The 143261-nt window shown below is 45.7% G+C and overlaps 4 protein-coding genes across 5 annotated transcripts; 2 read left to right on the top strand and 2 right to left on the bottom strand.

The window, feature by feature from the left end:
• Window positions 1-4432: 4432 nt before the first annotated feature.
• Window positions 4433-52275, top strand: DNTTIP1 (deoxynucleotidyltransferase terminal interacting protein 1). Of its 2 annotated transcripts, none has more exons than XM_033914265.1 (13): window positions 4433-4610; window positions 7974-8044; window positions 15625-15721; window positions 33909-34007; window positions 38078-38146; window positions 40196-40252; window positions 40531-40592; window positions 41427-41472; window positions 42668-42726; window positions 45096-45156; window positions 47937-48008; window positions 51204-51259; window positions 51548-52275. In XM_033914265.1, the coding sequence occupies exons 1-13, from the start codon at window positions 4479-4481 to the stop codon at window positions 51654-51656; spliced, it is 990 nt and encodes a 329-aa protein (XP_033770156.1). In that variant the 5' UTR covers window positions 4433-4478; the 3' UTR covers window positions 51657-52275. The 2 variants fall into 2 exon arrangements, with proteins under 2 accessions (XP_033770156.1, XP_033770157.1); XM_033914266.1 differs by lacking the exon at window positions 4433-4610 and adding an exon at window positions 14781-14980.
• Window positions 52276-54109: 1834 nt separating this feature from the next.
• On the top strand, window positions 54110-76165 carry UBE2C (ubiquitin conjugating enzyme E2 C). The gene is made up of 6 exons (XM_033915055.1): window positions 54110-55082; window positions 61992-62019; window positions 63259-63345; window positions 65385-65589; window positions 74880-74939; window positions 76003-76165. The coding sequence occupies exons 1-6, from the start codon at window positions 54982-54984 to the stop codon at window positions 76059-76061; spliced, it is 540 nt and encodes a 179-aa protein (XP_033770946.1). The 5' UTR covers window positions 54110-54981; the 3' UTR covers window positions 76062-76165.
• LOC117345837 (regulator of G-protein signaling 9-binding protein-like) lies at window positions 75739-100245 on the bottom strand. Its single transcript, XM_033915054.1, has 3 exons — window positions 99895-100245; window positions 77978-78381; window positions 75739-77082 (listed from the first exon to the last, which is right to left on the bottom strand). Exons 2-3 carry the CDS (start codon window positions 78174-78176, stop codon window positions 76553-76555), a joined length of 729 nt encoding a protein of 242 aa, XP_033770945.1. The 5' UTR covers window positions 78177-78381; window positions 99895-100245; the 3' UTR covers window positions 75739-76552.
• Window positions 100246-114088: 13843 nt separating this feature from the next.
• Window positions 114089-126520, bottom strand: TNNC2 (troponin C2, fast skeletal type). The gene is made up of 6 exons (XM_033962510.1): window positions 126280-126520; window positions 125554-125608; window positions 122449-122592; window positions 120463-120577; window positions 118213-118349; window positions 114089-114414 (listed from the first exon to the last, which is right to left on the bottom strand). The coding sequence occupies exons 1-6, from the start codon at window positions 126286-126288 to the stop codon at window positions 114383-114385; spliced, it is 492 nt and encodes a 163-aa protein (XP_033818401.1). The 5' UTR covers window positions 126289-126520; the 3' UTR covers window positions 114089-114382.
• Window positions 126521-143261: the final 16741 nt, after the last annotated feature.

Consider the following 143261-nt stretch of genomic DNA (forward strand, 5'->3'; position numbering starts at 1 on the left):
CATGAACCAAGGAGTCAATTAGAAGTCAGATACCATAGCCTGAAGTTAGCAAGCGATTCCTTGGGAGCCAGAATAACAGCAAAGGCCACTATAAAACATAGAGGGATTTAGGGCTCCTTTTACAAAGCCACGCGCTAACCCCCGCGCTGGCCAAAAACTACCGCCTGCTCAAGAGGAGGCGGTAGCGGCTATTACACGCGTTAAACCGCCAGCATGCCTTTGTAAAAGGAGCCCTTAGAGTGAGCCCCTCTCTGCAGAGTTTAAATTATGATACTTGTTTTTCTCTTTATTAAACTTTATATCAGATTACACATTTGCTTATAAGGTGAATTAGGAAAACCATAACTTAAGTGTCGGTTACTGGCTCTGGTGCCCCCCCCCTTGGGGTGGCATGTTTTCCCCCTTGTATCCACCCTGTTCCAAGGTTGCCTTCACCTTCGGTCTTCCTGCTGGCAAAAAAAACCATTTATGTTGCAGGGGACTTCCGATCGCAGTTGTGATTCTGAAGCGTTGCCTGAGGCCTCCCTCCATGCTTTCCTTTGGCCGTGGTCCATTCTCTTTTTTTTATTATTATTATTTATATTCTTTTACAACTTGTTAAACAACAATTAAATGGAAATAAACAATTGAAATAGGAAACAAATAAATCAAATTATGAAATAATTCCACATTAGTAACTAAAATAGTCCACAATATGAGAAGAGAGAATCCATCACCTCCAAGAGAAGTTGGTTTTCAGGCCGTGATCCATTCTCAATGATGCAACTTCCTGTTTCCACCTGGGCAGACCGCGGCCACAGGAAAGTACAGAGGGAGGCCGAGTTTAACGTTTTGGAGTTTCCAGCTCTGTTTTGGTATTCATATTTCCAATTTGTGATCCATTATTCTGTATATGGTGAAGGTCTGGTTTTGTGTGTGAAGTCATTCAAACTTGTTTTATATGTGGTAGTAATGGGGAAATTGGGAGAGGGACAGGTAGAAGAGGGGCCCCCTTTTTAATTTCTGCCCTGGGCCCCAGCATGTCTAAAACTGGTCCTGCCCTAACCCACAAAGAAAGATAGCGCTGTACATTTTGACAGCCTAATTTAATTTTTCCACCCAGGACCTGTTTAGTTCTAGCTACACCTCTGCTTGATAATACATTAACAGTTAACATGTATTATTTATTGCAAGGACACTTTGGGGTCCTTTTACTAAAGTGCATAAGTTTTTGTATTTATTGTGCTTTATCAGCAAAAAATAATGCAGCATTTGGTTTTGTGCAATTATCAAGGAAGTGAAATTAACCCCCTCTTCTACGAAACCATGCTAGCGTTTTTTAGCAGAGAGCTGCGCTGAATGGCCTGCGCTGCTCCCGATGCTCTCTGCGCTAAAAACCGCTAGTGCGGTTTTGTAGAAGAGGGGGTAAGTGCACTTGTGCCAAATACAGAGATTACACAGGAGGTAAATACCCTATATTGTAGGCTCTCAAGTTCAACACACAGTATGCATACCCAAAGCCTCAGCAGGGGGTACGCAGCATCTAGTATAAGACCTTCCTTATCTCCTTCCTGCTGCCACCCCCATTGCTGCTGCTTCTTCAGACCAGCAGCAGCGGAAAAGCAACATAGTGTGGTTGTGGGGTTGAAGTCTCCATGCTCATATTGTCTGTTCTGCTGGTCTCCCACAAACATCAACGTCCTATTCTGAGGCAGGAGATCAGCAGAACAAAGTTTGATCATGGAGATTATGGTCCCACTGCTGCTGATCTGGACTGGAGAAGCAATAGTAGCAGCCAGGGGAGAAAAAAGACACTGGATGAAAGGAAGAGAGAGGGGAGGTGCTGAATGGAGAAGTAGGGAGAGAAAAAAAGGAAAAAAACTGGATGGGAAGATGGACAGAGAAAAAGAGGAGACACAGCACAATTAGAAAAATAAAATGACCAGACAGCAAAGATAGAAATATAATTTTATTTTCTATTTTGTAACTTAAAAATACATCAGTTTCTGGAATGTCCATTTCAAAATCTCTAATCAGAGCTGGAGGGTACTTAGCTAAAATTTGTGCAACTTAGGAAGTATTTGACTTGAAGAAGCTGAAAAAAACTGCATTGTGCAGTCCAAACCCATTCTCAGCCCAGTTCCCACCCATAACACAACATGCAGTTAACTAGTACCGGTCTGCCACTGTAGTAACAGTTAAATGTATAATTAGCTCCTTAACTGCTCAATGCTACTAAAATGGTAAGTGATCTATGTCATAAGGTGTACAGGCACAGATTTAAAGATCTCAATATGTATACTTTGGAGGAAAGATGAGAGAGGGGAGATATGATAGAGAAATTTAAATACCTACATGACATAAATATGCATGAGGCAAGTCTCTTTCAATTGAAAGGAAACTGCAGAGTGAGAGGGCATGGGATGAAGTTGATGATAGGCTAAGTAATAATCTAAGAAAATACTTTTTTACAGAAAGGATAGTAGATGTGTGGAATAGTCTCCCGGCAGAGGCAGGAAAGACTGTGTCCAAATTCAAGAAAGTGTGGGACAGGCACATAGAAACATAGAAAAATGACGGCAGATAAGGGCCATAGCCCATCAAGTCTGCCCACTTCACAGACCCATCCCCCTGAGTCTGCTCTCCTGGAGATCCCTCTCCTAATGACCCATCCTTAACTCCACCCTCTTAAGGATCTCACATGGGCATCCCATTTACCCTTAAAATCTGGCACGCTGTTGGCCTCGATTACCTGTATTGGAAGCTTGTTCCAATGATCAACCACTCTTTTGGTGAAGAAATACTTTCTGGTGTCCCCATGAAATTTCCCGCCCCTGAGTTTAAGCGGATGCCCTCTTGTGGCTGAGGGTCCCTGGAGAAGGAAAATATCTTCTTCCACCTCGATACGTCCGAAGATGTATTTCAATGTCTCAATCATGTCTCCCCTCTCCCTACGTTCCTTGAGAGAGTAGAGCCGCAGCTTGTTCAGCCTCTCTTCGTATGAGAGATCCTTGAGCCCCGAGATCATCCTGGTGGCCATCCGCTGAACTGACTCTGCTCTTAGCACATCTTTACGGTAATGTGGCCTCCAGAATTGCACACAGTATTCCAGATGTGGTCTCACCATGGTTCTGTATAATGGCATGATGACCTCAGGCTTCCGGCTGACGAAACTTCTGCGGATACAACCTAACATTTGTCTTGCCTTAGATGAAGCCTTCTCCACTTGATTGGCAGCTTTCATATCTGCACTGATGATAACTCCCAAATCTCGTTCTGTTACAGTCCTAGCTAAGGTTTCACCATTTAAGGTGTAAGTTCTGCACGGATTCCTACTGCCGAGGTGCATGACCTTGCATTTCTTGGCGTTGAAGCCCAGCTGCCAAGTAGATGACCAACGTTCCAACAAAAAAAGGTCATGCGTCATACTATCGTGTGAATCAGAGCCGCTCACTATGTTACATAGTTTGGCATCATCGGCAAATAGTGTTATTTTACCTTGAAGCCCCTGAGTCAGGTCCCCTATGAATAAGTTGAAAAGGAGCGGGTCCAAGACTGAGCCCTGCGGTACTCCACTTGTCACTTCTGACGTTTTAGAGAGGGTACCGTTAACCACCACCCTCTGAAGTCTACCACTTAGCCAATCCTTGACCCATGGGATCTCTTAGGGAGAGGAGGAGATAGTAAATGCTGCAGATGGGCCATTTGGCCTTTATCTACTGTCATGTGTTTATGTGTCACTTTCTTTCTATGACCTCACAACGCAAGTGTTAAGAACTTTAGCTTATAACCATAATGCTCTATGACAGTGGTTCCCAACCCTGTCCTGGAGGTCCCCCAGGCCAGTCGGGTTTTCAGGATAACCCTAATGTATATACTTGGAGCAGATTTGCATGCCTGGCGCTTCCATTATATGCAGATCTCTCTCATGCAAATTCATTAGGGTTATTCTGAAAACCCGACTGGCCTATGGGTCCTCCAGGACAGGGTTGGGAACCACTGCTCTATGACATCACAATGCAGGTGTAAAGAGCCTTAGCCAATAGGGAAAGGAGGAGAAAGTGGATGGGCCATTTGGCCTTTATCTGCCATCATGTTACTATGTTACTAAAGTTCTATGACATCAAAATGCAGGTGTAAAGAGCCTTAGCCAATAGGGAGAGGAGGAGCTAGTGGATGCTGCGGATGGGCCTTAGTAAAAGGGCCTGCAGTAAATAAAGCCCATTAAGGCATGCTGTTAGTGAACATCCCCTCCCCCCCAAAAAAAAGAAAGGTATTAAATAGTCAATAATTATAACCTGCTTCTTGTAATATTATCTTTTCATTAACAGATGTCAGGCATGTTGCAAAAGTAGGTCAGTGAGTCTCCTTTTCCTTCGCTCGAACTCAGTCGCTGCCTTTGGACGGCGGGCGCCGCGTCGCGCCTCGATGACGTCACGCCCGACGCTACGGCGGCTGGCGAGGGGAAGCGCGCGCGCGTTGTGCTGGGCGGAACCGCCATGGGCGCCACCAGGGACGCGGAGAAGCCGCAGCAGAGCGGCCGGGAGGCCGAGGACGACGACGAGGAGGAAGAGGAGGAAGGAGGGGGAGGCGCGGGAAGGACCGGCGAGGCGGAACAGCTGGTGCCCACGGTGAGGAAGTGGCGGCCGAGCGAACACGCCTGCGCTCGCGCACAGGCCGGGGCGCGGGGGGCGTGGCAGGCAATTGTGCGTGAAAACCAGACATGGGCAACTCCGGTCCTCGAGGCTTTCGGGCTTTCCCCCATGACTATGCATGAGATCTATTTGCATGCACTGCTTTCTATGCATAGTCATGGGGGAAAGCCTGAAAACCCGATTGGATGCCGGCCCGTGAGGTCTGGAGTTGCAAATGTCTAGACTAAACATTTATAGCAGGTGTCTCAAAGTCTCTCCTTGAGGGCCACAATCCAGTCGGGTTTTCAGGCTTTCCCCCATGACTATGCATGAGTTCTATTTGCATGCACTGCTTTCTATGCATAGTCATGGGGGAAAGCCTGAAAACCCAATTGGATGCCGGCCTGCGAGGTCCGGAGTTGCAAATGTCTAGACTAAACATTTATAGCAGGGGTCTCAAAGTCTCTCCTTGAGGGCCACAATCCAGTCGGGTTTTCAGGCTTTCCCCCATGACTATGCATGAGATCTATTTGCATGCACTGCTTTCAATGCATAGTCATGGGGGAAAGCCTGAAAACCCGATTGGATGCCAGCCCGTGAGGACTGGAGTTGCCCATGTCTGGACTAAACATTTATACCATTGCCAGCTAGCTCCAGATCTCCCTGGAAGGGATTTGGCGAGTTGCATTCTGGTACAGCAAGTGTCCCCCCCCCAGCAAGTGTTCCCCCCCCCCCTGTTCCTGGAGGGCAAGCAAGGGTTAAGTGGCTTTGCCCAGAATATCAGGGAGCCCCAGTGGGGTTTCAACTCGGCTTCCCTGGATCTCAGCCCATTGCAAGCTTGAGCTAGTCCTCAGTTAAATCAGGGGTCTCAAAGTCCCTCCTTGAGGGCTGCAATCAATTCGGGTTTTCAGGATTTCCAAATGAATATGCATGAGATCTATGTGCATGCACTGCTTTCAATGCATATTCATTGGGGAAATCCTGAAAACCCAATTGGATGCTGGCCTGTGAGGGCCGGAGTTGCCCATGTCTGGACTAAACATTTATAGTGTTATCAGCTAGCTCCAGATCTGCCTGGAAGGGATTTGGCGAGTTGCATTCTGGTACAGCAAGTGTTTCCCCCCTGTTCCTGGAGGGCAAGCGAGGGTTAAGTGGCTTTGCCCAGAATATCAGGGAGCTCCAGTGGGGTTTCAACTCGGCTTCCCTGGATCTCAGCCCATTGCAAGCTTGAGCTAGTCCTCAGTTTAACTCGATGCCATGCTAAGGCAAGTAGTCTTCATGTTCTTATGGAATACCAGTTGGGAAATGCTACTACTACAGTATTAATTATTTCTAGTGTGCTACTAGATCAGGCATGGGCAACTCCGGTCCTTGAGGGTTTCGGGCTTTCCCCAATGACTATGCATGAGATTTATTTGCATGCACTGCTTTCAATGCATAGTCATTGGGGAAAGCCTGAAAACCCAATTGGATTCCGGCCCTTAAGGACCGGAGTTGCCCATGTCTATACTAGATGTATGCAGCGCTGTACAGAGCTACAAAGATAGTCCCTGCTCAAGTAAGCTTACAGTCTAAACAATCAAGACACAAACAGGTTGCCACTTAGACAGCATGGTTAAACTGCTGGCTAGGGTGGTGAGCAGACGGCAAAGGGGAGTAGGGTTATGAGTGGAAGGCTGTCTAAAAAAGGTAGGTTTTCAGTCTACCTTTGAAGAAGGAACGGGGCATGGCAGATGGACTCAGGTAGTTTATTCCAGTGTTTCTCAACACGCAGGACGCCTGTTGGGAGTACACAGCCTGGCTGCCATCAGGAATCCCTGCCTGCCCCCTGCTGAAGCTGGTGGAGGTAGGAATGCCTCCGTCTGCACGCCCACTGCACCCCCCCAAAGCTGACCTGCTCCATTCTCTCTCCCCCCCAGCAGCCAATCCGTGCAGGGGACAGGCCATGTTGCGTGCAGTAGCCGGCCCACAAGCTTTGCCCCCAATGTCAATTCTGATGTCAGAGAGACGGTTCCTGGCTAGCCCGGGACTTTCTCTCTGACGTCAGAATTGACGTTGGGGGGGGGGGAGGCTTTTGAGTCGGCAGCATGTGTAGCAGTAAAATTCTTGTACTTCTGCTTGGAAAGACCTCTCAGGAAAGAGATTTGGGAATACTAATCAACAAGTCGATGAAGCCATCTGCGCAATGTGCTGTGGCGGCAAAAAGGGCGAACAGAATGTTAGGAATGATAAGGAAGGGGATCACGAATAGATCGGAGAAGGTTATCATGCCATTGTACTGGGCCATGGTGCGCCCTCTCCTGGAGTGCTGCGTCCAGCACTGGTCGTCATACATGAAGAAGGATACGGTACTACTCGAAAGGGTCCAGAAAAGAGTGACTAAACTGGTTAAGGGGCTGAAGGAGTTGCCGTACAGTTAGAGATTAGAGAAACTGGGCCTCTTCTCCCTTGAAAAGAGGAGACTGAGAGAGGACAAGATCGAAACATTCAAGATAATGAAGGGAATAGACTTAGTAGATAAAGACAGGTTGTTCACCCTCTCCAAGGTAGAGAGAACGAGAGGGCACTCTCTAAAGTTGAAAGGGAATAGATTCCGTACAAACGTAAGGAAGTTCTTCTTCACCCAGAGAGTGGTAGAGAACTGGAATGCTCTTCCGGAGTATGTTGTAGGGGAAAACACCCTCCAGGGTTTCAAGACTAAGCTGGACAAGTTCCTGCTAAACTGGGACGTACACAGGTGAGGCTGGACTCATTTTAGAGCACTGGTCTTTGACCTGGGGGCCGCCATGTGAGCAGACTGCTGGGCATAATGGACCACTAGTCTGACCCAGCAGTGGCAAATTTTTATGTTCTTAAGATTACTCTTTAAACCTTACATGGCGATGTGACTATACAAAGTTACAGGATTACAAAGTTGCATAAGGAAATTTGGCGCTATGTCTAGGGTGTTTCTCACAAGCCTCCGCTTAACCACCTCTCACCCCTTCTCATGGCTTGCTACACTCACATAACCTCTTTCTACAATTCAAACTCCTTTTACTTCTATACTAGTGCATTTGTTCTGCAGCTCCTGAGGAAAGTACATTAAAACAGAGATGAGGGAGAACAGGAAGTTGGGATCTGATACCCTACTAACAAATTGAGAGAATCTTTATTCTGCTGATTGATTTCCCTTTTAACTTTTTAAGCATAGGATGTGGTCTTCCTACATTTCTTTATCATATGCTTTTTCATAGTCATCTGTTTTTCACCTACTTAACTTTTAATTGTTCTGTTGTAGTTGACATTTCAGATTATAAAAATATGTAGGCAGGCTTCAGTTTTGGAAGTTAGTAACTTTGCTTTCCTCTCTGAATGCAGAATCCATGGAATATCATGATCAAACACCGACAAGTTCAGCGAAGGGGGCGGCGATCCCAGATGGCAGTGAGGTAAGGCCTCTGTAATATAACGTAGAGAATGACACGGTGACAAAATTCATCACCATTCCCGTCCCCGTGGATAACTGCGGGAAATAATCCCATGTCATTTTCTAGTATCTATTTCAACCTCAGTCTTTCTACACCAGCATTCTTCAAAGCAAAGCTTGCGGGTCAGTGGTTGTGGCCATTCATACTCTGATTCTTATGGGAGCCAAGGATAATGAAGCCATTGTGACATCACTGATGTGATTGGCTCTTAGGCACTGGTGGAATGAGGCATTATGACATCACAATATCTGCTCTGGATACCAGAGACTGTCATTCTGTAGTGTCTGTTTCAACCTCGGTCCTTCTACACCAGCATTCTTCAAAGCAAAGCTTGCGGGTCAGTGGTTGTGGCCATTCATACTCTGATTCTTCCCTCTCTCCTTAAAGAATGACATGAAGATGGTTTTCCGCAGGGACGGTGATGAATTTTGTCACCGTGTCATTCTCTAACGTAGCCGTTTCATGTAGTTTTGACTGCTCTCATAGAACTGGCTGTTCTGAATGTAGTATTGCATTTTCACCAGAGCAGAATGTATTTAAAAAATTTCTACACCGCCTAATATCTAAGCGGTTTCCAATATCAAACATTTATAAAAGAAATGCATAAAACACATAGAAAATCAACAATCTCTGCTTTCACATCCATATACAGTGGCTGTATACCCAAAACAGCATGGAAAATTTCTCATCTACACGGTTCATAGACAACGGCGCGAAAGACAAAAGCGCGCGCCGACAATTGAGCGCGGCGCCGCACCGCTGTAAATTACAGTTTTTAGGGGCTCCGGGGGGTTTTGTTGGGGAACCCCCTCCCCAGTTTACTTATTAGACATCGCGCCGGCGTTGTGGGGGGTTGTAACCCTCCACATTTTACTGTAAACTGAACTTTTTCCCTAAAAACAGGGAAAAAGTTAAGTTTTCAGTAAAATGTGGGGGGTTACAACCCCCCACAACGCGGCGCGATGTCTATTAAGTAAAGTAGGGGGTTCCCCCCCCACGCCCCCCCCCCCCGTCAGAGCACTAAAAACAGTAATTTAGAGCGGCGTGCGCTGCGCTCAATTGTCTGGGCGCGCCTTTGTCCCGGCGCGCTTTTGACCTGACACCCATCTACACTGCATGTAGGCATCAACAAACAGTTGTGTTTTTAATAACTTTTTGAAGCTAGCAAAATCAGGTATCCAGGGAGATTATTCCACAAATGCACACCAGCATTACAAAACATTTTTGTTCTTGTAGTTGCTTAGCATACTCGCATGTCCTTAATTGCTGTTAGTCTTATACCTCCCTCTGATCTCAAGGTCCTTCTAGGTCTATAGATATCCCATAATTCACTAAAACATGCTGGGGCTGATCTATACAACACCTGGTGCACCAAAGATAGGACTTTATACTGTACCTTTTATTTTATTGGCAGCCAATGTAGTTATTTCAACACAGACGAGATGTTCTCCATTCTTGGGGTGTCAGTAATCAGCCTTACAGCCGACTTCATTACCAACTGCAAAGCCTTATTTTTTGCTTGTGTCAAACCAAGAAAAAGTGCATGTGCAGAGACCTTACCATTATTGTATCATGCTTAGAGAATGACACGGTGGCGGTTTACCCGCGGCTACCGCATTTAGCCGCGGGTAACCCGCCAAAACGGGGAATGAAAAATAGCAGCCTCTGCAGGGACGGGGACAAGGCCATTCACCGCCCCGTGGAGCGGTAAATGGTCTTGTCACTGCATTCACCGCCACGTGGAGCGGTAAATGGTCTTGTCACTGCAGTGAGGCATCAAGGATCGCGCGGTCCCCGCAGCCCCCACCCGCACACCGGCTCGATCGTTTAATCAGCTTCCTCTCTCCACCTCACCTTAGTTTGCCGGCTTTCTTTTTCGGCGACTGGCACGCTTTCAAAGAGCTGCGCATGCGCGGCTGCTCAGTATTCAATCTTCTTCTCTGACCCAACCGGAAATAGGAAGTTGCAGCAGAGCAGAAGATTGAACTTTGAGCAGCCGTGCATGCACGGCTCTTTGAAAGCGTGCCAGTCGCCGAAAAAGAAAGCCGGCAAACTAAGGTGAGGTGGAGAGAGGAAGCTGGTTAAACGATCGAGCCGGCGTGTGGGTAAAGTAGCATATTAGTTGTGTTGATAAAAATTTATAAACAAAGCCCTGCCAGCTGAACATCTCTTTCTCTAGTTCAGCAGCAGGAACTTTGATTTATAAGAAAGGAATAAGCTAAATATTGCAGTACTAAGGCTTATATGGATGCTTCGGGGATGGTGACGGGGCGGTGAATGGGATGGCAGTGGCGGTGAAAGGGGTGACGGTGACGGGGCGGTGCAGAGGATGGTGGGCCGGGGACGGTGCATTGATGGGGACAGATTTTTTCTCCATGTCATTCTCTAATCATGCTGTCCATCCTTTGTAAAGAAACTAGTGTGAGTTAAGTTGTTGTGCTTCCTATAAGCCTTCTTTCTTGCAAATGCCCTTTATTAGAATCTTTAATCACAGATGGAATGACGCAAAGCATGTTTTGTAATATGAAAATCGTTGAATCATGAACTGAAAACTTACCCTGCTTTTTAGTTAGTTTTGGGGCTTATTGAATAAGTGCTCAAAACCAGACTGAGGGAGGGGATAGAGCTGTAGTTGAGGAACAGAAAACTGAGTAGGCTTTCAAGTTTCAAGTTTATTAACTTTTAATATACCGACCATCAACAGATATCTGGCCGGTTTACAATAAAATATTTAAAAAAGAAAGAAAGATAATAGATATTAAAAAAATGATGAAAGTGAACATCAAGGACATTAACTGGACAGACTTGAAAGTGAGGGGAAAAGTTACATAAGCAGGCAAATTTATAGGCAACGTTACCGGTGGTGGGAAGTGGGCGACCCCGCCCAAGTGTTGAAATGCTATTTAAAACTTATTCATATTTGTTACTTAACTTTGCAAAAAAGCACAATAGTGTAATATACTCTATTTTGTCAAGTAATTTGTGTTCTGAAACAAAATTTTGTACATTATGCTCAGTTGGTGTTGATGTGGTAAATGTGGTAAAATGGTTAATGACCAGGGATTGTGCTGTAGTTAATTAGTGTATGTTTGTGCAATGGTGTGTACATTTCTTTGCTGTAAAAATACTACTTGAGTTCAGACAATATAATATATGTCACACAAACAGCAAAAAAGGAACAATAATAGTTATTAATACAGTTTCAAAAATGGCGTTTAGAATCCAAAAGTAGAGTAAAATAACTCAGCATAGGGAAAAACCCTTTTATAAACTTTCATAGAATCAATCATTGCACCATCTTGTTAGAATAAATGATTTTTAAATAACTTCATAGATTCATAAGTAATTCTTAAATCTCCATAATGTGAAAATAAAGTCCAAAGTTTTGTGAAAAGCTAATATAAGTAAACAGACTTAGTTTCAATGTCTCTGCAGCGGTGACCCAGCGGGGTTCTGACGCGTTTCGCCGTCCTGGCTTCCTCAGAGAACCCGTTAATGCTGTGTGTGACAGACTTGTCAGTTGGGTACCTAATTCAAAAGGGAAAAGAAACTTCCTCGTGTTCTATGACTTTGGACTTTATTTTCACATTATGGAGATTTAAGAATTACTTATGAATCTATGAAGTTATTTAAAAATCATTTATTCTAACAAGATGGTGCAATGATTGATTCGATGAAAGTTTATAAAAGGGTTTTTCCCTATGCTGAGTTATTTTACTCTACTTTTGGATTCTAAACGCCATTTTTGAAACTGTATTAATAACTATTATTGTTCCTTTTTTGCTGTTTGTGCTACATTTCCTTTGGAACAATATTCAATTTATTCAATTACCCAGTTGTATAATATAATATATGTTACAGAAAGATGTGTTTTAAAAAAAATGATTCTGATTTACAGCAGTCACGCAGACAAAATAAAACACTGGAAAATTAGAATATGATACTGATTATACATGAATAATTATACTTCTAGTTCATTAGGAACGTTAATCTTGAATCAGTGGGTTTATGCGTCCTGGTCAGGGTTTTGTCCCAGAATTTATCAGTATTATGTACAAAGTGTACTTGAATTACAGTGGCTGCGTTAATCCTTCAGGAATCTTGGCAGCTGTAGCTCAGAGCACCTGTGCCCTGCAGCAAAGCCATGCTCCAGTCTGATGAAAACTGGGAGGAAGAGAATTTGGTTGCTATGTGGTTACTCTCCCTGTCAGGGTCCTCATTAGCAGGCAATACGACCTCACGCTTGGAGATGCAAGAGGCCAACCAGATAGCGGCCCTGGATCTGGGAGAGGACCCAACAGTGCGCAGGCTTTGTAAGCCCTAGGCACTATTAGAGGGGTAAGCACTGAGTCTCCCTTAGAATTAAAGACAGAGCAGCCCTAGTCTTCTATAGCTCAGTGCTCATTGCTGAGCAACATGGAAACTTAAGACTAGGTGCTTTCCCTCGCACCCAGACATTTCTAAGAAGCTAACGGACAATTGGGATACTCCAGAAGGTCCTCTCTGGGTAGCAAAGGCCATGATAAAGCTCTGTCTTATGGATGTTGAATTCCATCAGCTTTTCGTCTCACCTAAGGGGATTCCGTGGTGGCGCAAATTATCAAGCATACCTCCATCCTCATTGAAGGGGGAGTCGTGTTAAAGGACACGCAGAATCATAGGAGACAATTTGAAGCTGCAGCATTGGGATTAAAGGCAGTAGTTACGGCAGAACCCAGGGGAGAATGACGCCGACACTCAATTCCTGTTGGAGGGTGTGAATTATATGGCAGATGCACTGTATTATCTGTTCAGAGTACTCCGCATACGTTATCTCTGCCTGTAAAATGCTGTGGTTTAGACAGAGGGCAGGAGATTCTGTCTCTAAAACAGGGCTAGATGGACCATTGGTCTGACCAAGTAAGACTATTCTTTTGTTCTGTTCTGATGACTGAGCAAATTGCCTTTAAGGGTCAATTGCTCTTTGGTAAAGGGCCAGACAATCTAATAGCTAGTGTACAGGATCGCAACCCAAGTCTCTACCAGATAGCAGACTAAAGTCCCCTAGGGGGTCCGGTCAAGGTAATTTTTGGTGGCTCTTTTGTCAGTACTCAGTAGGATCTTCAGCCCAGAAATCCTTCCAGAGCCCAAGGCAGAGATTTGTAGGAGCTAAATGTCCTCAATCTTCAAGAGCCTGTGTCTCATGGCCCCCCAAAAGCAGTTATGACACCAAAATAGCAGTCGTAACCCCCAGAATAGGAGGGAGATTGACAGTTTATTGGGAGGCATGGGCGAAAGTCACCAGAGATCACTGGGTTCTGCACATTTATTCTGGATGGTAGTACAAGCTCGAGTTCTGCTGTCTCCTAGAGTGGTCAAGGTCCAAGTCACAGTGCAGAGGCTATTAGACCTGGCAACTATTGAGGCCTTGCTGGACAAAGAATCAGGCATATGTTTAATACAAAGGAGAACAAGGTGTTCCTCCCAGAGGCCCGCAAACTAAAGCTCGTGGCAGATCAAAGAAATATAGGGCAAGCCAATGCTGAGAGCTTGGCAGTACTTGCAGGTACTAGGCTCAATGGTGACACTGATAGCGGTGGTCACTTGAGCCAGGCCACATCGGTGCCCTACAGGAGGCACTTTTATCCTGCAGGTCGCCGCAAACGGATGTGTTGCATTGCTGCTTCCTTGGGCAGTCTCTGCATGTCACATCCTGAGCTGGTGGTTACAGCCACTGACTTTGCCCGAGGAATGCCACTTCGAATTGATACCAGCCTCTTCAGCTGAGGAACGCATTGCAGAGAACGACTGATGCAGGGGCTTGGTCCTCCACATAGAGGACGTGATCAGTCAACAGGTTGGAACTCTAAGCTATCTGCCTGGCGCTGCAGGCACTAGGGAGCTTCCTACAGGGCAAAGCAGTACGAGTATTCTTGGACAATGCAACAGCAGTAGCATAAGTCAATCAGCAGGGAGGCACCAAGCATGCTCCCCTGTGTTTGGAGGCCCACATGCTGTTTCATTGGGTGGAGAACCATTTGTTGGTGATCTCAGCAGCACATGTAGCAGGAGTGGACAATACCCAAGCAGATTACCTCAGCTGCCAGACCCTAGATCCTGGAGAGCAGGCTTTATCTCAGAAAGCATTCAACTCCATTGTAAGTCACTGCGGGTGTCCGATAACTCGACCTCATAGCATCAGCGTCCTACAGGAAAGCAGCTCTGTTCTTTAGCCAAAGATATAAGCTCAGAAGCAATGACCTGGATGCTGTATGTCTTCTCTCCATACCCATGATAGGCAGAGTCCTGTGAAGGATAATGGACCATCAGGGACTGGTAGTCCTGGTGACACCGGATTGGCCATGGTATGCGGATCTAGTCTGTTTAAAGTGGGACCAGGGTCTCAGACTGCCTTGTCATCCAGGCTTGCTAATTCAGGGCCCTATTGCCCTGGAAAATCTGGACTATTTTGGCCAAGGCAGTATTCATAGAAGAGATCTGTAGAGCGGCCAGTTGGTCTCCATACTTTTACAAAATGTTACTGGGTGGATATAATGGCAAGATTGGATACTGCTTCGGGAGCGTCAGTGCTGCTAGCAGGTTCATCTGTTGCACCCTAGATTGCAGGGACAGCTTTATGTCTCGCTGGTTCAAGATTGATGTTCCTATTGAACTAAAATGGAAGATTATGTGCCTACCTTGTTAATCTTCTTTCTAGGAGATAGGAACATCATCTTGAAGCCTGCCCTGTCAGATTATTCCTAGCCTGCCATTCTGTCTCGGACTTGTCTGTAGCACCAGACAGTTTGCTTCTATCAGTGGCCTCTAGCAAGAACTCGGAAAAGAGACTCGCCTATCTCAAGAATACAGGGGGGTATCTGCAAGAACCCTGTGACTAGTAGTGCAGGCTACATTCAGGTAGGTGAACTGTATTCCTTTTTCATTATCGGTTATAAAGTGTTCATCATTGATAATGTTATTATTCTTTTAGTGTTATAAGTAGAGTAGACTTGTGTCTCAAAGAGAGTCCCTGTGCCCCTCCCTTTTGTATTTATTCTCCAGGCTGACCACCTGCTTTGATACAAACTGAGGAGGTTAGGAGAACCCAAGAAGAATGGAGATGGAGTGGGAAATGAATATGAGGCTCTCTACACACACCCTATAGGTGAAGGTGCAAAAACCCACTGATTCAAGACTAACATTCCTATCTTCTAGAAAGAAGATTAACAACATAGGTACATATCCTCCCTTATAAGCTTTGAATTTTCATAATGCATACATGGCTTTGCTTCTCTGGTCTACTTTCGGGGATTAGTCATTCTCACTAAACATATTGTGTGATATTCTATTTCAATATGGTTGAAACCAAAGCTGGCCATGGAATATTGATTTAAAAAAATAAGTAATGAAACCTGTGTCCTAGCTGTTCAGACACTGTCAGCAATAATAGGGAGCTTGGAGTTTCCTGCTGGATGAATGGTTTGGATAGAAATAAGTGTTTTCCTGGTGAGTGATTCCTTTCTGGGTGATCTTTGGGTATTATCTCTTTTAATTCCATCTAGCTTCACGGATCCTGTCATCTCAATGGATTTACTTCGAACTGTGTTACAGCCCAGCATTAATGAAGATATCCAGTCTGTGTTCAACAAATACATGAAAGTAAGAATCTTATGAGTTGTGGCAAATAGGGAGCAATCTTGCTGGATGCTACAGTATCCTTAAGATTTTGTTAACCAAAACCCTTTAACATTTATAAACTTTTCCTCTGCATTATGCTGAAATGTTTTTCAGAATATAGTGGTACCTTGGTTTAAGAGCATAATTCGTTCCAGAAGCATGCTCTTAAACCAAAACACTCGTATATCAAAGCAACTTTCCCCATAGAAGATAATGGAAACAATTCGTTCCACATCCCCAAAAACTTAATTACCATTAGGGACGCCTCCACCGCTGCCTCTGCCACAGACCCATCCACGTGACTCCTCCAATTCTCCTCCTCTGCTGCTGTTGGCTGCCTCTCACTGCGGGTGGTGCTGGCTAAGCAAACGCAGCCACCGCCGCAACAAAGCCCGACTGGACACTGTTGGCTCTGCCGCTCCCGGACGCTGCCCCCTCTCCCCCCCGGATGCCACTACCCCCTCTGCTGGGACTCTCAAGTGCTGGCTCACTCCTGCCAGACGCACCCCGACTCCCATGCGATAGAAGCGCCAGTGGCCTCGGGGGGAGCAATATTGTTGGTTCCTGCGGTCGGGTTGGGTCGGGTCGGGTGGGGGCTCGCAAATCGAGTCAATGCTCGGTTTACGAGTCCAAAGTTTGCTGAGTGTTTTGCTCGTCTTGCAAAACACTCGCAAACCGGGTTACTCGTAAACCGAGGTTTGACTGTATAGCATTCTGAAACTTTAGTTATTCTAAGTATAGTCGAGTGAGATTGAGTAAATCCTCTGCAAGACAAGACATATGACCATTCAGTAGCTGAGTTACCTACTAGTGGATTAAAGATGCAAATTCTTCACAGCAGTAAATAGCACTTAGGTCACTACTTCCTCTGCATCTTTCCTCTTGTGACTTAATCCAGACTGCTTTCTAGCATTGACTGACTGCCGTTGCATGCCCCACCCACTGTCAAGTCTACATTAGTGCTGCCTGATTCGCCGTTTCGAATTGATTCACTGATTCACATTAGTGAATCGATTTTGAATCAATTCGCTTTCTAAAAAAATTTGACTCACTGATTCAGTGAGTTCTGACATAGCTCTGGGTCTCCTATAACAGCAGTAGCGGTGGTGGTGGCCAGCGGGAAGAGGCAGTGCTTGGTATAAGCTGCTTCTGACCTGCCCCGCTGGGGCCTTCCCTCTGCTGCACCACTGGTGGGGCAGGCCAGAAGCAGCCTGTTCAGACCGCTGACTCTTCCTGCCAGCCACCACTGCTTTGAGAGGCCCATATGTCAGATCTCACAGTGGAGGGGTTTGTTAGGGAGCTGCTGCATGGGGGAATAGGATGGAGGGAAAGCTTCTGCACAGAGGGATGGGAGGGAGGGGTGGAAAGCTGCTGTACAGGTGGACAGGGATAGAAAGCTGCTTTGCATTGGAGGAGAGAGGAAGAATTGTTGGACATGGGTTGCAGGAGAGGAAGGGAGATATGCAACAAAGAGGTAGAAAGGGGGGGACGGACACATGCATGGGGAAGAGAGAGGGAGAAATGTTGGACATAGGGTGGAGGGCAGGGAGAGATGGTGCATGGGGAGAAAAAGGGCAGGGAGAGATGGTGCATGGGGAGAAAAAGAAATGTTGCACATAATGGAGGGGAGGAAGGGAGAGATGCTGCATGGATGTAATAGAAAGGTTTGACCCAGGGCACAATATAGGGAGAGAGAGATGGTAGACAGTAGGAAGGGAATGTACAGAGATGGAAGATGGATGGTGAGCATGGAGAAAGAAGAAAATGTCAAATTGGCTGGAGACTCTGGTGAGAAAGTTAACAGAAGACAAATAGAACCCAGAGCCTGGGACCAACATGATTTGAATAATAAAATGACCAGACGACAAAAGGTAGAAAAAATTTTATTTTCCATTTTGTGATTACAATACAGTACTCCCCCGCGTGTGATTTCCTTCACTCACCGGCCCTCCAGCTGCCCTCTCCTGCTTCCCCTTCGCGGTTGGAAAATACCGTGAATGACCGGGACTGCGGACCATGAATTCGCGGGGGAACACTGTATGTCAGATTTGAAATGTGTATCCTGCTAGAGCTGGTGTTAGTGAGTGTGAGTTAGGACCTACCAAGAGAGAGGAAAAGTCTTTTTTGTTTGTTTTGTTTATACAACAGTGCCGGCGTGGGGTTGGAGAGGGCAAAGGGGGTAGGTGGGTAAAGAGGCTACAACATAAACCCGCCAATGGGTCAAATCGAATTGAAAACATTTTCCCTGAATCGGGCAGTGCTAGTCTCCAAAGGACAGGTTACAGTATCTTTTCTGGGAAATGGAGATGGGGCAAGTTCTGAATGGGCTGGAAGGCTTTCAGTTGGAGGAAAAGTCTGACGGAAAGGTGGTAAAAGGGGGTAGGCCCAGTGACCCAGTGCAGGTCCTATGTTATGCCATGTTCAAATCTTGGCTCATATGCCTTTCTAATGGTGTTTATTTATTCAATTTTCTATACTATTCTCCCAAGAGAGCTGAGAACAGTTTATATGTCTGTCCTGGTGGGCTCACAATCTATCTAATGTACCTGGGGCAATGGGGGGATTAAGTGACTTGCCCAGGGTCACAAGGAGCAGCGTGGGTTTGAACCCACAACCCCGGGGTGCTGAGGCTGTAGCTTTAACCACTGCGCCACCATGAGTTGGACTGCCTAGTGCACCGTAAAGACATTCCTGATGACAGCACTGTTCAGAGTTAGAAGGATGAATGAGTTGAGTAAAACCAACTGCGTATACATAGGCACATGCCTAGTAAGTTTGCTGTCTTGGTACATGTGAGAAAAGGCACTGCCCACAAGATGAGTAAGACTCTGAGAGACTTTGAGTAAAGTAAGCAATATAATTTAATTACATTTTGGGCCCCACACAGGTGCCCTCTACACAGAAATTGGCAAGATGGACACACCTGGCATAGCACATTCTTTTTTTTTTTTTTTTTTTAATCTTTATTCATTTTCAAAAGCCAACAATAAGTGCAACAGATTAACAAACAAATATTACATTCAGGGCTGTGGAGTCGGTAGATAAATGTTCCGACTCCGACTCCTCAGTTTTTTGTACTTCAGACTCCGACTCCGACTTCAGGTACCCGAAATTTCCTCCGACTCCTCGACTCCGACTCCAACTCCGACTCCACAGCACTGGTTAATTTTCAGATCGTTAAAATGGAATGTCAAGTTGAGAGAAATGAGCATTTTGACACCACCTTCTTTTTGCTTTTAATCAAGGTTCTAAGGCCGCAGAAGCTGCTCGCAGCATTTGTGCTGTGTATATAGTGGGTGCTATAGCTGAAAGAATCGCTCGTGATTGGTATGCCAAGTTCAAAAATGGAGTTGGTAGATAAATGTTCCGACTCCTCAGTTTTTTGTACTTCTGACTCCGACTCCAGGTACCCGAAATTTCCTCTGACTCCACAGCCCTGATTACATTCATTGATTATATAGTCTGTACAATCTTTAGTTAGCCCCTCCTGCCTCATTGGGTAGAGCAGTAAAGTTCACAAACTCCTAAATCTTTCCCACCTATTTCCTATCTCCCCACCCTTTATTCTTCAGACCCTGGCCATATGTAGAGCTGCCCATATTTGGGCATTCTTCTCTCCTTTCACATACTCGCCCCTCACTGACATGCTTTTTAAACAATAGTTCTTATGGTCAATTCTGCTGATACCTCGATACAACGTTCATGTGACTGTAAGCATTGTATTCAGTGTCCCAGGAATGCCCACTCCCATCCTTTGAGTCATCAGTACTTCTTCCTGCACAATGTTAGAGAGTGAATAGAACGCTAGGTATAATCAAGAAGGGTATTACAAGCAGAACGAAAGAAGTTATCCTGCCGTTGTATCGGGCGATGGTGCGCCCGCATCTGGAGTACTGCGTCCAATATTGGTCGCCGTACCTTAAGAGGGATATGGCGTTACTCGAGAGGGTTCAGAGGAGAGCGACACGTCTGATAAAAGGGATGGAAAACCTTTCATACGCTGAGAGATTGGAGAAACTGGGTCTCTTTTCCCTGGAGAAGAGGAGACTTAGAGGGGATATGATAGAGACTTACAAGATCATGAAGGGCATAGAGAGAGTAGAGAGGGACAGAAAGAGAGAGAGAGAGACAGAGAAAAATATAGAGAGAGAGCTAGAAAGAAAGAGAGAGAAATGGAGAGAGACAGAAATAGAGAGAGAGAGAGAGAGATATAAAGAGAGAGAGAGAAAGGGAGAGATAGAGAAAGATTGGAGAAACTGGGACTTTTTCCCCTGGAGAAGAGGAGACTTAGAGGGGATATGATAGAGACTTATAAGGTCATGAAGGACATAGAGAGAGTGGAGAGGGACAGAAAGAGAGAGAGAAAGGGAGACAGAGAGAAATAGAGAGAGAGAGAGCTAGAAAGAAAGAGAGAGAGAAATATATATATAGAGAGAGAAAGAGAGATAGATAGAGAGAAAGGGAGAGATAGAGAAAGATTGGAGAAACTGGGACTCTTTCCCCTGGAGAAGAGGAGACTTAGAGGGGATATGATAGAGACTTACAAGATCATGAAGGACATAGAGAGAGTAGAGAGGGACAGAAAGAGAGAGAGAAAGGAAGACAAAGAGAAATATATAGAGAGAGCTAGAAAGAAAGATCATGAAGGACATAGAGAGAGTAGAGAGGGACAGAAAGAGAGAGAGAAAGGAAGACAAAGAGAAATATATAGAGAGAGCTAGAAAGAAAGAGAGAGAGAAATATATATATAGAGAGAGAAAGAGATAGAGAGAAAGGGAGAGATAGAGAAAGATTGGAGAAACTGGGACTCTTTCCCCTGGAGAAGAGGAGACTTAGAGGGGATATGATAGAGACTTATAAGGTCATGAAGGACATAGAGAGAGTGGAGAGGGACAGAAAGAAAGAGAGAAAGGGAGAGAGAAAGAGAGAGAGATATATATAGAGAAAGAGATAGAGAAAGATTGGAGAAACTGGGACTCTTTCCCCTGGAGAAGAGGAGACTTAGAGGGGATATGATAGAGACTTACAAGATCATGAAGGGCATAGAGAGAGTAGAGAGGGACAGATTCTTCAAACTCTCAAAAAATAAAAGAACAAGAGGGCATTCGGAAAAGTTGAAAGGGGACAGATTCAAAACGAATGCTAGGAAGTTTTTCTTTACCCAACGTGTGGTGGACACCTGGGATGCGCTTCCAGAGGGTGTAATGGGGAAACGTACAGTACTGGGGTTCAAGAAAGGATTGGACAATTTCCTGCTGGAAAAGGGGATAGAGGAGTATAGATGGATTACTGCACAGGTCCTGGACCTTTTGGACCGCCGCATGAGCGGACTGCTGGGCACGATGGACCTCAGGTCTGACCCAGGAGAGGCATTGCTTATGTTCTTATGGAATTTTACCAGTATTTCATTTAGGGCTCCTTTTACTAAGCCAGTTAGAGCATTAACGTGCGGAATAGCGCGCGCTAAATTGCCGCGCACGCTTTGAGTTGGCGTTAGTTCTAGCCGCATAGCGTGGGTTTAGCGCGCGCTAAAATGCTGCGTGTGCTAAAAACGCTAATGCGGCTTAGTAAAAGGAGCCTTAATTTTCCGTTTACCGTTTATTAATATATTCTGTATAATAATACCTCTTTAGTGACCCCCCTGCCTTATTAGAATTATATATGCAGTGATGACTTGCATGCAATCATATTCCAAATAAAATATCCTGAGCTGTCTTTGCACAAAAATATCCTGATCCGTGTTTGCATTTCTTATGGATTTGCCAAATCCTGGTCAGCTGTTAGGTCTTCAGTAAACAGAAAATACATTGGAGCTAACAGTGAAAATCATAAGCTCTCTGGATTCCCAGACACCAGTTGGTTCCCACTGTTGCCGCCCTCCCCCCCCCCCCATTGTCAGTACCCTATTGGCTTTATATGAATGTGTCTAGACCCTTGATGTTCTCATGGATTCTCATCTGAGATTTAAGGCTGGCTCTCGGCAGTGGTGAAGTCCTCTTTCTTTCAGCTGTATCAGATTCAGGCAATCAGGCCTTTTCTAGGGATGGACAATCATTTCAAACAAATGTCATTTGCCAGTAAGAATGTGTATTATTTGCACATAGTGTGTACTGATTGCAAGTAGGGTGCACTTTTTTTTCCCTGCCAGGAAAAAATGGGGTAATCCTACCTAGGTATGTAAAGACCAGAGTGGAATTGTCCAAATCGGAGAGATGTGCACTTGAAAAAAAAGTGTCCTCCAATCCGTCTGATGATATGAAGATCTTTATTGTTCAAAACATCTAAATGCCACATTCACGACTCAATGACTCGACATGTACATGTTTCGGCCCTCAGGCCTGCCTCAGGAGTCTTAAAGAACGTGATGGATGAAATGCACAATACATTGGCACTCAATTGGATCTGACTAAAAGGTCAATCATGGAAGAATACCATATCACGTATACATCGAGTGCTATCAGTCGGCACCACGCATCAAACTGATAGTCAGATCCAATTGATCTTTATATTGATCCTTATATCCCGCACCTATCAGGTTCGTTTTAATTATGAGCTTTCCGACACCTGGAGCAATCCATCCGGTGTGCCCCAAGGCTCTCCACTATCCCCATTGCTCTTCAACGTCTGCATGTCCTCACTGGGCACGAAGCTAACCCAGCTGCAGTGTTCCCTCTAAGCGGGCGGGTGTTGTGAGCAAACTTTTTTCACTGTGAGCTAAAAATATCGGGCGCCAGCAAGTTATGAGCCAAATAAATATGTTGCTTTCTACCACAGAACTTCCTTACGTTTGTATGGAATCTATCCCCTTTCAACTTTAGAGAGTGCCCTCTCGTTCTCCCTGCCTTAGCTACTAAGTCTATTCCCTTCAGTACCTTGAATGTTTCTATCATGTCCCCTCTCAATCTCCTCTGCTCAAGGGAGAAGAGGCCCAGTTTCTCTAATCTTTCGCTGTACGGCAACTCCTCCAGCCCCTTAACCATTTTAGTTGCTCTTCTCTGGATCCTTTCGAGTAGTACCGTGTCCTTCTTAAAGTACCAGTGCTGGACGCAGTACTCCAGGTGAGGGCGTACCATGGCCCGGTACAGCAGCATGATAACCTTCTCTGTCTCTTCAGTCCAGCATCTGCCCCTTCCATTCACTGTCTGTCTTTCCCTGCCATCTCTCCTCCTGCCCCCCCCCCCACCCTCCAATTTGGTCTAGCATCCATCATCTTCCTTCTGTTCCCCTCATGGTCTGGCATCTCTATCCTTCCCTCCCCCCTGTGGTTTTTAGCATATCTCTCTTCTCATTTCCTCCACTCAGATCTGATCATTCTCTGCTCTCTTCCCTTTTCTTCTCTGGTCTTCCTTCTCTATTTTCTGCCTCCATCTAAATTAAATTCTTTCTTACTATTTAGTCCCGTTTCCCTCTTTTCACTGTGTCTACACACAGCTTGTCACCCCTTTCCCTCACCCCTCCATTATCTTACTATTTTCTTCCCCCTTTATTTATCTCCTCCTTCCATCCAGTATGTGTTCTTTCCCCACTTCCATTCAGCATCTGCTCTCCCCTCTCAACTGACATCCATCTGCCTTCTGCTCTCTCTCCCTTCTTCTCACTTCCATCATCTGTCCCCTTCTCTCTCTCTCTCATCTCCTCCATTCCATCATCTGCCCCTTCTCTCTCTCCCCCCCCCAACTTCCATCATCTGCCCCCCTTCCCCTCACCTTTGTGGGTCACTTTCTTTCCCCTGAGGGTGGCTCATGTCACAGGGGAAGCTTTGGCCGAGCAGAACCGCTTGATTGACAGTGGAACTTACTTGATTGATGTCGATGCTGGGGCCCGTTGCCGTTTGAAGGAAAAAAAAAAAAGGTGGAAAAAAGGAACCTGTAAGGCGAGAGGAAGGGAAACCTCCAGGATAGCTGCTTTTTGCCCTCCTTCAGCGGCCCAAGAGTTCAGACCAGCAGCGGCAGCTCTGTATGCTTTTAACTTCGGCACAGAGCTGCCCCTAATCAATAGTTTAGCGCGGTTTCATGAGGCAGCCTCGGGGCCTTTGATAGCCGGCCCGCTTCGATGATGCGATGTGGGCCGGCCTAGCAAAGGCCCCGAGGCTGCCTTATGAAACCGCGCTAAACTATTGATTAGGGGCAGCTCTGTGCCGAAGTTAAAAACATACAGAGCTGCCGCTGCTGGTCTGGAGGTGCGGAGACAAGGCAGGAGGCAAACGCGGTGGAAGGCAGGAGTCCCGGCGAAGGCAGGAGTCCCGGCACAGCGACTGCAACAGGAAGTTGCAAGTCAGCTGACGCCGGCCTTTCGTTGCGGCGGGGACCGAATCCTTCGCGGACCGGCAAGATTTTGTTTGCGGACCGGCGGTTGAAGAACTGTGCTCTACAATGTGTGCGCTGTGACGAGAAACTTGTGCGCTGCCAGGTAATATTTTGTGCGCAAGCGCACACCAGCGCACCTTAGCGGGAACACTGCCCAGCTGGGGATAAAACTATTTAGTTATGCAGATGATTTTACGATTATCATCCCATTCACCAATTCTGTCTCTGAAACTATTCCCAAAGCTTCAGAAGCTATAAACATGATGGAACAATGGATGACAAACTTTAGGCTCAAACTTAATTCAGATAAAACGACTTTTTTCATTGCTTCACCACATCCACTTGACATTAAATCACCCCTCTGTATCAATAACCTTAGTTACCCTATCCAGCCCTCCATAAAGATACTAGGTGTAACTCTGGATCAATGCCTAACCATGAAAGACCAAGTAGATTCCTTAATCAGAAAGGGATTTTTCACTCTCTGGAAACTCAGATCCCTTAAAGCTTATTTTGTTACATCAGTTTTTAGAATCCTAGTCCAATCCCTCGTACTAAGCCTGCTTGACTACTGTAACATCGCCTATTTGGCAATTTCCCCAAAAAATATGCGACGCCTACAACTGTTGCAGAATGCAGCAGTCAGACTAATCTTTGGACTAAAAAAATTTGACCACGTGACACCCTACTACCGGCAGCTACATTGGCTGCCGATGAAGGCACGCGTAAAGTTCAAATTTGCCTGTTTCTGCTTTAAAGCATTACACGGACTTGCCCCCAAATACATTACTGACCTTTTCTCCCTCTCAACCAACAGACACAAGAGAAGTTCACATTCCAACTTCGTTCCCCCCCCCCAGTGAGAGGTTGCAAACTGAAAAAACACCATGAATTCCTTCTCTCACACCAAGCAGCATCATGGGGTAAAGACCTAGAACAATTGCTTTCGCCCACTACTTATGAGGAATTTAGGAAACGTCTGAAAACACACCTGTTCTTAAAACATCTTGACAACTGATCCACTTATCTCTTTCCTCTCAATAGCGACCTACTGTCCTTTTGATCACTTTTCTCCTCAACAATGAATTTCCTGTCTAATTACTTCTCTTTCTTCTTCCCCTCTTGAAGTCAGTCAATTTGTACCTTTGCTTAATCTTTTGTAAACCGCATAGAACTTCACGGTATTGCGGTATATAAGCTGTTATTATTATTATTATTATTATTTAGATGTTTTGAACAATAAAGATCTTCATATCATCAGATGGATTGGAGGACACTTTTGTTCAAGTGCACATCTCTCTGATTTGGACAATTCCACTCTGGTCTTTACATATTCAGCTTTGTGGTGGTGTTTTCCCCTCTTTTTTTCTTCAGTAGTCCTACCTAGTGCATCATAATAAGTTAGACACGATAATGTTAGGGAAGTGGCAAAACAGGAGCTAAACGGCAGACACAAACATAGACTTAGATATTATTTTACAACTGGGTGTCTTAAGTGCCTCACACATAACTGCAAAGGCAGCATTCACCTGGCAGGGGCACGGGCAGCCCCACAATTCTTCCTACATTTGCTGTGAAACCATTTATACCTACTGCTACAACTAATCATTTCTGTAGTGCTACAAGACATAAGCAGTTCTGTACCTATAAAAAACTTGGAAAAGAGAGCCCCTGCTCAAAAGAGCTTACAATCTAGTCAAGACAGACAAACTGGACAAGAAGGTGCATCAATACACTGTGCTCAGGTGGTGGAACCATATACAGCTGCATTATGATGTCATCAAGAATTCTGGGTAGGACCCAGATGCATTGTGATGTCACTGAGCATGAAGACATCTACTACTAGTACCGGTTATTTCTTTAATGCTACTAGACATACTCAGTGCTGTTTACCAAAATACAAAAGAGACGGTCCCTGCTCAAAAGAGCTTACAATCTAGTCAAGACAGACAAACTGGACAATAAGGTGCATCAATACACAGTGCTCAGGTGGGGGAACCATATACAGCTGCATTATGATGTCATCAAGAATTCTGGGTGTGACCCAGATGCATTGTGATGTCACTGAGCATGAAGACATCTACTACTAGTACCGGTTATTTCTTTAGTGCTACTAGACATACTCAGTGCTGTTTACCAAAATACAAAAGAGACGGTCCCTGCTCAAAAGAGCTTACAATCTAGTCAAGACAGACAAACTGGACAATAAGGTGCATCAATACACAGTGCTCAGGTGGGGGAACCATATACAGCTGCATTATGATGTCATCAAGAATTCTGGGTGTGACCCAGATGCTTTGTGATGTCACTGAGCGTTCAGACAGCTTCTAGTACTACCACTAATCATTTCTATAGCGCCACTAGACATACGCAGATCTATACATCAATAAACAGAAGAGAGCTTACAATCTAGTCAAGACACACAAGACTGGACAAGAAGGAGCATCAATACAGTGGTCAGATGAGGGAATTACAGAGGGAATGATAAGACAGAAACTGGTGCTTGGAAAGTGGGGTGGAGTTTGGAATTAAGAGCGGCTTCAAAGAAGTGGGCTTTTTCTGGATTTGAACCTGGAGATGAAGACTGACGTATCAAGTCAGGTAGTTTGTTCCAGGCATACAGTGCACCAAGGTAGAAGGGATGGAGCCTGAGGTTGGCTGTAAAGGAGAAGGGTACAGATGAGAGAGACTTATCCAATTAGCAGTGGGCCTGAGGGTGGATGTGTGTGCAGGGAGTGTGATGAGAGATGAGACATGGCATAAGTGGTTGCACCTAAAATAGGGCAGGTAACTGGATTTTTATGCTCGTATTCTATAATAATTTGGTGTGCAAAAGTGCTGTTAGAGTACTAACTGGGCAGCCAAACTTTTGTCACCTTTATTGAATTGATTCCTATGTGCAAATAGTATGCAGTTTTAATTATATTTGTATCAGGGATCTCATGTACTGAATGTTCCTGAAGTTAGATTTGCAGGCGGTTGAGGCTGCATGCAAAACCATCTCGTAAACGTTCGTTGTGGATAGCCTGAAAACCCAACGGGACCAGGCGTGCCCTGAGGACTGGGTTAAGAGCAGCTGCTTTAGACTTATGAGTTTCAGGACACAGTGAAAAGAAAACACTGCTGTCACGCAAACAAGAAATCTCATAGATTTAAAAGGAGACCTGTGATAGTAATCATTACGTTACATTACAGATTTCTATTCCGCCATTACCTTCCGGTTCAAAGTGGATTACAAAAAGAGTTATGGAAGAAGGGTTACAAAGTTAGATCAGAGATCGTTTCCAAGAGAGGGATAAGAAGGATCAGGGGTTGGGGAAGGGAAGGTAAGAAGGGGTATTCATGGTATTAAGCTTTATTAAGGGATTTCTTGAAGAGTATAGTTTTATTTCCTTTCTGAACATCTTGTAGTCTGGGGTAGTTATCAATAGGTTGGAGATTTGGTTATCTATTTTTGCAGCTTGAGTGGCTAGTAGGCCATCGTATAGTTTTTTCCGTTTTACTTTTTTGACTGGGGGGCAAGTGAATGAAGTGTGTGTTTTTCTATGTCTGGTAGAGGTGATTTAGATGAGGCGGTCGTTCAGGTAGATTGGGCTGTCTCCATTTATAGTTTTAAATAGTATACAGTAGAATTTAAATTGTATTCTTTCCTGGATTGGAAGCCAACGTGAGTTGATGAAAGCCTCAGTAATGTGGTCATGTTTTTTCAGTGAGTAGACGAGTCTCAGAGCTGTATTCTGAATTGTCTGTAGTTGTTTAATCATTATTGCATGGCAGGGGAGGTAGAGGATGTTGCAGTAGTCTAGGATACGTAGGATTAGAGATTGTACTAGGAGCTGAAATTGTGTTTTATCGAAGAATTTTCGGACTTGTCTAAGGTTTCTCATTACTGCGAAAGATTTCTGTATTGTTTTGTTTATTTGTGGTTGCATGGTACAGCCTTTGTCAATTGTCATACCTAGTAGTTTTAGGGTGGTTTGCAAAGGGTAATTGATAGAGTTGATTTCTAAGTTGGTTATGGTTGGGATTTTGTTATTTTCTAGGAGGATGAATTTAGTTTTGTCTGGGTTGAGTTTCAGTTTGTGGTCTTCCATCCAAATCATCTATGTAAGTTTCGGAGGATATAATTTTAACATGTCAATAGTTTTTGACTAAAAAAACCCAACCCATGCGAATTCATGCGCATCCATTACTTTGCTTCAATGGTCAAAGTTCAATCTGTAAAATGCTGGAAGGGCAAAGATTTATACTGTCATGGCTACTTAACACTTGTTTTTGATTAGGGAAAAACAGGATTTTATTTTCACCTTAATATATCACCCTTTTTGCGGTAAACAATTCAAGGATAAAATTGAAACATATAAAGTAACATCCTAAAAATATGGCCTCTCCATAAAAAGCACTACTCATAGAAACATAGCAAAATGAAGGTAAAGAAAGACCATATGGTCTATTCAGTCTGCCCTTCCATGCAACAAATGCCAGAGTTACACGCTGAGTAAAGTAATATTTTCTTTGGTTTGTTTTAAGTCTACTACTTAGTAGCTTCATCACAGGCCCCCCTAGTTCTAGTATTTTTTGGAAAGAGTAAACAAGTGATTCACATCTACCCTTTCCACTCCACTCGGTCATCACATGCCCCCTAGTTCTAGTATTTTTTGGAAAGAGTAAACAAGTGATTCACATCTACCCTTTCCACTCCACTCGGTCATCACATGCCCCCTAGTTCTAGTATTTTTTGGAAAGAGTAAACAAGTGATTCACATCTACCCTTTCCACTCCACTCGGTATTTTATAGACCTCTATCGTATCTCCCCTGAATCGTCTCTTCTCCAAGCTGAAGAGCCCTAGCCACTTTAGCCTTTTCTCACAGGGAAGTCGTCCCATTCCTTTATATCATTTTCGTTGCCCTTCTCTGTACCTTTTCTAATTCCACTATATCTTTTTTGAGATACACCGACCAGAATTGCACACAGTATTCGAGGTGCGGTAGTACCATAGAGCGACACAAAGGCATTAAATACCATTTTCATTTTTGTTTTCCAGTTCTTTCCTGATAGTTTCATAGTTTATTTAAATTTTGATTAAACGCTTATCCAAAGGTACAAAGCGTTGTACTTGATCATTTAAAATAGCTGGGGAACAAAGGTTTTAGATAATAAACAAGAACAAACATTACAAACATACTAGTAACATGAAAACATTGGGGAAAAAATGGGAGAACTACAATTTTTTAAAAAAAGAATACAAATAAGGAAAGTACAATAGGGAAGGGAAATAACATAGTAACATAGATGACGGCAGATAAAGACCCGAATGGTCCATCCAGTCTGCCCAACCTGATTCAATTTAAATTTTTTTTTTTATTTTATTTTTTGTAATTTTTTCTTCTTAGCTATTTCTGGGCAAGAATCCAAAGCTTTACCCGGTACTGTGCTTGGGTTCCAACTGCCGAAATCTCTGTTATGACTTACTCCAGCCCATCTACACCCTCCCAGCCATTGAAGCCCTCCCCTGCCCATCCTCCACCAAACGGCCATACACAGACACAGACCGTGCAAGTCTGCCCAATAACTGGCCTAGTTCAATATTTAATATTATTTTCTGATTCTAAATCTTCTGTGTTCATCCCACGCTTCTTTGAACTCAGTCACAGTTTTACTCTCCACTACCTCTCTCGGGAGCGCATTCCAGTCATCCACTACCCTCTCCGTAAAGTAGAATTTCCTAACATTGCCCCTGAATCTACCACCCCTCAACCTCAAATTATGTCCTCTGAGGGGTGGTAGATAATTTAATTCTATTTGCTTTCTTAGCTGCTGCCGCACACTGAGATAAAGGTTTCAGCGTATCCTCAACGATGACACCTAGATCTTTTCCTGGGCAGTGACTTCTAACATGGAACCCTGCATCACCTAGCTATAGTTCAGGTTCCTCTTTCCCATGTGTATCACTATGTACTTGTTCACATTAAATGTTATCTGCCATTTTGACTCCTAGTCTCAAAGGTCCCCTTGCAATTTTTCACAATCCTCTTGTGATTTAACAACTTTGTGTCATCAGCAAATTTAATTATCTTCCTTGTTATTCCCATCTCTAGCACAGATCCCCCCAAGGACAAAATAATGAGAACATGATGAGACTACATCTGGGGACTGATTTGTGAAAGTGGCTTACAATATAATTGCAAATCTCGGAAAACTACTCACTTCTAAATCTTCTGTAGTCATCTTTGTATAACTTTAACATAAATACATGTTAATTGTGATTCATATGTTGCTTTTTTTTTTTTTTAATCTTTATTTGTTTTCATATCTTACAACAAGTGTATAATATTCAATCAAAAATAAATTTTACAAATCACTTGACATTCTTACTTATAATCATCAAAACATAAAAGAATCCCTCCCCACCCATCCCACCCATCTGAAATAATAAAACGCTAGCCGCACATGCGCACTCAACTGCGTGATTCCGTTTTCCCTGATCCGAGATGTATGTCCGTGGCCTTGCAGGCAGGAGTGCACATGCGCAAGCGCTGGGCAGATCACCTCCACAAGCCGGGACCGCAGCCAGCCACCGCGACACGGTGGAAGAACAGCAGCAGCCCCCGAGCTCCTCACAAGCCTGTCCCACCCCCTCGACAAGGGCTGAAAAGCTGGCCTCGCGCGCTCTGCAACCAACTGCCGCTCGCTTCCGCGTGCCAGGGTGATGCGCAGGCGTGGGGGCTCCCGCAGTGTCCGGAAGCGGCGATGGCGGCGCTGCTGCTGGTGGTGCTGCTCCCGCTGCTGTGCACGAACGACACGCCGGATCAGGACCCCGCCTGTCGGCAGCATGCGCTTCGCTCGGCCGCTCCGTCTCCAAAACACCGGTCCGCTATTTCAAGCCCGCTGTCGGTGCCTGCAGGCCGCGGTGTTGGTTTCAGGCCCGCGGTGCCGAGCGGCGGCTGACAGGAGGAGACGGTTTCGGACGCGCACACCGGTGCGGATCACTGGCTGCCAGGAGGAGGCCTTCACAGAGCGGGGATAGGGGGAGCAGGAACAGGTGCTGGTGGACAGGGGGAGAAAAAGGAAGGGAGGCCTACTGCTGGACAGGGGGAGCAGGAACAGGTGCTGATGGACAGGGGGGGAAAAAGGAAGGGAGGTTTACTGCTGGACACGGGGTGCAGGAACAGGTGCTGATGGACAGGGGGGGAAAAAAAGGAAGAAAAGCCTACTGCTGGATAAGGGGAGCACAGAAAGCGGCTAAGGAGACAGAGAGAGAAAGAAATAAAGACAGACACACACACACATATTCTAGCACCAGTTAATGTAACGGGCTATAAAGCTAGTTAGTAATAACCAGTTAAAACAAATGTCATATATCCCAATCCCACCCTACTTATAACCTTATATAATAAAAAAAGGGGGTGGTTAAGGTGTCTGATCGTTAGAATATGTAATCAATGGCCCCCAAATCTTTTTAAAATTATGATAATTATTTTCGTCTTTTCATTCTTATAAAATAAAACGCAACAATGACAAGTGCGTTGTTGCATTTTATTTTATAAGAGTGAAAAGATTGAAATTTGGCATTTCCACGTTTTAAAAAGGTGAATTGCAAAATTTCAACTATCCTGGTCACAAAAGCAAAGTTTTATAGAAATAACAAGACACTTTATATATTTTTTAGGGCTTCTTTTACAAAGGCGCGCTAGGGCCTTAATGCATGGAATAGCGCGTGCTAAAATGCCGCGTGCGCTAGCCGCTAACGCCTCCTTTTGAGCAGGCGGTAGATTTTTGGCTTTGTGCGCGCTATAGTGTGCACTAATCCGGTGCGTGCGGTAAAACCCGTAGCACACCTTCGTAAAAGGAGCCCTTAGGCTTGAGCAGTTAGTAAATTACACTTACTGCCCAGGAACAAAAATTGTTGTTTTATAGTGTAACTAGTATTTTAGCCCGTTACATTAACGGGTGCTAGAGTAGACATCTATTTTGGGGTTGTTTTTTTTCTTTGTCTCTTTCTCCTTGGATGCTGTCTGTCTGTCATTCTTTCTGTCTGTGTCTCTCCCTGGCCCCCTGTCTATCTTTCTTTCTGTCTCTGTATTTCTCTGTTGTGCCATGCCTGCCTGTCTCTCAGTGGCCCCCTTCCTATGTCCATACTGTCCCATCCTATGTCCTTAGTGCCCTCAGTGCCTCCTATGTCCTTAGTACCCCAGTTCTTCCTTCCCATGTCCTTAGTGCCCCCAATGCCTCCTTCCCATGTCCTTAGTGCCCCCAGTGCATCCGTCCTGTGTCCTTAGTGCCCCCAGTGCCTCCTTCCCGTGTCCTTAGTGCCCCCAGTGCCTCTGTCCTGTGTCCTTAGTGCCCTCAGTGCCCCTTCCTATGTCCTTAGTGGCCCCCAGTGCCTCCTTCCTATGTCCCCCTCACTGCCTTCCAGACTTTGACCCAACCCCACCCCTGAAGCCAGCCTGCCTGCCTGCCTCCCTCCCATCCCCCTGTGTGATAGACCCAATGAGCAGCATCTTTAAATTTGTACCCCCCTCCCAACCCCCTGTGCAGTAGAACCGGTGATCAGCCTGTTTCCATCTTCCCCCGCCCCCGTGCATCCGACCCCATTGACCCTCCCAACCACCCCTCCCACAGCGAGATGACCTCGGCGTTTCGTTTCTGGCTCCAGGTAGGTTTGTCGGCTGCGCCTCTGCCCGGGTTGGGGGGGAGGGAAGTGGCCAACTTCAAGCCCAGAAGAGTTGGCTTTTGATGTGAGCGGCACAGGGGTTTGGCTGCCGCGTCGACATCCGCCTGGGGGTGGGAGGAGGAAGAGAGAGAGCAGAGAGACGGTGACCGCTGCGTCTTTGAACAGGGAGCAGGACAGAACGTAAGCCGCGCATGCGCACTTCCTATGTGTTGCTACAGCTCACGGAAAACTGGCGCACACATAGGAAGTGCGCATGCGCGGCCTAGCATTTTATTCTATTAGATTCGAAAGTATGGATCTAACAAATAATTTTTCTGTAAGGGAACAAAAGGAGTCAAAAGATGCGAGAGATTCCAGAAAGCCCAGGAAAGAATCAACCAAGCACAACTTCAGTCATATGACATAAATATAAAAGCTAAAGTGAAAATAAACATATCAAAATAAATAACAAGGGGAATGTGGGCGCAGTGGCTGGAGCTCCAGCCTCAGCACCCTGAGGTTGTGGGTTCAAATCTCTCGCTGCTCCTTGTGACCCTGGGCAAGTCACTCAGGCCCAAATTCTGTAACCAGCGGCTAAAGTTAGGCACCTGTTTCGGAGGCGCCCAACTAGATAGGCGCCTCTCTAAATGGAAGAAACGAGCCCAATTAAGCTTTTTAATCGGCACCGATTGAAACCTGGGCGCCTATCGAGAAAGCGCGATTCTGTAACAAAGCGCCTCTAAAAATTTAGGCGGCCTTCAAAACAATAGGCGCTAGGCGTGTCAGGCGTAGGCGTGGTTTCATGTTAGGCGCCTAACTTTTAGTGGTGCCTAGAGCTGGCCTATTTCTTGGGTGCCTCCAAAACAGGTTTCGCTCAGCGTGATTCATTAAACAGCGCCCAATTTGACTTGAATCGCGTTGAACGGTGCCTAATTAGGCACCTAACTTTTGAGCGCTTCTTATAGAATTTGCCCTTCAGTCCCCCCCATTGCCCCAGGTACACTAGATAGAACCTGGATAGAGTTTGAGCCCGCCAGGACAGATAGGAAAATATGATAAAGTACCTGAATATAAAACCACGTATTAGAAGTGGTATATAAATTTAAAAAGCCAACATAAAAATGCATTGGATGGAAGGCTGTGAAAGGGAGGGAAAGAGCTATAGTGTCAGAAAATGCTGGTAAATCTGTTCCCCTGTCTTTATGCAGTTTTTCAAGAAGGCTGCAGGCAATGTGAGAGAGAACGTTGGAGAAGAGGTTGATCCGGAACAGCTCATTCAGGACGCCTGTCGCAGCTGTCTAGAGCAGGTACAGAAGCATTCTGGTACTGCTCCATGAAAAAAGACTTCACCCTCCTCAGGCTTTATTGAAGATCCTCGATCAATGCTGAACGTGGGACTAACAAATAGCAGTTTCCTTGTCATAATAGAATGCAATTAGTTTACTCCAGTGGTCTCCAACTCAAAGCCTTTGCAGGGCCACATTTTGGATTTGTAGGTACTTGGAGGGCCTCAGAAAAAAAGAGTTAATGTCTTAGTAAAGAAATGACAATTTTGCATGAGGTAAAACTTTTTCCTTTTTGGCTAAGTCTTAATAATAATATTGTAATTTATAGCTAAAGAGACGCATGATCAAGAAACTGTTTTCTTTTATTTTTGTGATTATGATAAACATACCGAGGGCCTCAAAATGGTTCATAGACAACGGCGCGAAAGACAAAAGCGCGCGCCGACAATTGAGCGCCGCCGGGCCGCTCTAAATTACAGTTTTTAGGGGCTCCGACGGGGGTTTTTGTTGGGGAACCCCCCCCCCAGTTTACTTAATAGACATTGCGCCGGCGTTATGGGGGGTTGTAACCCTCCACATTTTACTGTAAACGGAACTTTTTCCCTAAAACCAGGGAAAAAGTGAAGTTTTCAGTAAAATGTGGGGGGTTACAACCCCCCACAATGCGGCGCGATGTCTATTAAGTAAAGTGTGGGGGGTTCCCCTCCCCACGCCCCCCTGTCGGAGCACTAAAAACAGTAATTTAGAGCAGCGCGCGCTGCGCTCAATTGTCTGGGCGCGCCTTTGTCCCGGCGCGCTTTTGACCTGACACCCCTCAAAATAGTACCTGGCGGGCCACGAGTTTGAGACCACTGGTTTACTCTGTTGAAAGTTTGAGTTTCTTTTTTGGCATGTATTACCTGAACATCAGCTGAAATGTCACGTTCTGACTGTCTACTGATTTACATCTTAATAAAGCAAAGAAGAAGGATGCAATCAGCCAGTCGAAATAATGGATTGGTACACAGCTTTGCTTCCTTCATTTTTTGACCTTGGTGCTGCCAGGTGTAGTGGGTAGCAGTTACACTACACCTGTATTACAGGCAAAGGGGGGAAGCTGCCCTGTAGAATAGATTTAGGAAAAACAAAGATTATGGAACGGGAGTACAAAATAGCAAAAACTTGGCTAGCTAAAAAACGTTAAACTACTAAATAAATAACTGAGGTCCCCTTTTATCAAGCTGCGTTGGGGTTTTTATATCGCCGGCCGCTTATAGAACTCCTATGAGCGTCAAAGCTTTTACCACAGTGGCTGGTTTGATAAAAAGGGGGCCTGAGTTAACTAATTCTTTAAAGGTATGAAATACAAAAATAATATTAAATTATAGAAATAATAAATCACTAACCCTCCACTCCCCCCCCCTCCCTTTACGAAGCCACTTTAGGCTTCTTTTTTGTCACCGGCCATGGCAATATTAGCTCCGACGCTCATAGAATTCTTATGAGCATCGGAGATAATACCATCAGGGCTGGCGATAAAAAAGCCTAACATGACTTCGTAAAAGGAGTCCTAAATTCTTACATTTCTAAAATTAAATCCCATATGATAAATAACGTGAATAATGTGCGAGTAATGTACTTGGTGAAAATTATCTCTCCTTGAAACGTAAGATTTACATCAGGGGTGTCCAACCCACGAGGCGCATGTGGCCCAGCTTGAAATGTGACATGTGGGCGGTGTGGCGTTTTGCTCATTGCTGGACGATCACAAAATGCTGAATCGCCCACGTTTCACGGGATTGGTACCGCAATAGAGCTATTTTTTAATGTAATTGGGCTATTTGGGGGCGAGTAAAATAGTTTTGTTTTGTTTTTTCATTGGTTCTGCTGCAGCACAGTCGGCCAATCACAAATGACCTTAGGAACTCTGAGGTCATTTATGATTGGTTCAGCTGGGGCACAATAGACCAATGAAAATTCACGAGTCTCGTCGAGGCTGGTCTGGCGGGAACAGCCATCCTGAGCAGTGAAAGCACGGCTTATGCTGCTGCTGATTGGTCTGGAGGTGGTCACGTGCAGGCTTAGAGCGGGACTCTGAGATGCTGGAGGGAAATCTGCAGAAACAGTGGCAGGTTGCCAGTGAAATTGGCATCGCTTTACGGAGAGATGGTAGGAGATGCTGGCTGGAGAGTGATGGGGTGATAGATGCTGGTTCAGGAAGGAGAGGATAGAGTGTAAGAAATGTTGGCTGGAAGGGGACAGGGATGAGAGAGATGCTGGCTGGGGGTGGGAGGTGAAGGGTGAGATGCTGAGGGGGTGTACAGCTTGCTGGGGTGAACAGGGACTAGAGAGATGCTGGTGGAGGGTGGTATAACATGAAATTGCCAATTGGCTTGCACCTCAGTTATGTATGTTATATCTGTTTTTGAAGGACACATTACTTTTAATTTTTTTTAAATAAGTAAAAAATATCATAAAAATTTTTAAGGGACACTATGGAGAGGAACCCAAAAAAGCAGTAATTCTTAGCCTGACTGAGCAATCCTCCACGTGCGCCTCTGACAGCTGCTTCAGCATCCCCGCTCTGATGAGGCTCGCCGTAGTTGTAATAGAAGTGAATGGGAGAACCAGGCTTCCGCTGTCAGCGGCACACATGGAGGATCGCTCAGTCAGGGTATTACTGCGTTTTTGGGTTCCTCTCCACAGTGTCCCTTTAATGAAGGTTTATTATTAGATACGTATATCTTCCATATTAGTGTTTGAAAATTTGGGACCTGCTCCTCATCAGCTAGCGTTAGTGTTTGTGCGGCCCCAGGCAAATTTTTTCTTCCAGTGTGGCCCAGGGAAGCCAAAAGGTTAGACACCTCTGGTTTACATTCATACCATCATAGCACATTGTTCAAACCACAGGGGAAAAAAAGGGGGGGACCTCACTGCAAATCAACTTAATAAAGATAGCTCAAAAAGGCTTGGATAAAATTCACCCTTTATTATTCTTGAGGTTCCATTGTAATAGTGATCAAGCCATCTTCTCACTCCAAAATCCTGTTTCCACAGTGGCCAAGCTAGGTCACAAGTACCTGGCAGAAACAATTACTTCTGTAAACCACTGTGGACTTAATGCAGGTATTGGCGGTATACAAATAAAAATTGTATTAAATAGAGCTAATGTGCACCTAATGCAGGACATACTAAAGCATCCCATGCATTAATTTTTGTAAGAGCATGCGTTAACTGCATGGTAAATATTTTTTGATTTTTTTTTTTTGGAGGGGGGAGTGAGGTGGGAAGACAGAGAGCAGGTATTTGGCTATTTCCCAAATGCAGATCTGAGTTACACGGGGAAGCACAAATAGTATTTTTAGAAGGGCACTCCTCTGGTGCTTCCAAGAACCTTCCAGAAGTTTCCATGTGGTTTGAACAATGTAATATGGAGATATGCAAGTCATCATCATCATTTTTATGGAGAGATGATTTTCACTGAGCACATGACTCATACATTACTCTTGTTATTTGTCATATGGGATTTAATATGAGAAAGATAAGACTTTAGTGATTTTATTATTTATATAATCTAATATTATTTTTTATTTCATTTCATACCTTTTTAATGTGATTTATAACCACTTTGTATCTATTTGCAATTCCACAGAAATGCTCACCTCTCCATCTTATCAAGCATCCTTTCCAACATATATTAGCTTTAATAACATGCATTTAACTGGGGATGGCGATGTCTATTGTTGGCCTCTTACTGACAAAGGTTTATGTGCTTTGCAAGCCATCTTGTAAGCTCTTCCAATACCATTCCTTTTAGGAGTTCAGATTTATTTTTAGGAGTTCATATTGAGCAACCAAGAAGGATTCTTGCAGTTATTCTGTCTATGCTTGGTTATGAAAAGGTCGCTTTTCGGCTGTTATCAAATATTTCTCAAATATTATTTGCTTGTTAGTCCATCTTTTTCCCAGTAACAGTGATTTGTTACTGTAGAGTTGAAATATTTGGTTCCTTGTAAATGCGTGTGGTTTTCTTTTACTTTATTTGAAGTCCCCACTTTCTTCCTTCTGTCTTAAATCTTTCTCCTTCTCTTTGTTCCTACATTTCTTTCCAGGCCAAGATTCTTTTCTCGAGCAGCGAGAAAGCAATCCCCAAGCCCACGCTTGAGTTACCGGTGATGAAGGTAAGACTTCTGGCATTAGAATTGCTTTTAGATAGGAACTCTTTATCTTGGCCTGCTAATGTTGTTGCCCCTTTCCCATCACCAGTCAATAACAATAAATGGAGAGGAGACATTGGTTTATTGTATAATGTCTGGTTAATCATCAAGGCAAGAGAGAGGTACAGTGCAGAGAATACCAGTGCTTATATCTAATCTAATCTAATCCTTAGGTTTGTATACAGCATCATCTCCACATTCGTAGAGCTCGACGCGGTTTACAGTAGGAGAAATAGGAAAGAACTACAACAGAGGGTTAGAGGTAGAAGTGTGAAGAAAATTTAGAGGACTTGGGATGCCAAGATAAAAGAGTTTCCTTGATTCCTAAGTTGGAGGGAGACTTACATTTTTGGAGAAAAGCCAGGTTTTCAGAAAACTTGGAGAGAGCTCAAGTTCCGAAGAGGGGAGGTAAGGTTGTTCCAGAGCTCAGTGATTTTGAAGTGGAGGGAGGTCCCTAGCTTTCCTGTGTAGAAAATGCCTTTTAGCGAGGGGAAGGATAGTTTTAATTTGTGGGAGGATCTGGTGGTATTAGGGTTTGAGAAATTCCAAGAAAGAGGGATAAAGGGAGGGAGGATACCGTGTAGGATTTTGAAAGCTAAACAGGCGCATTTAAAGTGGACCCTGGCGATTATCGGAAGCCAGTGAAGCTTGGCCAGGAGCGGAGAGACATGGTCAAATTTACTTTTAGCGAAGATGAGCTTGGCCGCGGCATTCTGAATCCGTTGGAGTCTGTGGAGGTTTTTCTTAGTTAGGCTTAAGTAGATAGAGTTGCAATAGTCCAATCTGGAGAGGATGATGGATTGGACAAGCTTTTCTGCACTTTTTGATGCTATAACAGAAATTAATTTGTATGAAAATGGGGGGGGGGGGGGTGGCTGGTGAACCTGACAAGACGGACACATAATTCAGGCTCTCTTCTCACCTTCAGCTAGAATTAACATAACTGCTACAAACGTTGTAAACTTATTAACTTAATTTTAATTAGATTGGGACTTATTTCTTCTAACGTACTCATACTCTACAGAAGGCATATTAACACTCACTTTCCTTCATACTGCTTTGACCACAATGCCGGTGCAGTAAGCAAGAGTGCTTGGATATTACTCATTCCTACAAGAGTTTAGATATTGTAACAAGATCTAATTAATCTGAACGATGACTATTTCGCAGAGGATGACATAGAGACAGTTTGTCCCTGTCCCCACGGGTCTGTCCCTGTTCATGCCCCGTCCCCAAAAGCTGTGTCCTCAAACACTTGACAGAGCTGCTAGGGATAGGGTGGAGATAGAGACAGACCCCCCACGGGGATGGGGGGCAAACATTTTGTCCCCGTGTTTTGTCCGACCTCATATTCGCTGAATACAATATAAATGTGCTCAACAAACACACCTTCTGATTTTACTGCTAAGTGCGTTTGTCCTCTGTGTTCCTCATGACATGCCAGTGATTTCCTAGGTCATGTAGTTCAAGCTTATAAGAGCTTTGTGTGGTAAAATTGACTCTTGGATATTGGATACTGGCATCAACTGTTTGGAACCAATATAGGAAGCCTCGCTTGTATCATTTTTGAAAGCACTGCTACCTCTATTGAATGTGAGGCAAGAGGTTTTGGTGCCATATACTACTCTGAACTATTTCAGGGAATTCCCTTTTCGCTTATGCAATAACCTGTAATTTTACTGACGGAAGTGCCCAATTGATTTGGAACATAACCACAGCTACAATTAAGCATAATTATCTCCCTCTTATTTATAGATGCACACATCATATATGATCCAAGCATTATATTGTACGTTAAAATACTTAAAAACATATGCCTCAGCACCCTCCAAGCATTTATTATAGCTCTTTAATAGCTACAGGCTATCCTGAGCTAGCTAACGGAACCAGGTTTTGGCAATTGCTCACTTTATTGTGAGTTGGGAAAGTAGAGGGGGAGGGGTATGCTAGGGCTCTTAAATGTTGATCCTTTTTGCTGTTCACCTTTCCTATCTTCCTCTTCTTTCCTGATAGCGAGCCCGCCAAGTGGATGAGGAATCCAGTCAGAGGGGAAGCCCCATTCCCAAAAAGGTAACATGAAAGCTATCTGAAATAGAGGGAGCAGGAGCAAAAGAATGCTGAAACTGATTGACTGAAAGTGTGTTAGATCTGAGACTAGTAGGTGGAAAAGAGTAGAAGAGCAACTGGGAAAATAGTTAAGTAATCGCCACACGGCGATTTCCTAGAGACACTCACTCTTGCAGCTTGCCTTCGTGCTATGTTTCTTAACACAGGATAAGGTGACAAAATATATTCAGCGGATGTCTCAGTATGACAGAAGAATTTACGAATTTTTCTCTCTGTTGCAGAGGAAGGGACGGCCTCCTGGACATCTTCATGCAAATGACCGCACAGTCCAGGGTATATCAGTGTGAGTAGGGATGTGGGTGGATGAAGCTTGAACTCTGCTGCTGATCTGTGACTAAACAAGCTAGCTCTGTTGTTCATAGAAATATAATAGCAGATAAATCCAAATGGCCCATCCAGTCTTCCCATCCGCAGCATCCACTATCTCCTCCTCTCCCTATTGGCTAAGGCTCTTAACATTTGCATCTCCTCTTCCTATAGGCTAAGACTCTTTACACCTGCATTGTGAGGTCATAGAACTTTATAGTTATAGAAACATTGTAACATGATGGCAGATAAAGGCCAAATGGCCCATCCAGTCTTCCCATCTTCAGCATCCACTATCTCCTCCTCTCCCTATTGGCTAAGGCTCTTAACACTTGCATTGTGAGGTCATAGAGCATTATGGTTATAGAAACATGATGGAAGATAAAGGCCAAATGGCCCATCCAGGCTGCCCATCCATGGTATCTACTATGGGAAGGGCTGTGGCTCACTGCTGCACCCAGACATTGTGAGATCAAATTGTGGTGCTGCTCCCTGTGATCCTGGGCAAGTCACTTAATCCTCCAGTGCCCACTGCTTTGAATATAAGCTTTGAAATGCCAAAGTGACAAAAAAGTGGTATACAAGTCCCATTCCCTTTCTTTTCCCCAAGAGATCCCACATGCCTGTCCCATGCTTTCTTGAGTTCAGCTAGTGATGGGCCAGTGAGTTTCTTCTGATCTTCAGCCAGCCCAGAACCCTACTTATTTAGTATTTCTCTGAATTAGGATTGGAGAGCAGTAAAGTTTCTAGTCTAACAAAATTTTCAGTTTTAAGATGTACTCTTTCTTTTTCTTTTTTTTTCTTGTGTCAGATGGAAAGCAAAATCTTCTGAACCAATCCGACGAGAGGGACCAAAGGTAGAGTGTGTGTGGCTGGTGCACAGAAGTGGACTGCAGACTCTAGAAGGTAGTGGGCGAGCGGACCTTCTCCAGGTCTGTCAGTGCCCGAGGAAGTTCAGGATGCATATCTGGAAGGGGAGGATGAGACTGATGCAGGGCCCCTTCTGCTAATGCCACCTTCCAGTCGGGGGTACCTCTGAGATGACATGACCATTTCCATAAAATCTTTCTCAACCACTAGCTCTGAAGGCAGTATAACGTGCTGGTGCCCAGCCCCTCCAAAAGCTATTGGTGCCAGTGCTCTGACTCTAGCCCCTTCTGATGGCTTTGTCCAAGGCTTCCATCCCAGGAAGAAGGGGATGGGGACCATTGGGGATGGGGTCCTGCTCAGAGCCCTGGTTTCCAGTTTCATCTTAAGTGGACCTACTTTCTACTTAATATTGTTTATCAGACAATAACTTAGTTCCAACATTTGGATTGATTTTCTATGTCTTATTTTTTTTTCTAATTTTCAGCCCTTATTTCACTTCCTTTTTTGTTCAGTTTCTGGGCTTTCTTCTTTTTCTTTTCAGTTTTGTCTCTTCATTTTTTTTCTTTCCTTCAGAATCAGTTGTAATACTTTCTCTTTCTATCCCCGTCTCCTATTTTTCTTTCTCTCCCCTTCTTCCTGCTTTCTCTCCTTTCTCCATTCCTCCTTCTCTTCCTCTGTCTCTTTAGTTTATCATCCCAGTCCTCCAACATTATCTTCTTGTGTTCCTTTCCCCTTCCAAACTTGGGTCTTCCCCCACTGTAAACCGTATCAACCTTATTGTAAATCTATTCACTCTTATTGTAAATCGCAGTGAATCCCAGTTGAAATTTGCGGTATAAAAGAAACCTATGGTATTGCACCTCCTGCTATCCACACTGCTCACTGTTTCAGTGTTTTGAACCATACAGTATACTGTGTGTGAACTGAACACTGCACGGGTCAAACAACTATTCGGTAACTGCATATTTTTAAGAAGGAAGAGCTGTGAGCACCACAGAAAGAACCGTCAGGTTGCATGCGACAACCGTGGATAGAGGTGGTAAAGGACAGAGGGTCTGCAGAAGATGGTTGTGGTGGTGGTGGGAGATAGGAGACCAAAGAGAGGCATAGAAGTACCATGACAAATTGCTGTGTATGTGTGTTAGCTTGTAATACCTATTTCTAATCTTCTGACTCCTGCAGTGGGATCCAGCCAGGTTAAATGAATCAACCACATTTGTTCTGGGATCCCGAGCAAACAAGTAAGTTCTATCCAGTTTTTCACTTGTTTTTCTTCTTAGTTTGTCCCCCTCATTAGGCAAATCCTTCTCTGTATGATCCTAACCCTGCCGAGGAACGGTTGGTGTGTACTACTTGTTGCAACAGCAAGAGATTCCAAGACCAAAACCATTAGGCCAGGGGTAGGCAATTCCGGTCCTCGAGGGCCAGAGCCAGGTCAGGTTTTCAGGATATCCACAATAAATATGCATGAGCTAGATTTTCATCTCAAGGAGACAGTGCATGCAAATCCATCTCATACATATTCATTGTGGATATCCTGAAAACCTGACCTGGTTCCGGCTCTCAAGGACCGGAATTGCCTACCCCTGCATTAGGCTATCTCCAAAACTAGTCTGAGCATGTTCTAACCATTGCATTCCCTCAGAACTAACTTTTTATCAGTGCCGTATTATGGCATTGTCTCCTTTGGCGGTTTTTCAGTCTAGTATGATCACTTTCAAAAATTGTCTTGTCCTATCTGGGGGTCTAAAAACATTAGCTGAGGCCAATCTAAGAATGACAGTTTGTTGCAACTTGGATAAATGTTTTGGACTGGGCTGTTGATTCATTTACGGCATGCTATTTCTGCCATTCTCTTTTTAGAAATCCTGAGCAATAGGTTGATGTCAGTGTTACATTTCTTGAGTGCTCACCTGGGCTGAACTAGGAGAATAGCAGTTTCTTTGGGAGTGGAACATCAAACATCTGAAAAAGCTGTCCAGCTCATCATCACACAAAGCTATAAACCATATGGTGCACCTGATACTTGGCTCACTTCGCTGTGCACACCATCACTGCCCCTTCCCCCCTGGCAAGATTGCTTTTCATGTCCTCTCAGTGCCCCAGCTAGAATAATCACCCTCCTTGTCACCTCAGCCATTCTAACGTGATCATTTCGCATTTCATATTTTCATCCACCCCCCCCCCCCCCAGCACATTCATTTTACTGCTGTCTACCCCACATCTCCCTGGAGCAATCATCATCCCGACATCCCCCTCCAAAATATCCATTTTTATACCTCCTCCCCCCACTCCCCATCTGCATCAATCCTTTCTGATCTTGTGCCATGTAGCCCTAACTGCAGAAGAAAGTCAATAGAGGCTGCTGTAGAAATTAAGCATTATTCACAGATTCCCCTGCTGACTGGAGGGAAGTCTGCAAGCCAAACGGAAAAAAAGGGGAGGAGTAATGTGAAAGTTTGCCACTTCTGTGAACTAGAACATTGGAATTCGATAGAGCTTCTCTCCATAAAATTCCACGACTAGAGCCTGCTCCAGCTTTTCTCCCTCCCCCCATCTCTGACTTAAAGAAAATTTTTGCAGCAAACCAGTTAGGAAACGCTGCTGTAAATCATTGGCTGGCAAACTGAGCTGCACTTGTAGTAAATTGTTAATGGCTAAATATCTGATACCCTTGAGTTAATTCTTTCTTCAGATTGTACATTAAAATCCCTTATTTGTACAGCTGCTGTATCCTTTTCTGCATTCATTCATACTGTTGTTTTCTTTCAAATTTAAATTTTTTTATTGCAAATTTTTTCATAAAATACAACAGACAATGTACATCAACCTTCAGGCACATCAATAGGTTAGACATCAACTACTAAGAATGCTCAATATACCAAAAAAATGCACATTTTCCCTACAATTTTCACCCCCAACCCCCCCCCCCTCCGCTCATATAGCCCCCACACCTAACCCCCATTCAAACCCCCCCAGAACTCCCGCTCACCATCCAGTGAGCCAGCCAGGCAGAAAGAACTCATGAACCCCTACAAATCATCCAATAAGTCTCTAATTTTGATCCAGGTCAAAGAACGGGTCAGGAACTTATGACGACGAGTGGCCACCGCCAGCTCCATTCTCCCTATAGACAAAAATCTAGTGGTCCAGTCTGAGATGGAGGGAGCCACTTTGTTTTTCCAGTGATTAGCTATGAGGCATTTAGCAGCTGCAAGACCCCAACGAAGTAAGTTAGTCTGCCATTGATGTTCTCTCTCATTATGGAGACCCAAAAGGCACGACTGTGGAGTCACGCCCATCGGGTCCCCAATCATAGTGGACAAAGTCCTAGTCACCGCCCTCCAAAAGGGACCAATAATCACACAGTCCCACCAAATATGTAGAAAGGATCCCACAGGTGAACCACATCGCCAACATTGAGCAGACACTCCTGGAAACATTTTGTGCAACCATTCAGGGGTATAGTACCACCTAGTAAGCACTTTATAAGCATTCTCCTGAACCAAAGCACAAGTAGAAGCCCGGGATACCTCCCCACAAATAACATCCCAATGCTGAGCAGCGAAGGAGAATTCTAAGTCCCGCTTATACTGTTGTTTTCTTTCAGAGCACTTGGTATGGGAGGGACCAGAGGGCGAATCTATATTAAGCACGCTGATCTTTTCAAGGTGAGGGCATCTAATTAATACTTTGTTACATACGTACACTTGCCACTTTCCTGATTATGGTTTGAGCATGCATTCTTTGCCATATGTAGACTTTATGGACCTGGTCCTATATATGTTGCCTAAAAAATTGCTGCTAACTAGTGTGGCGCGAAGCATCTCTAATAATAAAACCCTAGAGCGCGCATGCACTCTTGAAAATTTGTGATTCCTGGCGCCGTGAGGTGTGCTTCTGTGCCAGTCCTCACGGCGCCTACGCTAGCTGGAGGCGCGTGTGGTGGCTGGAGGCACGTGACTGCGCAGCTCTTTCAGCGGCACCCGGCGACGACCGCATTACAGTTGAGCCTACAGGCTGCCGACCCCGCGGTACCGCGCCTGGTCACTGGCTGAGGTGGCGGTGCGGGGCACTGCCCGACCTGCTGGACGCTTCACGTGTTCCGCGGTACAGGGGCGGAAGCGTGGAGATCGGGTCCGGGGAAGAGGAAGGTTGGTTGTTGTGCGCTGAAAGGGTAAGGGAGCCGGCCAGAAACAAACATGCTGCTGCACAGAGAAGTGGGGTGGGGGGGAGGGGAGGGAAATGCTGCTGCACAGGGAAATGGAGGGGGGAGGGAAATGCTGCAGCTACACAGGGAAGGGTGGGAGGGAAATGCTGCTACTGCACAGGGAAGTTGGGGTGGGGAGAGGGAAAGGGGGCCAGAGAACAAACTTGCTTTGCTTTAGGGGGGGAGGGGTGTGCTGGGGGGCAGGGAGCAATCTTGGTTTGCTTTGGGGGGGGGAGACAGAAGGGAGCCACGGAGAGAGACAGACAGACAAAGGGGGCCAGGGAGAGCCACAGACAGAACGAATGACAGACAGCGTCCAAAGAGAGAGAGACAAAGAAAACAAAACAGACAGACAGACATGTTAATGTAACGAGCTTAAAGACTAGTGATTTATAAAAGGCAAACCGTATACATTAGTGCTACCTAAGTGACCTTAGGTATCGTTAGGCATCCTAGCTTTTAAGTTTCAAGTTTAATATGGATTTGATATACCACCTTAGCATTTGTTTCAAAGTGGTTGTACAATAAAAATTAGGGTAAAAACAGGTAAAACGTTTAATATAACTTCACAAAGGATAAGGTACATTACTGGACACACAGGAGCGAATGGAAAGAAGGGAAGAACTACAACAATGAAAGAAAAGTAAGGAACAAAGGGGAAAACAAGAGGACGGGGGTTAAAAACAAGTCATTTAAAAAATCCTTCGAAAGACATTTAAATTTGAAAAGCGTCTTTAGAAAGGAATGTCTTAAAAAAAGACTTAAATTTCTCGAGGCTGGTTACCTCTCTTAGTGCATTCGGCGCTGAGTTCCAGAGGGAAGGGGCAACTACCGAAAAGACAGGGCTCCTTTTACTAAGCTGCGATAGCGGTTTTAGTGCGCGCTGAATTGCCCCGCGCGCTAGACCTTAACGCCAACATTGAGCTGGCGTTGGTTCTAGCCATGTAGCGCGAGCTAAAATCCTGCGTGGGCTAAAAACGCTATCGCAGCTTAGTAAAAGGAGCCCATAGTGCTTGGGCGCATCCTATTTACGCCAGGGTTTTCTTGAGCTAAATACCTGCATCTAACTTAGGCGCCTACCGACGCTTAACCTTTTCCTATCGCAATCAATTTTACGTTACGCTGGTTCCAATCGTAATTATTTTAGCAAAGTTTTGTATTATTCACCGTTATCATTTACGGCTATTGTAAACATAATATAAATAAGTCATAAGTCTGTAAATTCAAATATTTTGTGTTCCTGGCTCCTTATTAGTCCATACAGACTGTTTATCCACTGTCTATGTCATTTTTGGAATGTCCCGTCATCCGAGACACACGACAGGAAAAGGTTAAGTCCTACATAGAAAACACGCCCATGATCTGTTCCTAACCACACCTACTTTATGGTAGGCGCTTTGGACTAGGCACTTTATATAGAAGTGCATTTTTTTGAGTTAGGTGCCTAATTTTCAATTAAGTCCAATTAACGGCAATTCTGACATGTTTCGTGCCAATTATCAGCGCCGATCAAGCCATTAACCATTTAAGTTAGGCGCGCCGATATAGGCCCCTAACTTTAGGTGGACTTTATAGAACTTGAGGGTAGGCCGTGTGCTTGCAGCAGTCCATGAGAGACTACATAAGTGGTGTAATCAAGTTTCAAGTTTATTGAGATTTCAAGTATTTTCAATGCGTATAACAATAATAATTTGGGGGGACAAATAAAACAGTTTAAAACCATAAACATACAATTTTATCCATAGTTACATTAAAGATACGTAAGGAATGAAAGGTTAAATTACATTTGATTTAAAATAAACAATTAAAAATAAAATAACAGTTAGGGAAGAACAACTTTAGGAGAGGTATTAAAGAGAAAAAAAGTTTTAGTAAGACTTAGTCTAAGAGTAATTGTTTAGGTAAGACCTGATCTAAAAGTAAATAGGAGAGTCAAAAGGATTGTCTGATCTAAGATTCATAAGCGTCTTTATAAAGATAGCTTTTTAGATTGCTTTTAAATGTTTCTAAGGAGGTTTCAGCGCGCAAATAGATTGAAAGTTTGTTCCAAAGCTGGGGTCCCAAGATAGAAAAGGTTGTGGTTCTTCTGGTGCCAATTACTTTCAGTGATGGAATGGTCAACAAATACTGATCTGTTGATCTAAGAGATCTAACTGGGGAATAAGGTATTAAATATCGATATAAGAATATAGGAGTAATCTGTGCCCCTGATTATTTACTTTTATAAATTCTTATTCCCAGTATGCCGCAGATCCTCAGGATAAGCAGTGGCTTGCGGATAATCAGCACATGAGAGCTACAGGAGGAAAGATGGTAAGTGATGGATTTTTAAAGGATCTTTAGTTTTGCCCTAAATTTATAATTTAAAAAAAAGCCAAAACCCAACAACTCCAAACGCTACAGAATACAGCTGTTAGATTAATCTTCAGATTGAAAAAAAGTGACAAGATTACACCTTAATTTACGTGAATTACACTGGCTGCCTACAGAAGGGAGAATACGTCTAATACTTGGCAACTGAGTTTTAACGCCAAAAAGTGTAAGGTTATGCACCTTGGTAGCGGTAACCTCAGCAAAACATACACCCTGAACGGTGAAACCTTAACAAGAACTGTCTTGGGTGTAATCATTAGCGAAGATATGAAGGCTGCCACTCAAGTGGAGAAAGCCTCGGCTAAGGCTAGACAAATGCTGGGTTGTATCCAAAGAAGTTTTGTCAGCTGTAAGCCTGAAGTCATAATGCCATTGTACAGGACCATGGTGTACTGTGTTCAGTTTTGGAGGCCACATTATCAAAAAGATATGAAGAGAATGGAATCGGTTCAGCGAATGGCCACTAAGATGATCTCAGGACTCAAGGATCTCCCATATGAAGAACGTCTAAGCAGGCTACAGTTATATTCTCTCGAAGAACGCAGAGAGAGGGGAGACATGATAGAGATGTTCAAATATCTTACAGGCCGTACCGAGGTGGAGGAAGATATCCTTTTTCTTACGGGTCCCACAGCAACAAGAGGGCATCCGCTCAAACTCAAGGGTGAGAGATTTCATGGTGACATCAGGAAATACTTCTTCACCGAAAGGGTGGTTGATCGTTGGCATGGCCTTCCACGTCAGGTAGTTGAAGCCAGCAACGTGCTCGACTTCAAGAAACAATGGGATAAACATGTGGGTTCACTTTCGGGAATTGCTTAGGGGGAGTGTTCTTTTAAGAGGAGGGTTCTTTAGAGTGGGGAAACGTGTTGGACCGATGGCCCTTTTCTGCCGTCATACTCTGTCTCTATGTCTATGTTATAAATTCTATTGTATTCTATTTAAAATACAGTTTGGAGAAACTCCTGATTTTATGCCACATCTTGTTAAATTTTCTAATAATCCATCTTTGAACCTAAAAAACAATACTACTTTTCGGTATCCGGTCATTAGGAACATTAGAGAACGTTTAACTCCACAAGGGCATATCAAGCAGCAAAACTGTGGAAAGCTTTACCAACTAATATTAACCAGCAATCTAATTTTAAATGTTTCAAAAAAGGCCTAAAAACCTATCTATTTCATGAATTTGTTACTAATAATTCATAAATATTGTAACACTAGTTTTTAATTTGTATCACCATAATTACTTAATATAAACCGCTGTGAACTTACAAAGAAATACTTTTAAAACCAATTGGAGGAAATTTTTTTTCACTCGGAGAATAGTTAAGCTCTGGAACGCATTGCCAGAGGCTGTGGTAAGAGCGGATAGCGTAGCTGGTTTGAAGAAAGGTTTGGACAAGTTCCTGGAGGAAAAGTCCATAGTCTGTTCTTGAGAAAGACACTGCTATCAGTAGCATGGAATATTGCTACACCTTGGGTTTTGGCTAGGTACTAGTGACCTGGATTGGCCACCGTGAGAATAGGCTACTGGGCTTGATGGACCATTGGTCTGACCCAGTAAGGCTATTCTTATGTTCTTATGAGGTATTGGCGGTATACAAATAAAAATTGTATTAATGTTTATAAAAACATTTTTATTAGGAAAGCCTGAAACAAAAACTGACCTAACAATGACAATGCAGTCTGCCAAAAATACAAAATGAAATCCCCCTCCCTTATCCCCCCAAACCCTTTCCACCACATCCAAGCTCAAAGTACAGTAGTTTCCCAACCTCACCATTACATAAGTCTATGTATCATAAACCCATTCAACCAACGTCACATTACAAATACAATTCTCCACCTACCCCTCTTCTCAAGGTCACCTTGCAGTCAGGCGTTTGCTTCCAGATATGGCCCTCAAGCGTCTGGAGAGTGAATTACAGGTACTCCAATTGCTGTCCCATGTATGAGCCTAACCCTATTTTCCCAACAAGATCCATTGTTCACTTTCCATGGATTTGAGGAACAACATGTACTGCTGGAGCCTAACCTTTATTTTCCCATAGACTCAGCATTTCGTTATTCATGATTTCACAGTTCGCAAACGTTTTCGGGAACCATACTACCACAAATAATGAGAATGGACTGTAGTGCCAATTCTTTACCCTTTTTTCCTACCCTATCTTTTCTGAATAGACTATTCTTTAGCAACTCTCCAGACTGGTATAGGTATCTTACAAGCGGGTATATATCTCATCATGACCAGCAGGTGGAGACTGAAACAAAACTGTGGAATAGTACATAATAGGTGCCTTTCCCTATTCCTAACAGTCTTCTTTCAGTCTCAGCAGGTGTGAAGAGCTGTACCCTCTCCCTTGGTAGGGCTGTTGGAATTTGTTTAGGGATCCTTTTCCCCGTTTTTGTGCCAGATTGAGCTTGGGTGGGCCCTGTTTGGGGGTCCATCCGATCTCGAGGATGCCAAACCCGGCGGGTCTCATGCTGGGTCCTTCCTCCACCTCCCCAACATTTTTTTAGAGGTGCCCCCTAAATCAAGCAAGGCATACTGCTTTGAGAGCCAGTGCAGTCTGTTATGTTAAAAAAAAAAAAAAAACTATATCATGCGGTAGTTGCAGTTTTCTGTATACATACGAGTATCTCTATGACCACCACTATAAGGTCAGTCTCTTCCATGGTAGCCTTTGGGGATGTTTCTCATGCTGTGACCATTTGTACAGAAACCCTTTTTTCTAGAAGTCTTTAGAAGGCTATGTTCACCTGTGCCCATGGTTTGGAGTTATATTGCCTCTTTATCTACCAGAATGAACATACCCTGTTTTAGGAATATAGTTTCAAAAGTTTCTTTTGTTTATGAGATGGGATAAAGCTTACTCTATCAAGAGGAATGTTTTGAAGAAACCACAAACATCTTTCATGTGGTTGTGCAATCCTTATATATTGCCTGTTGGCAGAGTTATGTTTTATCTGATATCCTTAATAAAGCGGTTAATTTAAAAAAAAAATAATAAAAAGTTTATTTTGTTTGAGTTAGGTTTGAACATAGAAACTTCTGTTCAATTTTGTGACTTTAAGAGTAAGGTGATGACAATGCAGGAAACATTTTCTGAGCTTTCTTTGTTATTGTTTCAGGCATATCTTCTCCTAGAAGAGGATATTCAGGATCTGGCTGCCAGTAACGATTATAGGTAAGATGACAGAGAATGACAGAGGTTACTAAGCCTGCTCTTCCACACTGTGATGAGATATTAACTTTTTTTTATCACATTTTTGCTTTCTCATTGGTTGGCATTTCTAAATTTGTCCTCAAACTGTAGTGGTTGACTTTTATGACTTGTTTACTTTTCAAGCTCTTTGTTTGTCTTGCATTTTGATATCGCCTAAGTACACCTGCAGGCTTAGATGTGATTGTTATTGATTTTTGTCATATGCTGCTCAGCCCAATTTGAATTCTTGTTTGATCATTGAATCTCCAGGGGCTCCCCTGAATTGAAGATGGATGAACTGAAGCCCTTCACTGCTCCCCCGTGGATGATTGAGAAGATGCAGAAATGCATGGAAAGCATGCGCACTGAAAACAACTAATCGCAGCTAAAAGGGAGAGAAAGATGTGAATGGGGATGAGGAGGAGAAAAGCAGGTCTTTGCTTTTTCAGTGAGTTAAGGATCACCAGCGGTCCCTAGATCCACTCTCCTCACTTCAGATTGAACTGCCTTACTTTGAACTCCTGGGGCTTGAGAATGCCCACTGGGTGGGCTTTGAAATTATACTAGCCTGCTCTGGGAAAGCTGGGAGCATTTGTGCACACAAAGAGCAACTGTGCTCAATAGCAAATAACCATGAAACGGGAAAAAAAAAGACCATGTCCAAAAGTCTCTCCCCTAAAAAATCTGAGAATTGTTTTTCTATGTCCGTGCTGCATTTTATTTTAAAGTGATATCTGATGCTGGGCCTGTTTTGTATTTGTTGCATGGAAAATCTTAATATTTGCTCATGGAGATAAGTTGTACATTTTACTTATAGTATGTCTGATGTATATAGAGAGTTGAGGATGATGATAAATAGGAGCAACATTATAAAGGTAATGACAACCTAAATGGATTTGTACTAAAAAGAGACCACATCAGCCGTGCTTTCACTATTAAATGAAACAAGTGTCTCCTTACGAGTTAGACTGGGAAAATAAAATCTAATATCAATCCTGGACAATGCAGTATAATCTGAGTGCATAAGTCAGTTCTGTATTAAAAACTGCTTGAAAGCAGGATGAAAACAAATTTACGTACAAAGTCCTGGCTGTGTGCTACTTGACATTTCCTGTTTTCAAGCAAGTGTCTTTTGCACAAAGATTTAATATGCTTCTGGAGCTACCAGAAATGCAGTTTCAAATATTGAATAAGGAAGATTACCTACAAGTTCCCTTTTTTCAAACACAAATCTAGGCTTTTCCAACAGTACTGAGGAACAGAATTCTAGTAAATGCTGTGCCTTCAAATTGGGGTAGGGTTAAGGCGTCCAGATTAGAGAATGGCATGGGGAGAAATTTTTCCCCGTCCCCCCAGGAATTCCATTTTCCCGTCCAGGCAAATTCTGCACCTGCCCCGTTCCTGCAAGCTCTGTCCTCATCTGCACAAGCCTCAAACACTTTAAAATCATAAGTGTTTGAGGCTTGTGCAGTTAAGGCAGAGCTTACAGGAATGGGGCAGGTACAGCACCAAAACTCGTGGGGATGGGATGGGGAAATTGAGTTCCTGCAGTGACAGGGAAAAATTTGTCCCTGTGTCATTCTCTAGTTCAGATTTACCCAAACATATCCTCTTTTCAGAGTACTGTCTGGATGGATTCTTGAAAATCTGCAGTTCGTCTGGGTTATGGAGAGCGGGGCTTCCTCTGGAAGGCCTCTGAGCATGTGGGGGTGTGATGTCATTGCATCACATCTGCATGTGTGCAGAGGCCCTCTAGAGCAGTGATTCCCAACCCTGTCCTGGGGGACCACCAGGCCAGTCGGGTTTTCAGGATAGCCCTAATGAATATGCATGAGAGAGATCTGCATATAATGGAGGTGCCAGGCATGCAAATCTGCACCATGCATATTCATTAGGGCTATCTTGAAAACCCGACTGGACTGGTGGTCTCCCATAGTCTAGAGCAGTGGTTCTCAACCCTGTCCTGGAGGAACACCAAGCCAATTGGGTTTTCAGGCTAGCCCTAATGAATATGCATGAAGCAAATTTGCATGCCTATCACTTCCATCATATGCAAATCTCTCTCATGCATATTCATTAGGGCTAGCCTGAAAACCCGATTGGCCTGGTGTTCCTCCAGGACAGGGTTGGGAATCACTGGTCTAGAGCAGTGGTTCCCAACCCTGTCCTGGAGGACCACTAGGCCAGTTGGATTTTCAAGATAGCCCTAATGAATATGCATGGAGCAGATTTACATGCCTGGCACCTCCATTATATGCAGATCTCTTATGCATATTCATTATTCATTAGGACTATCCTGAAAACCTGACTGGCCTCGTGGTCCTACAGGACAGGGTTGGGAACCACTGGTCTAGAGCAGTGATTCCCAACCCTGTCCTGGAGGAACACCAGGCCAATCGGGTTTTCAGGCTAGCCCTAATGAATATGCATGAGAGAGATTTGCATATGATGGAAGTGATAGGCATGCAAATTTGCTTCATGCATATTCATTAGGGCTAGCCTGAAAACCCAATTGGCCTGGTGTTCCTCCAGGACAGGGTTGGGAACCACTGGTCTAGAGCAGGTGTGTCAAAGTCCCTCCTCGAGGGCCGCAATCCAGTCAGGTTTTCCCCAATGAATGTGCATGAAATCTATTAGCATACAATGCAAGTAGTGCATACAAATAGATCTCATGCATATTCATTGGGGACATCCTGAAACTCCAACTGGCTTGTGGCCCTCAAGGAGGGACTTTTACACCCCTGGTCTAGAAGTTTGGAAGGGGTGGTGCATAATGGAGTGGGGTGGAGTGGAATGGGGCAGGGTGTGGCCATGTGTTCAGGTTTTATTTGGCCAAAAGCTGGTAACTCTAAATTGGGGGAAGAATTATGTAAAATGTTGTTGCTGCTCCCTGGATTCTATTAGGGGCATTTTAGGAAAGCTATTCCAAACAAGTTTGACTTTTTCTGGTCCTTTTAAAAAAGAGAGAAAAGAACAAAATAAGGTCAAAGGTGTGGGTACTTGAGACCTGGCTTGGCTACTGTTGGAAAGAGATTAGCTTTATGTGACCTAGTTTGGCTATTTTTGTATGTTTTGTAAACAAACAGCGAACTTTGTTGAAAGCATTAAGTTTCTGTTACCACAAGTGGGGCTTGACTGTGCAAATATTTTGCCTCCTCGATCATTATAGAAAAAGCCTTAAAATCCAAAGCCAGGCCAACAAGCTACTTGCTACATTAGGGTATCTATTTCAACGTAAGAAAGGCAAAAATACAAGTTCTTGTGGCATCTGATCTAAAACGGTATTTGGTGTTTAAGTTCCAGCTTTAAGCTACGCCTTAAGGTAGCAGCAAGATAAAACTGGCCATTAAAGGGACTGCTAGGTTTAATAGTGTGCGCTTGCGCATTCTTACGTCTTAAAAATTTTTTTTCCAATGTAAATGACAGCATTTGCAACCAATCAAGCTGTAGCATATAAAGTAGCTTCGACAAATCCTTAACAGGCAGGGATGGGGGGAGGGGGGCGTCGCCATGGAGTGTTGATAAATAAAGCCCTGCGATTGGCTCGATTGAATCCAAGCGCTCGCCCGATTGGCTGCCTCGGAGAAACGTCGCGAAAAATTCAAACGGAGCGCGGCGGCCGGCTCTGAGCGCTCTTCCGCCTGTGTGGTAGAGCAAGGAGACCGGTGTGCGTCGGCGTTTGTACCCGTGTGAGGAGGGACCCGATGGCGTCTCAGAATATGGACCCGGCGGTCGTTGAGTCTGTGGCGGTGGGGAAAGGAGCCGAACCCGGCAGCAACGCCGCTAAAGGCTCCGTGAGCAAGAGGTGAGGGAGGGGGAGAGCTGGAGCTGTGGAGGGGGGAGGAAGAGCTGGAGCTGTGGAGGGGGGGAAGAGCTGGAGCTGTGGAAGGGAGGGGAAGAGCTGGGGAGGGGAGGAGCTGTAGCTGTGGAGTGGGGGGAGGGGAAGAGCTGGAGCTCTGGAGTGGGGGGGGGGGGAAGAGCTGGAGCTGTGGAGTTGGGGGGGAGAGCTGGAGCGGTGGAGGACCGAATTGGGGAGGGGGTAGAGCTGGAGCTGTGGAGGGGGGATGGGGAAGAGCTGGAGCTCTGGAAGGGGGGAGGGGAAGAGCTGGAGCTCTGGAGGGGAAGAGCTGGAGCTGTGGGGGGGAGGGGAAGAGCTGGAGCTGTGGAGGGGGGGGAGGGGAAGAGCTGGAGCTGTGGAGGGGGGGGAGGGGAAGAGCTGGAGCTGTGGAGTGGGGGGGGGAGAGCTGGAGCTGTGGAAGGGAGGGGAAGAGCTGGAGCTGTGGAAGGGAGGGGAAGAGCTGGGGAGGGGAGGAGCTGGAGCTGGAGCTGTGGAGTGGGGGGAGGGGAAGAGCTGGAGCTCTGGAGTGGGGGGGGGAAGAGCTGGAGCTGTGGAGTTGGGGGGGAGAGCTGGAGCGGTGGAGGACCGAATTGGGGAGGGGGTAGAGCTGGAGCTGTGGAGGGGGGATGGGGAAGAGCTGGAGCTCTGGAAGGGGGGAGGGGAAGAGCTGGAGCTCTGGAAGGGGGGAGGGGAAGAGCTGGAGCTCTGGAGGGGAAGAGCTGGAGCTGTGGGGGGGAGGGGAAGAGCTGGAGCTGTGGGGGGGAGGGGAAGAGCTGGAGCTGTGGAGGGGGGGAGGGGAAGAGCTGGAGCTGTGGAGGGGGAGAGGGGAAGAGCTGGAGCTGTGGAGTGGGGGGGGGGAGAGCTGGAGCTGTGGAAGGGAGGGGAAGAGCTGGAGCTGTGGAAGGGAGGGGAAGAGCTGGAGCTGTTGAAGGGAGGGAAGAGCTGGAGCTGTGGAGTGCGGGGGGGGGGAGAGCTGGAGTTGTGGAGGACCAAACTGTGGGGTGGGGGGAACTGGAACTGTGGAGGACTGAGTGGGGGGGTAAGAATTGGAGCTGGAGCTGTGGAGGACTGAGCGCGGGGTTGGGGGAAGAGCTGGAGCTGTGGAAGGGAGGGGAAGAGCTGGAGTTGTGGAGGACCAAACTGTGTGTGGGGGGTTAAGAATTGGAGCTGTAGCTGTGGAGGACTGAGCGCGGGGGTGGGGGAAGAGCTGGAGCTGTGGATGAGCGGGCGGGGGAGGAAGAATTGGAGCTGGAGCTGTGGAGGACTGAGCGCGAGGGTGGGGGAAGAGCTAGAGCTGTGGAGGAGTGGGGGGGGAAGAATTGGAGCTGTAGCTCTGGAGGACTGAGCGCGGAAGTGGGGGGAAGAGCTGGAGCGGTGGGGGGAAGAGCTGGAGCTGTGGAAGACTGAGCGTGTGTAGGGAGGGGAAGAGCTGGAGCTGTGGAGGACCGAGGTGGGGGGGAGAGAGAGCAGTAGCTGTGGAGGACCGAGCACGCGTGGGGAGGGGAAGAGCTAGAGCTGTGGAAGACTGAGCGCATGTGGGGAGGGGAGGGGAATAGCTGGAGCTGTGGAGGGCCGCGCCGGGGGAGGGGGGCAGCCTCGGTCTGCGAGGGCCACAACCCTGCTGGTCTTTTTTAGGGTTTCCCCAATGAATATGCATGAGACTGATTTGCATGGAGATCCCGCGTGTATTCATTGTGGAAATCCTAAAAATCTGACTGGGCCGAGGCTGGCCACTCCTGCTTTTAGGAGACTGACACTAGGACGTTTGTTTTTTTTCTCACCTACTGCAAAGTAATTGACGGGGCCCCGAGTTTTAGGGCTCCTTTTACAAAGGCACGTTGGCGGTTTAACACGCGCTAAACCGCCGGCCACGCTAGCCGTTAACCCCACTAGCGCAGCTTAATAAAAGGAGCCCTTAGTGAGAGCTCATGGAAAATGAGACATGGGGAATGTTAAGATTTTGATACCAATAGAAGATCAATATTTTGATAGTAAACATTGTTTATTTATTTCATATTGTTTGTCCTGTAAAGTGGTTTTTTAAAAAAAAATATTTTAACCTTTTCCTATCGTAATAAATTTTACGTTAACGCTGGTTCCAATCGTAATTATTTTAGCAAAGTTTTGTATTATTCACCGTTATCATTTATAGCTATTGTAAACACAATGGCCCAATAGATGGGACAAATGATAGGTAAACGGTGTACTGTATGTCCCATGCCATGGGACATACGATGGCAATGACATTTTTTGGAATATCCCGTCATCCGGGACACACGATAGGAAAAGGTTAAATAAATGATTAGAAGTGTGTGGTGCCTTAGGGCTCCTTTTACAAAGGTGCGTTAGGGCCTTAATGCACGGAATAGCGCGCGCTAGCCGCTACCACCTCCTTTTAAGCAGGTGGTAATTTTTCAATTAGCGCAAACTAATACGGTGCGTGCGCTAAAATCTCTAGCACACCTTTGTAAAAGGAGCCCAAAGTTCTAAATTGTGATGATTAGAAGTGTGTGTTGAACTCTGCCTAGACGTTAATGATAGAGCAGAATATAAATACAGTGGTATCTTGGATTACGAGCATAATCCGTTCCAGGAGCATGCTCGTAATCCAAAATGCTCGTATATCAAAGCAAGTTTCCCCATATGAAGTAAGGGAAACTTGCTTTGATATGTTTCCCCCCCACACCTTCCCCCCCTCGAGGCCAGCAGCGCTGCTCCCCCCCCCCCCCGAGAACTGGCATTGCTCCCCCCGCGAACCGGCACCCTCCCCCCCCCCCGCGATCCGGTACCCCCCGCCGCCATTGGGCACCCCCCTGCCGCGACCTGAGGTCCCCCCAACCCACCCGAACCCTCTTCTTACTTTTCTGTAGCCTCCGCAGCGGCACCAGCATGTCCTGTGCGTGGTCACGGCGGGGGGGGGGGGTGCCGGTTCGCAGGGGGGGTGCTCGCAAATAGAAGCGCGCTCGGTTTCCGAGGCGCCGATTTTGCGAATGTTTTGCTCGTCTTGCAAAACACTCGCAAACCGGTGCACTCGTAAACCGAGGTACCACTGTATTTGAAATAAAAAATTAGATGGGGGAATGATAATAATAATTTTATGTCTTGTATACCGCCCTGCCAATAGTTCTAGGTGGTTCACAACAGTATACAGTACTCCCCCGATATTTGTGGGGGTTCCGTTCCAGGAACCCCCGCGAATCTTGAAAAACCGCGAATACGGTTTTTCATGGGGGAGACTGGAGAGGGCAGGAAAGAGCAGCCGGAGTGCTGGCGAGTGCAGGAAATCACTCGCTGTATGCTCCGACCGCCTCTTCCTGCACTGTGTGTCAAAACAGCTCCTGATTGGATAAAGCCCGACTTAATGCAGAAAGAGGTGGTCAGAGCATACAGCGAGTGATTTCCTGCACTCCGGCTGCTCTCTCCTGCCTCTACCACTGCCCTCTCCTTGGCGGTTCACGGTCAGAAAATACTGCAAATGACCGGGACCGCGAACCGCCGACTGCGAATGACTGTGGGAACACTGTAATTAGGAAACATTTCAGTTAATAAATACAGTCACATGCATATTTCTATGGGCAAAATTATACATCATGGTTAAAATACAATTTCAGACATTAATTAATATCTCAATTAAATACAACATAGTTAAAAGGAAAGGTTACGGGCACAACCTAATAAAAATCTTTTAAAAACTTATGATAAAAATGATCTCTCGCAGACAGTTACTTTACACTTGTCCAGCTCACCTTAAGTACAGGGAATGGTGGTGGCGAGACTAAGGTAAGTGGACAGCCTAGGTAGGCAGAAGGATCCTTTTAGTATTTGTCAAAATTATCTGTTACTGGTGGGCTTGAGCTTTACAGATATTTCAGGGTCCTCCAAACCCTGTCCTAAGATTGATCATCATTTTTCCCCTATCGGGGCCACTTAAGGGATTGTGATGCCCCGAGACAACCTTTGCATTGGTACCCCTCCACTCCTGCAAACTAGTATCTCTCTTCCCTCCACCTGTTATCTAATATCTTCTCCTCTCTCTCAAGTGTCTACCACTTGCTGTAAAGGATGTCAAAATCTCAGTCTGGCATCTGTTTCTCTAGAAGTTTGAAGGTAGACCAGACTGGGATCTTGACACCCTTTATCACTAGTGCCCTGGGCTAGGGCCTCACCTGATCATAGGTTAAGCCGGCCCTGTCCCCCCCCCCCCCCCCACACACACAAACAAATATTTATAAAATACATTGCATGTAATGGAGGTAGTATAAGCAAGGGTTGTTGTGGAGACTGACTAGCAAATCTTTTGTAACATAACATATAGTAATATAGTAGATGACAGCAGATAAAAAAGACCTGAATGGTCCATCCAGTCTGCCCAACCTGATTCAATTTAAATTTTTTCTTCTTAGCTATTTTTGGGCAAGAATCCAAAGCTCTACCCGGTACTGTGCTTGGGTTCCAACTGCCGAAATCTCCGTCAAAACCTACTCTGGCCCATCTGCACCCTCCCAGCCATTGAAGCCCTCTCCAGCCCATCCTCCCCCAAAAGGCCATATACAGACACAGACCGTGCAAGTCTGCCCAGTACTGGCCTTAGTTCAATATTTAATATTATTTTCTGATTCCAGATCCTCTGTGTACATCCCACGCTTCTTTTGAACTCAGTCACTGTTTTCCTCTCCACCACCTCTCTCGGGAGCGCATTCCAGGCATCCACCACCCTCTCCGTAAAGTAGGATTTCCTAACATTGCTCTTGAATCTACCACCCCTCAACCAGAGGGTGGTGGTTAATGGAAGTCGCTCGGAGGAAGGAAAGGTGAGTAGTGGAGTCCCTCAGGGTTCGGTGCTGGGGGCCGATCCTGTTCAATATGTTTGAGTGACATTGCTGAAGGGTTAGAAGGAAAAGTGTGCCTTTTTGCAGATGATACCAAGATTTGTAACAGAGTAGACACCGAAGAGGGAGTGGAAAATATGAAAAAGGATCTGCAAAAGTTAGAGGAATGGTCTAATGCCTGGCAACTAAAATTCAATGCAAAAAATGCAGAGTAATGCATTTGGGGATTAATAATCGGAAGGAACCGTATATGCTGGGAGGGGAGAAGCTGATATGCACAGAGGGGGAGAGGGACCTTGGTGATAGTGTCTGAAGATCTAAAGGCGAAAAAACAGTGTGACAAGGCAGTGGTTGCTGCCAGAAGGATGCTGGACTGTATAAAGAGAGGCGTAGCCAGTAGGAGGAAGAAGGTGTTGATGCCCCTGTACAGGTCATTAGTAAGGCCCCACTTGGAGTATTGTGTTCAGTTTTGGAGACTGCATCTGGAGAAGGACGAAAGAAGACTTGAAGCGGTCCAGAGGAGGGCAACGAAAATGATAGGAGGCTGCGCCAGAAGACGTATTAGGAGAGACTGGAAGCCCTGAATATATATACCCTAGAGGAAAGGAGGAACAGGGGAGATATGATTCAGACGTTCAAATACTTGAAGGGTATTAACGTAGAACAAAATCTTTTCCAGAGAAAGGAAAATGGTAAAACCAGAGGACATAATTTGAGGTTGAGGGGTGGTAGATTCAAGAGCAATGTTAGGAAATTCTACTTTACGGAGAGGGTGGTGGATGCTTGGAATGCGCTCCCTAAAAAGGTGGTGGAGAGGAAAACGGTGACTGAGTTCAAGAAGCGTGGGATGAACACAGGATCTAGAATCGGATAAAAATATTAAATATTGAACTAAGGCCAGTACTGGGCAGACTTGCACGGTAGAGCTTTGGATCCTTGCCCAGAAATAGCTAAGAAGAAAAAATTTTAATTAAATCAGGTTGGGCAGACTAGATGGACCATTCAGGACTTTATCTGCTGTCATCTACTATGTATGTCTTCTGGTTTTACCATTTTCCTTTCTCTGGAAAAGATTTTGTTCTACGTTAATACCCTTCAAGTATTTGAACGTCTGAATCATATCTCCCCTGTCCCTCCTTTCCTCTAGGGTATACATATTCAGGGCTTCCAGTCTCTCCTCATACATCTTCTGGCGCAAGCCTCCTATCATTTTCGTCGCTCTCCTCTGGACCGCCTCAAGTCTTCTTACGTCCTTCACCAGATACGGTCTCCAAAATTGAACACAATACTCCAAGTGGGGCCTTACCAATGACCTGTTCAGGGGCATCAACACCTTCTTCCTTCTACTGACTATGCCTCTCTTTATACAGCCCAGCATCCTTCTGGCAGCAGCCACTGCCTTGTCACACTGTTTTTTCACTTTTAGATCTTCGGACAGTATCACCCCAAGGTCCCTCTCCACATCTGTGCATATCAGCTTATCACCTCCCAGCATATACGGTTCCTTCCAATTATTAATCCCCAAATGCATTACTCTGCATTTCTTTGCATTGAATTTTAGTTGCTAGGCATTAGACCATTCCTATAACTTTTGCAGATCTTTTTTCATATTTTCTACTCCCTCCCCGGTGTCTACTCTTACAAATCTTGGTATCATCTGCAAAAAGGCACGCTTTTCCTTGGCCTTGGAGAACCATTTCTAGGAATAAATGCCCTAAAGACCTGTATCAGATCACGCCTATTAAAGAATACTTGTAGTGAGGGCTTTAGATCTGGAGGTGGGAGTCTAGTAATTGCTAAATGAATAGCATTTTCCACTTTCTGGTGGCAATGCATAGTTGAAGTTATAATAAAGTCACATATTTGAGGCAGGGGTTGGGGTGGGTTTTATTTATTAGCACCAAAACTAATAATTCTTCAGAACTGCAAAAGGTATTATTAAAAATAACAGCTCTGGATTATACCCAGAAGTATCTTGTGGAAAGGCATAGGACCTGATAGCTTATTTCTCTGTATATGGGCTTCTATCTCTTTGTTTATTTTGCAGATTACATCAGGAGCTGATGTCTCTTATGGTGAGTGTACATTTTACTAGCCTTTCAAATGAATGTCTGCAATATAATTAGACTTGAGAAATCCCAGAGTGCTTTTCTGGATCAAAAAAAGGTCTGTAGAACTTAGCATCTTGCGTCAAGATAATGGTCAATTTAGATGTTAACATGCTAGGAATATCTTTGTTGCTTTATCCCAGGACTCTTTCTAAACACTGATGTGTTTCCAGTGCATGTAAAAATGTCAGGATGTGATCAGAAACTGCTTTGGTAGTACTAAATTTGCTGAATCCTGTCTACAAAGAGATCTTGATCATAAATTAATTCAAAACAATCTTCTAAAATGTAGTTCGAGTAATGTGCCCAGTTTATATATACCTTTCTTCCCAGTGTTTTTGCTGTTAGTTGAAAGATTTTATTTAACTTTGACTTATTGACTGCTTTAGTAATGCTGTATATACTGAAATATAAACCAAGATTTTGGGACCAAAAAAAGGCCCAAAAATAAGTCTCGGTTTGTAGTCAGGTCCTCGGATCTGTGCATGCTCCCCCCCCCCCCCTCATACCCGTTGCAGGCCTCCTATAGGCTTGCCTTAAGCCCTGGTGGTCCAGCAGTGAGCCAGGACAGGAACGATCCTACCCGCATCCTGTCCTGGCCAACTGTTAACCACCTTACCTCAGTCCCACCTCCCAGACCCCTCTACAGCATACCTTTGAACCCTGGTGGTGAAGCGGGGCAGGAGCTATTTTCGTTTGTGGCTCTGCAAGGGGCAAGAACAATCAGAAAAGGCTGCGCAAGTTCCCAGGACAGTCTCGTGAAACACAAGAATTTTACTGCTGCATGGACTCTTAGCAGCAATTTCTGATCATGGCTCTGCACAGGGCAGGAGTCCTGCACCGCTAGACCACCAGGGTTCAAAGGTATATGGAGTGGTTAACAGTTGGCTGAGACAGGACATGGGAAGGATCGCTCTTTTCCCAGCTCACCAGGGTTTAATCAGGCCCGCGGGAGGGTGGCGGATCACCGCACCCTTTTCCCCTTTTTGAGATGAGAGGAGGGGAGGTTATCTCGGTTGTAACTGGATTGGTTTATATTCGAGTATATACAGTACTAGCTTAGTGATTCACAGGTTGAGAATATGCTATATATAGTGATAACTTTGCACATCCTGTTTGCATTGTTCTGTTTCTACTGTAAAGTCTTAAATAGAAAACATTGTTTAACAGTTTTCAAGGACTGAAAAGTTTTTCCTTCCTTTCTAGATGTCAGGTGACAAAGGAATTTCAGCCTTCCCAGAGTCAGATAACCTTTTCAAATGGATTGGGACAATTGATGGTGCTGTCGGCACAGTAAGTAACAGCTTGAAGTGTGCTGGATTGGTTTGCAATTAGCTCTTGAGATGGATGCCTTTACTCTTACGAGGGGTGCTCAATAATTTATCTACCTCAGTAGGAAGGAAAAGAGTTTACAAAATGTTTTATTTTTCAATATAGTCCCCTGATAGCTCCATCCACTTTTCCTGCAATGACTTTAACCCCTTTGAAAAGAATTCTTCTGTTTGACCTTCAAAGCAGAATGTCGCAGCTTACTTGACATCTTCATCATTTGAAAACCACTGTCCGTGGAAAGATTCCTTCAAAACTCGGAACAGGAAATAATCCGAGGGAGCCAGGTCAGGTCTATAGGGTGGATGGTTCAGTTTCTGAAACCCACGTTCTTGGATGGCAACCTGAGATTGTTGTGACGTGTACCAGTGTATTGTTGTGAAGAAGCAGCACACCTGCTGAGTTTTCCTTGTCTTTTCTCGTCTGATGGCTTTTTCTCCAGATGTGATTCGCTTCTTGAGAGCAGTGAAATTGTTCCTGCTTGCCAGTTCGTCCTTCGGTTCCAGTCTGGAATCTCAATCTGGTTCTTTTCGTGCTTGTTTGTCCTCCTTTTGAGCCTCTCGGCTCCTGCACGTTGAAGGACCTTATTCTCAAGGTGGTGTTCCTGGTGGCCATAACATCAGCAAGGCACGTTTCTGAACTGCAGGCCTTTTTGTCTAGGCCTCCCTTCCTGGAGTTTTCTAGGAAGCGGGTCGTACTGCGGCTAGTTCCCTCTTTTTTGCCGAAGGTGCATTCGCCTTTTCATGTCAACCAGTCCATTGTCCTTCCGGTCTTAGGTAGTTGGGAGTGCTCTTTAGAGCAGGGACATTTATGCAAATTGAATGTCCACAGAACCCTTCATGCATATCTTCAGCAGACCCAGGAGCTCGTCAGTCAGATCGTCTTTTTGTCCTATTAGCGTGCACTCATAAAGGGGATGGTGCTTCCAAGGCTATGATTGCGCATTGTATCAAGGAGGGTATTGCTTCAGCAAACCTTCTTCAAAAGAAGCCTGTTCTGGATTTTCTCAAAGCTTATTCCACTTGGGGGCAGGCATCTTCTTGTAAAGTTGCAGTTTGGTCTTCTCTCCATTCCTTTGTTCAATGCTACCGTGTGAAAGTTCAGGCGCATCGGGATGCAGTGTTCGATGAACATGTTTTTGTGGCCCCCTTTGGGGGGTCCCACCCATAATGGGTACTGCTTTGGTATGTGCTAGTCTGGAGGGATACTAAAGGTGGAGAAATTAGGATCTTACCTGCTAATTTTCTTTCTTTTAGTCCCTCCAGACTAGCACAGACCCTGACCTGTTTTATTTGGTATTTTTCACGAAGAGTGTATTTTTTTTTTTCTGCGGTATCAGTTTGTTCTGGTTGTTGGGGAGTATAATAGAGTAGCGGTGTTTGGTTCGGCTGGTTTAGCTGGCAAACTGTAGGGATGTTTTTGAAGGTTCTTATTGGCATCCAACAGTGTTTTCCCTGTCCGAACCAGACATTACTTGATATTCTTCTTCTGGGAGTGAAGTTGGGGTGTTTTACAGGTCACAATTCTTCAGTTCTTAGTTAGTTCCAGCTTAGCTATTTGTTCAGACTGATTGATTGTAGATGGGACTACACAGCCAAAAGTCTCTGTCTCAGTCTCCACCTGCTGGCAGAGGATCGTAAACCCATCCGTTTCTGTGCCGGTCTGGCGGGACTAAATGAAAATTAGCAGGTAAGAACCTAATTTCTCCTTTCTTTGACTGTGGTGGGATTCAAGCCCTCACCTCAGTGGAGTCTCAATTCAGCACCTTAGATCACTCGGTCCAGTTGAATCACTTTTCTTATAAGTGCGTAGCTCTGGCTGCTGCAGCAAAAAGTAGATTTTGACTTGAATATGGCCAGACATGTAACATTTTTAGGGTTTTGCTGGGCAGTGTGTGTTTGGAATAGGCTGTACCTTTTTGGTTTGAATACTGGTATAGTTTGTAGCTCTTTTGTTACAAGTTTAGGACATTAACCAAAATTACTTGTGTGTTGCTTCCACAGGTATATGAAGGTCTTCGATACAAACTTGCCATGGAGTTTCCCAGCGGTTACCCTTACAATGCCCCCACAGTACGATTTGTCACACCCTGCTTCCATCCCAATGTAGACAGCCAAGGGAACATCTGCCTGGATATCTTGAAAGACAAGTGGTCTGCCCTGTATGATGTCAGAACTATTCTGCTATCCTTACAGAGTTTACTTGGAGGTGAGATGATACAGGGATGTTTCTACTTTTTAAAAAGAAATCTGTCTGTCCAGACATATGGGGTTTATGATCCCCCCTACCAGCAAATAAACACAACTTGTTTGAAGCTTCAGTTTTTCAGTATTCTTTGTTTCCACCAGATGGCAGGCTCAGCATACTTATACAGCTAGGATCAGGACTGCTGGATCAGTGTAAGGATTGAAGAGTGTCTACTCCCACTCCTGGGGCGCATATGAATTCACAGGGGACTGGTGGGTTGGTGGTTGACCAGAGAAGGGCGAGAGGTGTCCATAACCCTGATTTCCCCCTCCCCTGCCTGAATAGTGCAAGCAGAGTGAGATTCCTGGTAAGCTGGGGACTGTAATTGGCCCTTGGAGATGCAGTGCAAGGCAATGAATAGAATATCGGGGTCCCACAAAATGTGAGAAATTTAGCAGTCAGAGGAGCACATATGATCTGTGCCAGGCCTCCACCAGTGGAAATAGTCATCACAACATTTGCACCCAGGCTGAGGATGGTAGTGACACTGGAAGGGATGCTAGCAGGGGCTGAATAAATGGCAATGAATTGCCCTCTGCACAAATGAACACAGCTATTGTGCCATTATCGGTGGTAGGAAGCAGCTACTATTTTGGTGCCAGGTGCTTTCTGCCAGCCATGTCGGGGCCTTTCCTCTGTTGCATCACTTATAACGCAGCAGAGAAAGGCCCTGCTGGGGCTGACTGGAAGCAGCCTGTTTACAGAGGATTGACTTGCCCAGGGTCAAAAGGAGCAGCACTGGAATTTGATCTCAACCTCTGCGTACAGAGGCAGCAACTGTACCAGTGAGCCACACTCTTCCCCTGTGGGGGTGAGGGTATGATTGACGGAGAAAGAGAGACTGACTCAGACCAGAAAGGAAATGTGGGATGGGAGACAATGCAGCTGGAGTGAGAGAGAGCGCAGAGAAGGCTGGAACCTGAGAAGGAAAAGGCAAAGGGGAATTCTTTGTTTTTTTTATTGTATTTCAATATAACAGCACTACCTCTGTTCACCAGCTGCTGCTACTGCTTTGGGGAAGGGAGGGTTGTCAAGACCAGTTCTGCTGCTTCAGGGGCCGGAGGGAAGGGGGGGTTGTCATGACCTGCTGCTTTGGGGGCTGGAACAGAGACAGTTGCGCAAATTGGATGTTCGTAGGGTCCTTCGCTCTTAGGTTCAGAGGACCCAGGAGTTCCGGAAGTCGGATCGCCTTTTTGTCCACTTAGCAGGTCCTCATAAGGGGGACAGTGCTTCCAAAGCTATCATTGCACACTGGATCAAAGAGGCTATCGCTTCAGTGTATCTTCTTCAAAAGAAGCCTGTTCAGAGTTTCTCAAGGCTCATTCCACTCAGGGTAAGGCAGCCTCTTGGGCTGAGTTTTCTCTAATACCTTCAGTGGATATCTGTAAGAATGTGGTTTTGTATTCTCTCCATTCCTTTATGCGACACTACCGTTTGCACGTTCAGGTGAGTCGGGACGTGGTGTTCAGTGAGTGTGTTCTTTTGGCGGCCCTTCGGGGGGGTCCCACCCATGATGGGTACTGCTTTGGTACATCCCATCAGTTTCTGTGCCAGTCTGGAGGGGATGATAAAGGAGAAATTAGGTGTTCTTACCTGCTAATTTTCTTTCTTTTAGTCCCTCTAGACTGGCACAGACCCCCCCCTACCCTCTTTGTTCAGTATTTTGCGTGAAGAGTTCCTTTCTTTTTTTTTTTCTGCAGTGTCTCTTTGCCTGGATTGCTCAGAGAGATTATAAGAAAAGCAACATTTGATTTGTCTAGCATAGTTGGCGAGCTGTGGGGATGTTTTTGAAGGTTCTGGTTCTAATCAATATCCAACAGTATTTCTTTGTTAGTTGCTATTCTCCTTCTGTGAGTGATATTTCTGTTTATAGTTCAGTTATTAGTTTCTTAGTTCTGCTTGGCTATTCATCAGATTGATTGTACTTGGGGACTGTACAGCCGACTTGTACTACAGCCAAAAGTGTGTGTCTGTCTCCACCTGCTGGTCGAGGCGCATTATAACCAATCAGTTTCTGGAGGGACCAAAAAGCACAGTTACTTACCGTAACAGGTGTTATCCAGGGACAACAGGCATATATTCTCACATGTGGGTGATGTCATCTACGGAGCCCCAGCGCGGACAGCTTTTCAAGCAAACTTGATTGAAGTTTCAAGTTTGCTATGCTGCACCACGCATGTGCATGCCTTCTTGCCCACTAGAGGGCGCATCCTCACCTCGTGGTCCTCAGTTCCATATCCAGCAAAGAAGCCATCCCCGGGGAGGAGGGTGGGTTGTGAGAATATCTGCCTGCTGTCCCTGGATAACACCTGTTACGGTAAGTAACTGTGCTTTATCCCAGGACAAGCAGGCATGATATTCTCACATGTGGGTGACCTCCAAGCCAACCAAAAAAGGGCAGGTGGGAGGATGGCAATTTAGGAAAACAGATTTCGCAAAACTGACTGGCCAAACCGGCCGTCACTCCTGGATAACATATCCAGGCAGTAGTGGGAGGTGAAAGTATGAACCGAAGACCAAGTGGCAGCCTTGCAAATGTCCTCCACCGGAGTAGACCGGAGGAAAGCCACAAAAGCTGCCATCGCTCGGACCTTATGTCCCGTGACCCGACCATGCAGCTCGAGACCAGCCTGAGCATAGCAAAAAGAAATACAAGCAGCCAACCAGTTGGACAAGGTGCGCTTGGAAACAGGACGTCCCAACCGATTAGGATCAAAGGACAAAAATAATTGAGGAACCTTCCGATGAGACTTGGTGCGTTGAAGATAAAAAGCCAACGCCCTCTTACAGTCAAGCGTGTGAAGTGCCGCCTCCCCAGGATGAGAGTGGGGCTTCGGAAAAAACACCGGAAGGACAATGGACTGATTGAGGTGGAAATCAGACACAACCTTAGGTAAAAATTTAGGATGGGTGCGAAGAACCACCTTGTCATGATGGAACACAGTAAAGGGCGGGTCCGCAACCAAAGCCTGCAGCTCACTAATTCGACGAGCGGACGTGAACGCAAGCAAAAAGATCACCTTCCAAGTGAGAAACATAAGAAAAGACTTGTCAATAGGCTCAAAAGGAGGTTTCATCAGCTGAGCCAAGACCACATTAAGATCCCAAACTACAGGAGGAGGTTTCAGAGGAGGATTAACATTCACTAGACCCCTCATGAAACGAATCACCAGAGGATGAAGAGAGAGAGATCGACCCTTGAGATGCCGATGAAAAGCAGCAATAGCACTGAGATGCACCCGAATGGAAGTCGTCTTCAGCCCAGACTTGGACAAATGTAACAAATATTCCAGAACCGAAGACACCGGAACTGAACTCGGATCCAGATGGTTCGAGGAACACCAGGATGAAAATCTGGTCCACTTCTGGGAATAACAAAGCCTAGTCGAGACCTTGCGCGAGGCTTCCAGAACCTCCCTCACCGACTGAGAAACAGATGAAGTCAAGGGGAAAGGAACCAAGCCGTCAGATGTAAAGACTGAAGATTGGGATGCAACAGCGAACCCCGACTCTGAGACAGCAGAGAGGGAAAAACAGGTAGAAGCAGCGGCTCCCTGACACTGAGTTGAAGGAGGAGGGAGAACCAGTGCTGCCGAGGCCAACGAGGCGCAATGAGGATCATAGTGGCTCTGGTCGACTTGAGATGTACCAACGTCCTCAAGATCAGAGGGAAAGGAGGAAACGCATAAAGGAACCTCCCCCCCCCCAGTCGAGCAGAAAGGCATCGGCCTCGAGACGGTCCTGGGAGACCGCCCATTCCCAAAGGCGCAGGGCTTCCCGGCACAGGGACCAAGAGCCCGTTCCCCCTTGCTTGTTCACATAATACATGGCCACCTGGTTGTCCGTCTGCACGAGGACTACCTGATCGTGCAGCAGGTGGCAGAACGCTCGAGCAGCCAGAAAAATGGCACGAAGCTCCAAAACATTGATGTGACAACGCCGGTCTTCTGTCGACCATAGACCTTGAGTCCGCAGACTGTCCAGATGAGCCCCCCACGCGTACTCCGAAGAGTCCGTGGTCAGGACCTTGCGATGCTGAGGAACGAGAAAGAGCAAACCCCCGGAAAGATTGGAAGAGTTGGTCCACCAACGGAGCGAGCGTCTCAAGGAAGGAGTCACTGTTATAGGGGAGGAGACTGAGTCCCGATCCTGACACCACTGGGAGGCCAAGGTCCACTGAGGAAGCCTCAGGTGCAGACGGGCGAACGGAGTGACATGGACCGTCGACGCCATGTGGCCGAGCAGAACCATCAGGTGCTGAGCCGAAACTGAGGGCAGCAGCGAAACCTGTCGACTCAATCGAAGCAGGGCCTCCAACCGTGGCAGGGGGAGGAACGAACGGAGGCGAACCGTGTCCAGCACGGCCCCGATAAACTGAAGGGATTGAGCCGGGCACAACTGAGACTTGGGGAAGTTCACTTCGAACCCCAGACGCTGAAGGAAGATGATAGTCTGTCGGGTCGCTGAAATAACCCCTTCCTTGGAGGACGCCTTGATCAGCCAATCGTCCAAGTAGGGGAAGACCTGCAGCCCCCGAGATCTCAGGGCCGCCGCGACCACCACCATACACTTCGTGAAGACTCGAGGGGACGAAGCCAGTCCAAAGGGGAGGACCCGATACTGGAGGTGCAACTCCCCCACCTGGAACCTGAGGAACTTGCGGAAGGCGGGATGCACCGGAACATGGGTATATGCTTCCTTCAGGTCCAGGGAGCACATCCAGTCTCCCGAGTCTAACAGAGGGTACAGGACTGGAAGGGATAACATACGGAACTTCTCCCGAACAAGGAACTTGTTGAGCCTCCGGAGGTCCAGAATGGGGTGTAAGTCCCCTGTCTTCTTCGGGACCAAAAAGTAACGGGAGTAAAAACCCCGTCCCCTTTGGTTCGGGGGCACCAGCTCCACCGCCCGAAGGCTCAGCAAGGACCTGGCCTCCGACAGGAGAATAGGAAGCTGGGCTCGACAGCAAAGAGAAGCCCCCGGCGGTCGTTCTGGTGGTGTGGCTAAGAAGTTTAGCGAGTAACCCTCGGAGATGATCCGGAGCACCCAAGCGTCCGACATGATCTCGGCCCAGGCTGGAAGAAAGGCCTGCAAGCGGCCCCCGATGGGAAGGGGGTCCGTCGACAGTGCGGAGGGTGCCCACCCCCATCCGCGCATCACGTCAAAAAAGACGGAGCCGGTTTAGACGCCCCTTGTGCCTGAGGCTTCGGTTGGGACGCTCTGCCCTGCTGAGGGGGACGCCGGGGCAGAGGCCTCGAAAAAGCCGGCGTCGACTTCTGCGGGTATCGCCGCGGAGGAGGTCTAAACGGCTTCTGCGGCGGGGCTCGGGGTTTAGGACGGACCAATGAGGCGATAGAGCGCTCATGTTCAGACAGGCATTTGGTCGCCGCCTCCAAGGACTCATCAAACAACTCTGAGCCAACACATGGAAGATTGGCCAGACGTTCTTGCAAGTTCGGGTCCATATCAAGGGTACGGAGCCATGCGAGACGGCGCATCGCTACCGCAAAGGCGGAAACACGAGAGGCCAACTCAAACGCATCGTAAACTGCGTGAAAAAGGTACAACCGCAGCTGTGACAAATTGGCCATAAAGGTACCAAAATCCCCCTTATGGGAATCCGGCATGACCCCATAATAACGGGGCAATGCCTTCACCATATGCCTTAAATAGGACGAGAAGGTGAATGCGTAATTAAGGACCCTGGCAGTCATCATGGAATTGGAATAGAGGCGACTACCAAACTTGTTCAGGGTCTGTCCCTCCCGCCCGGGGGGGGGGCCGCAGCAGAGACCCTAGAAGGCTGAGACTTCTTTAACGCCGACTCCACCAGCAACGAGTGGTGGGACAGCTGCGCTTTGTCGAAGCCCTTGCAAGGGACTGTACGGTACTTCGACTCCATCTTCGATGGAACCGCTGTGACTGTAAGAGGGGAGTCCAAGTTTCTCAGGAAGGTCTGATGGAGAACCTTGTTGAGAGGCAGACGAGGAGTCTCCCTTGGGGGAGAGGGCAAATCCTGCTCCTCCAAAAATTCCTTCGTGTATTGAGAACCTGACCCAAGATTAAGGTCCAAAGCCCTCCCCATATCAAGCACAAATCTAGAAAAGGAGGAGGGCTTCGAAGGCGGAGAGGGAGATCGAGAAGCCCGCGCCGCCAAGAAAGAAGGGGAAGCCTCACGGGAGTAACGAGGTGCCTTACCCGTGCCAGACCCCGAACCCCAAGAAGCCGTACCTAGCGACCTCGACGGGATCTGGGACCGCCCATGCCCCGAGGAACCCCTGCGGGAAGTCCCCGGGATATGAGGCACCGAGGCATGCCCCTTCCGTCTCGGCGAGGAGTCCCTCGGTAACTCCACCTCGGAGGAACGGAAAAGCCTCGGATTATCGAGGCGGAGCTCAGACATGCAGGGTCTCAGTCCCGGTCGGCGAGGAGCGACCGCGCCGTCGAGGAGAGCCCCGAAGATGTTTGGGCTTCCTCGGCCGACGCTTCGCCCGAGGCCGACCCGAGGGCGAGGAGTCCCGGGAGGACCTCGACGAGGACGAAGAGGAAGAGATCCTCCGCACCCTTTGCACCTTTTCCCGAGGCTGCACGCTCCACTCAGGCTGGTCAACCGAGGTCGAGGGCAAGGTCGGGGTCGAGGCCGAAGCCACCCCGGGGGCCGAAGCCAAGGGTACCGAGGTCGCCGAAGCCGGGGCAGACGAGGCCGAAGTCGGCTGGAGGTGCGCGAGGGCACCGGACAGCTCCGAGGCAATGAGCGCACGGAGTAAGTCTTGAAAGACGGGAACCCCCATCATAGCCGGCAGATCCGGGGCTGGCGGGTGCTCCCTCGAGGGTGACCTCGGTCTCGAGTATTCCCGCGGGGCACCCGACTTCGACGCTCGGGGCGGGCCCGAGGACGACCCACCCGCCCCCGTCGATGAGCCCGAGGATGGCTTCTTCGAGGCTGGAACAGAAGAAGGAAGTGAGGACTTACCCACCGTCGACTTCGGGGTCGAGGACGCAGGCTTCGACGAAGCGGGCTGTCGTGGCGAGGTCAAGGCCGAGGCCGACGTCAAGGCCTTCCCCGCCGCGGGGTCCACAGCAAAGAGCTCTGCCATCCGAGCGCGACAGCAGCGGAGAGCTCTCGGCTGTAAAGTAGAGCACCGAGTGCAGGAGTCGGTTGGGTGCTCAGGACCCAGACAAAGTAAGCACCACCGGTGGGGATCGGTGATCGAAAGCAGCCGATCGCACCGGGTGCACTTTTTAAAGCCCGTCAAGGGACGGGACATGGACTCAAAAACCGGCCGGGAACGAACGAGGTCCCGCGGCCGCGGCTACCGGGAGCCCCCGGAGCCAAACGAAAAATAATTTATTATTTTTTTTTTTTTCCGACGAAAAATGACACACGAACAAATAAAAAAAAACAAAGTAAGCACAGCGACCGAGAAAAAAACACTCAGCCGCGGTGTCAGAAGGCAAAATAGAAGAGAGCACAAATTCCACAGGGCTTCTGGCTCTGCGGAAAAAACTGAACTGAGGACCACGAGGTGAGGATGCGCCCTCTAGTGGGCAAGAAGGCATGCACATGCGTGGTGCAGCATAGCAAACTTGAAACTTCAATCAAGTTTGCTTGAAAAGCTGTCCGCGCTGGGGCTCCGTAGATGATGTCGCCCACATGTGAGAATATCATGCCTGCTTGTCCTGGGATAAGAAAGGTTCTTATCTGCTAATTTTTCCCTAGCTGGCAAACAAATTCATGATGCCAGGATCCCAGCACCCAGTTCTGATTGAGCTGGAAGAAAAGATCAGCTCAAAAATTACTGAATGAACTTACCCAGTAGTAGGACTGTTCCCTATAAACCCACATTCATTTCTGAATGTCGGTATTCTTGGTGCTTTAAAATGTTTGCTAGAAACATTAAGCCCATTGATATGAAGAGCTACAGTGGCACATCTGAATTTACTGGAATTTTTTTTTGTGCCCATACCCATTTTTTTTCATTCCTTATGTCTGTACTGCTATGGTTTGTGGGTCATTGCATCATCATCCCCCCCCCCCAAGCATTTCTGTTGTGCAAATTGTATGTTTCAGTAAAGCTGAGACCTTTTTCAATAACCAGCCTCGCCTTAACTGAAACAATTGAATACTGTTTGGGGGTTTTTAAATTTTGACTGCTACTTCTGGTTTATTTTTATTCATAGTCGAGCAGAGGGCAAATGGATCGTGCTAATTTAATGATGGGTTTCAGTTGCTTAATTAGACTTTCTTTAGTCTGTTCATCTGTTTGTAAATACTCCAATCTTTTGCCTGCTGTCATATTCTAACCCCAGAAGTGTTTGACTTTTCAACAGACTGCAATTATTTTGGCTTCAGACTGAATAGCTGAGGGGACAGATCAAATCTATAGGGGAAGGAGTGTAAGCCTTGAAGCTTTCATCTTTAAACCTTGAACCATTCTTTTATTTATGAGATTCCCAAGGCACGGAATGAGGGACTGATTCAAAAACGCACGTACCACTTAGCTCATACTATTTTGTGGGTCTTTATGCAGAAACAGGAGTTAACTGCACAAAGCCTACTACAGACGGCATATTGACATTTGTGCTATTGAGTCTATTAGGCTCTTAGCACAGATGCAGAGACCACTAAAATGCTGAACCACAACATGGGGCTTTAGCACCAGGTTTGAGAAGGCATAAAAGGTTAGCTTGGCATTTCTGTGGCAGGTAGAGAGGATTTCATGCCTCTATGCTTCCTTTTACTGTGTGCGTATTGATTTGCAACTTTTTTTTTTTTTTTTAGAGCATGTGGGAGGTGTGCTATAGAGCATAAGGACTGCAGTATGGGGAGAAATGAATGTACAAAAAATTATTTGCATACATATGCACATGCAACTCTTAGATGCTGATTTGTACACAAAACATAGTTGCTAGTGCAAATCTTGTACATATACTTCTGGTGTGCGTACCGTGATAAATGTATGGTTTTGTGCAGAGGAGATTTGCATATTTGGTTACTGTATCGAAGAACAAAACGTTAACAAGAGCAATGCACTTAAGGAGCCCTGCATTAGCCCTGAGGACACAAGCTAATAGGTGTTCTCTCTAAATGTTTAATTAAGCAAAGTACATGTTTTCAAGGATGCACACTTCTGCTAAATGGTGTGTTGAATGTGTCCCTAAATTCATCTACCTTAGAGATCATTACTACCCTGGTGTGAGGAGCAAGGTGTTGGTTTTATTAAATGGATCTTTCTTCCCTCTTATCCCAGAGCCTAATAACGACAGCCCTTTGAACACAAAGGCAGCAGAACTCTGGCAGAATCAGGCTGGTAAGTTTTAGGCATACTTGCAATCCTGTTAAAAAACTGCAAGGTCCTAAAAATATTTGCTTGGTGATGGCTAGTATCTGATTTGTGGTGTATTGTATTTTTTTTGCTCCATTAGACGCACCTGACCATAAGACGCACCTTAAATTTAGAGGAGGAAAACAAAAAAAAAACCATTCTGAACCAAATTCTCCCTGCCAGGCTGTGCACCCAACCCCAAACTCCTTGCCAAGCTCTGCACCCTGTCCCCCCTCCCCTGCCAGGCTCTGTACCCTGTCACCCTCTGCTGGTCTAGTTGTAAGGCAGGCAGGCCTAGTGGCTGACAGGCAGGTAGGGACAGGGCGAGTAGGGAGGCAGGCCTGTTTTCTCCCCGCCTCTCCCTTCTCATTCCCCAGGCAGGCAGGCCCCGGCCCTCCCCCGCCATACCTTTTTTTTTTTTTTTTAACTTCTGGCACCTTACTCGTTGAGAGCAGTGCACAAGGGTTGCTGGCTGCCTGGTCTCCGCTGAGAATGGTAGACACGGCTGCCTCCTCTTCTGCTCTCGTGGCACCAGGTTGCCTGCCTGGTCCTGCGCCACTTCCCGTGAGAACTGAGTTCTTTGCGGAAGCGGCGGGGACCAAGCAGCTAGCAACCCTTGTGCACCACTCAGCGAGTGAGGCGCCAGAAGTTTAAAAAAAGGTATGCGTGGGGGGGTGGGAGAGGAAGAGGGCCAGCAAGCAAGGGAGGGTGGCAACATTAAGTTAACTGGGGGGGGGCACTTTGAGTATTCGCTCCATTAGATGCACCCTTATTTCCATCCACTTTTTTGGGGAAAGAAAGTGCGTCTAATGTAGCGAAAAACATGGTAGTTTGAGATTTATGTGACATTACACAGACCAGCAGGGACCATGAGCTGAAGTCAACTTATAAAAATCTCAAATGGGTCTTTAGTTCTGAAACAAACTTCAATGTGAGATGAATGCTACAGATTTAATAAAACATACAGAGTTATCCCAAGAGGCAAGAATAAGATTTTACTCAAGCCAATATTCCCTCTTTCTGTAATGCTGCCATATCTATCTTCCAGCCTACAAGAAACACCTTCATGAGCTGTATGCCAAGCAGGTGAGAAACAAGGAGAACTGAAGTACTTCTGTTTTACTGTCTTTGTTCCTGTAAATGAATACTGTAATATACTGTTAGTCTATGAATTTTGTGTTGTATAAATAAACTTATTTTATCAGTTTGGATATTGTCTTTCAAATATTTCAGCCTGTTCTTGTCTCTTGACTCTTTGTTTTTCAATGGGATGGGCAAATTCAGTCCAGGTGTTCAGAATTTCTACACTGCAATTTTTATTTTTTTGTATTGAACCTGACTGGCTTGTGGTCTCTGTTTTGCCTACTCCTAGTCTACATAGAAATGACCTAAACAAGTGTGATTGAAACTGTCTAGTATTCAGCTTGGCTCCTGGAAGCTATAGGAGCTCTAATTCTTCTTGGGTTGCTTTAACAGTTTTTGGTTGGTTTTTTTGTTGTTGTTGTTTTTTTTTTGTAGCAGACTATTTTCAACTGCATTCTGCTTGCATTTTGTAAGGGTGGCTGGTGCCCACTTTGTATCTTCCCATTCATAGTCTGTTATGAAAACAGGCAGAGAAACCTTTGCCATGGCTGCCCTTGGGTACAGCATCCTCCACCGTGCGTCTCTTCTACAGCCAAAATCTCATGGGCAGAGCCATCTTCCATCTCAAAACTTGAAGTGACCTCAGCCCAGGCCTCTTCCCGGGCTTCCACTGTCCAAATCGGGATGCTGATCTTCATCTCCATGTCGTGGAGCATGCTCTCAACTTGATGGATTTGGATGCTGAGATCTGCTGAACATGGCTGCTCCATGTGTTCCAAAGTGTCATGAGACTTACTGCCTCCTGCTTTAACAGTTCGAGTCCTGTAAGCCACATCAGATGTCTTTCCAAGGATTCCAGTGTTGATTAAACACTTGTTCCTGCTGTGTAAAGGGAAGAGCTGACTTAAATGATGGGCTTTGTAAAGATCCTGCTGATATAGCTCAAGTGTTGACATAAAAAGGACCCAGATTCTCTCGAGTTCCACCCGCTCGTCTGTGCTCACTTGCTGATCAACAAGAAGCTTCATGAGCCTGTTCCTCAGACCTGAATATTGATGAACAACAATTAGAAAATACCAATATGATAAGCTTGACATCTTGGATGTAAATTTAGGGTAGGAGTCCTGAAAATAAATACTTTTTAATATAAAAGTAAAACCAAATCAGAAAAGTGAATATGGTGCTAACCCAGGAGAAATCTGTTTTGAGATCTAGCATATGCATTGAACTGGGCTGTGAACTAGAATACCATATATACTTGAATATAAATGGGAGATTTTGGACCGAAACAGTAGCTCAAACATGGGGGTCTCGGTTTCTATTTGGTTATGCTATCCAGTTAGTGCAAAGGCAGTGTGAAGTTAGCCTTGCCCTCCTATTCTGGTACCTGGATGACTGTACAAGCAGCACTGCATCCATCACCTGGATAAGTCTGGCCTGTTTACTAGTTCTGCATAGTAGCAGTACCTAGATAATTTGCAGCAACTGGTACCCAGATATGGCCTCCCAGACCTCCCCGGATCCCCCCTCCCCCGTATCTTTGGAAGAGAAAACGGCAGGAGGGAAGCTCACTCCCTCCTGCCTACAGAGCTGCATGCTGCAAATGGGGCTTCCCCCTCCCGATGCATCTTGGGATGCAGTGGGGTGGGCCGAAGGCCTTAATTAGCTCAGAATTCAGTCAGCCTTCAAATATCTGGGTCTAAATCAGCCCATGTTGGCCAGTGGGACTTGCTTTTTTTTATTTTTTATTAAAACACTACTCTGGGTTGAGATTTTAAGACGACTGCAAGGTATTTCAGTTGTAATGGGGTAAGCTTTTTCTCCTAACTCTTTGTTTTATGCTGTTGCATTACAGTGATTGAGGGAAGATAGGCTTACTATTAACTGTTTAAGCCTCCTGCAATATCTATCTTAATTAGTTCTGCTTAATCACAACTTACCATTGCTTAAATCATAAGTTTTCTTCCTGCTGTCCTCTAGCTCCCCTCTCAACCTCATGGAGTCTGAGGCTCCTCCGACACACAGTACTAGCTGCCTATAACAGGCTGTGATTTTATTAAGTGAAGCATGAACCTTCTTGCACTCCTCAATCTCCTTGTTGTTGGATTCCTCCACTGCATGACTATGGGATCCCAGCATTGACAAGGTATCTTTCAGTATAAGTCACCAAGAAGGAAGAAATGAGAGGCAATTCCCCCTGCCAGCTGTGCCCTTGTGTGGTTGGAGGCAGTTTCTCATTGAGAGACTGAAGTTGCACTAGCCTTTGCCATGTAGAAAGAACATTCAAGCACTCTTGTATTTCCTGTTTTTCATCAGGATCCCAGCTAAAGAGGGAGGTGGTTACCTGAGAATAAACAGTAGACAGAAAAGGTTATTTGTGGCCCTTCCTGCAAACATGCTCCAGAAAAGATGCCAATTTTGAATGTTCCCATGGGAAACCACCATGTCATTATTTAAGGAGAGGGTATGAATGGGCACAGCCAGTGACCCTCAAGCCTAGCATTGAAGGATGCTGGTGTAGGACTGAGGTTGAGATAGACACTAAAGAATGACAGTTTCTGGTATCCAGAGCAGATATTATGATGTCATAATGCCTAAGAGCCAACCTCATCAGTGATGTCACAATGGCTTGACTGTTCTATACAGATTATGAATGAGCACAGCCACTGACCCTCAAACCTTGCAATGAAGAATGCTGGTGTAGAAGGACTGAGGTTGAGATAGACACTAAAGAAGGACACAGGATGTTTCCCGTGGTTATCTGTGGGGACAAATTCTGTCACTGTCATTCTCTAGACGGCAACCCACTCATATTCCATCTAATCCATAAGTATTCCTATAAAAGTGTAGATTCTTTTCTAGTAAGAGCTGCTTTGCTTACAATTACATGCTTCTTGTGGTGGAATAGAATAACTTAATTTATTTATTCAATTTTCTATACTGTGCCTGGGGCAATGGGGAGATTAAGTGACTTATCCAGGAGCAGCATGGGTTTGAACCCACAACCTCAGGGTGCTGAGGCTTTAGCTTTAACCACTGCAGCACACACACAGTCCTCGTACTCCAGACAAGGGGTTCTCAACCCAATCCTTGGGAAACACCTAGCTGGTCAGGTTTTCAGGACTCCCACAATGAATATGCACGAGATTAATTTGCATGTACTGCACTACCTCTTCCGTGTGAATCTATCTCATGCATTATTTATATTGTTATTCTGAAAACCTGACCTGATGCATATTTTCTGAGGAATGGGTTGACAACCCCTGCCCCAGAGCCTTAAAATATGTAAAGGTATTGCTTGATTTTTGCAAAACAAACAGAACCTAAAGTTCAGCTACAGTAGACTCTCAGTTAACCGGCATCCATGGGAATTGATAGATACCGGATAAATGTAGTTTCTTTAGCACTCTCCAGACCAGTAGAGGTTAACTTTACGATTGGGTATATATCTAATCATGACCAGCAGGTGGAGACTGAAAACAAAACTTTGGGACAGTATATCCTAGCCCCTCCTCTCTATTTCCCTCAGTCTTCTTTCAGTCTCCAGCAGGTGTTGAGTGATCTGTACCCATCTCTCTTGGTAGGGCTGTTGGAATTTGTTTAGGGGTTTATTGTCCCTGTTTTTAGCCGGACGGAGCTTGGACGGACTCTGTTTGGGGGTTCGTCCGACCTCGGGGGTGTCAAACCCGGCGGGTCACGAGCGGGGTCCCTCCCCCCACTTCCTCCACCTCCCCATATTTTTTTTAGAGGAGCCTCAGCAGTAAGCCTTGCCCCCTAAATCAAGCAAGGCATATTGCTTCGAGAGCCTGTGGAGTCTGTTCTGTAAAAAAAAAAAAAAAAAAATCCTGAGGTAGTGCTGGTCTGAAGGGTTGTTTCCCTTTAAGAAAACTGTATTTTACTGTATTTTTTCATGTAACCAGCACTTTTTTATAGCTAGGTCGTGTATGGAGCAATTGTGCCCTTCTCCGGGGGAGTAGGCCACAATTTTAGTCCAGCCGCGAGGCACTCGCGGCCGGCCTGAACTCGGCGGTTTGGGTCGGTGAGGTGGTGGAGCTCCGTCGGCAGCGGCTGCAGGCGCCCAGAGCTCCCCGCCGATGGTGCCTCGCGAGTCGGCTTGGAGCAGTGGGGAAGCCCGGTCTTCCACAACCGCCCACGGAGGGATTCCCCGAAGGATTCCCTCTCAGCTGATTTTTTGACAGCTGATGCCGGCTTGCCTGCTTTAGCGGCTGAGACTATTCAGGTTTCTCAGCCGCTTCAGGCTATGGAGGGAGCTTTTTTGGCGGGAAAACCGCCATCTTCTCTGTCTGGCCCCTCCATTTTGTCTTCCACCTCAGGTGACCTTCCCCCTGTTTTGACTATGCAGGGGCAGGTTTCTGCTGGGTCCCCTGCTGTGGCAGGGAGTCCCTTGGGACCCTCGGGGGGTTTTTCCCCTGATTTTTTCTTTTCATTATGCAAAGCCTATTTTCAGGCGGCTGGGGGTCCCGGTTGCGCCCAGGGGGTCTCGGGGGGTGGGGTTTCCTCCGCGCTCCCTGCGGCTTTGCCTCTCTCGTCTGACGTGACGTCCCCTCCGCCGCCTCTCTTGTCCAAGCGTCCGCGGGTGTCGTGGGACGAGGATTTGTGGTCGGAGGAACGTGTCGGTCTGGAGGAGGACCTGGACCCTTCTGAGGATTTCCAGGACCCTCTGGAGGGGACGGAAGCTGGCGGCGGGTTGTCGGGTTTCCCGTTCTCCAGTGACGAGGCGTCCGTGGTGCGCCTTTTTCAGAGAGATGAGCTGCCTGACCTTATTCAACAGGTTTCTTCGGCTTTGCGTTTTGAGGACGCGCCGCCGGAGACTCCGCGTGTGGGGGACCCTCTGTTACGAGGGATCCGGTCCGTTTCCCGCTCTTTTCCTATGCATCAGGATATTCGGGATATTATTCTTGAGCAGTGGAAAACGCCGGAGACGCCGTTTCGGCTGGCGCGCAGCATGGCTCGCCTGTATCCCATTCCTGAAGGGGATCGGGCTACGTTAGCTTCGCCAGTCGTGGATGCGGTGGTCTCGGCTATTTCCAAGCGGCATACCGTGCCTGTTGAGGGCGGTTCTGCCTTGCGGGACTCTGAGGAGCGCAAATTGGAGACCATCCTTAAGCAAAATTTTCAAGTCTCTGCCTTTGGGGTCCAGGCGGCTATTTGTGGGGGACTGGTCGCTCGCGCCGTGTTTCGGTGGGCGGAGCGGGTCTTGGATCGAGAGTCTGACGACTGGTCTCTGGTGGATCAGGAGGTAGCAAAGATTGAGATGGCTGCCTCATTCCTCTCGGATGCTCTGTATGACTTGGTGCGGATCTCGGCTAAGTCCATGGCTTTTGGCGTGGCCGCAAGGCGTGTGTTGTGGCTGCGCGCTTGGGCGGCGGATGCTGCGTCCAAAGCTAAGCTTACTAAATTTCCCTTTCGGGGGTCGTTTTTATTTGGAGAGGACTTGGATAAGTTGATTCAGACTCTGTCGGACTCGAAAGTTCCCCGTTTGCCGGAGGACCGTGCCCGCCCGGCGTCTCGGGGTGGTGCGGCCCGGGGGCGTTTGCGGGAATTTCGCAAGTATCGCCCTGGGCGTGGGGCTGCTTCTTTCCAGTCTCCGGGGTTTTCCCGGGGTCGGTTCTTCCAGCGCATGCAGCCCTTTCGGGGGGCCCGTCGGGGGGCAGGGAATCCCTCCGCCGGTTCCCCCGCTTCCCGTCCTGCACAATGACGCCTTGCCGGCGCCCCCCTTGGTTCCGGTGGGGGCCCGGCTGCGCGACTTTTTTCCCAAATGGGCCGAGATCACGTCCGATCAGTGGGTCCTGGAGGTGGTGCGGGACGGTTATGCCCTGGAGTTCGCCCGCTCTCTGCCGGATTTTTTCCTCGCTTCTCCATGTCAGACTCCTGGGAAGACGCTGGCGTTTCGCCAGACCCTTCAGCGCTTGCTAGATCTCAGGGCAGTAGTTCCGGTGCCCCCCCGGAGTGGGGCACGGGCAGGTACTCCATTTACTTTGTGGTGCCCAAGAAGGAGGGGACTTTTCGGCCCATCCTCGATTTGAAAGGGGTCAACAGGGCTCTCAAGGTTCCCTCTTTCCGTATGGAAACGCTGCGGGCGGTCTTTCTGGCGGTTCAGCCGGGGGAGTTTCTCACTTCTCTCGATCTGACGGAGGCCTACTTGCATGTTCCTATTCGGGCCTCTCATCAGCGTTTCCTGCGCTTTGCGATCTTGGGTCGGCACTATCAGTTCTGTGCGCTTCCCTTTGGGCTGGCCACGGCTCCCCGGACGTTCACCAAGGTGATGGTGGTCGTCGCGGCAGCCTTGCGGTCGGAGGGCATCCTGGTACACCCCTACCTGGACGACTGGTTAATTCGGGCCAAGTCGTTGCAGGAAAGCTCCCGGGTTACGGCTCGGGTGGTGGAGTTTTCTCCGGTCGCTGGGCTGGGTGGTCAACCTTTCCAAGAGTCGGTTGGTTCCGGCTCAGCGTCTGGAGTACCTCGGGGTGCTGTTCGACACCTCCTTGGGGAAGGTCTTCCTCCCAGAGGCCCGGGTGAGCAAATTGCAGTCTCAGATTCGCCTGCTTTTGGCGTCCCGGTGTCCTCGGGCGCGAGATTTCCTCCAGGTCCTGGGGTCGATGGCGGCGTCCCTGGACGTGGTGAGGTGGGCGCGGGCCCACATGCGTCCTCTCCAGTATGCTCTGCTCCGGAGGTGGTCTCCCCAGAGGCACGGGATGGATGTTCCGGTTCCCCTGCGAGGCTTGGCGCGCTGCAGTCTGCGTTGGTGGCTCCGGACCCCTCACCTAGTTCAGGGGGTGGGTCTGGATCTTCCGCAGTGGACGGTGCTCCTTACGGATGCGAGTCTCCTGGGTTGGGGGGCCCAGTGCCTGGGTCACTCAGCTCAGGGAACCTGGTCCACGGAGGAGGCCTCCTGGTCGATCAACGTGTTGGAGACCAGGGCGGTCCGGCTGGCGCTGTTGGCTTTCCACTCCCTTTTGTTGGGCAAGTCGGTCAGAGTCCTGTCGGACAATGCCACGGCGGTGGCTTATGTCAATCGTCAGGGGGGCACCAAGAGCACTCTGGTGGCGCAGGAGGCGGCTCGGCTCATGGTTTGGGCGGAGTCGCATCTTCTGGACCTCTCGGCCTCTCACATTGCCGGGGTAGAAAACGTTCAGGCGGACTTCCTCAGTCGTCACTTCTTGGATCCGGGAGAGTGGTGTCTCGGCGCCGAGGCGTTTCAGTTGCTAGTGCGTGCTTGGGGGCAGCCCCTGATGGATCTGTTGGCTACAAGTGGCAACGCCAAAGTACCCCGCTTCTTCAGTCGTCGCAGGGACGGTCTGGCCGAGGGTCTGGATGCTCTGGTCCAACCGTGGCCAACGGAGGGGCTGTTGTATGTGTTCCCTCCTTGGCCATTAGTGGGCAGAGTACTGCTTCGCGTTGTTCGCCATCCGGGGCTGGTGGTTTTGGTGGCTCCGGATTGGCCTCGTCGTCCGTGGTATGCGGATCTGGTGAGGCATCTGGTGGCGGATCCTCTTCCTCTGCCTCTCGGGTGCGATCTTCTGACGCAGGGTCCCATTCCCATGTTCGACCCGTCTCCCTTTTGTCTTACGGCTTGGCTCTTGAAAGGGGCCGCCTGAGTAAGAAGGGATATTCCGACAAGGTGATCTCTACACTTTTGGGGTCCCGGAGGCTTTCTACCTCTCGGGCTTATGTACGGGTTTGGCGTCTTTTTGAGGAATGGTGCCGAGCGCGGGGAGTGGTCTCCTTTCGCGCTTCTCTACCTAACATTCTAGAGTTTTTGCAGGATGGCCTGGATAGGGGCCTGGCCTGGTCTTCTCTTCGGGTTCATCTGGCGGCCCTGTCGGCTTTTCGGGGGCTGGTGACAGGTCAGCGTTTGTCAGCCATTCCTGATGTGATTCGCTTTCTTAGGGCGGCCAAGTTGCTCAGGCCTCCCATAAGGCCCTCGGTTCCCTCTTGGGATCTCAATCTGGTTCTCTCTGTTCTAGTGCGCCCTCCTTTCGAGCCGTTGGATGGCTGTTCGTTGAAGGACCTTACGCTGAAGTCGGTCTTTTTGGTGGCCATTACTTCCGCTAGACGGGTGTCGGAGCTACAGGCTTTTTCTTTTAGGGCTCCCTTCCTGGAGTTTTCGAAGGAGCGGGTTGTTTTGCGGCCTGTTCCTTCCTTTCTGCCGAAGGTAGTTTCTCCTTTTCATGTCAATCAATCGGTGGTCCTCCCGGTCTTGGGTAGTCGGGAGGGTTCTTCTGAGCAACGACAGCTGCGCAAGTTGGATGTCGGTCGGGTCCTCCATGCTTATGTGCAGCGGACCCGGGAGTTTCGGAGCTCCGATCATCTCTTTGTGCTTCTGGCGGGTCCTCGGCGGGGGGCTGGCGCTTCTAAGGCTACTATTGCGCGCTGGATCAAGGAGATGATTGCTTCCGCTTATCTTCTGAGTCAGAAGCCGGTTCCGGAGTTTCTCAAGGCTCATTCCACTAGGGGTCAGGCGGCTTCTTGGGCTGAGTCGTCGCTTGTGCCTCCGGTGGATATTTGTAAGGCTGCGGTTTGGTCCTCCTTGCATTCTTTTGTTCGGCATTATCGGGTAGATGTTCAGGCGCGTCGGGACGCGGTGTTCGGTGAACGTGTACTGGTATCGGCCCTTCGGGGGTCCCGCCCGTGAGGGGACTGCTTTGGTACGTCCCAATCGTAAAGTTAACCTCTACTGGTCTGGAGAGTGCTAAAGAAGGAGAAATTAGGTTCTTACCTGCTAATTTACTTTCTTTTAGCTTCTCCAGACCAGTAGAGGTCCCCACCCTGTCTGTTGTTGTTGTTGTTGGGGCTGTTGCGCGGGCAGTTTTTGGTTTTTGCTGCGGGTTCTAGTATTTTTCTAGGGCCGGGGAGTATTGAAGAACAGCGGCTGTGGCTCGGCTGGCTTAGCTGGCGAGCTGTGGGGACCTTCTTCCTTCGGGAATTTCTCCTCTGCATTTTCCAACAGCATTTTTGGGTATGTTATTTGTTACTCCTTTCGGAGTATTGTTTTTTCTCTCTGTTGTTTTCCAGTTCTTGGTTCTGCTTGGCTATTCGGCAGACTGAGGGAAATAGAGAGGAGGGGCTAGGATATACTGTCCCAAAGTTTTGTTTTCAGTCTCCACCTGCTGGTCATGATTAGATATATACCCATTCGTAAAGTTAACCTCTACTGGTCTGGAGAAGCTAAAAGAAAGTAAATTAGCAGGTAAGAACCTAATTTCTCCTTCTGGTTGCTTGAGAGTTATTATTAATAGGCCTAACTAATACTATGCTGTGCTATAAACTGTTCCAGACAACTACTGGACATGTGGTAGGCAAAGCGTGGGCAGAGGTGTACCAAGTTTACACTTAAATTTCTGCCAGAAATTGATTTTATTTTCATTTAAAGTATTACAGCATTTTGTAGATTTTTTTCTGGTTGCTTGAGAGTTCTGGTTAATTGAGTTCCGGTTAACAGAGAATCTTTATAACCTTTCTATGCTGTTAAAATGAAGTATTCTTCCTACTATGGCAGTGAACAATTGTAGGGTGTAATACCTTCCAAATAGAATCCTGTGCCCTTCACCTAACTTGGTTTTTAAAAAACAAGTAAGTGTTTGAGGTTTTAGAATGGGTTCAAAATATTAATTGAAATGGCTTATTGATGCTTGCTCACCTTAGTTATAGGAGGAATGTTTTGTAGAGGTTTCCATCCTCATATTAATTACAAGTACTGCCAGACAGCTAAAACAATTTGAAAGGAAGCCCTTGCTTCAACCTTCCACCATCTGCTCTTCCATCTACTAACTACATAAATAATGAGCTCAGAAGTGTTATAAATGACTGGACTTATGTTGTTTTAACTACACAATACTTTCAAAGACAAATTTTGAAGTGTGGTTGCTCTGAGGTCAGAGTAAGTTGCTTTAGAAAGTACAATTTTCTCAGATGGATTCATGTTTTATAGCAAAGTCTAGCTGCTAAGGTCTGAATGCAGTGCTAATGTAATTTTTACTCTAAATAAGCCACTTAAAGGCTATTACAACCAATATATTTATAGACTAAAACGATGGTAACCCTCTTGGTTCCAGGAACGACTTTGAAAATTTAATCTCTTAGGATGGGGCAACTCAATCAAATTGTATGTGTTTAAAGGTAACTGGTTTAATTATATGAAAAACTTTCCCTTGACCATGCATAATCGGTGTCCTATGTAACTGTTCCAGGAACATCAGAATAAAATAGACCTAGAAGCTTCCATATGTCAGTCAGGGATCTGTTCAAGCTCGTGCAGCACTGCCCTTGGATCTTCCTTTTCTCTGGCTTGGAACAAGAATTTGGAAGTAAGTCGGGATGCTATTTGCCAGCCCAGGAAGTGCTTGGTCATGAAGGGATCCCCTTCCTTGCAGCTGCAGCGTGTTTCAGCATAAATTACACAAATCAGTTGTTATTTTTGGGTTCATTATGGGGTATTTCTGTTGTAGATTCATCAAGGGGAGTAATTTTTGGTAAAGCTGCGGCTTGTGGGGTTTTTGGTAAAAAGACGTGTATGACAAAAGGCGTGTATGACATAAATGTATTATGCAATTTTGGTTATCAAAATAAGCGCCTAGTTTCTGGCATTGGAGGAACCAATTTCATCGTCTATCGTTATTTGAGACTTGGGAAGTTAGTTTGTTAATTCCTTCGAAGAAGTGCAATAAGTTTGTTAGGCACGATCTCTGCAAGGATGGACAAAGAAGACACCATAGACATCATATATCTAGATTTCCAAAAAGCCTTTGACAAGGTGCCCCATGAACGCCTACTCCGGAAACTGAAGAACCATGGGGTGGAAGGAGACGTACATAGATGGATCAGAAACTGGTTGGCGGGTAGGAAACAGAGGGTAGGAGTGAAGGGCCACTACTCAGACTGGAGGAGAGTCACGAGTGGGGTCCCGCAGGGCTTGGTGCTCGGGCCGCTGCTATTTAATATATTCATAAATGATTTAGAAACAGGGACAAAGTGTGAGATAATAAAATTTGCGGACGACACCAAACTAGTGGAGCTCGGACTAAAGAGGACTGCGAAGAATTGCAAAGGGACTTGAAGAAACTGGGGGAATGGGCGACGAGATGGCAGATGAAGTTCAACGTTGAGAAATGTAAAGTATTACATGTGGGAAACAGAAACCCGAGGTACAACTATACGATGGGAGGGATGTTATTAAATGAGAGTACCCAAGAAAGGGAATTGGGGGTAATGGTGGACATGACAATGAAGCTGACGGCACAGTGCGCAGCAGCCGCTAAGAAGGCAAACAGAATGCTAGGCATAATCAAGAAGGGTATTACAACCAGAACAAAAGAAGTTATCCTTCCATTGTATCGGGCGATGGTGCGTCCGCATCTGGAGTACTGCGTCCAATATTGGTCGCCGTACCTTAAGAAGGACATGGCATTATTCGAGAGGGTTCAGAGGAGAGCGACGCATCTGATAAAGGGGATGGAAAACCTTTCATACGCTGAGAGATTGGAGAAACTGGGTCTCTTTTCCCTGGAGAAGAGGAGACTTAGAGGAGATATGATAGAGACTAACAAGATCATGAAGGGCATAGAGAGAGTAGAGAGGCACAGATTCTTCAAACTTTCGAAAAATAAAAGAACAAGAGGGCATTCGGAAAGGGGACAGATTCAAAACGAATACTAGGAAGTTCTTCTTTACCCAGCGTGTGGTGGACACCTGGAATGCGCTTCCAGAGAGCGTAATAGGGCAGAGTACGGTAATGGGGTTCAAGAAAGGATTGGACAATTTCCTGCTGGAAAAGGGGATAGAGGATTACTGCACAGGTCCTAGACCTGTTGGGCCGCCGCGTGAGTAGACTGCTGGGCATGATGGACCTCAGGTCTGACCCAGCAGAGGCATTGCTTATGTTCTTATAAAATGTATCTTTTTATGGATATTTGGGATCTGTATATTCAAAATCTTTCACCTAAGGCAAGAAGTTTAATTCTTAATGATTTACACTGAAGCTATAATTATTTACTTAAAATTCCAGTTCTTTATTTTTATTAGTCTTTATTTTTGTCAACTTTCATATGGTTTGAGGGGTTTTAGTTTTTGGGTTATTTTATTTCTTTAATAAAAGGTTTACACATAATAAAGGGGGGTAGGGAAGGGAGGAGAATGGAATTGATTTAAAAAAAAAAAAGGGGGGGGGGTTGAGTTTGGGAATGTATTGAGGTTCATAACATAATTTAGAAATATATTTTGGAAGAATAATAGAACTATGACAAATATTTTTAGGTATTTAATTGTTATGAGTTTAATATGTATTATATTTTTGTATATTTGTATGATTCCTTCAATTAAATGTTATAAATTATAACAGTTAACTTTTTAAAATAAGTTAACACCCCTACCAAAAAAAAAGAGAGATGATAACATCTCTCAAACTTATTTTGGATTGTTGCAATAACATACCATAAGCTTCAAACTTTCTGCAGCTCTTCAAGAAATGAAACTAATGTAATACTCATAATTAAATATCTGAAATTAGCTGATATAGAACCCTGGTTCTATAAAAGATGCCTATAGTTAGGTACCTAGATTGTCATGCTTAGCTGATCTAGGCACCTAACTTACATCCCCACCTCACCCTTTTGCAAAACCACGGTAACGGTTTTTAGCACATGCTGGCATGCTGAATGCTCTACACTGTGCCTGACGCTCACAGCACTGTTGAAAACCAATTAAAAAATTATTTAAAATTTTTATTTGCTGGTAGGTGCCTACGACTTTGAAGTAGGCATTCACCCTGAGGTATCTACCAGCACCTACATGGAAAAGGGGCAGGGTTAGGGGCGGAGTTTGGCATGGAATAATTTAAATGCCAAAAAATTCCTGTCTGAAATGGCAGTGTACCTAGGATTCAATGCCTACTAGTGTCTAATGAATGCTTAGGCGCTGCTAGGCATGATTTGATAAATGGCGCTTAGAGACTTAGACATTGTTTATAAAATCAAACTTGAGGGGTAAAAGCTGAGTACAGACCTGTAGGAAACATGGAGGAGCAGGATGTCCCAAATCCCACTGACATTGTACAAATCTCAGGTTACATAGAGAAAATTAACGTACTTCATCCAAACCAAACAGGTTTTGGTAAACATCATTCCACGGAGTTATCATTGATAGGCTTGACCACCAACATCAACTACCAACTCAATCATCACAAATCCGCTCTCCTTATCTTTTTAGATTTATCATCTGCATTTGATACCATAGTCCACCATTTACTTTTACATCGTCTTCAAGAAATCGGCATTGCTGATCAAGTCTTGGACTGGTTTTCTTCTTACTTTAAAGATCGTTCCTCTAAAGCAGGGGTGCCCAATAGGTCGATCGCGATCGACTGGTAGCTTGCCAAAGCAAAGTGAGTCGATCACCCAGGACTCACTTTGCCTTGGCGATCTAGCGGGCCGATCAGTCTTCCTCTCCCCGACGTCAATTCTGCCGTCGGAGAGGAAGTTCGGGCCAGCCAATCGCTGCCTGGCTGGGCGGAACTTCCTCTCTGACGGCAGAATTGACATCGAGGAGAGGAATGCTGGTCGGCCTGAAGCAGGGAGAGCATGGGGCGGCGTTGGCGTCGGCTTTGGGGCCTGTTATCCATTGGTGGCGTTTTGGCTCCTGTTCCCCGATGGCAGTGGCAGTGGCTTGGGGAAGGGCAGGGAGAAAGAAAGGGGGCAGGCAAGGAGACAGAAGGAAAGAAGAGAAACAGAAAAAAAGAAAGGGGGCATGAAGAAAGAAAGGTCAGGGAGAGAGGAAGAAAAAGTTGGGGGAGGGAATGAGGTGTGGAGGAGAGGAAGCATACAGGCTGAAAGAAAGATTGTATGCACAGTCAGAAGAAGAAAGTGCAACCAGAGACTCATGAAATCACCAGACAAGGTAGGAAAAATTATTTTATTTTCAATTTAGTGATCAAAATGTGTCTGAATGTATATCTGCTGTCTATATTTTACAATATGGTCCCCTTTTACTAAACCGCAATAGTGTTTTTTAGCGCAGGGAGCCTATGAGCGTCGAGAGTAGCGCTGGGCATTCAGCGCAGCTCCTTGCGCTAAAACTGCTATTGTGGTTTAGTAAAAAGGGAGGGGGTGGGTATTTGTCTATTTTTGTATGGTTGTTACTGAGGTGACAATGCATAGAGTCATCTGCTTTGACCTCTTTGAAAAAACCCCGGAATAGGAATGATAATTAACAATTCTATGCGTACAGTGTGCGTTGTGTTTTTTTTTAATTTTATTGTTGGTAGATCATTTTGACTTGGTCATTTTAAAAGTAGCTTGCGAGTCAAAAAAGTGTGGGCACCCCTGATCTAAAGTTACTTTCAATAGCTCATCTTTGGATACACTCCCCATTGAATATGGCATCCCCCAAGGATCTATTCTGTCCCCACTACTATTTAATATTTTCCTGGTCCCTTTACTAACTTTAGGGCAGTCTATTGGTGTCACCACTTTTGCCTATGCTGATGACATTCAGCCAATTAATCTTGATAATCCAGATGACATTCGTATCATTAACCAGAAATTAGAAAAAATAAGTGACTGGCTGAACACATGTTATCCCTTAATATCAATAAATCCAAATCTATGATCTTCCCCATTAGGGATGAGCTTTCTTTATCCAGTCCCATAGAGATTAAATCCATTCCAATAAAAATTGTTCCTACCATTAAATTACTGGGGATTATCTTTGATGGAAAACTTTCATACCACGACCAAATTAGCCCAGTTACTCAAAAATGTTTCTTTCGCTTACGTTTGATATGTTCCCTTTGAAAATTGTTAGATTCTTCTTCATTAAATATGCTCATTCACTCATTTCCTGTTTTGACTATGGCACGGGTAGGGAACTCCGGTCCTCGAGAGCCGTATTCCAGTTGGGTTTTCAGGATTTCCCCAATGAACATGCATGAGATCTATTTGCATGCATTGCTTTCAATGCATATTCATTGGGGAAATCCTGAAAACCCGACTGGCATACGGCTTTCGAGTTCCCTACCCCTGGTCTATAGTAACGCTTTATAAGGGAATAAACAAAAAAGAAATCTGTAGATTACAAATCATCCAAAATACTTCAATTAAAATTATCACCCACATATGAAAATTTGACCATGTCACCCTTCTTTTGATCAATGCTCACCGGTTACCTATACTATAGAACACCGAATTACTTATAATATAATATTACTAACTTTCAAAACTAGAACCAGTGGCCATCCTGATTTCATAAATAGGCTCTTCATTTCTTATTCTCCCCATCGATCCCTTAGCTCAGTTACTCAAAACCTGCTTTCAATTCCTTCGTTAAAACATATCAATACAATGCGAACTACCATTTTTTTCTGTCCCAACGCTTTGGAATTCAGCTCCGATCCAGCTAAGAATGGAGACGTCTTTAAATACCTTTAAGATCAGCTTAAAAACATTCTTGTTTAAGGATGCCTTTGGACTATAATCGTCCTTTTTAAGACGTTTTAATCACTTCTCGATGCCCTTTAATCCGAATGACGACTAGTCATTCTGTCTTCCCTGCCTTCTATTCCTCCCTTCACCCACCTTTTTCTTTATACTTTGTAGTTATTTCCTCTCCCCTGTTTCTGTCATGTAGGTGTATTGTTATTTATATATAAATATATATACAGTATTTCTATTATTTTTTATTATGACATTGTACCCTATTTATTTGTTTTTGCATTTAATGTATTTTGAATGTATTTTACCTTTGTAAAACCGCCTTGAAGTTTGATTAGGCAGTATAACACATTTTAATGAAACTTTAAAACTTGTATTGCCTCCATTCTATGAAAATTTATTGCATGGTGGATATCCGGACTGGCTGTGAGGTCCCTAAGACAGCACTGGGAAGCCCTGCTCTTGAGGCTGTGGAAGTAGGATGAGAGCACCAAACGCCCAAAATTAGGTTTCAGTAGGCGCTGCGAGATGAGACCCATAACTGAAGATTCTCAGTAGGATCTCATTGCATAAAATGGAATATGGGAATGACTTCCGTACCTTTGTGAAGGGGGTCTTTAAAGTGTTAGCTTTATTTACTTTTCCACAATGATATTGTCAGGCAATGAAGAAGATCAGAGTCTTCCCTGAATCTGCTGTTCTCCAAATTACAGTCTGCAAAACCCACCTTTTTATAGGTTAAACCCCCCCAAAAAAAACCCATAACAAATATCAAAGATAAATGAAAGATAAAGAATAAATATTCTGGTCTGCCATCCTATTATATTTAGGTTCATTATGGGATTGTCAATTAATGGAGTCTCCAAGAGGGGAGTTATTTGGTAAAGCTGCTGCTTGTGGGGTATATGGTCAAGGTAGATGTATTTTATTTCAAAAGGCATGCATGATTGGTCATAAATGTATTTTGTAATATTGGTTACAGAAAAATCCTCCTAATTTTTGGCATTGGAGGAATCAACTTCATTGTTTAACTTTATTTGAAGTTAGGGATGTTTGTAAGATTCCAAGACGTACACGTTTTGTTTTGTTTTTAATTTGGGACCCATATATTCAAAATCTTTCTTCTAGAGCACGAAGTATGATTGTTAATATTTTACATTGAAGCTTGGGAAACATTTATAACTTTGTAATACCTGATAATATGTGTCATCTTCCATCAAAAGAGGGGGGGAAGTTGGGGTGTGTGGGGGTAGAATGAAATAGGCCATATTAAAATGTATATTGAAGGAATGATAAATTTTATTTTATATTATAGTTTTATTAATTATTTCAATACAATGTGAATTGGAGGGGGAAAAGGGAGGGAGAAGTAGGGGGAAGGGGGGGGGAGGTGAGAGGTAGTAAGGGGATAGAGTTGGGTCATATGGAAATATATTTTGAAGGAATGATAGAAATATGTATGTAAATATTATAATTGTAAATCTATTTGTATTATATTATATTATTTCCTTCAATAAAATGTTATAAATTAAGAATAAATATTTATCTTGCATCGGGTGGACCATCCTCTGTGCCTCTTCCATCCCTAGATGATCACTACCTTTCTTAATCTGGAAAGTTCCCTCAGTTACTTCTCTCCTATCTGGGACCAACTTGTTTTGATCTTTCTAATCTATTTCTTATTCCTGGAAACCAGGCTGGTTTTCGGTCCTTGGTCCATGTGGTTTAACTAATTTTTCCCCCTCCTTTACTAACCCGTAGCGTGGGTTTTAGCGCCGGCAGCGGTGGTAACTGCTCTGACACTCCTAGAATTCCTATAAGCATCGGAGCGGTTACCGCCGCTGACGGCGCTAAAACCCACGTTAGTAAAGGAGGGGGGTTTGTGTCTCTGTCTAAAACTAAATTTGAAGGCATATTTCTAAAACATTTGCTCTCTTAAAGCGCAGCATTTTTAACGCCTCACTTCCATGGTGTTTAGGCACCAGGTTAGGCTGATACTGTAGAAGGGAAAAGGATCGGGGCTTATATACCGCCTTTTTATACAACCACACTCTAAGCAGTTTACATACAGATATTTCAAGCATTTTCCCCATCTGTCCCAGTAGGCTCATATCTAATGTACCTGGGGCAGTGAAGGGCTGAGTGACTTGCTCAGGAAGCAGCCAAGGGTTTGAACCCACAACCTCAGGGTGCTGAGGCTCTAGCTCTAACCATAGCATGATCAATTTTAAAATTAGCATTGGGAAGGGGAAACGAACCAAGACCCTAACCACAACCTTTCCCCATTAACTTCAGAAAAGGAAAATATGACAGCATGAGAGCCATGGTTAAAAAAAGGCTCAAAAAAAAGGCAGCGGACATCACAACGGTCGAACAAGCATGGTCCCTACTAAAAAATACCATCACTGAAGCACAGAATCTCTACATTCCACAAATATCAAAAGGAAGGAAGAAAGGAGAACCGGCTTGGCTAACTAAAGAGGTGAAGGAGGCAGTAAGGGAAAAGAGGAACTCGTTTAAAAAATGGAAACGTGTACAAACAACGGAGGCCTGGAAGAGCCACAAGATTGACCAGAAGAAATGTCACAAGGCGGTAAGAGACGCCAAAAAGGACTATGAGGAAAAGATAGTGCATGAAGCCAAACACTTCAAGCCCTTTTTTAGGAGTGTGTGGCGCGGTGGTTGAAGCTACAGCCTCAGCACCCTGGGGTTGTGGGTTCAAACCCTGCGCTGCTCCTTGTGACCCTGGGCAAGTCACTCAGTCCTCCGTAGCCCCAGGTACGTTAGACAGATTGTGAGCCCACTGGGACAGATAGGGAAAATGTTTGAGTACCTGCTTGTAAAACCGCTTAGATAACCTTGATAGGCGGTATATAAAATCCTAATAAATTTGATTTTAAAAAAAATTTGATAAAAGGTAAAAAGCCAGCAAAAGAGGCAGTGGGCCCTCTCGACGACCAAGGAAGAAAAGGGTGCATCAAGGAAGACAAACAGATTGCAGATAGGCTAAATTCATTCTTTGCATCTGTCTTTACCAAGGAGGACACTGCTTCAATGCCTGAAACAGGGAGAGTATTCAAGGGAAAAGTTGAGGATAGCCTTACCACAGTGAATGTGGATCTGGACATGATATACTATCAGATCGACAAACTAAAAAGTGACAAATCCCCCGGACCAGATGGAATTCACCCAACAGTGCTAAAGGAGCTTAAGGTAGAAATTGGAGAATTGTTACAATCCCTAGCTAACTTGACAATTAGAACCGAGTGAATACCAGATGACTGGAAGATAGCGAATATCATCCCTATCTTCAAAAAAGGATCAAGGGGAGAACCGGGAAACTATAGACCTGTGAGTCTTACGTCGGTTTCTGGAAGATGGTTGAAGCACTGATTAAGGATAGCATTGTGCAACACCTGGAGAATCACGACCTGATGAGAGCAAGTCAACACGGCTTCAGGAAGGGGAAGTCATGTTTGACAAATTTACTTCAATTTTTTGAGAAGGTGAACAAACAAATCGACAGCGGAGAACCAGTCGACATAATATACTTGGACTTCCAGAAAGCGTTCGATAAGGTTTCGCACGCAAGGCTTCTGAGGAAACTACAATGCCATGGAATAGAAGATGGATAGGCAAATGGCTGGAGAACAGATTACAGAGGGTGGGCATAAATGGGAAGTTCTCGGACTGGGAGAAGATGACAAGCGGCGTGCCCCAGGGCTCGGTTCTTGGGCCCATCTTATTCAATATCTTCACAAATGACCTGGAAGAGGAAACAACAAGTAACATAATCAAGTTTGCAGATGACACTAAACTATGTCGGGCAGTTGGGTCGAAAAAGGACAGCGAAGAACTCCAGAGAGATCTGAACCACCTAGAGAAATGGGCGGAAAAGTGGCAGATGAATTTTAATATAGAAAAATGCAAAGTGATGCACTTGGGCAGGAAAAACAAAGAACATGAATATAAAATGTTAGGTGAATCTTTGGACAAGAGTGAACAAGAAAGGGACCTGGGGGTACTGATAGACAGGACCCTCAAGCCGTCGGCTCAATGCGCAGCGGCGGCAAAGAAAGCAAACAGGATGCTGGGCATGATAAAGAAGGGGATCACGAGTAGATCGGAGGACATCATAATGCCGCTTTACAGAGCAATGGTCAGACCACACTTGGAATACTGTGTCCAACACTGGTCTCCCTACCTAAAGAAGGACATAACCCTGCTGGAGAGGGTGCAGAGACGTGCCACGAAGATAGTAAAAGGAATGGAGAATTTGGACTACAAAGAACGCCTCGAAAAACTGGGTTTGTTCACCCTTGAGAAGAGAAGACTGAGAGGGGATATGATAGAGACTTTTAAAATACTAAAAGGTTTTGACAAGATAGAGCAAGAAACATCGTTGTTCACACTGTCAAATGTGACTCGGACAAGAGGTCATGGACTGAAACCGAGGGGCAACAGGCCCAGGACAAATGTCAGGAGGTTCTGTTTCACACAACGAGTGGTGGACTCTTGGAATGCTCTCCCGGAAGAGGTTGTGACAGAGACCACCATTCTGGGATTCAAGGGCAAATTGGACGCACACCTTCTTGCGAATCACTTTGAAGGATACGGGTAAACAGGGTCTCCATCAGGGAGCACCTAGCTTGGCCTCCGTGTGTGCGGGTCACTGGACTAGATGGACCTAAAGTCTGATCCGGTGAAGGCATTTCTTATGTTCTTATGTTTTATGTTCACTACGCCTAGCTGCCTTTACTGTACAGAATTGGGGTTACCATATGGCTCCAGAAAAAGGACGGATTTAGATATCTGGATTTTACTTCCATTCCTTTTTCTGGAGCCATATGAACCCTATACAGACTAGCCTCCTGTGAGGTTGAAAGGATTTGTATTGTCCTTGTTCCACATGCCACACCTATGCATTCATATAAAAAGCTTAGGTGTGGCATGTGGAACAAGGACAATACAAATCCTTTCAACCCCCCTGAAGAAATAACCGACAGAGGGACAACTCTTGGGGGATAGAGGCTTCATTTGCATAGGTTTAGTAGGGCCGGGAAAGCAGGGCCCTGTGCAAAACATTCTAGACCAGGGGTGTCACAGTCCCTCCTCGAGGGCCGGAATCCAGTCGGGTTTTCAGGATTTCCCCAATGAATATGCATGAGCTCTATTTGCATGCACTGCTTTCACGGTATGCTAACAGATCTCATGTATATTCATTGGGGACATCCTGAAAACCTGACTGGATTCCGGCCCTCAAGGACCGGAGTTAAACAAACTTCCACAAGGGGGAGGGGAAAAACTATAATAAATTTAAAGGAAAGTACGAGAACGGGGGGGAAAAAAGGACGGAGTATCAAAAGATTGTTCCAAGAAGGATGGACTGACTAAAGATTTAAATAAAACATCCTTAAAAGGATGGTCATACTTGGAAAGCATCTTTAAGTTGAAACAATTTTTATTGATGACAAAAGGACAACAATAACAGCGTAAGCAGAAAGGTACAGTCAAGACATCAATAATTTTCCCCCTTGTTCCAAACTAGGATAGAAACACACACACACCCCCTCTCCAACACATGTCTAGCCCCGCATCCAAATGGTAACCAGCAAGTAAAAGGGACCAGACAGATAGAGAGGAGGTATGAAAGGAAACCAAAAAGCTGTGAAAAACAGAATATACTTAAAGCAAATTCAAAATTTGGCTGTGCTTTTGAGGTGGTAAAGAATTGAGACAGGGATCACAAACAGCTAAAAACTGGTTTTTTTTTCCGTTTATGGGTGCCTCCTGCATCTTTAGGGGGAAGGGGTAAAACGCGGACCTCGCAGATCTAAAATCGCACGTCCTTAAAAATCTGAGATCCGTGCCACTTGTAGTGTCTGGCTCTGACAGACCTCTATGACAATTTAGCTCTGACGGATCCTAACCTATGCTGAGACTACAAGTGGCGCGGACCTCAGATTTTTAAGGACGTGCAGTTCAGAGCCCTGAGGTCAGATGCACTGCAGACCTTTGCACATATTTTTTTAACCCCCTCCCCCCCCCCAAACCCAACTATTTGCCATCTAGTGTCAGATCGCGGGGGCTCTCGGAATCAGCGCGGAGGGAGAGATCTGGAGGAAGGGCCGATCGAGCTAATTAGCAAAAGCCACGGTGCCATTAGGGAAGGCAGAGCTGGGGGGCCTGAGCTGAGCGTGCAGGGAAAGTGGTGGAATAAGCTAAAAGGCGGACTTGTCAATGCACAGACCTCAGATTTTTAAGGATGTGCGGTTTTAGATCGAGGTCCATGAGGTCCGCGTTTTACCCCTTCCCAACCCCAAGGATAGCCAGTCTCCAACCCCAATACAAGGGGGGAATCCTACGAGACCCACTTTTTCAAAACCGCTTTCAAACCAAAGATAGCATGCTTCCGAACCCACAATCCAGCGCCGCAGGCACCTAACAATCCCAAAAGGAGCACCTCGGGAGATAGCAACAGGGGCTGACCCAGAATGTGTCTAATAAAGGCTCCAGCACGCTTCCAAAAGGTTTGCACAGCGGAACAATGCTCCCCAAACACCATGAAAGAAAGTGGGGAAGCGTCTTTAAAAAGGAAAGTTTTAAGGCTACATTTGAACTTGTCTAATGTTGTTATCGCTCGTAAGTTATTCTCAAGCAGCAAGCGCTAGTCTGCAGGAATGGGGTGTACTTTTCCAGCTAGTTGTTGCGCCAAGGACTTCAGTTTTATTTTGAAACTGCAATCTCCTAGAAAATATCTTCAGGGAAGAGAGGTGGTGGAGAGGAAAACGATGACGGGGTTCAAAGAAGCGTGGGATGAACACAGAGGATCTAGAATCAGAAAAGAATATTAACTATTGAACTAAGGCCAGTACTGGGCAGATTTGCACGGTCTGTGTCTGTATATGGCCGTTTGGGGGAGGATGGGCTGGGGAGGGCTTCAGTGGCTGGGAGGGTGTAGATGGGTCAGAGTAGGTTTTGACGGAGATTTCGGCAGTTGGAACCCAAGCTCAGTACCGGGCAGAGCTTTGGATTCTTGCCCAGAAATAACTAAGAAGAAAAAATTAAAAAATTTAAATTGAATCAGGTTGGGCAGACTGGATGGACCATTCGGGTCTTTATCTGCCGTCATCTACTATATGTTACTATGAGAGAGACAGAGAGAGACAAAGAAAGAGAGAGAGAGAGACAAAGAAAGAGAGAGAGTCAAAGAAAGAGAGAGACAAAAAGAGAGAAAGACAAAGAGAGACAAAAAGAGAGAAAAAGACAGAAAGAGAGAGAGAAAGACAAAGAGAGAGAAAGACAAAGAGAGACAAAAAGAGAGAAAGAGAGAAAAAGACAAAGAAAGAGAGAGAGAGACAAAGAAAGAGAGAGAGAGAGACAAAGAAAGAGAGAGAGTCAAAGAAAGAGAGAAAGAAAAAGAGAGAGAAAGACAAAGAGAGACAAAAAGAGAGAAAAAGACAGAAAGAGAGAGAGAAAGACAAAGAGAGAGAAAGACAAAGAGACAAAAAGAGAGAAAAAGACAAAGAAAGAGAGAGAGAGGTGGTGGAGAGTAAAACTGATTGAGTTCAAAGAAGCGTGGGATGAACAGAGAGGATCTAGAATCAGGAAATAATATTAAAAATTGAACTAAGGCCAGTACTGGGCAGACTTGTATGGCCTTTTGGTGGGGGATGGGCTGGGGAGGGCTTCAGTGGCTGGGAGGGTGTAGATGGGCCAGAGTAGGTTCTGACGGAGATTTCGGCAGTTGGAACCCAAGCTCAGTACCGGGCAGAGCTTTGGATTCTTGCCCAGAAATATTTAAATTGAATCAGGTTGGGCAGACTGGATGGACCACTCGGGTCTTTATCTGCCATCATCTACTATGTTACTATGAAAGAGGGGGGGGGGGTGAACCCATAGAATGGCCTCCTTTTGGAGGGGATGCGGAAAACATGGGGCAAACCCGAAGATCCCCAGATGGGAGTCGGTGCCACATTGAACAGCGGAGAAAACTCTGGAGGCTAAAGCGAGCTGCAATTCCCCAGAAACGTAGAATTGATTATATACCTTTTGCAGGCAGCAAAATCCTCACTATGAGACTTGTGCTACCGCCTACCGTGCCCTTATATAAAAAAAAAGAGTTAAAAATGTCAAGCGCTATTCGTTTGGGACAGGATTGCAAAGACATTTCTGACCGTTTGGGGTGGGGTGGCTGAGCATCGCACGGTTTTAGCGATCAGACAACTTTCCGATCTCGCATCCAGGGAGGTCGCGGTTGTCCTCCAGACCTGCCTAAATATCCGGATACCTGGTTGTCCAATCCAACCGCTCCCCCCCCCCCCCAATCGCCATTTCCTGACCCCCCAGTTCTTACAAAGTTGCATGCATTTGTCCTAAACCTGCTCGCTCCAAATCCCCTTCCGAAAACTTACCCCAGCCCGATGCGATCCCTCCGGGTCAGCCCTCAGCCGCTGGCCCCCATCCCCAATCCCGAGTCCTAGGCAGGGTCTGGCAAGGTGCAGCCTTAGCCTCCGACAGGGGGAACCGGGGAGGAGGCTGCAGAAGTGTTTCCTGCAATCACACTTGTGACAGGCAGGAAGCCGCTGTTGTGTTGCTTCAAGCCTAATGGAGTCGAGATGCTCTGGGTCCCCTCCCCGGGGAGCTCATCTCGCTCGGTGCATGCTGGACCAGGATGTGGACTGGGGAATTCACACAGCCCAGCCCTCGGCTTCTTTCATTCATATTGTGCTGAGGGATGTTCCTTCCACTCAGCCATGTGTGTATTTCTGGGGAACTGCAGAGGTTTTCCCCACTCTGAGGAGAAACTTGTATGGCCAGAGACCTCTGGGGATCTCATTCCTTGTAGCTATTTTTACTCTTTCTCTTTCAAGTTGGGAGAGCTTTAAATTAGAGAATGACAGGGGGGACACTTTTTTTTTCCCGTCCCCGAGGGAACTCATTTTCCCTTCCTAGTCCCCCCGAGTTCTTTTCCTGTCCCTGCCCCGTTCCTGCAAGCTCCGTCCTCATCTGCACAAGTCTTAAACCCTTTAAAATCATAAGTAGCAACATTCTAGAGCTCAGATTGTGATGTCATAATGCCTCATTCCACCAATGCCTAAGCTCCATCCTCATCTCATAAGTAGCAACATTCTAGAGCTCAGACTGTGATGTCATAATGCCTCATTCCACCAATGCCTAAGCTCCGCCCTCATCTGCACAAGCCTCAAGCACTTGAAAATCACAAGTAGCAACATTCTAGAGCTCAGACTGTGATGTCATAATGCCTCATTTCACCAATGCCTAAGCTCCGTCCTCCTCTGCACAAGCCTGAAACGCTTTAAAATCATAAGTAGCAACATTCTAGAGCTCAGATTGTGATGTCATAATGCCTCATTCCACCAATGCCTAAGCTCCGCCCTCATCTGCACAAGCCTCAAGCACTTGAAAATCACAAGTAGCAACATTCTAGAGCTCAGACTGTGATGTCATAATGCCTCATTCCACCAATGCCTAAGCTCCGTCCTCATCCGCACAAGCCTCAAACACTTTAAAATTAGAAGTGGTTGAGGCTTGTGTGGTTAAGGCAGAGCTTACAGGTATGGGGCAGGGACAGAGACAGTGGCAAAGCTTGCGGGGACAGGGAAATTGAGTTTCTGCGGGGACGGGGAAAAATGTGTCCCCGTGGCATTCCCTTCACATAGTAAATGACGGCAAATCAAGACCTGAACAATCCATCCAGTCTGCTCTATAATTACATGCATTACAATTTCATGATTAAATTGACGCGTCTTTATTCTTTGTTATTTCTGGGCCCGAGTTCTTAGAAGTCTTGCCCAGTACTATCCTTAGGTCCCAAGTACTGGGGTTACCGTTAAGCTCACTCCAGCTTATCCAAACCGTCTCATCATTTGCGGGATTCAGACCCTGAAAGTCTGGCCAGCACCGTCCTCGTGATCCAAATTGCTGGGGCTCCCATTGAAACCCTCCCAAGCCCATCCTAAACCGAATTGCCTTATGCGGGATACAGATCGTGCAAGTCTGCCCGGTACCAGTCTTAGTTCTTCAATTTATACCATTCATATTCTAATTAGAGATCCTCTGTGTTCATCACCATTTTCACAACCTCCCTCCGGAGGGCATTCCAGACATCCGCCAACCTTACCACAAAAAAGAAATTTCCTAAAATTACTCCTAAGTCTACCACCCCACAACCTCAATTCATGCCCTTTCTTTGGTTATTCAAATGAATCAAAAAGGGGTCTTCAACCTCAATACTCCGAGATGAGTGATTAAAATAGGAATGGCAAAATTATTACAAAATCACTCTTTCTTCAAATAAAGATTATTTGTGTAAAATTATATCATAAGAACATAAGAAACGCCTTCACCGGATCAGACCAAGGTCCATCTAGTCTGGCGATCCGCACACGCGGAGGACCATTTAGGTGCTCCTTGTTGGAGACCCAGATTTCCCGTATCCCTCAATATGATTTGCAAGAAGGTGTGCATCCAACTTGCATTTGAAACCCAGAACAGTAGTCTCTGCCACCACCTCCTCCGGGAGAGCATTCCAAGCGCCCACCACTCTTTGTGTGAAACAGAACTTCCTGACATTTGTCCTGAACCTGCTGCCGTTCAGTTTCAGGCTATGACCTCTTGTCCATGTCACATCTGAAAATGTCAGTAATGCTGCTTCCTGGTCAATTTGGTCAAATCCTTTTAATATTTTAAAAGTCTCTATCAGATCCCCGCGCAGTCTTCTCTTATGCTTATGCTCAGAGACATGAAGGCAAAAAACCTGGGGCGAACCCCAAGACTATCGCCTCACCTCCCAATCATCACATGTTCAAAATGAATTTGTTGATATCAAAAATACTCAATGTACCGTGCACACACAGTTTATGCTCTTAAACGTTTGAAAAATACAAAATAACAAACCTATCTTTGAAATTGTAGGTTCCGACGTGGCGAGTTTCGATCCTGCGTCAGGGAACCGATAGATGATTGAAAAAAAAGTTGTAACTTTGGCGGTGTAGTCTGAAAAATAAATTACAAAGCATTCCAAAATGTTTTTTGGTTTTTTTTTATAATTCTTTATTCATTTTTGTATGTTACAACAAGTGTATCAATTAAACTCATATAAAACTGATTAACTCGCATATTAGCATCAAATTTAACATTTCATTAGGAAATTAGTATTCTATAATGTTAAAATATTATGTAAGAAATCTAAATTTATATCATTCTTATTGAATATAATAATCCCCCATCCCTCCCTCCCTCCCAATTCAATAATGCATAAAATCATCTCGTGAATTCATTCAAATATTGATATATTATGTAATAATCAAGAATAAAATCCCACCCCTTTTCCCCTCTAATCAAATATCTTACACTTCTCCCTCCGTATTCGCTGTGATAGGGGATTAATAGAACCGCAAATACAGAAAAACCGCAAATAACTTTTTCATATGTTATTCGCTGTTTTCTATTAAAAACCATCGTGAATATAGTGAAACCACAAATAACATGGTGGGAGACCTGGCCTGTTTCTAAAGGAGAGGCAAAACATGGTGAAGAAAGTGCCGGGAATCAGCAATTTTCTCCGTAAACGCTTGGAATCATTGATTTCTTTATGCAAGCTGATGTCATTTGGGGGGAGGAGCCAGCAAGCTAAAAACCGTGAATAATCGAAACCGCGATTGCTGAAACCGTGAAAACGGAGGGAGAAGTGTACTTCCTTCACTTGCTTTAATGGCTGGATCGAAACGTGCCACGTCGGAACCTACAATTTCAAAGATAAGTTTGTTATTTTGGATTTTTCAAACGTTTACGAGCATAAACTGTGTGTGCACGGTACATTGAGTATTTTTGATAGCAACAAATTTATTTTGAACATGCGATGATTGGGAGGTGAGGCGATAGTCTTGGGGATTCGCCCCAGGTTTTTTGCCTTCATGTCTCTGAGCATAAGCTTCAATATAAGTTGATATAATTTTACACAAATAATCTTTATTTGAAGAAAGAGTGATTTTGTAATAATGTTGCTTTCTTTGGTTATTGGCTTCTTTGCTTGGAAAGCTGGTTAGATGTGTTGGAATGCAATGCAGAGGTTTGGGAGGGGTTCCAAAGCCTTCTTGCAGGCTGAATCTGCTTCAGCTTTGGGCAAGCTTATACACTTCTCCCTCCGTATTCGCTGTGATAGGGGATTAACAGAACCGCAAATACAGAAAAAACGTGAATAACTTTTTCATATGCTATTCGCTGTTTTCTATTAAAAACCATGGTGAATACGGTGAAACCGCGAATAACATGGTGGGAGACCTGGCCTGTTCCTGAAGGAGAGGCAAAACACGGTGAAGAAAGTGCCGGGAATCGGCGTTTTTCTCTGTAAACGCTTGGAATCCGCGATTTCTCTATGCAAGCTGATGTCATTTGGGGGGGAGGAGCCAGCAAGCTACAAACCGTGAATAATCGAATCCGCGAATACGGAGGGAGAAGTGTAGTTCCTTGTATCCTATTATGGATGAAGAACTGGTGAAAGATAGAAAACGGAGAGTAGGGCCTTGATTGCCAGCCTTTCCACCAAGCATGGAGTCATCACACTTTAAGAGATGGCCACTTTTTATTTATGTAAACATATTTCCTTTGCCCAGAAGTAAAGAGGAGTAAGTTAGAAAGTGTGACTTGAGTCTTTAGCTCAAAAGAATATAAAAGATTTGTAGAATCATCACTAACTAGCTCTGAAAAGTTTTGGCTTTTGAACACTATAGGGCTGACTTTAGATTTTTTTTAATCTTTATTTTGATTAATAAATAGAAATTGCTTTTCTATATGATGAAATGGGAGATAGAAACTGCAGACTTATCAGGTGAACGAAATGTAATTTGGGACCTAACTTCTAAACTCAAATAGAGATCCAACTCAGAGAGTGAGTGCTTACAAGATACTTTATCCATGGTTTTGGATCCCTCAAAGGCTCAAAGAAATATAGACATGCATAGATGATACACTGAAGGATATTCCTTCCAACTCCTGCATGTCCATTCCTTTCAATTAGATTCATTAATTTATATAAAATCTCAGATTGTACAAGGCTTCTATAAAAATAACTCTGGTATTTATTTTTCTATATCGTTCTTTCAGGAGAGTTCAGAATGGATTACATTAATTTATTCAGGTACTCAAGAATTTTTCCCTGTCTGTCCCAGTGGGCTCACAATCTATCTAATGTACCTGGGGCGATGGGGGGGATTAAGCGACTTGCCCAGGGTCACAAGGAGCAGCGTGGGTTTGAACCCACAACCCCAGGGTGCCGAGGCTGGAGCTTTAACCACTGCACCACTCTAGAAATAAAAGTGTAGCAAAAAAGAGCCAATCAAAGCATTGTGACATCACTGATGAGGTTGGCTCTTAGGCATTGGTGGAAAGAGGCATTATGACATCACAATACCAGCTCTGCTTATCAGAGGCTGAAACTTTTCACACTATTTATTTATTCAATTTTCTATACCATTCTCTCAGGGGAGCTCAGAATGGTTTTACATGAATTTATTCAGGTTCTCAAGCATTTTTCCCTGTCTGTCCTCTTGGGCTCACAATATATTCAATGTACCTGGGACAATGGGAGGACTAAGTGACTTGCTCAGGGTCACAAGGAACAGCGTGGGTTTGAACCCACAACCTCAGGGTGCTGAGGCTGTAATTTTAACCACTGTGCCACCCTAGAAATAAAAGTGGAGCAAAAAAGAGCCAAGTATAGGACAATCAAAGCATTGTGACATCACTGATGAGGTTGGCTTTTATTGGTGGAATGAGGCATTATGATGCCACAATCTCAGCTCTGGAGGAGCTCAGAGTCCGGTGGGCTTACAATCTATCTAATGTACCTGGGGGCAATGGGGGGGATTAAGTGACTTGCTCAGGGTCACAAGGAACAGCGTGGGTTTGAACCCACAACCTCAGGGTGCTGAGGCTGTCATTTTAACCACTGTGCCACCCTAGAAATAAAAGTGGAGCAAAAAAGAGCCAAGTATAGGACAATCAAAGCATTGTGACATCACTGATGAAGTTGGCTTTTATTGGTGGAATGAGGCATTATGATGTCACAATCTCAGCTCTGGGGGAGCTCAGAGTCCCGGTGGGCTTATAATCTGGGGCGATGGGGGGATTAAGTGACTTGCCCAGGGTCACAAGGAGCAGCATGGGTTTGAACCCACAACCCCAGGGTGCTGAGGCTAGGGCTTTAACCACAGGCTTTAGTGGTGCTTGAAACTCACTGAAGACTATGGATTCCAGATGAGATTTTGCGTGCTGAGTTTCCTGTCTGATAAAGACCTTGTGTACACACTACACAGTTCCCTTTACAGATCAGCACAGTTCTCGAGACCTACAAACAACAACATGGAAAATATGATCCAGCTTCTGGTCTGTTTACCTATTTATTTTTCTCAGCGGAAAATGCATAGCATGTGGCAAATACACTCAGAAAACCAATTAAAGGACAACTTCAAAGACATTTGGGTCCTCGGGGAAAAGGTTCATATGTTATGAGAATGATTTTGATTCATTAATGATTCCCAGCTCCCTGACAATCTGCATCCACACTTGCTGTGGATCTGTATCCGAGCAACCAGATTCCTCCATAAATTACTTTTTATCAAGGTTCAAGTCAATTGCTTAGCTTTGACAATGCTGGTTTCTTAATAAAAACAAAGAAAATCTTCCTCCTAAGGAAGCCTCAAAATGGGGCATTTCTTGCCAAACTAGCACCGCCACTTTGAACCGGTGTCAGTCACACCGGTAGCCCAAAATTTTATCAGGTGTAATACATTTGCTCTTCTCATCCTGGTGTCCCTTTAAAAAAAGTAAATCTGGAGAGCCCTGCCTCTAGGTCGGTGGTTCCCAACCCTGTAGGACCACCAGCCAGTCAGGTTTTCTGGATAAATACACATGAGAGAGATTTGCATATAATGGAGGTGACAGGCATGCAAATCCATCCCGTGCATATTCATTAGGACTATCCAGAAATCCTGACTGGCTGGTGGTCCTCCAAGGCAGGGTTGGGAATCACTGCTGAAGACTAAATGAGAAAAATATTTATGGTGTCAATGTATTAAATATTCTCCTAGAACAAGCAGGATGAGTCAGCCACATATAGGTGTTGTCCCAACAGCTCCCAATTTGCGGATAAGCTCTCCAATAGCTCAGAGAGATTTTTTTTTTTTTCTCTGAGCACGTGCAGTGCCCGGGCCCCCTGGGCATGCCCGAGCTCTACCCATTTCCCCCTGCTTCCCCCTAATCCCCAGTCTTTAGTTTCCGCCCGTTCCCATCGGTCGGATTTTCTACAGCTCTCCATTACAACTTTTCTACTCATCACCTTGAAGATGCCTGAATCATCTAAAGAAATGACTGGGATGCAGGAGAAGGATGAATGCAATGGATCCTCATGAATTGTGCGCCCACTGATTGGATCCGGCGCAGACATATCAAATTTGTATTTTGATGCTGATGGATTGGGGTATCTAAAAACGGATAGCAATTATATATTAATCATCACGTGCATAGTTAAAATATTAAAATATAACAGACCCTGGAGTTTTAAAAGTAATTGCTAGTCTCCAACTCAGTGGTTCCCAACCCTATCCTGGAGGACCACCAGGCCAGTCGAGTTTTCAGGCTAGCCCCAATGAATATGCATGAAAGAGATTTGCATATAATGGAAGTGACAGGCATGCAAATCTGCTCCATGCATATTCATTAGGGCTATCATTGACTTGGTGGTCCTCCAGGACAGGGTTGGGAACCACTGCTCTAACTGTTGGCCATTGGATGCATAATTCCTTTAACCCAGGGGTCTCAAAGTCCCTCCTTGAGGGTCGTAATCCAGTCGGGGTTTCAGGATTTCCCGCAATGAATATGCATTGAAAGCAGTGCTTGCACATAGATCTCGTGCATATTCATTGGGGAAATCCTGAAAACCCGACTGGATTGCGGCCCTCGAGGAGGGACTTTGAGACCCCTGCTTTTAACCTGAGTGCCTAACTCCTAGACACGCCACTGACCTCCCCATGCCCCTCCTGTGTCCACGCCTCCTAAAAGTTGCACACGACGGAATGGGTGTGCACAACTTCAAGAATAACGACCAAGGGCTAGATTCACTAAGACTAAGCAAAACCGATCGCGTTCACATACAGGATGGATTTATTTTCTGTGTTCTTTTTCATATCGAAATGCTTTTTTTTTTTTTTTTTTTTTACCACCATACTGATGTCACAAAGGTGATGCCGCTTTGTATTTTTAGTTAAATATTTTAGAAAAATCCAGTTAAGAAGGTCAAATGTCAAAGACTGAATTCAAGTCAAAGCAAGTTTGCCTTCCTTTTAAGGCAATAGCATGGAGGGAAGAGCACCGAGTCTTCCTGCCGATGGCTGCAGGCCCCTGGAGAGGCCCTGTGCAGTCTCCTTGCCGCCCTCAGTTAGTCAGGATGAAATTCCGAATGAGAGGGAAGGCGATGGAACTGGATCTGCGGGGAATGTGTTTATTCAGGGAAAGTTTCTTCTCCCACCCTGATTCAGCTCTATTACAGATGAGTCATTGCCAGCTGAAAGATATAAACAGCCCTCTGAGGAAACTGACACCCTAAGCCAAGGAGGACACAAATTCCAAGGAAGGACCAAGAGTAAAAGTTTCTCCACCTGCCCTTTGCCCTTCAGCTTTATCCCACCAACCCTGTGCCAAGCACTGGAAAGGAGGTGCATTCTTTAAAGAGTTTGCCTTAAAAATGCATATGATCTACAAGTTTCATTAGGATTTTATATACCGCCTATCAATGTTATCTAAGCGGTTTTACAATCGGGTACTCAAGCATTTTCCCTATCTGTCCCGGTGGGCTCACAATCTATCCAACGTACACCAGGGGTGTCCAACCTTTTGGCTTCCCTGGGCCGCATTGGCCCAAAAAAATGTTTCTGGGGCCGCGCAAACGCTGCAGCAAGACAGAGGATGGAGCTGGCAAGATGGTAAACACCAGGGGGCAGCAGAGGAAAACACTGCATCGCCCTCGACCGGGACCGCACAAAACACTTCACGGGCCCGCAGGTTAGACACCCCTGTTCTACACAGTGAATCAAGTGGCGTTAAGTTTAACTTCGGTTATTTCTGACACCGAACGCAGACGTGGGATTCTGAAGCTGCCTTCTCCTTCTGGGGGGCTGCACTCAACTCTTTCAATAGCCATCAACTCAAGCTGGTTTCTCCCCTCAATAAAATAGTACCTAAGGGGCAGATTCAAGTCTCGGGCAAAATTGTTGCAAATATTTTTAAGTTCAGTTTACTTGGGCAGTTTTCAAAGAGCACAATGTTTTCCCACAGATTTAATTTCCAAAAACTTTAGCAGGGAGAAAATTCCAGATTTTTTTTTTTTTTTAAGACATGTGGTCCTGTGGTTTAGGCCACAAATCTTTCTAGTTCAACATGGAAGGGAGGTGGCCTACATTCAGATGTCCCCATCCAGGGGATTAGTTGGACCTCAGTGTTGCCAAAGGGATGGTGTATAGAGGCCCAGCATACAGAGGCAGAGGCTGGATCTTACCCTAAAATCAGCCGTGCTAATTAATAATGCACTTTGGAAGAGGTCTCCCTTCCACCCTGAGGCTGGCAAAGGTTACTGGTGCCACCGGAGCAGCCTGACTGGGGAGGGATGGCTGTGGCGGAGACTAATAATAGATTAAGGGTAATAAATAAAAATATTTACTGTATTTATGCAAGAAATGACTTGTACACAAGGTGCCTTAAAACTTCGGCCCAGTTCTTAACATTTATCACTTTGGAAAAGACTTCCACAGTATTTATCATGCTATCAATGTAGGAAAATACCCCAGCAGGGAATAACGCCTTATGGGGACAAATTTTTCCCTGTCCCATTCCTGTAAGCTCTGCCTTAACCACCCAAGCCTCGAACATTTCTGATTTTAAAGCGTTTGAGGCTTGTGCAGATGAGGTCGGAGCTTGCAGAAATGGGGCTGGGACAGGAAAAGAACTCTCCGGGATGGGACGGGAAAATGAGTGACCGCGGGCATGGGAAAAGATTTGTCCCCGTGTCATTCTCTAGAATCTGTCAGCAAGAGGGAATCTCAGCACAGTCCAGTTATTTTTGTGTGTGTAGGCAACTTTCAGTTCATGTTGTTGTTTTTTAGGGGGTTTTGACATATGGGTTCAGTTGCTTGGCGGCGTAACTGCTCAGTCATTTCATTACGCCATTTGACATCTGAAAGCCTACATGGAAAAAATAAGGAGATTGCAGCAGAATCCATGAAAAACTACGGATCTTCCTACAGTAGCTGAACCTTCCTTCTCATGTCTCATGTCCCACCTGTATCCAGCTATCTTTTGCCCCAGCCATAATGCAACAGTCTCTCTCCGCCTCAGTCCTCTGGGCCTCTCGCAATCTTTCTGAAATGCCCCATTTATAATGTATTCCATTTTGGATTTCAATACATGAAATCGGAGCCTAGGCTCTGGCCTTGAATTCCGCTTCCATGCTTTAATACATGGCGGTTTGATCTGCCCATTTCTTTCTAGAAGCTCTGCTGACTGCCTCTGGTAACTGAGAGGTCAGGTGACGGGTGAGAGGTCATGTTTTCAGCCTTTGCTACTAGCCATCTTTCTTTACTGTTAATGGGAAAGTAGTAAAGGACCCTTTAAGGCCTTGGGACACACCAAACCAGTCTGGTTTTCAGGCTATCCACAATGACGAAAATGATAGGAGGCTTGCGCCAGAAGACGTATGAGGAGAGACTGGAAGCCCTGAATATGTATACCCTAGAGGAAAGGAGGGACAGGGGAGATACGATTCAGACGTCCAAATACTTGAAGGGTATTAACGTAGAACAAAATCTTTTCCAAAGAAAGGAAAATGGTAAAACCAGAGGACATAATTTGAGGTTGAGGGGTGGTAGATTCAGGGGCAATGTTAGGAAATTCTACTTTACGGAGAGGGTGGTGGATGCCTGGAATGTGCTCCTGAGAGAGGTGGTGGAGAGTAAAACTGTGACTGAGTGGGATGAACACAGAGGATTTAGAATCAGAAAATAATATTAAATATTGAACTAGGCCAGTTACTGGGCAGACTTGCACGGTCTGTGTCTGTGTATGGCTGTTTGGTGGAGGATGGGCAGGGTAGGGCATCAATGGCTGGGAGGGTGTAGATGGGCTGGAGTAAGTCTTAACAGAGATTTTGGCAGTTGGAACCCAAGCACAGTACTGGGTAAAGCTTTGGATTCTTGCCCAGAAATAGCTAAGAAGAAAAATTACAAAAAAAATTTAAATTGAATCAGGTTGGGCAGACTGGATGGACCATTCGGGTCTTTATCTGCCGTCATCTACTATGAGATAAATTTGCATGCGTTGCCTCTGTTGTATGCAAATCTTTCTCATGCATATTCATGGTGGATAGCCTGAAAACCTGACTGGCCTGGGGGGTGTCCTGAGGAATGAGTTGAGAACCCCTGCTCTAGAGAGATCTACAATGTTCTGAAATTTCTCTTCTGCTCTTGTGAAATCTCGTAAAGTGCAAACTTGAAAAACTCATGGCTCCAGGTGGCAGGTCCTGGTCACAAAGCTCTGTCTGAAAAATATTACTGCAAGAAATGAGACAAGATATTCCAGAGTCGTCCCCTCACCCCAAACACATGGCAGAGAGCTCCCAGGGTTCTCCTAGGCTAGGACAAGCAGGATGAGTCAGCCACATATGGGTGTTGTCCCAATAGCTCCCAATTTGCAAATTGGGAGCTGTTGGGACAACACCCATATGTGGCTGACTATCCTGCTGTCCACGGAGAACCTACGTTACAGGTAAGTAACTACACTATTCACACTATGACCAGAAGAGCTCTTCACAGAAACCAAAAAGAGAAAGGTACAGGGCTCACGGTTTAAAAAAAAAAAGGCCAAATTATTGCTACTCTTCCTATCCCTCACAGAATAATTTATAAAATTGCTTTGTTACCATTCAAAACTCAAACAACAAAAGTCCCTAGCTTTATTGACAAACTTCTTATCCCCCCTTGTGCCATCCTGATCACTTAGATCAGTGGTTCCCAATCCTGTCCTGGAGGACCCCCAGGCCAGTTGGGTTTTCAGGATAGCCCTAATGAATATGCATGAGAGCGATCTGCATATAACGGAGGCTGGTTAATTGCTACTCGGTGGTCAAGTGGGACCACAAGCTGAATGCTGTCCTGCCCCTCTGGAGAGGCTTGAAGGACAGAAAATTCACGAGTGCAAGAAACCAGAGGGGCTGGTGCAGAAGTTACCATGAGCAGAACCACAGGGTTACCAAGAGTTGTAGGTATATGTTCGGTGGTGGGCTGGCAAATTTTTAACAACCGGATCTCTCTTCAGACAGCCCTGCAATTTGGGAGGGGGTGCAGGGGTGGACTGGGGGGACAACGAGTTTCTTTCTCTCCCCCTGCCCCAGTGCAGATGCGCAAGGTGTACCTTTGCTGGCTGAGCCCTGTCGGCCAAATACATGGCTTCCTTCCACTCCTTGCTGCTTATTTCTGGCTCTGGCCAGGAATTCTAATGCATGCTCCAAACTAGAGAATGACACGGGGACAAATTTCTCTCCATCCCCGTAAGTTTTGTCGCTGTCCCTGTCCCATTCCTGTAAATTCTGTCTTAACCACAGAAGCCTTGACCACTTAAGATTTTAAAGCGTTTGAGGCTTGGGCAGATGAGGACGGAGCTTAGGCATTGGTGGGATGAGGCATTATGACATCACAGTCTGAGCTCTAGAATGCTGCTACTTATAATTTTAAAGGGTTTGAGGCTAGTGCAGTTGAGGACGGAGTTTAGGCATTGGTGGAATGAGGCATTATGACATCACAATCTGAGCTCTAGAATGCTGCTACTTATGATTTTAAAGCGTTTGAGGCTAGTGCAGATGAGGACGGAGCTTAGGCATTGGTGGAATGAGGCATTATGAATCATATCTGTCTTAATCCGGTAGCTATCAGTAGAGAGTGTATTTTTCTTGTATTTTTACTGATTATTTGTATTTGAGCCTTTGGTTTTTCTGTTCTTCATGTTGCCCTGTTGTTGTACCCTTTCTAATACAAATAATTACAAAAAAAAAAATCATAAGTGTTCCAGGCTTGTGCAGTTAAGGCAGTGCTTACAGGAATGGGGCAGGGACAGCGACAGCGACAAAATTGGTGGGGACGGAGCAAGTAAATTGAGTTCCTACGGGGACAGGGATAAATTTGTCCCCATGTCTTTCTCTAATAAAAACTACTGCTGGCTGCAGCATGTACGAGAGCTTTCTGGGCTGCAAGAGCACAACCTTTTGGGGGTGCCACAATAGGGTTGTCCAGAAAAACTCAAAGTTGGAAAAACCGTGGGGTCAGATTCCTTAGAGCCTCACTAACCCAGTGTTGCGTGGAGTTGTCCTGACTGTCTCAAGAAGACGTCAAATGCTTGAGTGCATGGGACGCCATCGGTAGATGACTACACCAAAGTGTACATGTGTAGCTATTAGCCAAGTATGTTAAATTTAGGTTATTTTTCACAAAAAAGTACAGATATCGAAGGTTCATGTAATAAAATACTGCTAGATTTTTTTTTTTGCATAAAATATCTTTTTATCATTATTTGAAGGCAGGAGAATGTTTGCCTATGCTTTTGGGGTTGTAACACTGTATTAATGGGGTTCTAAGGAATCCGACCCCACTTGTTATAATAAGTATATATTGGAGACTCTGTACTGTTATTTCTGTACTGATTTATTGTTCTTTTTCAGTAAAACAGATGACATAAAATGTCTTTTTATCAATGTATTTATGCTGAGTGTGAAAACATAAAAGTTATAGCTATGATGCCAAGAGATTTGCTCCATTTAAGCACAAATAATGGCAAATGTTAAGAAAAACGGAGCTTTACGTAATCAATGGCTTTGAGGGACCCCACGATGGGCTTTAAAAAAAATTAAAATTTTCTGATCGAGCACCATTAAATTCATGGGGAAAGCTCCAATTCGCACAGTTTTTCCAACTTTAGCTTTTTTTCTGGACGATCCAGGGCCCACCCTGGCTATGTCATAAGTCTGTATTTACTTCTTCCTCATACTACTTCAGTGGCATAGTAAGGGGAGACCAGGGGGGGGGAGTGCAACCCACCCCAGGCACTGTTTATGCAGGGGGCACCAGTGCTTCTCCTCCCACCCCCCGGATACCTCTTTAAAAGTTCACCGGCGCAAGGAACATCTTTTACCTGCTGCTCGTGCAGACCTCGGCTTCCTTCTGATGTAACAGGACCAGGATATGATGTCAGAAGGTGTCGAGGTCGGCACAAGCAGCAGGTGGAAGGTGTTCAAGCCAGTGAACATTTCAGGAGGTACGCTGGTGACACATGGCATGGTGGGGAAGTGTGTTGGCACATGGCGTAGTGATGCCGGGCACCACCACCCCTGGGATCACCCTCCCTTGCTATACCCCTGCACTACTCAGTTTATCGTCCAACTAAACACATATTAATCATCTGTCCGTGTAAAGCACTTACCTTTTAATGATATTTCAACACAATAAACAATATCACTCTGGTCAAAAAGGAAGAAACTTTACAAACCAATTAAAAAATGATTCCAGAGATGACACTGGGGCTCCCCTCCCCCATTCGCTTTATTTTGGAAAGCTAAGGTGCCAGAGAACAGCATAGGCCCAACTAGATCAGGTGAACATTGTCTCAGTCATTAGAGCAAACGCTGCCAAGCCGTTAAAAGCAGGTCAGAGCTAAATGAGGGCAGGGGGTATCCGTTGAGCCCGCTGGATCTTTTGATGGAGGAAAGTGGTTGGCTGAGTTTGGTGACAGAGGCGGGATGAGCTTGAAGTTTACGGGAAAGCTGCGGAGGAATGTCTGGTCAATTTACTGCACACCTTCCATCATCTTCAAGAACTCTGCGTGGAACAAGAGCGAGAAGGGCAAAGGCCATGAGCACCCATACACATTTTATGACAAATTTTCAATCTGTTTCAAACTTATTTTTAAAAAAATTAATAAACATTGTTAATGCACATTAGAACTTTTTCGTACATGGAAATCAACCCCCCCCCTTTTTTTTTACTAAGCCATGATAGAGGTTTCTACCACATCCCGAAGCGCTAAATGGTCCAACGTTTATAGAATTCCCTTCAGTGTCGGCGCATTTAGCACCCTGGGCCGTGGTAGAGAATGACATGGTGACAAAATTAATCATCGTTCCCGTCCCCGCGGATAACCGCAGGAAATAATCCCATGTCATTTTCTAGTGTCTATTTCAACCTTGGTCCTTCTACACCAGCATTCTTCAAAGCAGTGGTTGTGGCCATTCATACTCTGATTCTTATGTGAGCCAAGGATAATGAAGCCATTGTGACATCACTGATGTGATTGGCTCTTAGGCACTAGTGGAATGAGGCATTATGACATCACAATATCTGCTCTGGATACCAGAGACTGTCATTCTCTAGTGTCTATCTCAAACTCAGTCCTTCTACACCAGCATTCTTCAAAGCAAAGCTTGCGGGTCAGTGGTTGTGGCCATTCATACTCTGATTCTTATGGGATCCAAGGATAATGAAGCCATTGTGACATCACTGATGTGATTGGCTCTTAGGCACTGGTGGAATGAGGCATTATGACATCACAATATCTGCTCTGGATACCAGAGACTGTCATTCTCTAGTGTCTATCTCAAACTCAGTCCTTCTACACCAGCATTCTTCAAAGCAAAGCTTGCGGGTCAGTGGTTGTGGCCATTCATACTCTGATTCTTATGGGAGCCAAGGATAATGAAGCCATTGTGACATCACTGATGTGATTGGCTCTTAGGCACTGGTGGAATGAGGCATTATGACATCACAATATCTGCTCTGTATACCAGAGACTGTCATTCTGTAGTGTCTGTTTCAACCTCGGTCCTTCTACACCAGCATTCTTCAAAGCACAGCTTGCGGGTCAGTGGTTGTGGCCATTCATACTCTGATTCTTCCCTCTCTCTTTAAAGAATGACATGAAGATGGTTTCCCGTGGTTATCCGCGGGGACGGGAACGGTGATGAATTTTGTCACCGTGTCATTCTCTAATAGAAACCTCTACCACGGCTTAGTAAAAGGGGGAAAAGTGTGAGCTAAAAATGCTGGATGGATCAGAGCTCAAGAGTCTGAGAACGTGGTGCACAGGTGTAATTCTCTTGCTATAATCAGAGACGTACAGTATCTGAGCCCCGGCACTGTTAAGCTACTGTGATGCTCCCACTACCCTCAGAGATTGGTTGTGTGTGAAGCCTGAAGCATTTGCGTGAGGTTCCCACTTCGTTCGGAAGCTGGACATAAGAATCCTAGCATCAGTCTTAAGGGGTGTGAAAACTAACCCCGCTCCCCCCTTTTATGAAGCCACGTTAGGGGTTTTTTTTTAAAATTTCTGGAGCTTTTACTGCCGTGGCCGGCGATATAGAAAACCCTAACGCGGCTTGATAAAAATGATATTTTCAATGCTATTTCATGGGGGGGGGGGGGTTAGAAAAAGCCTAGAAGAGGGTCCTGCAAACCTTTTGACGCCGCAGAACACTAAACTCGGGGCCGCGGCTGGAGAGCCTCCGTAAAGGCGCTGACATCGATGCAATGATGTCACGCGCGGGGGGAGAGGGGTGCTGGAGGAAGAGAGGCGCTGGCTGACTGCCCACAGGATGTGCCGCTCACCGCGAGAGACACGTCCTGTAAGCAGTCAGCTGATGCCGGCGCCTCTCCTCTGGGCACACCCAGCATCTCGCTGCGTCACACAGTTTGCGATACGCTGGCCTAGAATGACAGGAAAAAATGATTTTTTTTGTGTGTGTGTGTCAATAGTGTGCACTCATCCAAAGGAATGCACGCTGTTTGCAAAGAGTGCACAATCTTTTCTTGTAGAGTGCACTTATGTGCATCATAGTACATACACGTACTATAAGAAAAGAGAATACATTCTTCCAAGGGTGTGGCGTAGCAAGGGTAAGAGGTGCCCAGGATGGTGGTACCTTCCCCATGCCACATTCATGCTCTCTCTTCCTACCCCGTACCTCTTTAAATCTTTGCCATTGCAAGCAACTTCTCTGGCCTGCTGCTCGGGCTGGCACTGGCTTTCCCTCTGATGTCACTTCCTGGCTCCATGACCTGGAAGTGATTTCAAAGGGAGCCAGGCTAGCGTGAGCAGCAGGCCAAAGTAATTGCTCACGCTGGCGAAGATTTTAAAGAGGTAACAGGGGCGGGAAAGGGAGGGCACAAGCGTGGCACGGGGGTGGAGACATGCCACCAAGACGATGCTCAGGGCGGTCCGCCCTCCCCCCCTCCCTTACTACGTCACTGTTCTCCATGAAAAGCGCACATTCTGTTCAGAACAATGCAAAGTGTTCACTCTGAAAGATTGCGCAGTGCAGACGATATTGCCCCCTTAATGAAAATATTTATAAATTCCCAAAGAAGACATGAAACCAAAATGAAAGAAAAGTTTGGGCTGCACACGCCTAGTGAGAACTTCCATCAAGTCCAGATATTAGGATGGTTCATCCTGAAGTTCAATGTGCAAAATAATGGATCCCGTATCAATGCTGGGGGGGGAGGGGGACTCCTATATCTGTTTTTAATATGAGCGGAGCTTCCATTGCAGGAAGCGCTTTGATCTCAGAAAAATTAATTTTAAAATGTGTCCAAGATTAGAATTTCTGCAAAGACCCTCTCTGACAGACTATGTCTCACTTGTGTTTGCAACCGAGTGTTCTCTGATATTTGAAATGTGGAGTTAACTTTTTGGTCATTATAACAAGTTTAAGATATATGGAAGAATGTATATTGTTATGATCTCTTTGATTGCCGCAGTTGTCTGGGTCTCACCGCGTCCGGGTAGGTAGAACCAACGTTTCAGCCATCGTGCTGTTGCTTTCTTCAGGGTGTGACCAACGAACTTTCCCGCCAAAATTCAAATTTGTGACCAACGGACTTTCTCGCCTCAATCACCTCAAACCCCATCCAATCGGATTGGAGAACCCACTGTATAAACAGTGGCGTAGTGAGGGCTAGGGGGCACTCAGGGTGGTGATGCCCCTCCCCCACCATCTTCTCAGCCTTCCTGCCCCCCCCCCTGCTGAATGTGTGTGCCCCTTCCCTTCCCCCATACCTCTTTAATTTTCCCAGCGCAAGCAATGTTACCAACTTGCTGCCCGCGTTGTGTTGGCTCCCCCTGCGAAGTCACTTCCTAAGCGCAGGACCCGGAAGTGACATTAGAGAGAATTGACATCGACGTGGGCAGCAAGTTCGTGATACTGTTCACGCCAGGAAAATTAAAGAGGTATGAGGGGGCGGAGGGGAGGACAGGTGCCTGGGGTGGACTGCCCCCTCCCCCGCCCCCTTACTCCGTCACTATTTATAAAGACAAGACCTCACAGCATACCCTGAAGAAAGCCACAGCTTGATGGCTGAAACGTCGGTTTTACCTACCCAGACACGGCGCGACCTGGAAACCTGCACCAATTATTTATATTGTTATTTTACACAGATTATATTATTCACAATCCTGAGACTTTTCAGATGAAGTGGCATTAAATAAATGAATTTAATGCCAGACTTCTGCATGGAACCTCACGACCCTTCCAGTTTAGCGTCACAGGCTAATTGTGAAATTGCGCATCACTGACGCCCCCCTCAGGCCACGGGTTGCCAGGATGCGGTCAATCACAGCCTCACCATCAAAGTCAATTTTGCCGTCATTGTTTTTGTCTCCGTCCCTCATGAGTTCTTCAACCTCCTCATCTGTGACGTGCTCTCCGGAGGAACGCAGGATCTCGGCCAACTCTTCGCTATCAATGTAACCGTCAGCATTCCTGAAACAGGAAGCAGCAGCATGTCAAAACACCAGGAGGAACAGGACAAGCGGCAGAGGTAAAGGAGGGAGGTGAGGACCACACCCAGGAGAGATACTGATGAGACATACACGTGAAGTCCGATACCAAATGGCCTCCAATTCTCAGCATTACTAGTACTATTTATCATTTCTATAGCGCTGAAAGGCATACACAGCACTGTACAATTAACATTCAATAGACGGTCCCTTCTCAGAAGAGCTTGCAATCTAATTTGGACAGACAGACAGGACAGGATTAGGGCATTTCTAGCAGAAGGAATGATACGGTGGGTAGAGGTAACTGACGGTGAGAGAGCGAAGAGTTGAAAGCAGTTTCCAAAAAGTGGGCTTTTCGCTTGGATTTGAAGACCGCTAGAGATGGAGCAAGACGTATTGACTCTGGCAGCCTGTTCCAGGCATACGGCGTGGCAAGAAAGAAGGGACGGAGTCTGGAGTTGGCGGTGAAGGAGAAGGGTACAGATAAGAGGGACTTACCCGACGAATGGAGTTCAGGGGGGGGAGGGGGAGCATAGGGGGAGATAAGTGAGGAGAGATATTGGGGGGCTACAGAGTGAATGCACTTGTAGGTCAGTAAGAGGAGTTTGAACTGAATTTGGAAACAGATGGGGAGTCAATGAAGTGACTTGATGAGTAGAGGGATTTCAAAGGGCATTACAGTACTCCCCTGAAATTCGCGGGGATAAATTTTCGAATACAATTCGAACTCCTCTTACTGAGCTACAAATGCACTCGCTCATCTGCCCCTCACTATCTCTCTTCGCTTATCTCCCCCTTTCTTCCTCCCCACTCACTCCCACCCCTGTAAGCTATCCTCAGATGTTAAGTCCCTCCGGCTTGAATAAATGGGAACACGTCACCCCTTTTTACCACAAACTTCATTGGTTACCATTAGAATCCAGAGTCCTATTCAAATTCGCCTGCTTCTGTTACAAAACAGTATTTGGCTTATCCCTTAATTACATCAACCCTCACTTCTATCTGAACCATAACAACAAGTACTCCCGCAGAATTCATCTGTTCGCCTTCCCCTCCCTAAAACTATGTCACTCCAAAAGATTCCTTGGCAAAACCTTCTTCGCCTTCCAGGCCGCCAAACTGAACACATGGCTAGCCCAAATGGTCCTCGAGGCCCCTACCCACCTCGGATTTAGAAAATTACTTAAAACTCATCTAATCGCCCCCTCAACGAACCGAAACCTACCCTTCCCCCTCTTCTGTACTACCCCCAACCTACATTCCCCACACTCCTCCTCCTTGACCTACTCGTTCCCTCTCTATCCAACCTCAACTACTTCGTTGCTTGCAACTTTGTTCAATTGTCATGAACCGCTTGTAACTTTGATTAACAAATGTGAACCGCCTAGAACTCCCTGGGTATGGCGATATACAAAAATAAAGTTATTATTATTATTATTATCTGTGCCCTTCTCTTCAACTGCCAACTCCAGCCTCCATCCCTTGTACCTTGTTGCACCGTATGCTTGGAAAAAGCGGCCCAAATCCCTACGGCGGGCTCCATTTCTGGCAGTGTTCAAGGCTAAGTTAAAAGCCCACCTCTTCGAGAGTGCTTTCGACTCCTAACTCTTCTCACCTTGAGTTCTGCATCCTTAACCCTATATGTCATGTCTGTCTGTCCAAGGTAGATTGTAAGCTCTTCTGAGCAGGGACTGTCTATAAATGTCAAAATGTACAGCACTATATAAATGATTAGTAGTAGTCCTATTTACATATAATTTGTTTACTGCATTGCTGAGCAAAATATGTAGGTTAGTTTGCATTCAAAGCCATGCGCTAAGCCTTCAGAGATTAGCTCTAATCAAAACTCTACATCAGTCCCTTAAACAGCATTTCTTGAATCTGACTGAGGTTCTGCCTCAGCTGGCTTTTGGTTCACGAATTCTTGGAAGCAGATGGTCTTTCGCATGGGGAGAGGGTTACACAAGGGCTTATTTGATTCTCCTCCCCTCTCTAGCCAGAGGTCAGAAGCCGGTTGGATTGATGGCATCCATCGATCTCCTAGCAGGAGGACGAGGTCAGACTGGGCGTGAAGGGGTTAAACGACGAGGACTCACTTGTCAAAGATGCGGAAGCATTCGGCCAGCTCGTCTTCTGTTTTGCCCTGCGCGTCCTCTTTCATCTGGCGCACCATCATGACCAAGAACTCTTCAAAGTCGATGGTACCGCTGCCTGGAAGAAGAAGGTGATGCACGGGTCACCCTTTTGGGGCCTAAAGGTAGCAAACCTGAGCCTGCCTCTAGGTGGGCTAGACATTCGCCTAGGGCAGCAGAGTTTGGGGGGGGGGGGGGCACATACAAGAGCCATAATTCTACCAGGCCTGCGGCTACTGCCCTCCTCCACCTCCTCCCGGCGTGAGCAGTATCGCGAATGTGCTGCCCGTGTCGGCTCTCTTTGACATCACTTCCGGGGTCCCGCGTCTAGTAAGTGATGTCAGAGGGAGAGCCGACATGACGTGGGCAGAACAAACCACATCATCGGCCGCACAGGCCCCATCGCAGCTTTCTCACTCCCGGGCGTTCCTCTGCCGCATTGCTGCTGACGTCATCAGCAACGCGGCAGAGGAACGCCTGGGCGTGAGATAACTGTGATGGGGCCTATGTTGCCGTCGATACAGTTTGTTATAAGGTACTGTATATCGGACTCACGGTCAGGGTTCGGATGGGTGAGCAGGGAGAAGGGAGTGTGCTGTGGCGGCGGGGGGAATCAGAGGGATTAAAAAATGGGGAAGAGGTAAAACGCGGACCTCATGGACCTGACGGACCTCGCGGGTCTAAAACCGCACGTCCCTAAAAATCTGAGGCCCGTGCCACTTGTAGTTAGTTTCTGGCTCTGACAGACCTCGATGACAATTTAGCGCTGACGGATCCGTCTCAGCATAGGGAGGGAAAAGTATTAGGATCCGTCAGCGCTAAAATGTCACCGAGGTCCGTCAGAGCCAGAGACTAGTGCTAGTGCTGGAGCGGCTCTAAAACGAATCCTTTAAACCGGTTTCCTGCAGCCCCAGTAAATTTAAAAATCTGAGGTCCGCGGCTCTGACAGACCTCGATGACATTTTAGCGCTGACGGATCCTAATACTTTTCCCTCCCTATGCTGAGACGGATCCGTCAGCGCTAAATTGCCATCGAGGTCTGTCAGAACCAAAAACTAACTACAAGTGGCACGGACCTCAGATTTTTAAGGATGTGCGGTTTTAGATCCGCGAGGTCCGTCAGGTCCGTGTTTTACCCCTTACCTAAAAAATGCTCCACAGGGGGATGGGAAGAAGGGAGGGATATAAGCTGCAAGGGTTCTGCTGCACTAGGGATGGGAAGGAGGGAGGGAGGGATTTAGGCTGCAAGGGTTCTGCTGCACATGGGGATGGGAGGGAGGGGGGAGGGATAGAAAGAAACTGTACAAGGGGATGGGTGAAAGGGGAGGAAAGATGTTGCACATGTGGGGGAGCGAAAGGAAATAGGAAGAATTGGGGTGGAAGAGAGGAAGGGGGAGAGATGATCATTGTACATGAAAAAAAATAAGACATCCCTGAAAATAAGACCTTTTTTGAGCCCCAAATTAATATGACAGTGTCTTATTTTCATGGAAACACAGTAGCAACCTGCAGGAGGGGAAGGAGGAAGTTTCAAGTTTAATAGGTATTTGATTAATCGCTTATCTTTTTTACTAAGCAATATACGATATAAATTGATAAAACCAAAGTTAAAAAATGCAAAAAAACAAACAATGAGAAACAGAGAAACAAGAGGGAGGAGGGGAGAACTACAAAAAAGTCAAGAAAAGGAGAGAATGGGGGGAAACAAAAGGGAAGGGGAATCTTCTGATTGGAGCCATTTTGTTGGGTCAATGCTGGCAATATAGGGGACAGAGCATAGGAGTGGGAAGGGAGAGGAGAGGAGAAGGCCTTGCAACCCCTCCACCCCCCACCCCCTCCCCCGAAGGGGGAAATGTGAGAAGGTACGCCTAGGGCATCCAATACCCTTGGGCTAGCCCTGAATTCGGCTACAAATATACCCATCCATAAGCCCTTAAGAAGAAAACTTACCGTCTTCATCTACTTCCTCAATGATGGCGTTCAACTCATCCTTGGTTGGGTTCTGGCCCAATATTTTCATGACCGTCCCCAACTCCTTTGTGCTGATGTCACCTCCACCATCGGTGTCAAACATGTCAAAGGCAGCCTTGAACTCTGCAAGAAAGATTCGTGCGTAAACTCCATCTTTGTGGAAGAAGGGAACGTATTTTTTTGCTTTAGGATAGAAATGATTTAAAACCAGCAGCGAGACTGGTAGAAATGCAGTACACAAAAGGCGCGATAAGTGATAAATTTTACAGTAGCCAACAATAAGCAAATTATTAGATGGGATCTGCCAGATGCGCAAATATGAAATCTGCACACTCTGTTCCGTGGGATGAAAGGGAAAGGGATTAGGACTTGTATATCGCCTTTTTCTAGTTTTACAACCACACTCAAAGTGGTTTATATACAGGTACTTCAAGCATTTTCCCTGTCTGTTCCGGTGGCTCACAATCTATCTAATGTACCTGGAGCAGTGGAGGATTAAGTGACTTGCTCAGGGTCACAAGGAGCAGCATGGGATTTGAACCCACAGCCTCAGGATGCTCTAACCATGATGGTTCCAAAAAAAAGGAGGACAGATAGAGACATCTGGGTTTTACTTCTACTGAAATATAATTATAATATATTGGAATACAATGTCATTATATAATATGAGGGTGGTTTGTAACGTTCAGTAAAAAAAACATATTTTTTAAAATTTGGCATAACCATATTTTTCCAACGGGATGGAAAAACTGGAAAACTCACTGGACTATGGCCCTCTTTTACTAAGGTGCGCTAACCGATTAGTGAGCGCTAAACGCTAACGTGTGCCTGTTAGTCTATGGACGTGTTAGTGTTTAGCGTGTGCTAATTCGATTATCGCACCTCAATGCTGAGAAATATAACTGTTTTTAATATATATATGTATATAAACTTGATTTTTTACTGAACCTTTCAAACCACCCTCGTAGATTCTCACCATGCTGCATCTTTGTGCGTACAATGAGGTGCCTACCATATAGACTTACACAGCCTAAATGTATGCAGAGAGGCGGAAATTTTTAAAGCAAACACTTACCAGTGGCGTAGTAAGGGACGGGGGTTGGGGTGGGTGGTCCGCCTCGGGCGCCGTCTTGGTGGGAGGTGCCAACACCCATTCTCTTCTCCGCCCCTTCCCTCGTACCTCATTAACGTTCACGGCACGAGCAGCGACCCCCCAACCTGGCGTCGTCTCTTCCTCTGACATCACGTCCTGGACCCGCACCTAAGAAGTGGCATCAGAGGAAGAGCCGACGCTGGCGCGAGCAGTTGTTGGGGTTGTTTCTCATACCGTGAACGTTAAAGAGGCACGGGGTGGGCCAGGGAAGGAGCGGAGGGGATGGGGGGGGTGGAGAAGGGGGCAGGGGGAGGGGCGCCACTGCCCCCGGGCACCTCTCACCCTCGTTACGCTACTATACCTTACCTATGTCCTTTGGAATATTGACCCAATTTACCTCTTACATAGAGGACTAGTATTTTAGCCCGTTACATTAACGGGTGCTAGAATATATGTCTGTGTGTCTTTATTTCTGTCTCTCTCTCCCTCTCGCTGTCTGTCTCTCTCCCTGGCCCCCTTTGTCTGTCTGTCTTTCTGTGTCTCTTCCTGCCCCTGTGTCTTTCTTCTTTTCTTTCTATCTATCTGTCTCTCTCCCTGCCTCCTATGCAGCAGCATTTTTTTCCCACCACTTCCCTGTGCAGCAGCCACTGCAGGATTCCCTCCCCCTCCATTTCCCTCCCCCCCACATCACTTCCCTGTGCAGCAGCAGCGTTTCCCCTACCTCCCCTTTCCCTTCCCGCGGTCTGGCCGGCTCCCTTACTGCCCCCCCTTCCCTTCCCGCGGTCCCGACTAACCTTCCGATTCCAGCAGCGTCTGCAGCACTCTACACACTGCTGCTTCGGGGCCTTCAATAGAAGGCCCCAAAGCAGCGTGTGTAGAGTGCTGCAGACGCTGCTTGAATCGGAAAGTTTCAGGACCCGCAGCCCTTGCCGGACTCGAAGCGAGCTCTGGGGTTTTTTTTTTTTTTACGCGGGCCCAGCCAGAGCAGGAGGAGAAGCCTGGGAGGCAGCAATTAAAGTCCGTTCCGGCCCCGCTGATGTCGCCCTGGCCAGTTCACATCCTTAAGTTCAGACTGCAAGAGCCGCCGCGTCTGACAGGCTCCACGCCACCACGCACATGTGCACTCCTACCTGCGGGTCCCTACAGCTCACAGAAAACAGGAGCATGCAGATAGGAGTGCACATGCGCGCTTAGGGCTTTATTATATTAGATAAAGGCCAAATTTAATCTGTTTAATTTATAAGGCGATCTGAAACGCGCTCTCTTTCCCAGAAGGCTAAGTCAATCTCTTTTCTGGCCAGAGTATGGTGTTAATCATTCCTCATAGCACCAGTAATTCAGACTCCATGCTTGACTCACTGCAAGCTGCACTACACTTTATTAAACCAATATCAGAGACAGCGAGGAAGACTGTGGTCCGCACATTTTCAGGACCAACAGAGAAAGGAACCTACAGACACAGATTACCTCTTGTCAACTTTCCCCGCTTTCAAATTTGCTCTTCGTCCAATAAATAACACACTTATCCTCAAAGAGCAACCTGATTCAGGGCTTTCTAAAACTGTCCTACACCGCCCCAGCCAGTCCGATTTCCAGGACAGTCACGGTGAATATGCACACGAAAAACGTGCATGCGCTGGGTTTTGAATGCGTGCAAATTTATCTCTGAAACCCTGGCTTTGAGGTCCCCAGGACAGGCTTGAGAAGCCCTGATCTAGAAGATAGATCATTTCGTGAAAAGTCAGAGAGAACGAGATGCAGCAGGTTCATTAATGACCTGTGATGTTTAATTCACAGTCTGATTTTTTTTTTATTTTTAAAAAACCTTTTCTAAGTCTAGAAATGAAAAGGCACATCACTTATTTCTAAATAATAGAATTATATTTGAAAGAATATTCATTAGGCAGTTTTGCGGTGAGAATAGAGGACTCCCACTCTAATTCCAGTTCTTACTGTTTCTGAGAATTTTGGAAAGAGAAATTAGAACTCACCAGCGATCATCTCCTCGCTGAGGAAGGACCTAGCGTCCTGTTGCTGGTCTGTAGGCTGCAAATGAAAAGAAATGAACTCATTAATTAAAGCAAAAAAACAGGATGCCCACTGGAAACTTTTAGACAGGAGCCCACTGTGTCCAAAGCTGAAAAAAAACATAATTACCTCTTCTCTACCCTTTTCTCTCTCATTTCTCACAGAGTCAAAAAAGGAGAAAACTTTGTTGAAAGTTTTGTTCCAGGTGGGGGCAGAGGACACAAAGAAATGGGGGAACAATAGCATTTGAGCCTTACTACTGGAGAAATGCATCACCGTAAAGCCACCAGGGACCCCCCCCCTGCCAAAGAGTATCCCGAGAACCCCAAGATCGATGATCCCCAAGACAGGAAGCAAGAACACCCCTGTGATTCAAACGCTCCTGAGGCTAGAATGCTCTGCAGGTGATGTCTGCAGAAAAATCCATAGCCCCAAACCAATAAAGAATTAGAAGATTATCTTAAAATACACTGAGCGTCCATTTTGTTTATTTGCCCTTGTTTTAAGATAGTTATTAAGAGCAAAACTCAGCCACAGAAAGGACTCCATGACTCATAAGGACTGTTACAGGGACTCTAATCAAAAGAAAGCCACAGAAAAACTGAGACCAACTAGTGTTTTGTAAGCATCCCTGATGGCAGTTGCATGGATATTTCCAACCAGCCCATGTCTCCAGTACATCCACTAACCTGACTCATGATGCTGGGTTTTCTGAGGCTGCCTACACCTCAGAGTGTCTTACGCTGTCTACACCAAAGCTCTGGGCAGCTCGTTGCTCTGCCTTGAAGATATCTGTCGGTATTCTTAGCAGACCCTCCAGGTCTCCTTATAGGGAGAGGTGCAGGGCATAGGATTGAGTTACTCCTTGATTCCACATACCCTGGTAGGGTCACTAGTGGACTGTTGGTAGTGGGGAAGGGGGTTGTCTCATGATCCACAGCTAAATATATTCAACTGCGGACGCTGCAGCCTTGATGACAGCCCGGCGCTCGGGTTACACTATCCAGGCCTTTCTCCCGCTTCCCAAAGCTCGGGCAGGTAGGGCAGGTCTCCATAAACACCGAGGCCATGGTCAGAGCAACCTGTTGAGGTGACAAGCGTGACCGATAAGTCTACTCATATTTAGGAAGGTTACAGTGTTGGGAACCAGCCTTTTCTCTATTTATATTTATGATCTCATGGTACATGGTATAGATAAACCTGACTAAACTTAGATGCCAATGTAATTTCGAAAGTTCTCTGTCTGTATACAGTCGTTGTCTGTATACAGTCTCTTCCCTTGTAAACCGCTTACAAGGTATGGCGGTATATAAAAATAAAGTTATTATTATTATTATTACATTTTTTAAAATGATTTTCCAGTTGTAACTGGAGTATATAAATTATATTCTGTATGGCTCTGTAAACCACAAATGGTCATTGCCTAAGCATTAACATAAAAACAAAGCATGATGGTAGCTAAAGCCCATCTAGTCTGTCCAATTTCTCCCTTTTTTTCCAGTGCTATAGGCCCCACCAGATAAGTCGATTTACTGGTATTTTTATCATTAATTCAAGACACTTACCCTCCCCCCTCCCGCCCACACACTTTTACAAAACCATAGCACAGTTTTTAGCACTGGCCACAGGCGGTAACGGTTCCGACGCTCATAGATTTCCTATGTTATCGCCATGGCTGATGCTAAAAACCGCGCTATGATTTTGTAAAAATGGGGGGGGGGGGGGGAGTTAGACTGCTTCTGGTGAATTAAGGGCAATTTCCTGCTACTAAACCCTTCTAATCTGACAATAGGAGCTGCGCCTTAACTTGCAGCAGACTGAAACTCAAGGAAGTCAGGGTTCAAATCCCGCAGCTGCTCCTTGCGATCTTGGGCAAGTCACTTAACCCTCCCTTACTCCAGGTATGAAATCAGATTGTGAGGAACAAGGAAATACCCACCAAACCTGAATATGACTCATCTTGAGCTACTGCCATGTTTCCCCGAAAATAAGATCGTGCCTTATATTAATTTGGGGTCCAAAAAACGCACTAGGGCTTATTTTCGGAGATGGCTTATCAGCCAATTAACACCTATTATTTGCATATGCACTACTCTACAATGCTGCACTCCCAAAAATATGCCATGCAGAGCCCCAAAGGTAACAGGGGCGTGGAAAGGGCTTTCGCTAGATTTAAGGCGCAGTGTTACAGAATTCCTGGGTTGTGGGTCCAACTTGCATTCCAGGATTTACTCCAAGTTCCCGTTGGAGTAAGTCCTTGCTGGGTGCAAGAATTGGTGCTTGCACTTGGCGAAGAGTACCGTTCACAGAATACGGGCCTCGTGAGGCACCTATATTTGAACACTAGTCACTGAATCCGGCCCTATATGAAATTTCATGGGAGACTCCTCCTTTTAAACACTGTGAACAAAACAGATGATTACATAGAATCAGTGGCATAGTAAGAGGGACGGGGGAGGCGGACTGCCCCGGGCACCGTCTGGGGGGGGGACACCGGCACCTCTTTGCCCCTCATCAGTCACTTGTTTTTGGATCGGCCAGCCCAGTCATTGTGCCTTCTTTAGTTTAGCGAATTGCATCCTTCCTGCTTTGCATGCTGTTTCCCCTCATTTGCGTGCGCGGATCGGAGGATGATCGGCACAGAGGTCAGTGTACTGGGTCGAAGGAAAATCGGGTCGGTTCACGATCGCAAACACGATCGGTGGGCTTAGAGAATCTAGCATTTAGTCAAGCAACAGTTAATCACAGACACTTCAACCCTTGTCACTATTCATCTCGCATCATTAAGACAGTTTCCTGGTATTCAGACAGTTAATCCCGCGTTTTAATCATAGACACTTCAACCCTTATCACTTAATCAGGAAAGTCTTTGTTTATTTAAGGAAAGTGTTAGAGTGTGTCAGAAGTCTCCCGGAAGAGGTGGTGGAAACAGAGACTGAATTCAAGAGGGTCTGGGATAGGCACGTGGGATCTCTCGGAGAGAGAAGGAGATAATGGTTACTGCGGATGGGCAGCTCTATGACCTCACAATGCGGGTGCACAGAGCCTTAGCCTGTAGGAAGAGGAGATGCAAATGTTAAGAGCCTTAGCCAATAGGGAGAGGCAAAATATGATAAGAGACGTTCAAATACCTACGTGGTGTGAATGCACACGAGTCGAGTCTCTTTCATTTCAAAGGAAACTGTGCAATGAGAGGGCAGAGGATGAAGTTAAGAGGCGATAGGCTCAGGAGTAATCTGAGGAAATACTTTTTTACGGAAAGGGTGGTAGACGCGTGCAACAATCTCCCGGAAGAGGTGGCGGAAACAGAGACTGTGTCTGAATTCAAAAGGGCCTGGGATAGGCACGTGCGACCTCTTAGAGAGAGAAAGAGATACTGGTTACTGCGGATGGGCAGACTAGATGGGCCATTTGGCCTTTAGCTGCCGTCATGTTTCTATGACTAGGCCGTCAGTCAACATGGCCCCAATGTTGGCGGGGAACAGGTATATGGTAAGTTCTCCTACCTTGGGGCTCCTGTTATGAAACCATGGTAGAGCTTTTTACTGTGGGCCTTCGACGTTCGTTCATTTACCTAATGACAACGTTAGCATATGAACTGCAAATTGAAAAAACCCTTAGATCATGAGTTTGTAACACTTTGTGGTATTAACATGTAACAACGACTTCTCTGTCTCTTCTCTATTCCCTTTCGAAGAAAGTGAAAAGTTGTAAAACTTTAAAATTTCAATTAAAATTTTAAAAAGTGCTGCGCTAAATCTAGGTATGGAGGAGCTTTTTCAATAGGACATCCAAGTCCCACTTTGGACATTTCCCTCAAGATGTTCAAAGTTGAGGGCGAAGAAATGGCTGTTTTCGAACAGTTGTTTCCCAAGAGACTTCCCAAATGTTGTGTGTTGTTTTGTTTTTTAAAATCACCTGGCCGCCGGGACGTCTAACTTTATTTGCCACTTTCTGCCACAAAAACCTCCAAGTTAAAAATGTCCAAATGGACACCATTTAAATGTGGGAGGGGCCAATATTACCAACAAAGCAGTGGGGCACTTTAGAGGGAATTGCTGTGAACTTCACATAAAAGGTGCCAGATGTACATCTCACCAAAGCTCCCTTATAATTTATGCTGAGCCCCTCAAAACCGCACCTGGAGTACTGTGTCCAGTACTGGTCGCCGTACCTTAAGAAGAACATGGCGGTACTTGAGAGAGTCCATAGAAGAGCAACTAAGCTAATAAAGGGCATGGAGGACCTCTCATATACTGACAGACTGAAGAAGCTGGGGCTTTTCTCCCTGGAAAAGCGGAGACTTAGAGGAGACATGATAGAAACCTTCAAGATCATGAAGGGCATAGAAAGAGTAGACAGGGACAGATTTTTCAAATTAAGGGGAACCACACGTACAAGGGGGCACTCAGAGAAATTGAAAGGGGAAAGGTTTAGAACAAACGCCAGGAAGTTCTTTTTCACCCAGAGGGTGGTGGATACATGGAACGCGCTACCGGAAGATGTGATAAGCAGGAGCACACTACAGGGCTTCAAAGAAGGTTTGGATAGGTACCTGGAGGACAAAGGGATTGAGGGGTACAGATAGGAGTGGAGGTAGGTTTAGGGTTAGGATTAGAGGTAAGTTAAAAAATTAGTCTGGGACCACTGTTCAGGCAATAGGTCTGAAGGGCCGCCACGGGAGCGGACCACTGGGCAAGATGGACCTCTGGTCTGCCTCAGCGGAGGCAACTTCTTATGTTCTTATGTTCTTACCTATCGCTCCAATAACCCTTAATGTGGCAAGTGGCACCTATATGGTAGTTTAATAGGGTCTTGGTGGGTTCATACTTTCCACCATAAATGTAGTGGTTAGAGTGGCTTGTGGGCCTGGCTCCTCCTCTCTATGGCTCACTAGCCTCCTCTCTATGGCTCAATAGGCTACTTAAGACACCTGTTTATGATGGCCTCCTAGCCACACAAGCAGCAAAACTCGACAACCAAATCTCCAATCTACTACTTATGACCCCAGACTACAAAACATTCAGAAAAGAAGTAAAGACGCTACTTTTCAAGAAATTCCTGCAAACGACTTAATACCACTAGCTCCTTCCCACCTCCCCATCCCACTTCCCAATACCTTCCCGATTCCCCAAAGCAACCTCATCTCCTCTTTATCTCCTCTAGAAATTACCAGATATCTTCTTCTTGTAAAACGTTTTTTGTAATTCTTTTGTAATCCGCTTTGAACCGCAAGGCAATGGTGGAATAGAAATCTGTAATGTAATGTAATGTTTGATGATCTACTAGGCTTTCCCATGCCAGATACCTGCTGTTCTAGAGATAGGTGTGTACTGTTTTATTTAGAAATTGGTGGGGGTGGGAAGGGGTCAGTGACCACTGGGGGATTGGGGGGGGGTCATGACTTAATCCCTCCTGTGGTCATCTAGTCCAGTGGTTCCCAACCCTGTCCTGGAGGACCACCAGGCCAATCGGGTTTTCGGGATAGCCCTAATGAAAATGCATGGAGCGGATTTGCATGCCTGTAAATTCCATTATATGCAAATCTCTCTCATGCATATTCATTAGGGCTAGCCTGAAAACCCGATTGGCCTGGTGGTCCTCCAGGACAGGGTTGGGAACCACTGATCTAGTCAGTTTGGGTCCCTTATTGGCACTTAGATGCTTATAAAACAGGTGTAGACCAAAATGTCTAAGTTCTGTTCAGGACATCTTGCAAAATGTTTGATTATCTCTGCAAGATGTCCAAGTCTAAGCCCGCCCAGAACACACCTCTTACATGCCCCTTTAGGACGAATGCCCTGAAAACAGGCACTTGGACATTTTGGTGAGAAAAGCATCTAAGTGCCGACTTAGGCGGGCTTTTGGACATTTTGGTGTTTTGATTATGCCCCTAGTAGTGTGTGGGGAAAGTCCAGTGTTAAAATGCTTGAAAACTCAGATTGTACAACACTTTAGTCATCACTCTCTGGACCAGATTAGGAGATTCCTAAATCCTCATTCTGTCTCACTTTCTTTTTTTTCCCCAATTTTGGGTGGAATGGGCTCAAGTAGCTTTTTTGCTTGAAATACTAAAATAGAAAGCAAAAAACGTAAACTGGGCCTGAGAAGAAAAATGTACAGTACGAGTGACTGGCAGATACAGTGGCTACAAATCAACAAGTGATAACCCATCTGCTCCAGGAGAAATCAGATACAGCAATTGAGATATGGCCAGACGTGCTCTCGGATTTCGAAGGGATGCACGTCTGTGTTTCCTGGAGGTTTATCAAGATAGCCTTAAACGTCTCCTTGAGTGCCAACATTCCTCAGCGTCTCACTATCCCCCCCCCCAAAAAAAAAAACCACACAAAGAGTCACTGCTTGTAAACAACCTAGAACTACCCCGCTTTCTGTTGGAGTTAACAAAAACATTTAAGTCCTGTTCTTTTTGCACTAACAGCTCGACAGGAACCAGTGCTGGGATTTGGCATCCCGAGCCTTCATTTGCAACTATCAGGGGATGTTCTTAATAATTCCTAACATTCTCTTTGCTTTTTGGGCCAGATCCTTTTTTTGGGTGGTGACTCCTTATGCAGAATCTTACATTGTGTAGGTAGACCTTGGGTTTCTCTTCCCTGTGTACCACACTTTGCATTTGTCCATTTTACTGGGCAGACTTGTACGGTCTGTGTCTGTGTATGGCCGTTTGGAGGAGGATGGGCAGGGGAGGGCTTCAATGGCTGGGAGGGTGTAGATGGGCTGGAGTAAGTCTTAACAGAGATTTCGGCAGTTGGAACCCAAGCACAGTACCGGGAAAAGCTTTGGATTCTCGCCCAGAAATAGCTAAGAAGAAAAAAAAAAATAAAATTTAAATTGAATCAGGTTGGGCAGACTGGATGGACCATTCGGGTCTTTATCTGCCGTCATCTACTATGTTACTATGTTACTATGTCCAATACATTGCATCTGCCAAATGGTAATAGTACTGGAGTCTCTCTTATTTATAAGTTTAATATCAGCAGCCTGTACAGAGCAGGAATTCAGGCTGCCCAGATCATACACCTGGTTATTTCACTCTCCTTCCCACGCCATTCCCTCTGTGACTATCAACTGTTTCGGCACTCATAAAGCAGCAGCTGCTCCTTGGCTATGAATAGACCTGGGGGTTTTATGAGTTGGTATTTTTTTTTTCTAACAGTATGAATACCAGCATGACCCACCCGACCACCCCTAAGTCCCCAGCGCATCAAAAGAATTACTCCTAATTAGTGCTGGCGTGGTTTCTAAGCAATTGGAGTGCAGCTGTTCCTTCAAGTATGTCCTAGTGCAAAGAGCCACTTCCACAAACAATTTAAATATGTACAGACGACATCAGAAGAACCTACTAACAAGTTCCAGGATCATTTTGAATTCTACCTTGAGCTCTACGGAGAGGAATACATTGGTAAATAAATGATCAAAGGAAAAAGTCATTGGCCAAGAAGAGTATCCTAGGATTCATGGGGGCAAAGTTTGTCCTCATCCCCAGTCTCTTTCCCTGTCCCCACCCCATCTTCGTGAGCTCTGTCCCTTTGGCCACTGTTGGAAACAGGATGGGCTTGATGGACCTTCGGCCTGTCCCAGTATGACAATTCTTATGTGAACCAAGTATAGGACAATCAAGCCATTGTGACATCACTGATGATGTTGGCACTTAGGCATTGGTGGAATGAGGCATTATGACATCACAATATCAGCTCTGGAATGTTGCTGTTCTTTGGGTTCCTGCCAGGTACTTGTGACCTGGTTGGCCACTGTTGGAAACAGGATCCTAGGCTTGATGAACTTTTGATCTGTTCCAGAATGGCAGCTCTTATGTTTTTATGTCCATTCTCCACTTGTGCACCCCCCCTGAACTTACATGCTAAAAGGAGAATTCTATAAATGGCACTTAAAATTGTGTGACCAATTTTCATGCACAATTTAATTTAGTAACAAGCCTTTTCGTGGCAGTAACTGGGCACTAACAATCAATTCTTGATGTTCATTTGCAACAATTTGGATTTACGCATGCATCTTGCTTAGTGATATTCGATAAAGATTCCCTTGGAAATCCTTTAGCGTGCAACTGAAAAGGGGGAATGGCCGTAGAAGAGGCATGGGTGAGTCAGGGGCGTTCACTTCAGAAGCACGCGCTATTATAGAATTCGTGGGATCTGCGCCTAACATAGGCACGGGGATTTAAGCCAGATTTCATGTGGCGTAAATCTTCACGTCTAAAAGCTGGGTGCAGATTCCCGTGCTCTGCGCTATTTCATAAATGGTGTCCAAGAGCGCTCGGGCCCTGATTCTATAAACAGTGCCTAGCTCCTAGGTGCCGTTGAGAATGGTTGTCAATCATATGCCATGCGCCATTCATAGAATTTTGCCTAGCAACGTCTAAACATTCTTAGGCACCAGTAGGCGTTAAAACCTTAGACGCACTGCCGTTTAGGGGTTTTCTTTGCCTAAATGAGTGTGCTCAAGGTAGGAGCATGAGTGAAACCAAGCCCAAAATCCACCCCAATTCCACCCTTAAGTATGCCTACTTGCTGGTAGGTGCCTCAGTGTAGATGCCTGCCTCGAAGTGGTAGGCCACCTATGGAGTTCGGTGTCTACCGACAAATTAATTTTTAATCGGCTTTAATTGGCACTCTCAATTATTAGAGCTGATTATGCCAAATAGGAAAATTATCCCCCTCTTTTATGAAGCTGCCTATGCGGGGACAGGAAGCCATAGCAGGGGGAAAGCTTCCGGGGCCGCCATAGGCCGCGAGTTTTATTCGTTCATGCAGCCCACGGCCCAAAGAGTGCAGGCCTGCAATGCTGGAGACAAAAAGTGCTCCCAATGGGGATGATGATATTCTTCACAGGCTTCATGGACCGCCACAGAGGTCTCAGAGGGCTGCCATTGGCTTGTGGGCCTTGGAATGAAGACCACTGGCTTAAGTGGTAACATATCTGCATTGTTTTAGATGGCATCCAGAGGCTGCAAACATCCAGCAGATGTATTTTACTATGTATGCGGCCAATTTATCAAGACAAGAGGGGAAACTTATTCCATAGAAGCATCTGCTAAGATGTGCAAAGTCAATAAGGCATATTTCAGCTTGCCTGTTACGGATAGGGCACCGCCCCAAAAAACTCTGGAATTTTGTTTATCACTGGGATGTCAGAATTTGCTGCTATAAAATTTCTGAGAATGTTTAATTTTTAAAAATATTTACATTTAAAAATTTTTTATGCTATTTGAAAATATATCATATATGAAATATGTTGCCAAAATCTTGCACACATTAGCCATAGGTGAAATAAATGTATTGTTTTCATTACTACAATTTCATTTTGTTCTTCTACAAGATGGTACAGAGGGGAAAAGAGAGCCATGAAGTTTGCTATCCCAAGAATTTGGCGGGAACCTACTGACCACTCAAGCAACTGCTTCTACTGCATAGTGGACCCTTCCAAACGTCGAACTGCAAGCATGCAACTGTAATCACATATCCAGACATTCCTTCATCCATTGCCCCAGTGACACATTGTCCTGAGCTCCCCATACCCAGAGGGAGAAAGAGCAGCAAGTCAGAGAGTGAGGAAAACGTTGTAGATACAATACACAATATCAGGGGTGCAGCTGATGAGAGAAACCATACTATCCAAACCAAAAAGACCTCAACAACTTGATCAGAGATCAAGATCTCACCAAATCCAATACCGAGCTTACTAGGCACCTTGAAGTATGATGAGTACAGTTGGGAGGTCACCAGAGACTTCAAAATGGTGGCATTCCTAATGGGTCTCCAAGGCGATTTTACCAAGTTTCCCTGCCATCTCTGCCTTTGGGACAGCAGGGACACAAAGACGCACTACCAAAGACAGGACTGGCTACAGCGGACCGAGTTCTCTGTGGGGAGAAACAACATCAACTAGGAACCACTGGTGGACCCCGGAAAGTGTTAAGGCCACCACTGCTCATCAAATTGGGCCTAATGAAACAATCTGTCAGAGCTCTAGATAAGGAGTCAGCAGCCTTCAAGTACCCTGCAAGACACCTTCCCTAATCTGTCTGAGGCAAAGGTCAAAGCCGGTGTCTTTGTCAGACCACAAATAAGAAGATCCTGGAGTGCAAGGAATTTCCCAAGAAGCTAACTAGGAAGGAGAAAGCAGCATGGAACAGCTTTGCCACAGTGGTTTGGGGCTTCCTGGGCAATCACAAGGCCAAGAACTATGTGGAGTTGGTGAAGAGTTACAGTAGAATGGGCTGTAGGATGCCCCCCCCAAAGTCCATGTCCTTGATGCTCATCTTGAGACATTCAAGGAGAACATGGGAGTATACTCAAAGGAGCAAGGTGAGCACTTCCACCAAGATATACTGTATTTCAAATGCCACAATCAAGCATAATATAATGCAAACAAGAGGGCATTCGGAAAAGTTGAAAGGGGACAGATTCAAAACGAATGCTAGGAAGTTCTTCTTTACCCAACGTGTGGTGGACACCTGGAATGCGCTTCCAGAGGGCATAATAGGGCAGAGTACGGTACTGGGGTTTAAGAAAGGATTGGACAGTTTCCTCCTGGAAAAGGGGATAGAGGGCTATAGATAGAGGATTACTGCACAGGTCCTGGACCTGTTGGGCCGCCGCGTGAGCGGACTGCTGGGCACGATGGACCTCAGGTCTGACCCAGCGGAGGCATTGCTTATGTTCTTAGACTACATCTGGGGGCTGATTCATGAAAGTGACTTACAACATAATTGCAAATCTCAAAAAGCTACTCACTTCTAAATCTTCTCTGGTCATCTTTGTATAACTTCAATATAGAAACATGTTAATTTTGATTCATAGGTTGCTTTTTATGACTTTACAAAAATGAAAAGGTGAGAATTCGGCGTTTTTACATTTTAAATAGGTAAATTGCAAAATCTGACTATCCTGGTCACAAAAGCAAAGGTTTATGGAAACAACAAACATTTTCTATACTTTTCAGGCACCAGCAATTACGAAATTACACTTACTGCCCGGGAACAAATATAGTGTTACATAGGGCTCCTTTTACTAAGGTGCGCTCGCGTTTTTAGTGCACGCGGTACGCTTCTAGAATAATGCCAGCTCAATGCTGGCGTTAAGGTCTAGGGTGCGTGGAAATTTAGCACGCACTATTCCGCACGTTAAGGCCCTAACGCACCTTAGTAAAAAGAGCCCATAGTGTTATTAGTCCGAGTCTCTCTGGATAAAGAATGACACGGTGACAAAATTCATCACCGTTCCCGTCCCCACAGGTAACCGCGGTAAACCATCTTCATGTCATTCTTTAAGGAGAGAGGGAAGAATCAGAGTATGAATGGCCACAACCACTGACCCGCAAGCTCTGCTTTGAAGAATGCTGGTGTAGAAGGACTGAGGTTGAAACAGACACTACAGAATGACAATCTCTGGTATCCAGAGCAGATATTGTGATGTCATAATGCCTCATTCCACCAGTGCCTAAGAGCCAATCACATCAGTGATGTCACAATGGCTTCATTATCCTTGGCTCCCATAAGAATCAGAGTATGAATGGCCACAACCACTGACCCTCAAGCTTTGCTTTGAAGAATGCTGGTGTAGAAGGACTGAGGTTGAAACAGACACTACAGAATGACAGTCTCTGGTATCCAGAGCAGATATTGTGATGTCATAATGCCTCATTCCACCAGTGCCTAAGAGCCAATCACATCAGTGATGTCACAATGGCTTCATTATCCTTGGCTCACATAAGAATCAGAGTATGAATGGCCACAACCACTGACTCGCAAGCTTTGCTTTGAAGAATGCTGGTGTAGAAGGACTGAGGTTGAAACAGACACTACAGAATGACAGTCTCTGGTATCCAGAGCAGATATTGTGATGTCATAATGCCTCATTCCACCAGTGCCTAAGAGCCAGTCACATCAGTGATGTCACAATGGCTTCATTATCCTTGACTCCCATAAGAATCAGAGTATGAATGGCCACAACCACTGACCCGCAAGCTTTGCTTTGAAGAATGCTGGTGTAGAAGGAATGAGGTTGAAACAGACACTACAGAATGACAGTCTCTGATATCCAGAGCAGATATTGTGATGTCATAATGCCTCATTCCACCAGTGCCTAAGAGCCAATCACATCAGTGATGTCACAATGGCTTCATTATCCTTGGCTCCCATAAGAATCAGAGTATGAATGGCCACAACCACTGACCCGCAAGCTTTGCTTTGAAGAATGCTGATGTAGAAGGACTGAGGTTGAAATAGACACTGGAAAATGACATGGGATTATTTCCCGCGGTTATCCGCAGGGACGGGAACGGTGATGAATTTTGTCAATGTGTCATTCTCTATCTCTGGACACCTGTTAGGAAGCCATGTTTATAGATTTTTGCAAAACAATGCATAGATCGTGGTTGTGTGAATTTCATTGAGAAGTGGGTTCCACACTTTCCACAGTTATAATAGGGAAATTCTGATTTTTTTAAAAATTGAAATGAAAATTCTTTGATTTTATTTTATTTTTTATTTTTTTTTAAAAAAAAGGCCAGTCCATCAGATAAAGGGGGGTCCTTTTACTGAAGTACCCTAAGCAGATAGCCTGAGCATGATAACTGTTACCAAGGTGGCTTGACGGTGTGAGTTAATCCATGCACCAACTGCAGAGCTTGTTATGGGGTGGCAAACGGGTGAGCTCTGAGCAGGGCAGGAACGGGGAGTCCATTGTAGTTTTTCCCATAGTACTTTAGGACGCACTCACCTAACACCTTGGCAGTTAGCACAGATGCACATAATTCCAAATTCTAAACATCGCGCCTGAAAAATAATCAGCGCCGACTAGAATGGCGCTTAGCAGGATTCCATAAGGTGTGCAGACCTTTTCATAGAATTGGGCTTAATGCCTGTGTGCATTGCATAACTTAGGCGCAAGCATTTAGACCTGCTAAAACCAGGCCTACGTGCCTGTGCCTAAGTTCTACGTGGATCGGGCACATTCTAAAACAATGCGCATAACTTTTAGGAATGCCCGCAATCCACACCGGCCATGCTCCCTTTTCAAATTCGCACACTGCAACTGGCACCTACTTTTTTTTATAGAGCTGCTGTTTCTGAGTTGTGCGTATAACTTTTAATTAGTCCCAATTAGCGTCAGTTAGTTTAATTAGTTACAATAAGAACATAAGAACATAAGCAGTGCCTCTGCCGGGTCAGACCACAGGTCCATCCTGCCCAGCAGTCCGCTCCCGCGGTGGCCAAAAACAGGTCAAGGCCTGTCTGAATCATCAGAAGGGGCTCCCCTGCCACCTTGGTTTCCCATTTAAGTTCTGCCCTCCTATCGAAGTCCTAGCCCTCCGGTCTTGCACATGCACGACCAAGTTGGTTTACTCAGTACCCCACGATCCCTCTATCCCTCAGGAATCCATCCAATCCCTGCTTGAATCCCTGTACCGTACTCTGCCTGATCACTTCCTCCGGTAGCGCATTCCAAGTGTCCACGACCCTTTGGGTGAAAAAAAACTTCCTTGCATTTGTTTTGAACCTATCTCCCTTCAGTTTCTCCGAATGCCCCCTCGTACCTGTTGTCCCCTTCAGTCTGAAGAATCTGTCCCTATCCACCCTCTCTATGCCCCTCATGATCTTGAAGGTCTCTATCATATCTCCCCTGAGCCTCCTTTTTTCCAGAGAGAAGAGCCCCAGCCTATCCAACCTCTCGGCGTATGGGCAGTGTTCCAACCCTCTTACCAGTTTCGTTGCTCTCCTTTGGACTCTCTCAAGTACCGCCATGTCCTTCTTGAGGTGCGGCGACCAATACTGAACGCAGTATTCCAGATGTGGACGCACCATCGCTCGATACAATGGCATGACGACTTCCCGCGTCCTGGTTGTTATGCCCCTCTTTATGATGCCCAGCATCCTGTTGGCTTTTTTCGAGGCTGCCGCGCACTGTGCAGATGGCTTCAGTGATGCATCCACCAGCACACCCAAGTCTCTCTCAAGTCTGCTGTCTCCCAACAATACCCCCCCTAATTTGTAGCTGAACAACGGGTTCTTTTTCCCTATATGCATGACCTTGCATTTGTCCACGTTGAAGCGCATTTGCCATTTGTTTGCCCAGTCTTCCAGCTTGTCCAGGTCCCTTTGTAGGTCCTCACACTCCTCCCTGGTCCTAACTCTGCCGCACAGTTTGGTATCGTCTGCAAATTTTATAACCTCACACTTTGCCTCCTTTTCCAGGTCATTGATGAATTAGCGTCAATTTGCTAATTATCGCCACTGATTAGGCCAATTAATAAATTACCCTGTGCACATGCGTCGGCTATGCACACACAAGTTTAGGCATCAAATACAGAATTTGGGGGTTTACTATGGTAAAGAAAAAAATCTTTTCTGCACGGTAAAGAACTTTTTTTGCGCAGTAACTGTATGGGAACACCCCTGGCAGCACCCACGCTTTCATTATCTAACATACAGAAAGTTTAAAACTGCACCGCACTTTGCTTAAAGAGCCCCCAAGTTTCGAAGCGATGGCATTTATGTACCGAGTGAGAAAGAAAGGCGTGCGTATGGTGTCTCTTAGATTCTGGATCTCATTCCCATGCCAAGGGCCTCTTTTTAAAGATAAAATCCATGGAGTTAGCTTCTAGTGTACATAACAGCACCTATATAAACGGTTGCTCCCTCCTCAGGTTCACTCTGTGCGCTAGGGCTTGCCAACAGAGGCTAAAAGCACAGAAAACAAAGAACCGCCTGACTGAAATCCACCCTTTTATGATAGCTTAAAGAGCTGACCTTATACTGCGTCTTTCGTCCTCAAGCTTCATGGAATGCTTAAGCCAGAAATCACAGAATCTGATGAGAAGACACACATGATAAATGCAGGTCAGCTGTTATCCTATGAAATTGAGCGGTTTTAGCTACGGAAATGTGCCATCTGAACATCTCAGTCTTAAAAACTGGCTTATATACTCTCTGGAGACTGAAGCCATGAACTCCACTTTCTTCCAAATCAGGCGCTGCCTTTTTATTTTCACCTGGCTAGAGCCACGGTCTTAAGGTATCCTCAAATATGCTCTTTACCAGATAAAATCAGAAGCAGAGAGAACACAGCCTAAGCTTCATAAGCCAGCTTCTCCCTGCAGTAACGGAGTGAAAAATTCATTTCATTTCACTAGCTAGTGAAGGGCCTGATGTACCGGGCAACGTTCCAATAAATAAAGAATAATTTTTAAAAAATGAGTAAATCATTTAATATGTCAGGCTCAAAATCAGTAAACATGACCTGCAAGTCACATCGCTACGCATGTGTATCTAAGGGGTCATAAACAGTTCAGTGGAAAGGGATGGCAGAGAAATATGCTAAAAAGCACATATAGTTTGTAAATAAAATTAAAAAGTATAATTTCTGCAAACCACCAGCATTGCATGAGTGTAACCAGGAAGAGTCTGTAGCTGAGGTCCAGATGGTGCCTTCGAGTGTTCAATATTTTAAAAGCTCAGACAACACATCAGTTTGTCTGACGTAGTCTCTGAATCCCCTGCAGGACCCACTGCCAGCATCCCTATTGTTTGCCACCCCAGAATGGAAAAGGACCTTACCATGTTGGCTGCTCACCCCCCGTGCTTGCAAAGCCACCAGAAGGATGGACGAAAGGCAGGGCAGGAGAGTGTCTGCCTCTCTTCTCCTCCTCAGCACCAAAGAGCTTTCTCTCCCTGAATCTGCCCCCTCCAATTTGTACTGTGTCCTCTCAGCCTACACTCCCCAGCCAGCCCAGGACTGAGTGCCTTGGCACAGAGTTTTCCAATTAACCAATCCACTCCCTGGGATTTTCTGACTGGCAGCATCGGCTTTTTACCAAATTTAGCAGGAGGGTGGAGGGAGGGGGGTTGTTTTATGAAGTGGGGGGAAAAGTAGTCAGGTAAAACAGAGAGGGAGGGAAGAAGGGGCGGAGGCATTTAATTTTAAACTCTTCCACCCAGATGATGAAAAAGAACATATGGCAAGAAATCCTAACTGAGAGATGTTAAAAAAAACAACAACCCAAAAACAGCCTGTTCCCCTCCCTCCCAGTCCCTAAAATCCTCCCACATAACTACAGTGTTCGATTCTCCATTCCCAGTGAAGACAAATGTTTTGGAATAATAATAATAATAATAATAATAATAACTTTATTTTTCTATACCGCCATAGTCAGGCGACTTCTAGGCGGTTTACATTGTAAGAAAGCTGGACATTCAGCGAATAACAAAGGTCTTAGTACAGTACAATGCTAATACAATACAATAAATCCACATATAATACAATACAGTGAGTCTAAATACAATACTATACAATAAGTTTAAATACAGTACCGAACAAAGAGTCTAGATGCCGTACAATAGTCTAAATGGTAAACTTACATATTAATTGGAGATCTAAGGGTAATGAGTGTCTGAAAGATTTAGAACATCCATGAGGGGGGTCTTAGTGGGGGAGGGGACCATTTTAGTCAATGAATTTAGCGAATAGGGTGGTTTTGATCGATTTGCGGAATGCATTATAAGTCATATTTGGTTCGTTTATGTGGTTTTTCAGCCAGGTTTGCTGTCTGTTCGCTTGGAACTTAAAGGTTCTGTCCAAGAAGGATTTGTATCTGCAGCCTGTAGTCTTTGGGTATGCAAAGATGTTTTTGTTTCTGGTCGTTCTTGTGGGGTTGTGTAGGGTGAAGTGAGTTTGTAGGTATGAAGGTGCTAGTCCCCAGGCTTGTTTGAAACAGGTGCAAGCGAATTTGAATAGAATTCGCGCTTCTATTGGAAGAGAAGAGTATGATGGGAACACCTCCACCACCTGTCCACCCTCATTTTGCCAGCTTTAGAAACAAAACCAAAGAAGCGTGGGGAGAATCCAAAGCATCTGATGGATGAGCCTAGAACCCAAACAAGAATGATGCTTCGTGTCAAGAAAATCCAACTGGGGCACGTGTTATATCTGGGTTGCACAAGACAAGAGAGGGCAGAGCAGCCTGAAGTGGAGTGGAGGGACCGTGGTGGGTGCAAGAAGACCACAATTCAAGACCTGGGAATTACATTTGTGTGTGATATGGTATGAGAACATAAGAACATAAGAAAAGCCTTACTGGGTCAGACCAATGGTCCATCAAGCCCGGTAGCTCGTTCTCACGGTGGCCAATCCAGGTCACTAGTACCTGGCCAAAATCCAAGGTGTAGCAATATTCTATGCTACCGATCCAGGGCAAGCAGTGGCTTCCCCCGTGTCTTTCTCAATAACAGACTATGGACTTTTCCTCCAGGAACTTGACCAAACATTTCTTAAAACCAGCTACGCTATCCACTCTTACCACATCCTCTGGCAACGTTGTCTGTCTTCTCTTGAGGCGTCTGTAATGCTTGCTTTCTGCGGAGTGAAAGAGTAGTTTAATTGTTACTGCCTCTTCCCATTCCTTCCCTCCACGCGCACGCCCCCTTGTTGTTTGTGGTGGTCAACCACGTGATCTTCGCAACCCTATCGGCTCTCCCACTGACGTCACTTCCGGGTGCCGCTCATAGGAAGTGGCGTCACAGGGAGAGCTGACGGGGTCGCGAAGAGCCCGTTGATGACCGCCGTGAGCAACAGCTTCAGCTAGAGGTATGGGGGAAGGGAAGGGGGGTGGCGCGCGCGGCAGGTGGGAT

Source organism: Geotrypetes seraphini, chromosome 11, assembly GCF_902459505.1.
Source record: "Geotrypetes seraphini chromosome 11, aGeoSer1.1, whole genome shotgun sequence".
In the NCBI taxonomy this organism is placed as follows: domain Eukaryota; kingdom Metazoa; phylum Chordata; class Amphibia; order Gymnophiona; family Dermophiidae; genus Geotrypetes; species Geotrypetes seraphini.

Excerpts from the sequence above, each read along its gene's own strand:
- DNTTIP1 (XM_033914265.1), top strand. The coding sequence starts at position 4,479 with ATGGGCGCCACCAGGGACGCGGAGAAGCCGCAGCAGAGCGGCCGGGAG. Across the intron at positions 40,253-40,530 it reads GAAGCCCCATTCCCAAAAAG|AGGAAGGGACGGCCTCCTGG; the intron begins GTAACATGAAAG and ends TCTCTGTTGCAG. Across the intron at positions 48,009-51,203 it reads GAGCTACAGGAGGAAAGATG|GCATATCTTCTCCTAGAAGA; the intron begins GTAAGTGATGGA and ends TTATTGTTTCAG.
- UBE2C (XM_033915055.1), top strand. The coding sequence starts at position 54,982 with ATGGCGTCTCAGAATATGGACCCGGCGGTCGTTGAGTCTGTGGCGGTG. Across the intron at positions 62,020-63,258 it reads AGGAGCTGATGTCTCTTATG|ATGTCAGGTGACAAAGGAAT; the intron begins GTGAGTGTACAT and ends CTTCCTTTCTAG. Across the intron at positions 63,346-65,384 it reads TTGATGGTGCTGTCGGCACA|GTATATGAAGGTCTTCGATA; the intron begins GTAAGTAACAGC and ends TTGCTTCCACAG.
- LOC117345837 (XM_033915054.1), bottom strand. The coding sequence starts at position 78,176 with ATGCTGGGATCCCATAGTCATGCAGTGGAGGAATCCAACAACAAGGAG. Across the intron at positions 77,083-77,977 it reads AACTTATGATTTAAGCAATG|GTCTGAGGAACAGGCTCATG; the intron begins GTAAGTTGTGAT and ends ATCAATATTCAG.
- TNNC2 (XM_033962510.1), bottom strand. Across the intron at positions 122,593-125,553 it reads CAGCGAGGAGATGATCGCTG|AGTTCAAGGCTGCCTTTGAC; the intron begins GTGAGTTCTAAT and ends TCTTTCTTGCAG. Across the intron at positions 120,578-122,448 it reads TGAGGAAGTAGATGAAGACG|GCAGCGGTACCATCGACTTT; the intron begins GTAAGTTTTCTT and ends TTCTTCTTCCAG.